Genomic DNA, 144,179 nt, shown 5'->3' with positions numbered 1-144,179 from the left:
AACTCAAAAATTTAAATCATGGAAGAATTATACTTGACTATCTTTTATGGGGAGATGAATTACTCTGAATGCTATTGGTTCATCGTTTTTACACACTGCAGTCAGCAAATTGTGCCAGATCGCTATGACAAGTTTAGGCTTGGTTCAATTCCATAAAAGGTCACTAGGTGGTGACAAGAATGACATCTAACCTTAGATTGCTCTCTGCAATTGGGCATGTCTCCAATCATGGAGGCTATCTTGTCACTGGACTCAAATGTCCAGCCAAAACCACAGAGCCGTTGTTTGTACAACAATGCTCTTGAAAAACATACACAGCCTCTGCTTGCAGTAACCAAACCAGACACGATGTGCGATCTTTGAGTGATTGTTTATGCACAGACCACTCAAAATATTCAATAAACTACCAGACAACTAAGGCTTCATGATTTCTAAAATACCCAAACAGTTCAGTATTGCAAATGGATATTATTATGTAAAAAGACTTGCAAACTTTTGATAATTATTTTAGTAAATTTCAACTTTAAAAGAAACTGTTTTATGTTCACGATAATTAGAAATGGAATGAGCTCATTATAAGACCAGAAGGCCCATATATTTTAGTTCCAGTATCGCTCACTTTGAAAAAATTGTCAGGTGTGAGATAAATTGGCATTACATGATTATATCGTTTGTACGATAGGCGCTATCCCTTTTAATGTTGACGATTTTCAAATCTTCTTCCAAACAATTACTCTCTGCAGACAACAAGAGATGTACCTGAGCCTCAATCTATGACATGCTAGCGTTTGGGGAAATGCGGGGACACATGAACTGACCAGTGATATTATAGTCTCCCGTAACAAAAGGCAACAGAGCTTGCCTCTTTTGTACTACATTTAGTCTATTGTGTGGGGCTCTGTTGACAACTAGTATACACTGGCTATCTCTTTCCTTCTCAGGTTTCTCTCTTTCATATACACTACACTCTCCACCCTAAACATTTTTGTAACTGATCCAACCTCCTATATAGCAGTTTCCTATTGCCAGTAGCCAGAGTCATAAGCAATCGTCAGCATGGGGAAAGTGATAGAGCAACCTCAATATTTATATAACCTTAGTTTTTGTAGCTTAGAGTAAAGATATGGCAGGCTTGCTAAAGTATGCTGGTTTACCTGCTGGTTTGTTAGGCGGTCGTTTCATTGCTAATGTGTTCTTTATATTGTTTGACTTAGTTTGGTGTTATTGACCTTTTGAACCATGACCGTTCTTGTTGCTGGTGTCAGTAACCCTGGGCAATTTGTCCAACGATCCGTAGTTTTTAAACTTTTATGAAATATATATAAATGTGCTCATAATACAATGATATTTGAATAAACACTAGCAAAATAGTTGGGCAACCCACAGCAAATGTCATCAAACAGAAAAAAATAGTATTTCATCATTATTCGGGCTAGAACTATAAAAGTTCGTTCGATTTTAAAAACTCGTAAAAACATTTACAGTATTATATTTTCATCATCATTTCATGACTCAAATATCCTGGAAAGTTATAATTACTATCATAAAATGCTTCATTTGCATCACAATTTTTTACGACCTACCAACAAACGAGTCATATAGATTTTTTTTGCAATATCGTACTAATAAAATTTGTTATTATAACGAAGGAATTGGATAAAGATATTTGAAAACTGTTACAAATGGAAGTGAGATTGCTGGTCTAACATCTTGTGCAAGAATTAATCTGATTGCTTTAAGCTGTTACTTAGAAACAGCTTTTGCAAACAGAGGGCCGTCAGGATTCAAAAGGTTAAATACTACGTTAACTTATTACTAGCTACTGCAATATATTTCACATTTCATCTGATAAATTATGTATATTATTTGTATAATTATCTATATAGTATATTATACATGCCTTTTATATACATGTATGAATATACTAGTTGAATGCCTGCGTTGTACGGATAATAAAAAAGCTTTTGCATAGAAAATTTATTTTTAATTGGCTAAGTTTCTGAACCCAATGAATTTGAGTAACTTAAGCTAGTAACTTAAGCTAGTCTTAATTTTTACTATAATAAGAGCCGTTATTATAGCTTAAGCCAGCCTTAGGAAAAAAGCACATGCAGCCAATTACCCACAAATATATTGTACTGATTTTCTCTGCAACCAAATTATAGTTTCCCAGTATCTTGTAATATTATTGTTTGTTGAAGATGCTATATGGCATTTGTGTTGTCTTGTTTTAAGTGATATATTTTATCTATATCCACAACAGAACTGTTCCCAGCATATGACAGATTTCCATGTATTTAGAGTGATGAAAGTATTAACATTTGTCCATCTCCTCACTCAGCCCTAGTAGCAGCCTTCACCCTTTATATAGTCCGAGACACATAACGCCGCACGCAAGAAAAATACTAACGCAGCTCGCCAAAGTAAATACAATGCAACTGAAACATTTGCTGCTAAAAAAATTGTTAAATTTTTAAAAAAGAAATGATTCGTAGCCATGGTATCTGAACGATAAACAACCAACAATAGTGCAATCTAGGCAGTTGCATCGTATCTACTATGTTGAATTGCACTGGTACTTTTATTGTGTGTCATAATACATGTCTTGAACTATAACAATTGCTAAAATCGCGCTCGCTAATAACTTTGTTTAGCGAATTACAAGCGTTTTGTCAACAATTTCGGTGTGCATGCACAGCTCAGACAATTTTGTGAGTTTCGGCCGAATAACTCTGTGTTTTTCGTTCATTTCGTGATTTCGGTCGAAACTAATGAAAAAATCGGCACATGTGGCTGTACCTTTGTGCTGTTCTTCAAAGCCTTAAAACTCCATTTGCCCTAATTATTTGGTCAACTATTATCTTAAGTCCTGCTAACATTACAAACAATGGGCTTAGTGTACTCGTCCCTCTACTTGCATCCATTCTTTAGTGTTCTAAGGCTACCCGTTAGTTTATGTTAAATGTTATAATTAGATGCATAGCGCCAGCCATTATTATCACACTGCTCAACCGCCAGATGATATACGAAACCACAGAGTGATCTCCAAATGAATGAATCACTCATAAATATTTGTTACATGTCCATCGGTCTTCGCGACCACAACTACAAGCTAAAAGTATTATGTGACACCTAGTAAAAAGTTTAGCCTCCAAGAGCATTTCTGGTTTCCATGGGAAACTTGCAAGCTTCTCGTTATTCACAAGATAGAAACACCCGGAATCTTCAAGTTAAGTGAGTTTTGTTACTTGAAAATTTCTGCTGAATGTTTTATGTTTGTAAACAATGGAAACGGCACTTGCGAATGATGCGCAAGCTGATCCGTTGTGAATATTTTTCATACTTGAGTCACTTTTATTTCGATTTGAGCGGTTCTGAATGCGCTGCGATTAGCTCAGGAGTAGAGATTCTTATCATTTTTAACAGAGCGTGTTAATTGGCATCATACACTGTTTATTAAAACACTTAGCACACGGTAACTCAACATGTGCACAACTCCAAGTCTGCATCATTTGATGTGGATACATAATGATTGTGTATGCTAGAGGGATGTGCATGACAAAATGATAGAAACATATGTCAAGCAGAAATGGGTGATTGATAAACATTTGTTTAGTTCTAAGCATATCCATTAAATTAGAGTTATCTTCTTTAAGGTGGTAAAGACGAACACAGTAGTAACTCTATCCAAGATACATCAACTGATATAAGGCAGTATGTATCTTGGCTATTGTAGCTTACAAATATTTAACATTCATGAAGTTCTCAGGCTATAGCTTTTGCTGATGCATCTCTATGCATGTACTTATACTCTGTCAGCAAAGCTTACCTGATTCAGTTATCATGTACCAATGCATTTCCCAAACAAGACAAAAACTACCTCAGTGCTTTTAAAACTGAGGGGTATGATATAGAAATCGAAATGTTCAATCGAGGACACCCATAGAGGTAACGAGGACAGGCATAGAGTGCTCAAATGAAAGCGCGCTAAATTTATTACAGTGGAGAAAATCTGTCTAACCCAATACATCTTTAACAAAAAGCGTAACATGAACCACCAAAGATAAGTCTCAACAAATTGACGGTATGTGGTTTTTAGCAATTATATTTTTTTAAATGTTAGTTTGACCACTTAATGACTCCCTTTACGCATATTTTCGTTTGCAAACTGTCATTTTCTGAAGGAGAAGATTCTGCAAAGCGTTTTGGTTGTGTTTGTTATACACCCTGGCTACTTTGCTGTACAGCTTTCATGGCTTCAGTGCTTTGACAGTAAAATAAATTAATTAAAAATTAAAAATTGAAGGGAAGGTTGGTGCTGGACCAGATTAACTGTCGAAAAATAAGGGTTACTGTATAATGAGTTTTATTGGCCTCTGCCGAAGTAAGGCTAAATTCGGACTTGACGACTTGGCTCCTCGGTGTTAAATTGTATTTATATTACAGTGTGTTAGTGTGTACAGGTATACCCTAATCAATATGAACACAGAAGTCTGTGGTCAGTTCATCCATAGAACAATGTCAAATATAAACATAGATAGCAGAATATTAATTAACCAAACACGGTGAATAATGATTAAATATATGCACATATAAAATAGATCTAGGAGAATACCTTCTAGAGCAATCTAGAAGGTTCTTATCGTTAACATTCTTCTAAAACCTAGAAGAATCTAGAAGGTTCTAGAAGGTATGTTAGGTCTCTGTTAAGACCTAATATACCTTCTTTAGCAATCTAGAAGGTTTTAGAAGAATGAGGATATTCTTATGCTAGAATACATACAGACCGAAGGTCTGTGTTCTATACAGACTAGGGACTCTCTCATTCCTTCCTATCACTAGTCTCTCTACTAACTCACCACACTATACATTGTATACCAGAACATCAAAAGAGACATTGATGAGACAAAACTATCCTCACATTATTACCCTTGTCTCTTCACTCAAACTTTCTTTGCTCATCCTGCCTTGATAAGGTAAATACTTCCTCAATATCGATTGATTGATTTTCACTAACATTAATAGCTAGCGTGAGTAAATCGGCTAATAGTGTGATTGCATTCACAAGGCCAGACTGTCAACATAAATGTTGCACGCGGCTTGACATATTTACCCAATTATTAGCTATAATTTTTAAAGACATGAAATTACACCATATGCAAACCTAATCAACCATAACACACTGGCAATTGCTCAAGCCACTGCTAGAGCCTTTCGGTATAGCTATTTAATTGTGTAATGGTGATTTATCTCACACCTAACAATTTTCAGAGTGAGCGATACTGGAACTAAAACAGCATTGGCCTTCTAGTCTTATATTAAGCTCATTCCATGACCTTCCACGTACACGGGCATCTATGAAATATTTCTAGTTATCATAAACACAAAACAGTTTCTTTTTAAGTCAAAATATACAAATAAACATTAACAAAAATTCACAAGTCCTTTTAAATTTAATATTAACAATAATAATATCGTGATAGTGATATATTGCAATTGGCAGTATCCAATCGTCTGGTGATTTTTGGAAATCCTGAAGCTTTGGCTACTACTGCCATATGACATGGCGTACTGATCAGTTATTTAGCATTCAGGAGTTCCTTGGTTAAAAACCTTGGGGAAGCATTGTTTTTTTCTCTATATCTGAAGAGCCATTGGGCGTCTCGCTAGGAAAAAGGTTCTGTCATTATCTGGCTCTGAAACACCTGACCTATTTCTAAGGAAGTTTGAATAAGGAGAAGTTAGTGATAAGGAAGTTTGCTGATGGACTATTATAGTAACATAAATTACTTTTAATGACCTTGACCTTGTAATGAAACTTGTACTCATCACTCCGAGTATGTAGTACTCTCATACTCTGCTATGCTTTATGCTTCAGTGGGAAACACTTTACTATTTAAAAAAAATTGTAGTCAAACAAATCTCGGGGTAGAAAGTCCAGAATTTTTTTTAGTAGCAAAAAACATGCTACACTGCGTTTCTCAGAAACTTAAGCTGTGTGGGTGCAGTGTGAGGTGCAACAAACCCATTGACATGCTTATCAAAAGCCAAACATTTAGGCTTTTAAAGGTGAACGCACACTATTGAACTGACGCAAATGAAAATGATATCAATATAAAGCTAAGACGTCGAACTTCAATTTGATGTAATTTTTGTCGTGTTAGACCTACTCAATCCAGAGATATAATAGTTTGAATGAGATCCTTTCTTGCAACGCTCAGATTTAAGTGAAAATGCTTATTATGACATCTATAGTTGGACTTCGTCACAGAGACTGACCGAATAGAGACACGTAAAGGCGTGGTCACACGAGCACCGAACCGACGTAGGACCGGTTCGCTTCAGAGGCTGATTCGGTTCGTGGCACATGTCACACGGCATCCGAAGTCACTTCGCTTCCTAGATACCATAGGTATAGAGACAGGACACGGTTTCCTTGGTAGTTGTTATGTATTTGAGTTAAATATTTTTATTGTAAACAAAAAACTTTGAGGAACAATTATAAATTATAATTACGCAGCAAATTTATTAGAAGATCATTCAGCTGCTCAAAATAAATCACTCGATACAAAGATTTTGCCAACCCCTTCCATCAACATAATTATATTTTTTTTATTAACATATTAATGTTTTTCTATGCTGAGTACGTAACAAACAAAAACAGTCTTTATCATAGTACTGTGGTTTTACATAAATAAATCAGTCAACGATACTTCATCAGGATGAATATGACACACTACTTATATTCTACACAAAAGAAAATCACAACCATTCTCTTACATTTATGCAAAACTTAAGTGCAGCATCTTACATTTATGCAACACAATCACAAGTCCGGGTGAACCTTGTCGTAAATTGCTTCATGTTGTTTATTTAACGAAATAAAAGTATCGTCCCATTTCTTTTTTAACTTTACTCACACGCACGTAAGGAGAAATCTGACGCGTGCTCGCTAGAATTCTAGAATTTTGGCCAGCCAATAAGAGCAAGGGTTCGGCTACGAAATTTCGAGCAGTACCGAAATGGTTTGGCCGAACTTTTTACAGCTGAGAGCGACGTCATTTTGCGTCATTTAGTTTGGTTCGGAGCTCGTGTGACCACGCCTTAACACTGGGCTTGAACGCAGCATAACTTGAGACGGCAGCCGCGCGACTAATGACATCATTTTGGCATGTATATCTCAATTGCTATCAAATTGTGTCAAACACCCTTAGCTTTCCATTGATGTACATATTGCCATCATTCATGTAATAAAAACCTAACAATTTATGAATTAATAACATATAATGTGTTTGTTTTAAGTGGTTCCATAATTACGAATACCACTGTAGTATACATTTACATAACTTAGCGTTTTATTAATCACAGTTAACCCAACAATGCACTTTCATAACATTCTTTGATACAGAAAATTGCTCTAAATACAGTTGAATCTCTACATATGAATTTAATGGACTCTGAGATTTGCTTTGTATGTTAAAATTGTCCAAAACTGGTTCACAGCATTGGACGATTAAAGGCAAAATACACCACAATTTTTTTAATTTATTAAAAACACAAATAGCTACAATAGCTCAATCATATATATTGCAGATGATTACACACGGTGTTACTGCAAGCTCGCTGTAGAAAGCTGTGTAGGAAACTGAATTTAAAAAAATATATATATTTTACAGAAAAAGATAACTCGACAAAGTAACAATTAACCCTTTGGCTGGAGAAACGACAAAAATGTCTTTTATCGGTTGCGTGGGAAAACGACTTTTATGTCGCTTTCGGTAGACGTTTATAAAGCTGTCGCCTAGTAACGTTAAACAAAGGATGTGAACGCTAGCAAAATTTAAAATTCATCAACAAGATATTAGTTGATGAATTACAATATGAAACAATTATCTGAGAGGCGTTGTCTTGTGCTAAAAGCTAAAGAAATCGCGCCTCCTTGAAAAAAAGTAAAAGGTGGAAAAACCAGTCAACATCGGCTCGACGTTCAAAACGATGAAATAAAGATTTATTTGATCCTGCGATCGTTAGTGATATTTTGTCTGGTCAGTATAAAAATAACGGCTACACTTTGCGTTGGACTCTACCGAAAGGAATGCTTGCAAGCATTTCATACAGGGACAACTATACGTAGTTGTAGTTTTTTTGTAGTACTAGATATGTAAATGAATGTTTATGTACAAAATATGTTTTTAATAGAAGTAAATTTCAGTTTGAGCTATGCATGTTTATAGAATACTGATTTTATTGAATTTTCAAAAATACATTACACTAGTTTCGAGTGTTTTTGCGGGGCTTTAACCCACCCACAGGGTTTAGAAATAAATATTTTATTTTTAATTTTAAATTACATACATCAAATGTAGGTTTTGCAATGCATAGGTTCAGACGCAGAAATAAAGGGAGAGGTATTCACAATAACTTTCTCTAACATAGGCTAGTAAAGTTTTTTTCTATTTCTGCATTGCCAATAATTTTACATCAAACAAAAATATTTTTCAAATAATGTCATACAAGAATCATAGAAAAGGGAAAATCAAATCAATGGTTTGGCATTTAAAAGAAGTTTACGGTTTAATGTTTCAAGTTGAGATTAAGTAAGCTTGTAATTTCGGATATCCTTATATTTTTCATATTTGGCTTTAATTTTTACCAGTTTCATCACCTTTTCTTTCTAAGGTATAGAGTCAAATATTTACACCACTTTGAGTATTGAAAAACTCAAATGTTCAGCTAATTGTACCTCGACGTTTAACTGCTTTTAAAAGAGGCATTTTAAGCCTTTTTTAAAAACCTTTTTATGATAGATCTTTAAATGCTTGGCACTGTTAATATTCAAATGAACCAGTTGTAGCCAGATCTACATGTATCTAGTACTATCCGGTATTATCCAGTTTGCAAATGATATTAATTTAATTCCAAATCTTGCCAACTCATCATCACTGAATTGTAACCATTATAAATTTATAACTATTTTTTCAATAATTACTTTACTGGTAAGCTCAATACGTCTTCGATACAGTAATTATTTTGGCAGAAGACATATTGGTCATGGGTTATTTATTTAACTACATGGCAAGGCGCCTGCAAGTACTTCCAAGGAATTACAGCTTCTGAAGAAAGCATGATTGAAAGTACATTTATTGGAAGCATATGCTAAGGTCATAAATATGCTTGCTTTTTATGTCAAAGTAACAAGGCCCAAGTCTTCGTACAGCCAGCTTTCATTTTTCACAGAAAAGTTTGTCTTTTGGGTCGTAGGTATTGTTAGCTCCTCATCGCTCATCTCGCAGAAATCTTTCTAAAGTTTTTGCAATATCTATAAGTAAAATGTTTGTCTAGTAACACTCTCAGCAGCCGATCTTATGACTACAAGTACATGCTCTCAAGAAAATTAGTAAATTGGTTTAATGCAATTGTTTGGCTCAACGAGCATCACTCTTTTCCTTTTAACACTAGAGCGATTGATGAGGTTTTTGCATAGTGTGCAATTGGAGATGAGTTCGAATTAAAATTATAATTGTGGTCCTCAGTTTATAATTAAAGGCTGATGAAGCAATCCTCCATATTCACTGAAATCATTGAACATGTTAAAATTGTCTCAATCGGGCAAACATTTACTCCGCATCTTATCTTTGTAAAGAACTTGGTCATGGGACAGTTTGCTCAACAGCCTTGGGTGATGAGAGCTTCCTTGTAGTTAAAAATGTTAACTTAAAGACAAGTGCACGTATAAGGAATGCTCTTCCAGGTGTCCCTCACTGGAGGTCGAACTTTGTGCCTTAGTTGTTCATACGCTGCTTCTTCCTGATAGCTTCTTTTTTCAGCTTCTTGATAGCTTATTCCCGGTGAATGTTTTTTTAATAGCTTTTGCAAATTTTATTAAAACATACATTCTAGTAACGCTTTGCAAGAAAACATCTTTTCTAACATGTCATGTATCGGTGATTTGCCACGGTCTGGCTTGACCACGAGCAAACTTTGTAACTATGACAATTATAAATGAAAAAAGGATCTACACCATTTAACCATTATAATACTGATTGGCTGCTTAAGGTTATTGTTGCTTCAATCATCGAGTGTTGCCTGTGCTGCTTGGTTGCCTATGAACAGGGATATGCGTATACATAAAATGGGCGTAGGTAGGTACTCACCACGTCTGAAGGTAAAATACAGTATTTTTTACTTTGATGTATGCTGGCACATGCCAATGAGCTATTCCCTGATGATCTAGCAAAGATGATTAATATTTATAAGTCACAATAACTGGCCGCTTGCAGTATACCTGATGTGTTTGAAAAACATGAAAAGGTTGTTAATGGAAGTGTCTGCCGTTCTTTTTTAAAAATCGCTATATTTATTACCGTATTCATCTCTCATTGTTGAATGTCCCATATTCAGTCAGTACTCATGAACCAAATTTTATCGATTTCTCAAATTGTTTTTGATACTAGTGAAGTTAGGATATTTGTCATGACGACAAGATTGACTTGCTACACTGTTTCTCATTCTGTGCGTTGATGAGTGCAAATGTATAGTAGGCATGTAGGAGTCCTGCCAAGGTGGTGACAGTCATACCTCGACATTCGCGCTTAATACATCCTAGGTTTTATGCATCTCGATTTTCTCATATGTTGGGGCACTCGTATGTCGAGGTATTATGGTTCCATGAATTAATTATTTACTGGAAAGTTTATACGATTCTATTTCACCCTCTTATTTCTTTAGTTTCTTTGTTTATAGAAACGAGTTTTATTGCTAAAAATCTTCAAATTTTCCACAAATTGCTTTCAGTATTTATTTTTAGTTTTATTGTAATATTTTATTTAAAAATATCTCTTTGCATCTAGACAAATTGTCTGTAGTATTTTTTGCCTAATCGGGTTGATCTGGAGTTGAGAATCTTCCATGAGCAGTATTTTCTCGACAGAACCGGTCTTTCAACCCGTATCCCAACATCTGTACCAATCCAACATCTGTACCAACCCAACATCTGTACCAACCCAACATCTGTACCAACCCAACATCTGTACCAACCCAACATCTGTACCAACCCAACATCTGTACCAACCCAACATCTGTACCAACCCAACATCTGTACCAACCCAACATCTGTACCAACCCAACATCTGTACCAACCCAACATCTGTACCAACCCAACATCTGTACCAACCCAACATCTGTACCAACCCAACATCTGTACCAACCCAACATCTGTACCAACCCAACATCTGTACCAACCCAACATCTGTACCAACCCAACATCTGTACCAACCCAACATCTGTACCAACCCAACATCTGTACCAACCCAACATCTGTACCAACCCAACATCTGTACCAACCCAACATCTGTACCAACCCAACATCTGTACCAACCCAACATCTGTACCAACCTAATTTTTATCAATTTTTTATGTTGCCCTGCTGGTCCATGGCTATATTTTTATCAATCTTTTATTGGGCTGATTTTCATCACTCTACTTTTGCTATGAGCACTAGCTCATAGAATACAGCATTAAATTGGTAGGGGTGTTATGTCGATAAAAATGCAAAAGGATCTTTTGCTATGTGTGTGGCTTCTCTGATGCTTGACTCATGCCCTTCAGCATTTTAGCCAGAAGACTTATTTCCAAAGGAATATAATTCTTGCAGAGTAAAAATTTTGTGACATCAACATATTACATCCACCATCGTATGTTTTAGTTTATGAACTTTCTGTTACTACAACCTACAATTCACTATCCCAACTCCTCCGCAATACTACTAGATTACCAACTTTAAAAACATGTTTGTTCAACTCACTCAATAATTCCTGATTTCTGCCTTTTCATTTTTTTTTGGTATTTAATGAAAAATATCATTCTGTTGATGATTACCATTATCACTGAAAAGTTATGCATAGATATGCTGGTTTTTTGTTTGTTCATCTGCTTACTCATTCATTTCTTCGACTGTTTACTTGCCCATCATATCGCCTTTGGTTGTATTCACCTAGCAAATAGAAAACAATAATTCTCGAGTCATGCTGGCATGGTTCAGTTTGCCATACATGAGGTTTTCAAGCACTTGATCAAAAATTTGAGTTTTACTTTGGTCATTTGTTTTATAAAAAAGGTACTTAGATGAAATTTAAATTTTAACCCCTCTAAAGAGTTTACGCATCACGGCATCCTCATGCTTTCTCTATCAGCTTAGACCATATCTTAATCATCTATGTATCTGTCTCTTCACTTGACCTTCACTTAAAAGTAACTACTGACCTGATTTCTTACTTCCTTTATTTTGAGTCAAAAAAAATTTTGTTTTCAAATTTGGCTGTTTTGAAGTGACTACTGGTATTTCTACCCGACCAAAATTGTGTAAGTCATTACTGCTAACTAAGCTCTCCACTTGAAGAAATGGAAACACTTCGCAACTGTTGTACCTGGCATGATTTAATCCTTTGACCAGGTATAAGCCCCCAAAAACAACCGAAAGTCGTGTAATTTATTTTCGAAAATTCAATAAAATCGATATTTTATGAACATGCGTAGCTCAAATCTTAAATTTATTTCTATGAACAAAAATTGTTATACCTAAACATTCATTCACATATCCACTACTACAAAATACAACCATGTGCAATTGTCCCTGTATGAAATGCTTGGAAGCATTTTTTGTCGGTAGAGTCAAACGCTATAACGTAGTCGTGCGAGCCACCATAACGATCACTTTCTCTGAATATTCCAAGTATAATAAAAGTCCAAAAACTTTATATCACTTCTATCATTTGAATTATTTTTATTCTGATCAGACAAAAATCAGTAACGATCGCAGGATCAAATAATCTTTTATTTTACCGTTTTGAAAGTCGAGCCGATGTTGACTGGTTTATCCAACTTTTATTATTTTCCAAGGAGGCGCGATTTGTTTAGCTTTTAGCACAAAGCAACGCCTCTCAGATAATCGTTTCATGTTGTAAATCATCGACTGATATCTTGTTGATGATACTTAAAACTTACTTGTGTTCATATCCTTTGTTTAACGTTGCTAGGCGGTAGCTTTATAAACGTCTACCGAAAGTGACATAAATGTCGTTTCCCCATGCAATCGGTAAACGACATTTTGGTCATTTCCCCAGCCAAAGGATTAACACAGAGCAAAAGCATGAGCCGATTAAAAAGACATCAGCCTTTGATTGAGTTTCATAGAATAAGCGGCTATAACAATGCAAAAAAGTTTTGGCAATGCAAATAAGACTGAAAATAAAGAGCAATGACCTTCCAAAAACAAAAAGACAAGAATTCAAAAAGAGCTAGAGTGATGTAAACCAACGCCAAAAGAGAACAAACTAAAAACACTGCAATGATCCAACTGGAGACAACACAGTGGGAAAAACCAGTACTACATAGATCCAAAATGACCAAAAAGAATGTAGTGTAATTATAATTTGGTGTAGGCCTAACTATAAGTCAATTGGCTAGAAAACTATAAAAGCGAGAAATTAATATCAATCTTTTTAGATTTGCTTAAAAAACAACGATTTTTCAGTCCATGAGTCAACTTAAAAGTTTTTAGAATGTTAGCATTGTTTCCTATAGTAATTACATCTTTAGAGCAAATAGACAAATGTAATTATTCTATTATTTTCTTCTACATGTCTTATTTACTGTAATTCATTAATTCTTTTAAATTTTATAACCTTTAACCTTTGACACAAGCCTCAGTTTTTCAAATAAATGTTTTTTCTTGAGAGCAATATTCTCATAGCAAGAGCATGTAATTCTCAAGGCTGCGCTGAGCTACCAGAAAATAGATTTTTCAGATGCATTGCTTGCCTCCGTGGTCAGCCAACTCTCGGTTAAATGTCAGACTTTGTACAGAAACTAGAATCTTCAGTCATACTAATGAAATCTATGTTAATTTCAAGGTTATTGCAATGTTTATAGCTGTAAGCCTGCTGATGAAATCATGCGATCGGCTATATATAACGAGTTTCTAGAAATATGATGAAAGATTTGAGTAATTTAGTTTTGCACTTGTTTACGATGTTTACGAAAAAGATAATCGAGTAGCTTTTAGGTCACTGTAACAGATGTGTTGCTGTTAAAAAGGTGACGCGCTCGATTTATATGACATCAATCTAAAGTGAACTTTGAATGACTGGTTTGTCAGGAATTGAATTTTTAATGATTGTCATAATAATGCCAAAGCGTTTTAATAATGAACATTTTAAAAGTTGAGACAACGATTCAGAGGGCGACCAAAAAACAACTCGGTCAAAATTTACAATCTGACAAATGTTGGTATTTTAGCTTAATAAATACCTTGTGTACTTACCTTGCGCTTTCAAAGCATTTACTAACCATTGCAGTGCATCTTTGTGGAAAGTACAGAATTACGGCCAGACATACACTGGTGGCTGTAATTATAAAACCACTTAGTAATTTTCATATCCTTTTTCATTTATGACATAAACTCAATTTCTTTTATCATCACAGGCTATACATTGTATACATATTTGAGAAGCAGGTTTTGTAGACTCTCTCTGTCATCAAAATTATTCTCAAGAAATATAATTTATTTACTGGGCACCCATTTTATACTATTCTGTGATTGAAAATTGACCAGCTAATTATTAAACTAAATATTAATATTATTATATTACTCTGGAGGCCACTAATCTACTTTCACATGTATACGCATTTTCAAAACAATGTCAAATTGGACAATTTTGTCGGCATATATATATACTTAGAATTGATAGATTTTTTTTATATAATAAGCAAATACCACAATGATACAACAGGATAAACTGACATATCAGTTAATATTTAATAATATTCATGTGTAGAACATCCTTAGCTTTCTATTGATGTTCATATTGTCATAATTCATATAATAAATACCTCACAAACCATGAATTAATAACAAATAACATGTTTATTTTAAATGGCAAAATAATTACTATCACGACTATAAGGTGCTTCTAGACTTGTTACTCATACCCTAGAGAGAGCAGTGTGACAATATATCAAATAAATATCTATTGTGAAATAGAGTACGCTATGCATATCCATAATCTTGAAGCCCTCCTCTATATGCCTGTTGCAAGGATATGTGACAGACATGGTGATTACTCTATTGATGACCCATAAACAAATCTAATAAAAGATTTTTAGCACATGCCAGACGCATTCAATTTAAAGCAACCATTTCATTATCATAGGAGAAAAATGTTGAAATATTTTAAATGCGTTGATACGTATTCCCTTATTGACTGTCAGTAAACCCTCTACAATTCAGTACCCTCAATCCCTGGCATTGAGGGCTTGTACCCTCAAGAGTACAAGATTGTACCCTTGTTTACCTCAATCAAGGCAAAAACTATCATTATTCTAGTAAGACTATGAGGGTTATGAGACAAAACTCTGAATAACATACCCTATGCGTAGGGAATCTGAAAACACCCAAAATGCAAAAGCTTATTGGCAGGAGTTATGTCCTGTTGATACCGTACATCTAACAAGTTAGTTTATGATTAGATAACCATAAAAGTACCATACAATTATGCTTCGGCATAAACAGATTTTGAAAAAGTCTATCATTCTCGCCGTTCTTCGACTTGCCTTGGCTGATTCATAAACCAAAAATCTGTTTGAATTCATAAGTAGTTTCTGCTCGAATCCTCTGGTCCCGTATCAAGTTGTTCCAGTAAGGAATCCAGGCAGTGAGGCTCCACGATACTTTTAAACTAGAAACTATCACTACTGGTCTAAGATTTGGGGTGCTATCTGATATGGTGCTCAGATTTCAAACTTCTATCCATGGCAATTGTAGAAGAGTTACAGTAGGTGATTTTATGGTTGAGTTACATAATGGAGAGTGGAAACCGAATTCAAAGAGTTAACATTGAGCACGCGCTCAAGAGATCGACTGATATTGAAAATAATTGATACTTCTTTGAGATTGAACAATCATCTTTACATTGGAATGCTCTGTTTAGTAACATGCCATTGCGACTTTAACAGCATAGAGTAACACCTGTAATGATGGAGTAACTTGTACTTGTAACTTTTAGAGTAATGATTGATCCTTTGTTGATGCCAACCAAACAAACTGCAGTTTCTTTCTTGAGAAAAAAACATTTTTTACAATTTTTTTGAGAGCGACTTTTATGAAAGATCCTTCCATGGTTAAAAATGGGAATTTGCCAGATTTTTGCTATAGTTAGCGATACCTGTTTAGTATTCAGGACCAAGCACTGTAGTTCCTGCTGTGGATGACTACGTAATTTAGTGTTATAGAATTGTCTTAATTTCTGTATTTCTCATTGATATATTGAGAAAATGTTTTAATGAATTTTTTTAATTCCATTAAATATGAATAAAAAGGAGATCAAGTAAAATGCTGCCGATAGTAACTGAGAAAGCTTGACAATCTGGTAAAAGGAAATCAAAAGCTAATCAACTGTTAGCCTGTAAACCTATGTTAGTTTCAGTACCATTACTAGCTAAAGTTTATCAAAGTTGGTTATACCTTGAAAACCCGTCTGTTGCATCTTTGGAAAAATACCAATTTGTTTTATGGATGGATTTGAAGAATAGAAACTTTGCTTAGCAGTTGTTTTTAAATTGAATAAGCAAAGTCTAAAGATAAATACATTAATCTTTGACAAACAATGTCTGGCTGAGCTGCACAGATGAAAGGAATGCCTTCGTGGAATGCACATGCCTACCTGATACAAACACTAGTTACTGGCAGGTCATTCATAATAATATCATTAGCATGATATTATTATGCATGTAGCTCGGCTTCATTTGCAATTATGATCTTTAGTTGTTTATTGCTAGTGCCAACTAACTTGACAACGGCTCCTGTTAGCCCCTATGAGCTTGGTCAGATGTCTACCACTGGGAGCAAAAAACATTTTATCTCTAGGAATCATCAGGATTTTAACATTTGAAGCCTGAGTGTTGGGGAATTTTTTTCCACTTAATCCTGCGCCCAAGTAAATTCAGCCGCGTAATTTCGCTTTGTTTGTTTCTTGCGCTTCTGGTTTATGTAGGATTAGCGGAATGTCTGGCATTGCCCGAGTTATAAAACTCGGCTTATAAACAGTGACAGGTAATGTACATGTAGTTGCCTGCCACTTGTCATTAGCCTGGCACATTGTCAATGGCTAATTTGAGTAAGCTAGTTGTCTGGCGCTTACTAATAAGAGCAAGTAAGAGCAAGCATAAAATGATGTTGCGTCATAACGGAGAGGGGTGGTGTATTTGCACCCACATAGCACATATAGCCTATCGCCCAATGCATTTATCAATCTAGCTTAGTTTAATTGGGAAGGGATTTGTCTGGAGAACAGGAGGTTTCGAGATCAAGTCCAGCATGAAACAGATATTTTATTCCTAAATATTAATAGCTATAGCCGGACAAACCGAAACACATATACACAAACTTTGAGATTTATATATATATAGATTGCAAAATTGTGGTCCTTTTGTGCACAATACTCTTTCGGTATAATTACTAGATTTCAAATACTGTAGATTAGACAATTGGTTCTTGAGATGTTGGAGGAATACAGAGGGAACTTCTAAGTGACTGAGAAATTAAAAATGGCTGCTGACAAAACAATGGTTTCTAATAACTCATTGATTGAAATTTTTACTAATGAAGGATCAAAAATAGACATATAAAGCTTCTTTTCCTCAGCAACAAATAGTTTTATGCTAAAACTATTTGTTGTTCTATTCATAAAAAATATACACTCTCTATCAGACTCGGTGTACATCAACCATTGTTTTTTTAGTTTCCTCTAAAATATCCCTTCTTTGAAGAAGTAAGAAAAAAACTATTTACTCTATTTGATTTCTGGTTTTTATCGTATTCTATAAGATTTAAAATGAACTTGGACAAAATCATTTGCAATTTTTGTTGAGGTCTGAGATAATCTGGACTGCCAGGATGTTTCAAGAATAAAATCGACAAAACTTGATCACGGTTGAAACACTTGGAAGAAAAAAATGTGCAAAATGAAGTCACTAGTTGCTATTATTGTTATAGTTGACATCATTTGTTGCTTTCAAGTTACAGCATTACGCTATTTTATTCTGTTGGTCCCTTTGCAACTACATATGTCATAACCGCATTAATTATAATTAATGATTAGTCATAATTATAGACGTCATAATCGCATTTTCGCTTAAACTGAGTGTTTTAGTTTTGTTTGCTTTTGATCGACAAGTTTTGTCAATGTTAATCTTTAAATATCCTGGCAGTCAGATCACCTCAAACATCAAAAATGATCACAAATGATAGTAAAACACCGATACTTTCTAGCCAATATTTTGTGCAAGTTTATATTCACAGCTTCAATACGATGTTCAGTTCAAAATAATTGAAAAATAATCGACTATTTTAATCACTTTCACAGTTGATAGAATGTTGTTGCTACTGTCTAGGATCAAGGACCTGCTTGCCTATATATATATGTATATATATTTATTTTATTTATTTATTTATTATATATAAATCTCAAGGTTTGTTTTTTTGTTGATCATCTCTGTGTCCAGTTGAAGCAGTTAAAATCTAGCAATGACAATTCCGTTTCACAGAGGATTTGATCTCGGTACCTTCAGGTCTGAAGACCAGCGATCTAAACCACTACACTATGATCATTCAACTGAGCATAGCGCTGAATGGTTGTGACTACATTAATTACTTTGGTTAAAACTCACACTTGAAGCTCTTAGGGTTATTAACTAGCACAGTTGATCGTAACGCGTAACGTAACGATGTTTAGTGAACGTAACATCATTGCAAGTTAGTGAACATAAGGATCTTCGCGAAAGCTTAACGTGTTTTAGTGATGATGTAGACTGTTTTTGAGTCGGCTAGCTTACAAGATAAGTTACACAAATTCATTGAGTAGTTATTTTATTACCCGTGCAATGCCGGGCATTCACTAGTATATGTACAAGCTGAGGCTTCCAAATGTTAAATCGCTTTACTGGATGCTATTTTTTCAGTACTCCGGCTGTCAGTCTGGTACTGTCTGTCAGCTGCCAGCTGTTCTTTTGTCTCGGCTGTCAGTCAAGAGAATAGTACTAAATATGTTGCCTATATAGTGACCCACTAATTGTTTTTCACTTCCTTTTCGGTTTACCCTGTTATTTATTATTAGCGTCTCAAGTTGAATATAAGGCGAGGCCTCCTATTTATAAATATATTCATTATGCTATTGCTCATTTCATATTCAAAACAGTTTTCCAACAACAGAAAAAGCCAATAACTCATTTAAACAAATTAGTCTCAGCACAAGAAAGCTAATAGTGCGCCTGCAAATGGAGCAGGTGGCTAACCAATGCCCTGTACTCGAGGTATCAAAATGCAGAACCACAGGCTATCTAAAGTCTGTGGTTCTAGGGGATGCATTTTGACAAAACTACTAGAATTCTTCCTGTCTCTGACCTATATTCCTATCATACCTGTATGCTTGCTCACAACCTGTACTATATCGGCTGTTCTCCCGTAAAACCACCCGCACTTACTCTACTCGTAAATTCCCTATCCGTGTACCACTTCAGCATCTACTTCAGTATATCATCAGCCATCATACCAAACCTCAGAAGCATAGACTCAGCTGCCTGTTGACATCCAGGAATCAGAAACACTAATCTATTTAGAACAGTTTTGAAGCGGTCCTTGCTGTCGAGGCTGGAGTAACCAGCGACATGCTACTTACATAGATATTGTAACCAGCAATGCGAGAGTTGCTGGTTGTAACCAGCAATGCAACATAGAAACCAACATCGGTTGTCGCCGGCTTTCGTGACTCAATATCGGCACAGCACGATATTTATAAATTTATACACGAGTATCGCCCTTGCATTTCTGTTTTTTTGAGTGAAACGTACAATAATCTATATCGAGAGAGCATAACTCCAAAGTTGGGCTGTCTTTTTTCTGAGCCTCCCAGCTAGGCTCTGCACCTCAATAATTAGAAGCTATTGAGTGCATGGAGCTTTCATCAATCATTTTTAATGATGTATTTTTGTCTCACTCGAAGAGAATATTGAATTGAGTTTGAACAAGATTCAGTTCAAAAGTCTAATGGTATTTTCAGCTTCTCTGAGCGTAGGACTTTGCTATTGGGATAAAAATGAAGCAGTTGATCTCTAATCGCGTACCCTTTACAATTTAGGAAAATTATGGTAGTTTTTACCTTGATTGGGTACATGACAGTGTGCAATAGCCAGATATCTTAAGACTTGTTGACAGTGGTAACGCATCATGAAAAGCAGTAGCCCGAGATCTATACAAATTTTTTAATGTTGCTAGACTACAGACAATAGAATGTTTGTTTTATATTAAACACATGCTTTCTATGCTAGCAATGAGTTATTAGATTTGGTTGCAGACTATCAATAGAGTAAATAATGTACTGGCCATATATTGCTGAAAAGAGCAAGTAGAGTATAACTCCAAATTGATGTATGCGCATGGGATTGAACTAATGAACACCACATACTTTAATCCATGATAGATTTTCTTTTCATGTGTGTCCTCCAGAATACGTGTAGGAAATCTGAAATCATACTACTATTTTGCTGTTTATGTGCATTTTATGAATCATCATTGACAGAAAAAAAATTTCAGATAAAAATAAGATTTATTTTACTCTTGGAGCCGCAGACCAAAAAAACCAAACATGGGGAATAAAAAATCATGAAAAATCTAATTTTTTTGTCTTTCCCATGAGTTTGAATTTGAGCTAACAATTGCCTTAATATATATGTATTTTGGACATCTGAGTAAAATTGAAGCAAACATCTGACACCACAAGTATTTTCATTCATCATGATGGTTTTTTGGAAAGTCGGCCATTTTTATCTTCATCCAGCAGATAGAGCACACACAGTATTAATTTATTAAACATTCCAGATAAACTACTACCACTACTACGAATACCTTTACTAGCAACTTTGCCAATAATTCGTTTAAATAGCCAAATACGAAATAACCTAACTAAAAGTTTAAAACTGCCAGCAAATAAATCTAATCCTTTTTTTGTAGGTGGAGCTCTGGCAAACAGTCTTGCAGTGGCGACTGACGCCGCACACATGCTCACAGATTTCGCAAGCTTTATGATTAGTCTGCTGGCAATTTACTTGGCTTCGAGGCGTCCGACGACCACCCTCAGCTTTGGATGGCATCGAGCTGGTAAGAACGCATCCTAGTAACAAGTTAGCTATATGTTGACTCAATATGGTGATTGATATGGAGTTATCTTTAGGCAATGCCTCTTGAACTTCCTGTGTTGATGTTACTGCAGTTTTCTGCACGCGGTACATGGTAAACTAAGAGATAGGAATTTGGATAGTACTTTAATCCATTGGAAAATTAAAAAAACTGAATTAAGAAACTAGTAATCGATAAAAAATGATGGTTTATTGTTTACTTACCTTTGAGACATGTGAACAGAATTGTAGAATTGGCAATGCGTGATTTCGTAGATGACAGCGGTAACAGAGATATGTGGCATAACTTACCGTAAAACCTTTATTTGAACGCTACCTTTATTTGAACGTCACTTCAAATAGAACACTACTATAATAGGAGAAGAGTTGAAAAATACAGCGCCATGGTGTGCAAATACAGGTTTTATGGTACTCTAATTTGAATTGTAGAAGTTTAAACTAACATAGTCTATAAATTTTTAGCATTTTTCCTGTTGCGATTTTTCCTCCACACGCTGTTTTTATGGAGAAAACTCAGCATATTTTGATCAGGGCAGTTTATGTCACCTAATTGTAAATATAATTTCTGCCAGTAAAGTGCTACATCAGTTTTCAAACATACATGTAATTTGTTCCAGATTTTTATTTTTAGCTGTTCAACTTCCAAATACATATATGAATTCTGAGAGAAAATATTCTAAAATTTCTCATCCGTGTTCTGAATTGTTTGAATGCAGCATCGTTTGAGTACCTGAAGATTTGAGCATTTGAGTTTGAGGCTCCATTGTTCGCAGTAGAAGTAAGCGATTTTACCAAAGTGTTTATTTACTGACAGAGTCTCCTTAGCTTGCCTTTTGCTGACTTGCCATGTTACTGTCTGTAATCAGTTCGAATTATGTAATTCAAGATAACTCTGAAGCTATATGTGGTCAAATGAGCTCGCTGTTGATTTGAAGCTAGCTTGCTGGAGTTTCACCAAGTAGCTAGAGTGCTTACTGTATTATAGAAAAAGGTGTAGCTTGTACGCCCGCAAATACCAACAACATGATTTCTGTTCGGCTTTGTCTAAATAAGTTTGCTGAAAACCCTAATATATTACCTTTCACTTCAGAACGTCTCTTTGAATTTTCTACAAATCATAAACATTGTTATGATTCATCAGTCACCATTAAAAAATAAATATGATATTTATTCTAGCTATAATACTTTGCAGACATATTTTTGATATTTGTAATGGGTGCACTTCCTAGTGATCTTATATCTAGCACTAGATACAGACTCTACTTTTTAACGCATTCTGAGTATCAATAGAGGTATCCTCTGACTCATCTAATCTCAGTTTTCAGAGAGGTGTCCTCTAACACATCTACAGTTTCAGTTTTAATAGAGTTATCCTCCAACACATCTAGTCTCAGTTTTAGTAGTTTTTCTCAAACACATCTTCGGCCTCAGTTTTAATAGATGTACCCTCTAACACACTTACAGTCTCAGTTTTATTAGTTATCTTTCCACTCATTTCCAGTATTAACATTAATAGAGGTATTTCTTAACATATCTAGAGCCTTATTATTAATGGAAGTATTTTCTAATAAACTTACATCTATGTCTATGATCTATTATGATAGTTATTAGAAGTTGTGTATTGAACCCTGATTGATGAACTGGCAGAAATCACAAATGCTGTGGTAGTATGCTGCGAGTACGTAAGAAACCATATGTATACGTAAACTATATGTATACGTATATAACTAACAATAAATAAAAACATATAAACTTCCTTGTCATATGATGATAAATAAGATAATACTGATATACGTGATTCACAGCATTGCTAAACACAGAATATATCTTTTCATAAAAGCCTGCGGGTGTCATCTTGTATGTAAATGAGAGCTGATGATTCTTCCAATAGATCATTCGTTGATTTTTTTGGAAATCCTTCATCAGTGTTCTTCAGCAACAGAACTGTAGTGAATATTTTTTATCACTATCTGCTCAACACTTTCTTAAATTCTAAAAAATGATTCCTCAAGCTTTCCTAGCTTTTGCAAGATCAGATCATATTTGGTGATTCAATTTGGGAGTTCTAGCAAAGATAATTTACTTGCATTCACTAGACATGAGAGAAACAATTTGCTGACTCTCTATTGGCTCATATGGCCATTAGACCAATTCAACCGCTAACTGCTGATCACATGTGAAAAAAAATGTGGTGTGCCTATACTCTTTAGCTTAGGAGGCAGTTTTGCTTATGTCCATTTACCATTAAGCATGATAGAACGGGTAGAATTTTATCTTTAGAACGAAATTGCAAGACAGGGAATGTTTCTCAACTCAAGCTAAAATGTGTCAACCTGTAACACTATACTATAAAAATAGCTCTGTCATTTCTGTGGCTCATTTAAATATCGTAGTGGTTAGCTCTATGTACAGGCTTTCGCAGATCTACTAGTTGGCATGCTCTAGAAAGTTCCATGTAACAACATAAATAGATGCATAATTTCTACGAAAACAATTGCATTTTTGCATCAATTCTGTTGGAGAGTTGTAAAAGCTATTAGTAATGTGTTGAAATCAGTAACCTGTGATTGATTATGACAGGCCAGTTGTCAGATTTTAGATTCATTGAAACATTTGACGTATTACAGGTGCGTATGTCACCCTCAAACAGATATGCATATAATTAAGTCACTAGGAAGTAAGGCTTTGTCTCCCTGCATCCACCGTGTTCCCAAATGATGCGCATTAGGGGCTGTGCGCAAGTTGAGTTACTTTGCAATTGAGCGTTTCAATGAACGCCGCACTTGACCCCATAGGTCAAGTATTAACCTAGTTAATGACTCTATAAATAGCTACACAGCCTTGTCACGCTAAGCTTAGCAGCAATCGTTCGGCCATTGAGACTGTTGAAATCGAAATAAAAACGATTGAAGCGTGAAAATGTTTATAGACGAAATAGCCTGCTTGATATTTTAATGTGCATGATTCGCAAGTGCTGTTTCCATTGCCTTATTGCTGCTTTTGCTGTTTCCATTGCTGTTATTCCTAAGCATTATGGATTCGATAAAGAGTTGCGAATCGCAAAACTTGTTTAGCTTGTGGATTTATGCCGTTTCCATGATGTGGTCAAGTTGCTATTGGCTCAAATTTGCAAATCATGTGTGTCATGGAAACATAGTGTCAAGTGTATTATCAAGTGTCTAGCTAGAGAGTTGCATAAGAGATGGAATGCATCACAATGGCATTAGGGTTGTGACCATTACGAAAAAATCATAACTTCACATTGATAAGTGTTTACATTTGCCCAGACGTAAAATGCATTACAATTGCAGTAAATGCATAATGCATTGTTATAATGCAGTAAAGTTTTGCTTGGATATCTCTGTAGTTGCATCAGCAGTGCAATAACAGTAGGAAGCATTTCACAGCCATGTGGTATAATTGCATTGTGTACTTTTGCTACTGCGCAGTGCGCAATACACATGCTGTACAACTACTTTCTAATGGGCAGTAAGCACTATTAATGCAGTGGTAATATTACCTTGCTGGATGCAGTGAGAGTGTTGCTAGTGTGCATTTTACAGTACTAAATGTATTAGGAACTTTTGCATTACACTCTACATACATGCAAACTCATCACAGATTCAAGTATTGTGTTGACTTGGTTGCCACCACAACACGTTGACCACACGTGAGTGATCAGATTGGTTGACAGACTGGAGACAATCAAAGCTGAAGCTGTTTACGCTGAGGCTGGTTTCATTTCCAACTTTCAAACACCAACGATTGTGTGCGATGTGTACTAACAGTGACAATGCTGAACAGACACATGGAAATCCAGCAGTGTCAGGTTATCCACAGTATCAACTTCATACTAATGCATAGTTGCAGTATGTATGCAGTTTAAAGTTTTGAAGAATACATATTCACAGTATGCATGAAATGCTGGGTTTCAGGTAATACATCATGGAAATAAATGTGCAGTAGACCGTAGTGGGCAATTGCCAGTTGGAGTACAGTTGCAGTAAATGTCTACTGTGCATTAGAGAGATGTAATGCACTAAAATGTACTGCAATGACTCAGTGCAGTTCTAATGCATCACAACCATAGTTTGTAGACATGAAAATGATTTTGCTCCATTATTATCTACTGCCATGATTATTATTCAATGATATATTATTGTATATGTAATGTATCGATTATTTCATCAATATTTTTCACAGCTGTGGATAAAATAAAGAAAATTCTAATGGATTATTAGCATACAGAGTTTCCTTTCTGCTTCCCACCTTACCTTCCACATCTTCAGCACATTATAGATTTTTAATATCCTCGTTTCAGTCGTCTGTAAAAAAGGAGGAGAGATCAATGTAAATTTGACAACAGTTAGATTAAATGAAAACGGCCAGTTATTAGCATTCTAGTCTCTTAGTTTAAAAACTAGGTTCGCGAAATGAACAATACTGGACTAGGTCGTTTTTCAATGTCTACTGAGTGAAGACCATGCATTAGAGTTTCATATGCAAAGTTAAATATTTTCTCGAATCTCGCACCACATATTGACAAATTTAAATGCTGAGGGGAGTGTATATCAATGTGTGACTGTATATCAAGGTGTGACTGTATTCATTGACTTATTATTTAAATTTGCTAAGCAGGCATTTGGTAAACTTCCTCGTTTCATGGTTATGTAGGTTTAACCAAAGAGGGAGAAACCAAAGTATTTTTCCGGAAACTGTCATTATAGTATACGGTATTATCTTGTATCATACTGTAATATAAAATATTATAATGTGTTATATGTATTTATTATAATATATTATATTAATATATATTATAGTATTTTTTTTGGCATTATTATCATCAACTAATGTTATTATTCTTACCGATACCCTCAGAGTTATTTTGAGGCGTAATAACTTATATTCTTTATAGTTATAATTACCATTGTTTTAAGTTCTGATGGTTTTTTTTATTTTATTGGCTTTTTAAAAACTTTTATAATAATTTTTGCAATAGTTTTGATAACAGTCATGTAGCTGAAACTGCTTGAGCAATCCTAAAACTGAATGTCTGCCGAAATAATATTTTCCGGTCATTTGGTAGTTTTTGAAAAATTAATTTGTTTTTGATTAGAAGGCTTAGGTTGCTGTGTGTTAACACTTGGTACTAATAACTTTTTAAAGAATAACAAAGAATACTTTGAACTGTGACCAGAGCAGCTGAAACTCTGAAAGCCGTATCATTGTTCAACATATGACATTTGACTATATTTGCAATATAGTCACTCGTCACTCGTCACTTATTTGTAAGTGGTTACCGCGGTTGTCCAAACATGGACCTAATACGTTTTATGTAAACTTGTTATCGCATGTCAGTGTTATCTGTGTACATGTAACATTTATACATGTAATATGTGCACATGTAATATGTTGTACATAACATGTTGCATATAAACATATTATATTTTCAACGTGTCATCTGTTACATATAGACATTTAATATGTACATAATACATGTAAATGTCTCATATGTTTCATATGCAACATGTGGAAAATGTTAAATATGTTGTCATGTACATGTTCTTCTCTTTTCTAGAAATAATAGGAGCCCTCGTATCCGTGTTGATGATTTGGATAGTAACAGGAATTCTTGTCTACATGGCAGTCCTGAGAGTGATTGATGACAACTATGAGCTCGATGCTGTCCCTATGATGATCACTGCTGGAATTGCTGTCGCTGTCAATATTTTGTATGTTCTCAGGGCTATATTGAGAAGGTTCAGGGTGTTGTTTGCACTTAGGTTTTTTGGGAATTGTATACATATTGAAAAATTTACGAAACAAAAATCTTACGATTTTGTAGATAGACTAAATTCCTTAATTTTGGTAGTAAATAGTGAAATCTTACATTTTAGTGGTGAATAGACTGAAACCTTACATTTTGGTAGGGGATAGACTAAAATCTTACAATTTACATTTTATTAGGGAACCAAATAAAATCTTGCTCTACGTAGTGAAAAAATAAAACTATTTCCTTATCTAAAAATGCAAAAGCTAGCAGTATATTGATCTGTCCAATAGGTTGTACATTAACCCTTCTTTGTGTGATCTCTTAGTCTACTACTATTAATGTTTGTCACAGAAATTGTTTGAGAAATAACTAATTGACAGTGATAAGTTTTTAGCCAATCATAATTCTCTATTTAGTTTAACCCAATGTTAAGCAGTATCAGATAACTCCTATAATAGTTTTAATATTGCAACTTTCAACTCCCAATTATGACTTTTACATTATTTTGTTGAAGTTTTTGTAAGAATTTTCTTTAAAAAAATCAAAAATTGTTTTAAGTAATTTTTTAACCTTTTATTTTGTTTTGCGACCAGATATTAACACTGGGCATATATTGAACATGTATTACTGCAGTATAATATGTAGATACATTCCAGTTAGAACTTTGTTTATGTGTTACAATGTCATTTCATTATTGTTGACTAACCTTTAGCTTGAAGGCATTTTGAGGGTCGCCATACAGATGCTAAAAACCATGCAGAAAAATCTCATCCATTTTTTTATATCTGCAGCAAACCAGTCACCATATGAAGTTAATCCTTTTGAAAATTTTCTCCATATATATTAACTGTAGCAAGTATTATAATCAGTACATGTTGTATTTTGTTTAATCTGTTTTGGAGCTCTAATATAAAAGAGATATATCTGTCGCGATCACAGAAACCATGGTTAAGTCGCAAATTACAAAGTTGAGTTATACGACTTTGAAGTTGCACCAGCTGAATTTATAATATTGGTAACGATTTTTGTAACATGTGCATTTGGACCAATCAAAGAGTGATCTTTCTGAATCTGAAGTCAGTTTAGCCAATAGAAGTCTTTAATCCTCGGGAAAAAACCCCTTAAAACAGTTGCTATGCGAAACAGGAAGTGCTGAACAATGGTGTCCGATCAATATAACCGTTTCTTTTTTGCCGATTTTAAAGATAACTCCGGCATTTTGGACACTTACAATGAGTACTTTGGTATTCCAACTGATGTCAAAAGCAGTGAAAGTAAATGAAATGATGATGATATTTTTCTAGCAATTATTAAGATTATTACAATATTAAATTGTAAGAATAATTATTCGATTTTATAAGATTTAGCTATAAGAATAATCATTTGAGTTTACAAGATCGAAGTATATAGTGACCGATGGTGTGCAATATGTTAAAATCTAAATACCAGCTAAAATCTGTTTAGATTTTTAAATTCAGCATAATTTTTTAGATATAAATACAGAAATCTAGGTAAATATCACAACTTCTTGATATTGGTTGCTATGACCAATGATATACAGCCCCCCAGCCTGTGTATATCACACAGCAGCTTGCCATTTTACTTCTAATATTGCATTTCTCCTATTGCAGGAGAGAGATATAAACATATAATCTTTTCCTTTCATTATTGCTGTTTGTTGTACATAATAACACCCAGTACATTACAGCTATCATTACAGCTACCATTGCAGTTCTCCTATTGCACTGCAGTGCCATTTGACTGCTAATATTGAATTTCTCAACCGGCAGTACCCTTTCTTATTTCATTATCACTTTGGTCGTGGGCTGTATGACAGGGGAATTTCTAGTTTATTTTATGTTTTATTTTCCATTTTACCAAGCTTTACAGAAAAGTGAAGTTTTGAGAAATTTCAAGCCATATGTTGGAAGTCACTAGGTGCACTGAGACGAATATTGTGCTACATATATGTGCTCAAATTTTACATTTTACGCATGTCGAAAATTTTGTATATGGAAGTGATCGTCAATTGAGGTTTGACTGTACAAATATTCTTCAAGCAAACATTTCACAATGAGGGTCAAGACCTGTTCGCTCATTTTTTTACTGACATCAAGTATTGGCGTGATGGTAAACGATAAATGATATTCAGGGTGATAACGTTTGCTTGTAAACTAAAAAATAACAAAACGTCCCACCTTTTTATATGAGACAAACGACACAAGATTAGGTTCACATATTCTGCTAGGAGCCAGGTGGCTGACTTGTTAGAAGCAAAAAAACAAATTTTTTTCTCTCATGACAATCTAGGACATACTCACTTAGGTAAAAACTGAATAAAACTAATAATAATAATATTAATAATAATTAGTAATTAATTTTAGTGAAATTAAATTAATTTTAATTAATTAAAATCTAGGCAACATGTAATTATAACAAAATATAATTACTGTAAATATTGCTTGTAAAAGTTGACAGACGAAAATTTTCTGAAAAGTTAAGCACTTTCCTTGGAAAATTGTTGTAGAGTTGCACGTGATTCAGTGAAAGTTATCCACACGTGAACTTCAGTGAATCGGACATGCTGCCTAAGTATTTAAATATACAGATGTCATATTTATATGTTACTAAGGCTAAAATGACTTCATAAAGAATGTATTCTCTATTGACAGTCTGGGTTTGACATTACACGGTGTGGGATCCCATGGGCACTCACACGGAGGAGGAGGTCACTCGCATGGCCCTGCCCAATACAACAGTGAGACAACCTCAATTACGATGTTGTCCAGTGCAGAACAAGGGTCAGGAACACATTACGGAGCTACAGATGATGGGAGTAAGTTTATTTTATTAGCCAATGCTAGATTTAAGGCATACTAGCCCTATACTCATGTACATACATAGTTACTTGTATGTACATGGGTATGATCCAAGTCTACAGATGATATTTTGATGCGCTGTGTTATTGCAACTGTTTCTCTCACCTTGTATGGATTTACGCGCGCTCGATTGTTTTTATGTGTGCGGTTAATTAATCTTTGGGCTAAATTCCTTATTGGCTGAAAACAGATATATGTATGCTTTATGAAGGTTGATGACTTTTATGAAGTTTTCGATAGGAAGTAATACCTTAAGATAAAAGCCTAATGCGTTCCATAGACCGAGCTCATACGGTGATTCACTCATATCTCAAATCATATTATCTTATATAAAATAACTAAATACTACTTAATCCGTTCTCACTCTCTGACAAAAACACCTAAAGCAGGAGTTTATAATAGAAAAACGAGTTTTAATTCTTCCAATTCACTGCTTACAAAGTAACGAATAATTATTTAACGTATTCTTATTTTTACTTCTCTTTACTATCGTAATCGTATCGTACTATCGATCTGCAGTGAAGAGATATATTCTATACAGTATTGTATGGAGATCTTACCTTTGAGACAGACAGTAGTTGACTAATAACGGTGAGATATACTTGACAGTAACAACCTTTGGTACACTAAACTTTTGTGACACTACGCAACATAACATAAACTTTGAATATTACTTAAATAAACTGAGCACACTTAAAATCAAGTTGAAATCTTACATTCTACTAAGTTTTATTTTAATTACTTGCTTTCATCCTCCTTTTTAGCCTTTTTAAACTTTTTTAATTGATTCACTGAGAAAAACTGTGCAAGCGGCCTCTCAAATACTCGACCACCTGGCGGCCGCATCGAGATCCGTTTTGTATTCTACATGTAGTATCTCAAATCTCAAGGCTAAAATTTGCTCGGCATTTTCCTTGTATCTCAAATTTCTTGTATCTCAAAGGTATGACTGCATAGCCAAGCTGAATGTGACCAGACTGGTAATGCGTATAGTGTAGACAGTAGACGCTCCTACAACATAAATAATTTGTTCCAGGAACGTTTACATTATAAGGAATTTACGTTATAAACATTAGAATACTTGTAAATTGTCTAATCCATTTAAAGACCTTTCCAAACTCACCCCTCTGGCCATATATAAAGGAAAAACTAGTCTCAAGTTTTTTATTTGTTGGCTGTACCGTAGTGTAACTACAGTATTATTGGTTTGCATCTACAACTTTTCTTTTTTCTGATCAGCTTCAATGGTTTGATAGACCATGACTGCAGGAATTTTACAATGTTGATGGGGACCGCACATCTTTGACGTTCCTTTACAACAAATTGCCTATTTTTTTAAACAGCAAAGTCTATTCTGCAAAGTGAAACTAATAACAAATATTTTAAAGTTACAGTAAAGCAAAACAAAAAATATTTTTTACTATAATAAGAGCAGTACTACCTATTCGTTGTCCATTTGTATCCGGGGGTCAAGGTTTGGATAAAAGATAACTTTTGACGATTCTCAACTTAATGACAATCAGATTGGTAGACCGAGGCTGTAATACCTGCACCGATTGAGTATTCATGAACAATTGCGCAGCTACCTACATGTATTATCTGTTTTGTCGACACATCTGACAATCTTTCATGACAAACTAGAATGTCACATAAGTTGTCTAGCGATATAGGTTACTATTCAAATCAAATTTGAAAACTCACCAGACTTGAGACTTAACGTTATCTGGAATTTTTTTACGTATTATGAAGCAAAAACTTTGCATAAACTTTTTACGTTATTTGGAATTTATGTTATCAGGAATTTATGTTATAGGAGCTTCTACTGTACTGTAGAACAGTGATAGATAAAACAGGGTGGAAATTGAACTGCATATATAGGTCAAGCATTGCCAAAGTTAATTTACACAGAAGTTGTTTCATGGTCTAACCATCGCCAAGCCTCCATTATATGATATGTGTTATAAAGTCATGCTTGGACATGCCAAGTTAATCCATGCTGATATTTGCTTCGTATATTAAAGCCATTGTATGTTGAAGCACATATTCTTATAAGAGTCCATTGCATATCATTTTATTTGTTCCAAAGCAAAAGAGACTACAATAGATACTTCAAGCAATTATGTGTAGCTTTATATAAAACTATGAAAAACTAAGCTGAAAATTTCAATTATGTAAAAATTAAATGTAAGTTAATTTATGTAAATTAATGTAACAAAATTATGTAAATTTAAATTTCATGTAAAAACTAAAGTAATTCATTAAAAATAGAACTTGTTACTTTAGAGACGCGTAAATGGAAGTTTACGCTTAAGAATGTGTCTGTGTGATCATAGAGTGATGTAAGTATATGGAGTAACTTACTCTAACTTACACCAGCTATAGCTTCATTTACTTTAGGTTTTTATTGTTTTTGCAGTTTAGTGGTGATTGATACCAGCCTCTTTACTTTTACTTACAGAATTATAATATTTGAAGAAATTTCGAATGTTGTATCTTGGAAATTACTTTGTATGTTAAGGCAAATATTCGTAACTGCAATTTTGACTGTATTGATGTGGTGAATATTTGATTGATTATGTGTCAATCTATGCAACAAATTAAAAAAAGCAGAAAAACAATGAACAAAAAAAACATGTTTAATCTAATAGCCCGAGTGCTAAGGATGAATTATAGAACTTAGACTATTCCATAAAACAAATCAATATTAACAATGTAGGCTGTTCAATATTCTTCTATGTGGGATCATACTTGTATCAGGGATGGTGTGATAAAAACAGCAGCATTGTTGCACTGACTAACCTTTCAAGCATCTCAACTGAAGAACCTGTAGTGTGTTGACCAACATTTCCTTGACACGCATTTGTAGGTAGCATATAACATACTGTAAAACATCTCAGGGGCTTTGGTATGAACTGAGATTACAAAATATATATTTCGATGTATTTTTCATTATTTCAGATTCATTTTTTGAAAGCTGTGGTAAGGATTTTGCCACTTATATTGTGTCTTGCTTGCTTTGTCATTACTATTGGTTGCTATTCCTTTTCTCTATGTATTTCGTTTATGTAAAACTTATAAAATAGGAGAAGGCATGTTCCAAATATAATTGTTGTCTTCTCTGTAATCATGAATTTTCATCTCTGAATTACAAGTAAGTAGTTATATTCATATTTTAGTTAAAAAAACTTTTGCTAAACTATCCTATCTTTTAGCTAAAGTTCTGAAAATATTTGAAATAAAGTTAAAAAAAGTTTTAGGAAGTAGCAACTTTTAGTCAAGGATTTGTTCTAATATTAAAGCTTTAGTTTTTCTAACGCATTTAGAATTAAACCTTTTAATGTAAATCTTTTTAAACAGAAAGCAAACTCTTGAACTCTCCGTTGGTTGACAAGAAAGAGAACATAAACGTAAGGGCAGCTATGATTCATGTGATTGGAGACTTCATTCAGAGTATCGGAGTGCTGACTGCTGCCATCATTATATACTTCAAGGTGAGCATCTCAACTCGTGCCTATATATTGCTGATATGTAGATTACTGATAATCATTGAGCTCTCAAGCTAGAGGTTGAAAGTTCAAACCCCCGTTACTCCCTCCAAAAAGAAAGTGTTTATTTTTTTTCCAACAGCAGTTAGCTATATATATTTATGTTGGAATGCAGAGATGCCTGAATAAGCTATCATTATTAGAACATACTATAGAACATGCATTATATTTTACTTTTACTTTCAAGTATAAAGGAGAACTCAAACTGAAAAATCCAAAGGATTGAAAGACCGATAAAATCATCACTTTTTCAGACCAAATGTTATTTTTGCTCAATTATTGTGGACTAGATGAACGCCCGGCATCGCACGGGTAATGAATTGATTACCTAATGAATTTGAGTAACTTACCTAGAAAATTAGATCTTTATTAAAATCTTTACTAAAACATTACCCATGTTTTGGGCCAGCTTAACAACCGTTACAAGTAATGGTCAACAGTGATAGTTATAAACCCAAAGCAAGCAGTTCAAGCATGAGTATCTTAACCAATGTAATGACTATTTGTCTAATGAATCCATCGTATTCCGCGTAACTTAATGATTTAGTTGGCTGCCTCTAGATCTGGATGTCTAGAGATCAAACTCAGTGCCATACGGACTTCTCATTGCTAGATTTAAATTGTTATAATGTAACACAGCGTTTAACAAAAAAGACAAACATTGAGATTTATATATATAGAAGACTAAGAATTATTGTAGATAATTATTGATTATTGTAGATTACCATGGATTATTGTAGATAATCGTGGATTATTGTAGACTACCATGGATTATTGTAGATAATTGTGGATTATTGTAGATAACCATGGATTATTGTAGATAACCGTGGATTATTGTAGATAACCATGGATTATTATAGATAACTGTGGATTATTGTAGATAATCGCAGATTATAGTAGATAATTGTGGATTATTGTAGATAACCGTGGATTATTGTAGATAATCGTGGATTATTGTTATGGTCTTTCTTCCTTCCAATAGTTTTTTCTTTTCTCTTTCCATCTTCTTTTCCTATCTTCTTTTTTCTCTACCAGCTCTTCTAAATTTTTCTCATTGTATATTTTTTATCGCGATCTCTCTCTCACTCTATTTCTTATCTTTGCTTCTATTTAACCCATTCTCTAACCATTCCTTTTGTTTCTTCACGTTCTTCTCTTACTCTTCCTTCATCTTTCTCGATCCAAACTTACTCTTCCCTCTATACTGAATATTTATGCTTGTAAATGCGGAAGGTCTCCTACTCATGGCTTTCTAAGCAGATTTCACAGAATGCATTTACGATAGACGGTATAGCATAAAATGGAGGATATTGAATATTTTACCATTAACTCTCACATTTAAATTATTATATTTATATTATAGCCAGAGTGGAAGTTGGCGGATCCTATTTGTACATTTCTCTTTTCCGTACTCGTTCTGTTTTCTACAATCAACATATTAAAGGAGGCTGTCAGAGTCCTCATGCAAGGTAAGCTCGTGTTCAACTTTCTGATTGCCGAGTATTTCTATACATTGTACGACCTTGAACGGTTGTACTTCTGCATTTCCATAAACCTTTTGAATAAAAATAAAGTTGAAAGGAAAACCAAATTTTTTGTGGTTTGAGTCTGGAATGGATTACTCGCTACACCTGTCAGGGGTTCTTTTAAAAAGCATAAACAAACTATTCTAAAATTCTTTGTAGAGCATCACAGTGACCAAAATTGGTATTGACCAATCACAAACTCGGCTTCTGAATTTTGAGTATCCTTAATTTACCACTACAGGTTATTTGTGGTTATAAAAAAAGCCAACTTTTGAATTCAAAAGAATTAAATTTCCACTTAAGATAATATCTTTAGTAGAATATTATGTTAGATGTGAGTTTAAAAAAGATTTCATCAGAAACTAAAACATAGACACACTTTGCGATAGTGATGCTGTGATCAACCAATCAAGTAAAAGTGTCGCAGAAATATTGCATTTTAGCCATGACAATGTGAGAACTTTTCACAAATCTTGTTCTTTTATCATAGTAATGTCGTAACGTAAAATTTTGTTGGTTCGTTTAAATAATATTCATTGGGAAGTTATAGTACATTATAATGAAATTGTACCATGCCAAGACAACTCCAAAATAATTTTGGATGAACTTTAATATTCTATAAATACAGACTTATTTTTATTATTTAGAACGCTAAATCTATGGTAACGCTAAGTCTATGACAATTCTAATTCTATGACAATGCTAAGTCTATGATAACGCAAAGTCTATGATAACGCAAAGTCTATGATAGCGCAAAGTCTATGATAGCGCAAAGTATATGATAACGCTAAGTCTAGGATAACGCTAAGTCTAGGATAACGCTAAGTCTAGGATAACGCTAAGTCTAGGATAACGCTAAGTCTAGGATAACGCTAAGTCTAGGATAACACTCTGTTCTTGATAGACTTAGTGTCAACTTCTTAGAGATTGACTTGAATAAGTTGTAGCTATTGCTTCTCCTTGTAGCCACACCTCATCATATAGAGTTTGCGTCAGTCAAAGAAACTCTTCTTGGCATCGAAAATGTACAAAACGTGCATAACCTGAGAATCTGGTCTCTTACGAATAGCAAGTTCACAGCTTCAGTACATATTGCTATACGTGAGTATATACTCAACTTCCTGTCAAGGCTACATGTGAGACCATATTGTTGTATGTGAATAAATATAGCTATACATGAGTACATATTGCTATACATGAGTACATATTGCTGTAAGTGAGTACTTATCGCTATACGAACAGTACACTAAACTTTCTGTCAATACTATGAATGACAAGTGGGGGTATTTTACTAGTCTTAGGGTAGTAGTGTCTTACCTAGTTGTGGTACAGAGCTATGTTTGTAACATAACAGAAGAGTTCAGGTCTGGCTGCACACACCGATGAAATACATCACCGGCGTGTAGTGTAGATACTTGCTGTGGGGACACACAGCGACTCCACACGCTACTAAAAATGCGGGGAGTTGAAGAATAGATTGGCCAATGAGAGTTGAGCGCACTTGTGTGAAGGCCATGGCATCCTTGCTGCTTTTTAAAACCGTTATTGAGATAATGTGAGAATTTTTGTACTAAAAGCTGTGATAATATTTCTACAGTTATTCATACAAACATTCGAACAAATAGCTATTTGTACAAACATTTGTACAAATAGCTATTTGTACAAACTTTTTTTTGAGTACAGTATTTTTGTATTGCTATATAACTTTACTCAAATAAAAGGTTTGTACAAACAGCTTGTACAAATGCTAAATGGTAACGATAAACAAGAACAAGTACAAAAATACTTGAGATTCTTGGCATAAATTAAACTATAAAAAAAAAAGATTTTAATTTATTTTATTACAAAAAAAACATCAGAAATTTTTTATAAACTATTCCACTTTATACTAGTGACTTGTGCATAAATGTTGTAAGTGAGAAAATCTTTACCAATATATGAGTAGCTGTTGTCAGAGTCGATCAGAAGCCAGTCAGAAACCAGTTAGGAATAATTCATACTGAATCTATGTTGTAATATTTAACCTATTTCATCCATCACATTTGTATTAGGTCTATTTCTATCGAAATAAACCAGCGTGTTTATTTTGGAATGATGCATTGACAATGTGTCACTAGAGCTTCACGATATGACGATTTAGTTGTTTGGTGGCGATTTTTAAAATAGACGACTTGAAAATCGGCGACATTTAAAGAGATATCGCCATATGCATAAACGACATAATGGTGTAAAGGTAGTTTATCTCACATCTGACGATTTGAGCGATTGCATGTGGAGCTAAAATACGCGAGCTTTCTAGGCTGTTTGTAAACTCATTCCATGACCTCATTACATGTTTCTAATTATCACAAACACAAAACAGTTCCTTTTCAATTTGAAACATACAAAAAAGTTTGAAATACACAAAAAAATATTAACAAAGATTTACAAGTTTTTACATAATACTGATAAGAACAATAATAATAATAATATTTCGACATATTGCAAATTGTCTATTTGCAATATCGAAGTCTAGTAACTTTTTGAAATTATGAAGCGCTATGTGTCGCCAGCGTGCTTGCAATGCAAAAGATGCATTTTGTTGGTGTGTAGCCAGGCCTTGACCCTATAGCTTATCAGCCATATAGGTAACTAAAGGTGTGGTGTCATTGCAGCTGTGGCCTAGTTGCCGGGAGTGCGTGACTATGGCACAGCTGGGTGAGGTTCAAACCCTGGCTCTGACAAGAAAGGCACCCTCCAAACCAGACATGTTGATTACTGTGGTGATACCTCAGTATCAGCAGGTTGCTCAGAACTAGGAGCCAACTGCTGCCTCTTAGTCTGAGTGGTATAACAATAGTTCACAAATCAGCCGAATGTATTAGAGCGATCCCTACTTCATGGGTCAGTTTTTACCGCTTCAGTTTTTCACATGGTAAAAATATTCATTAAAAGTAGCCATTAAAAAATAAATAAAAACGCTAAAGTACATAAAATATATAAATCTCTCTCAAACTTTGACCCAAATGATGTTTTTTTAATGCTTTTATTCAGTATAATTTAATGCACTGGTTCTACAGTAACCCTCACTGCTTTTGTGGCTTCAGTACTTAATCGGGTCAAAAAAATTATTAAAAAGAATTAAAAAGTATTTATAAAAATATTAAACAAATAAACAAAATACATAAATCTCTCACATACTCGGACTCAGTGAGCATCATTGTGGTAGGAGTCGTTGAGGTTCACTCACTGTTACTCTTTCTGAAGTGTAAACGTGCAAAGTGCTTGTGATTCTCTTCATCATGCCTCTTAAATGGCCTTGACCCTCTCAATTGTCTAATGAAACTCAAAAACAAGTAAAATGTTTACAATTAATAAAAAAGTCACTTTTATTAAATAGGAGTTTATTTATTTATTTTTCTTTATCATTTATTAATTATTCTTATTTATTTATTTTTATTCTGTTTATCATATTTCTATTTTACGGATTTTCACATTTTGTAGCAGTGCTTTTGTTGAACTTGTTAAAAATTTATTTAGCTAATGCAAAGATAATAGAGTTAGGGCTCCTATTTTTAGCTGCACTACAAATATGAAACCAGTGGAAAAAGCTTCAGCTGTAAGCCTATGCGAAGCATTGCATAGTCGTAATGCATAGTCACCAGCATTTTAAGAGCCCCTTGCAAACCGGGCAGACCAAGAGAAGCAAATCTATAATTTTTTTTTTTTAAATCCAAACATGAAAATATTGTCACCGTATACACTGTTACAACTTTAGTGTCACATCTCCTCATGAGCAACTCTGGTTATCGGTTGACCCAAAGGCCCAAAACTCTCGCTAAAGACTGGTTCACACAATATTGCCGTAATAGTGAATCAGCGAATCAGCCGTAATCACTGTAATCAGAGAATAGTCCGTGGTATAGCGTTATCATTATGCACCGTGGTCGCTGAAACGAAGGAATACTAGTCCCGCAGCAACATTCTGCAACAGCCAATCACGATCGTTGAAGTGGTGCACATTGCACAGGCTGTCGTGGATGCTCAGCAAACTATCGGGAAAGTTTGACAGCTGCAATCTTTCCCGACGTGTTCGTGCTGCCTTGGTGACGCCATTGATTACTATTTACATATTCGATGAATAATTGTCGAGAGGACAACCCCAACATACAATAATACAATGTGAACCAACCCGCTTTCTTGCCGCACTTGAGGAACAGCTATTACATGAAAGTAATGCGTTATATATCATACGATCATGTTACAACCACTCAGATGATATTACACACAAATGATATAAAGCTGCCATATACACCTTATACTCGAGTTGCATATCATATGATATCATACCATGAAATCATGGCTACACATACTGACGGAACAGATCGTACAAACATCCGCAATGGCTCTATACAGCAATGCCACTCTACAACACCTTGGGTTGATTAATGGATTGACTAATGAGTATTGGCCTTGATCGGGTGAAGGTCGTGACCTCTGTCCGCTGAATATTTTATTATTGTTATTGTAGCATTGTCAGAGTAGTAATTATCTATTATATATTGTTAGCACTTTGTGATAGCAGCAGTGGTTTGCGCTGGGAGTTGATGACAACAATTGATTAAACACAAAAAGAGGAACTTGAATTGATGAATTAAAATAAAATATACAAAAAAACTTTGGTTTTGATCAATTTAATCAGCTAAATACGTACCCTGAAATGTTTATAAACAGCTTCCATTGATGACCTTAACATATCTGTTATTTGTAGGAATACCTTTGTCTATATATATCTCAGTGTTTGTCGTCCGGATGTCCAGTTATAGCGATAAAGTTTTAGGAAGAAAAAAAATTCGTTTGGCATTGGATTTGTACTCAAAACCACCAGTTTCCAGACAGGCATACTACCCACTACACTATGCATCCAATTGGCAGTACTAATTAATAGTTGTGTACATACTTATAATACTAGCAAAACTGACAAGTAAAGTCTGATGTCAAGCTAGCTTCACGGTTCTTATTATAGTAAAGGTTTAGACTAACTTATGTTACTAGCTTAAGTTACTCAAAATCATTAGGCAATTATTTTATTAGCCATGTAGCGTCGGTCCTATTAAATAATATATAAATTTGAGGTTTGTTCGTGTAAAGCCCTCATACTGCCTTCCATAAGTGATTCGCAAATCAAAGTAACGTGCAATATAAATAGAATGGAATCAGAATTCTGTCGATGTAGAAATTAATTCCTTTAGCTAGTCACAGGCACGACGGAGTCTAATGCGGTGATAAAGACCAACGCTCTGGTTCATACACACTTGTGTGATACATGTATACACACATCACCTTTTATAATAGGGTGGTTGCTGAAAGCTCTTTGATTTTAAAATTTAACTTGGTGCAAGCCATTATTCCTATCAAATATATGAAGTACTACTTGAAAATTGCCACACCACTTATACTAATACTTAGACATATGCATGTATATATGAGGAGTATTTGTCTGCTCTTGTTCAAGCTTTCACATTTATCCTTGAGCTTTATTAAATTTACTAAATGACCAGACAATAACCGTTTGAGATTTTGGCTAAGTCACGCAATTCTGAGATAAAGAATGATAAAGTCTACTTAGCGCAGAGAGAAAAATAGTTCAGGAGACTGTATTAAATTTTTCCTATAATAAAAGCTGCTTCTGTCTGTACGTTTGTCTGAAGCTGCGCTTAGAGGTTAAAAAAACATGCATCAGGTTCTTTAACTAAGCAGCCAGGCACACTAACAACTGCACCACTAGACCACCTTGCTGCGTCGTGGAATAATTGTGTACATACTTATTACACTGGTGACCTCTCACGGCGCATGGGACTGCCAACGTACTATTAAATTATAAAAGTAAAGACTGTTGGCCATAAAACTCTCCACAGACTCTGTCATCGACAGGAATCGGCACCAAACTTGTAAACTATAACTTGTGATATTGTAAAGTAAATTATCCTTTTTTAGTTCAAATGTCATACAAATACTTATAAAAATCTTCTGTTAGTTATTTCATTCGAAAATAAAAATGTTTTATCTATTCTCTAGAATGTCTTGAATTGCTTTGAGGTAATCCTCTTTTTACTTTTGTCATATCTTTAATTACGCTAAGACAGTTTGAATAAATGCAATTGCTGTATTTTTACCAAATACATACAAATGCTAAATCAAGCTTATAATCGAAAATATTAGTATAAACTTTACTGTTAGTTTTATTACTGCGAAGCGCAGTTTGCTTATTTTTATTACTGCGAATGCTTAGTTTTCACTAAGCATTTTATCTAATGAGTGTTACACACCTTTTGTGTAATATGAAACTTTTAGTAATTTTTATGCTTAGTCAAATTTTAATAAATTTCTTACCAAATTTATAGTAAGCTCTACTTTAGTATCGAGCACTTTATTCTGACTTTTAGCCTACACTTTAGTGAGAATTCAAATAAACTTCATGTTTGATTCCACAAATAAGCCTTAAGCGGAGAGCAACAAGTGGGCCTTCAGCTATAATGAAAAATACATCATAGCGCTTAGATTCTCCCATCTCAAAACTCTGTGCACACTTGACCAATGACTGTATCTTATAGATACACGTATTATATTATTATACTCTTATCCTGAGATATTATATTCTGTTGTGTACAGTTGTCAATTCAAGTTTATTGCGGTTGTAATCATTATAAATTCCTGCATTTTTAAAGAAGTGATTTGTCAAAAAAGTGTTTTGTAGTTTCCTGCCACTCAGTGATTTGCACAATAAATCCAGCTTGTTTTTCTAAAAGCCAAAATCGATCTATACGGCGCCAGCGAACATCTGTTGAGTGTAATTACACTACTAAAGAATTGACCTTCTCATCTTCATATAACAATAGGATCATAACAAGTATATCAGTAATATCCTGAAACACTAGCTTTAGCAAAATAGCAAGCTTTAGATATAATATATCTAACTATTCAACTAACTATTATTATACATAGTCTTTGACTACCAGATTGCCTTTTTAACGGTGTCCTTTTGTGTCATATGACTATGGCCTTCTGTGTAATATTATTACACAGAAGGCCATAGTCATATGACACAAAAGGCCACCGTTAAAAAGGCAATCTGGTAGTCAAAGACTATGTATAGTAATAGTTAGTTGAATGTCCGGTGTTGCGCGGGTAATAAAATAATTTACCTAATAAATTTGAGTAGCTTACCTGGAAAGCTAAATATTATTAAAATCTTAACTAAAATCTTTACTAAAATAATACTCTCGTTTTGGACCAGTTTAACAATCATTACGTGTAATGGTCAACAGTGCTAGTTATTAACCCCAAGTGAATGCTTTAAGCGGGAGTATCTTAACCAAGGTAAGGTCTATTTGCCCAATGCATCCATTATATGCTGTGTAGCTTGATAATTAAGTTTGCTACTTTTAGGTCTGGAGGTCACGAGATCAAATCTAGTGCCAAACATATTTTTCATTGCTAGACTTTAATCACTGTAACTGGACACAGGACAGGGTTTAACAAAAAGACTAACATTGAGATTTATATACATGTTATATAGGTAGATGGAATACTTTTTCTTTGTTGGTGAGGGTAGACAAATCCTCGAGTTATTTTTCTATGGCGGTGTGTAACTGTTACAGGCTCGCCCGGTTCATAGCTGTGCACCCTTAGAAGGAAATTACTTGAGATTGGAGATACCTCCTGATGGTTTAAAATAACAGCTGTCATACTTGTAAAATAATGTCTTTTCTGGCAAATTTATTTAGTAAAACCAAACAAAATTAGACATAATTCATATGCTAATGTCAATTTATCTCGAATATCATGGAAGCTAAAGTTTGGTTTTTTATAAAGCTTATATGTTTGGCCACCAGCCAAAACAAAAAAATACTTTTATTGCAGTAATTACTCTACATTCTACACATATGGAACAGTTGTTCCCACATAACGGCATTGCTACCAATTAAGATGAATAACACGCGACGTTGCTTGCAAGGCAATAGAGCGATCTTGGCTAATAGCTATAACTATAACGCTTAAAAAAGTGTTAGTCCATTATTGCTGGAAGATGTTGAGAAACCAAATGCCAATGATTTATTTGTTAAGATATGCAGTGCGCATCGCTAAAAACTTGCCTTAATTTGTGATAAGTAAATGCGGTGTTTTCAATTAATATAGACTATCAGTAAGCCTGGCTATGCCAAGGACTTCGCTCATTTTCAATTGAGTAGTCGTGTCTAGGACCTCTTTTATTATCAATCAGATAGTCAGCAGGTGGGTGTTTAAGGGGCTGGTTCTCAGGAACCAGATGGTGTTTTAAAACTAAATATTTGTAGTGACCCGACATGTATATAGATATTTTTAGGAGTTGTTTACTTCTGGTATTTACCCAAGCTTATCTTTATTGTTGCCAAGCAGTGTCAATAACTGCAATAAACATCTAAGATTGTATCTGACATAGTACACACATAATTATCGTTACAAAAATAATTGTTAAAAATGTTTAGGAGTTGTCTACTTCTGGTATTTATTCTCAGAATTAAGCTTAATTGTTGTTTCAGTGTTAATAACCAGATAGCCTGTAGGTAGATGTTTAAGAAGCTGGTTCTCAGGAACCAGATGGAGTTTTAAAACCAAATATTTTTAGCGAGCTTGCGGAAAGTATGAAGCATATTGCGGGTGAAAATAAGATAAAATTGTCTAAAAATGTGGAAACGCATTGAATTTACACAGACTAACAGACAGACAATAACAAAGTAGGATTTAATAATATTTTTAATAAGAATAGTTTTTGGTAGTTAAAGCATTCGTTATAGTAGCACCCATTTTTATCATGTATTTTTCAAGTGCTGTTGATACAAAGCCATTTCTGTTCTTTTGCACATGAGGTAGAAATGTTTCTCACAAGTTTTGCTTTTTTTGTAAAACCTTGAAAAAAGGCTGTACTCTAACACCGTATGAAGACAACCTGCTCAGGTACAATGAAGTCTCCTATACTTGCAGATGTTTGTTGAAGACTGATAGTTTAGAGGAAATACTAGTTGGAGATTAACTTGCACAAAATTTCAGTATATTTGATCAGAAAGTACTGGTATTTTTTATCATGTGTGATCTTTTTGGTGTTTGAGGTGATCTGACTGCAAGATGTTTCAAGATTAAAATTGACAAAACTTGATCGCGGCCAAAACAATCAGATCAAGCGAAAGTGTGATTATGACGTCTATGGTTACAAAGAGACTAGAATAGAGACGCGCAACGCTGCAATTTGAACGCAACAGCCGATATCAATTCTAGAAATGATAGCAACTATTGATATCATTTCACAGATATTTGCTTCTGAGCCTTTTTATTGCGATCTAGCTTTGTCGATTTTAATCTTGAAACATCCTGGTACTCAGATCACCTCAAAAATAAAAAACAATTGCAAAAGATAGAAAAATACCATTATGTTCTAATCTACTAAAATTTGTGTGGTTAACTTTATCTTGGCACTAATCGAGCATTTTATACTTCCATCAACTGAAATAGCTGAATCAAACCCATAAGTTCATAGGCCTAACGACTTGAAAAAATTATTAATTTGGTGTCATGACAAACGAAGTTGATTACACAGGTCAATGCATCACACTAATGTGTTTGATACAGAGTTATCTTGCTATCCGGTCTCAGCTTGTTTGGTGTCAGCTTGGAGCTTTATTGTATCTCTCGAGTCTCATTGGTTGATTCTGTTAGAGATGATAAAGAGTTTTGTGCGTTTTTAAAGACTTACTCTTCATGTAGGTATGTCCTGACTAATAAAAATTAAGTAGGATTTGGACCCTCAAAAATACAGCCCATGCTACAGCAAAACTAGCAATTTAATCAATTAAAAGATAACTTGTCCATGTATTTTAAAGATTTTGTTACATCACTTATTATAAATTGTGATACAACAGAAACCTCTTGTGGCTAATGTTACTGTTGTAATAGTTGGTAGGCCAGCCAAATTCAATGGCTGTATAACAGACGATTTTTCAAGGTCATACTGGAAAAAATAATAATTTTGACTATAGAATCATCAAGAAAAATACATGCTTGGCCTGTAGCCAGAAAAGGATGTCCTGAATGCCCTTTCTAAATAAAAAATTTGATATTTGTCTCGCGAAGAGCTGAGCCTGTGTTCTTCAGTAATGATAAATACTGGTCAAGGATACAGAATGTAATTATTACTTATTGATTACTAGTATTCTGGCAGCCCACTCTGCTATGGGAGATTGTCAGGTGTGTCTATACAGCACAGAGAATGAGTGTTTGCACAAATATTCGGAATGCAGGGAGGTAGTTGAGTGGTGTAGATTGGCTGGTAAACTGAATATCTGGGTTCGAATCCTATCTGGTGCAATCCTTTTTAACATCCTACCAAAGCTATGGACAAACACGGCTCTTATTATAGTAAGAGTTGTATTACTATTTTAATATTAAGTTCTCTAGTAGTGTAATTACACTCAACAGATGTCCACTGGGGCCAGATAGATCAATTTCGGCTTTTAGAAAAACAAAGCTGATTTTTTTGTGCAATTCACTGAGTAGCAGTAAATTACAAAACACTTCTTGACAAATCAGTTCTTGAGCATTGCAAAATATGATGAGTGGCTATGATTGTGATATATTGGAAATAAAAACTGTACATAACAGAATATAATACTTCAGGATATGAATACAGTAACATAGTATGTCTAATATGAATCTTATAGTGATAATTTTTTAATTTTGTTGCTATGAAGGAGCTTAGCTGAGTGATAAGTTTGGTTGTTGTTTGCAGAAGATGTCAACTTGTCGCAGGGAATAGTCCAAGAAGCAACGAAGGTATTCAGTAAGGAATACGATGTGCAGGACTGTACGATTCAGATAGAGATCTATTCACCAGAGATGCAAGACTGTGATCACTGTCAGGACCCTGATAAGGCCTGATAAACTCGCCTGTTTTGAGAATCTTGGCTATCTTTGGGCTATCTTTGAAAACATGCATTGAGCATCATTCACATGAAAAAAGAACGCATTACTTTACCGATATTTCTTCGTGCATAAATTTAAAAGGGCCAGTCTCAAATTCTGGAGACTTGCTCACATATTGTAGTGATTACTTTAATATTTCCTTGCTCTGATTTTTATAACAATATTATTTTCTCTTGCTGGACAATTTTAACCCTCTTTTAAAGTTATACATATGGCATCTACTTATGTTCATGTGGCAGCTAAAAACGCAATTTAGTAACACTGGTAAACTTTAGATCACTGTATTTGTATATACTGTTTGACACTTGCAACTCTTGTCATTTCTACTTGACCACAACCGTGACACGTTTTGACACAAGTCTGAATTAGCAAGTATTTCATGTTCATTGAGCAAATGGGGATTTTCTTCAAATGCTGTTTCTTAAAACAAGGTATAGACAATGAATACACTTGCTGTCTACTTGCAACTTCAAATTCTCAAGCAAACCAATTTTGAAGATGTTAAAGACACGCAGAGCATTGATTTAGTATGGCAACATCACTACCACCAAGAGACCGTGGCAGTTGAGTAATGACTTTGGAGGTTGTCATGACAACTGAACAGCTTGAAAAAACTATCGATTGGTTAGTTAATCATTGTCATGTCATCACAAAATTGTGTTAAAAAGCTTTTAAATTGTGCTAGCAAGTCGGGCCTCGTTGTAACTGTGTCTATAGCAAATAATTTTGAATGAAAAATTTCCTATATGCAATTTACCAATTGTTGTTGAAGTACAGTATTTGCCTCTATAATATAACCCACTTTTGCGTAAATTCCACGTAATGTAAATAGTTTACGGAAAGTTTTTACATTCTATATAACATAAAGCTAGAAGTCAGGGAAAGTTCTCAAACTCAGTTTGAATAATGGGAGTCCCATAGTTCGCCTTGAAAATATTGTTTTCGGTCTTGCTACATTTGGGAGAGAAAATGACCTAGAAATGATTTATTATCTGACATATAAATGACCTATAGGTCATTTATATGTCTATATATTAGAAATGTTCTATTTTGTTTTACAAATGTACTATATTCTCTTTTTGCGGCAGAATTTGCTGTGGAAAAAAAGCAGAAAGAAAAACAGATTTGAATAGACATTGAGTGTGTGCGCTTTCCTTAACTCATTGTAAAATTAACGTAAACAAAATCAAGACCCTAAACCAAGTAAAAAGAATAATAAATAAGGGGGGAAAGTTGTCAATACAAACCAATAATACTACAGTTACTGTACAGTAATTAAATTTAGAAATTAAGTTTAATTTTATTATTTTCAAATGGTAAATGGGTGAGTTTAGAAAGATCTAGAAACAGAATAGGCAATTTACATGTATTTTATAATTTAAATACCGTAAAATCCCTATAATGTAAATGTTTCGGGAATGGAATGGATCTTTCATGGAGTGGGTAATTCACAAATGTGGAGTTATCCTCTACGTGTCATTTTCAGCAATATTCAACAGGCCCAGCAAAGGCCCAGCAATTACTTTATCGTAGGCATACAAACAAATCTATTAAAAGACACCATATTGATAAATTTTATTGTTAATTTACAAAAGTAAAAGTTCCGCAACACTACCATATTCACTGTATTTTTCATGCTTCGATTAGGTTCGGAGTTGCCCGGTGTTGATAAATTTTCAGACTAGTTTCATCGATTCTGAGTTACACTGTTTAGATCTTTCCAAGGTTCGTGAAGCCTTAAAACAAAACTCGTTAAAGTAAACTCACTTTCAGATCTTGGTCTTTTTTCAATTCATGTTGAATCAACTAGTTGTACTAGAAAACAAATTATTTTTGTCATCCTTGCACTAATAACCTATCTTTAGTATGTAAATGTTAATGTAAGTGCCAAAAGTCGAGTAGTAGCAGTAGAACGTTGTTAATAGCAGAGATTCACATGGTTTTGTGTTGAAGTGTTTTTACTCCACTGGTGGGAGCTTAGTCGAGTATTGTCGATGTGAAATCATCAGCAGTGAGGATTTCTATGATGCCGAAGAATTTTGACCGCGAATGCCTTCGCACAAATTTAGTGAAGCAAAATGGAATCGAATGCGCTCATATTTCACCTTTTCTATTATTTGGAGTGAAAGCGACTTTGAGCCTATTTGAAGCATGGAAACGGACTGATTCACATTCGATATGTCCAACTATTATGTAGAATGCTTTATCAAAGCTTAGAGAGTAGACAACTTACACCGCTGCTCTGTCAATAAATTTAATATTTAATCAAGCATCAAATAATAATATTAATAATTTTCATAAAAGCAAAAACTAATAATAATATTAATTCTTTTTATAAAAGCAAAAAACTTGTCAAACAACTGTAACTTTCAAACTTAACTAACCAGTGTTTTAACTGCAATAAAGTTTTGTGAATTTTAATCTTGAAACATCCTGGTAGTCCAGCCACCTCAAACATCAAAAACAATCGCAAATGGTAGAAAAATTAACAATAGTAATAACAATAGTAATAAAACAACTTTATAAATGCATAAAAAGCACCACGTCGACAACAATTTTGCTTTTGTCAAAGAGTTAGCAGGTACAAGTAACCTTGTATCGTTAGGTCAAATCATGTATAGCAGACACCCGTGAGAAGATAACTCTAAACATTGCATGTGTGTCATTCTAGAACAAAAACTGCATGTAGCTATGATGACTAAATTTCAAAGCTTACAAAAATTTATGTTGTGACTTATATTGAATATTTCAATAGTCGATTTGTACCAAATTTAACTGAAACTTGGAAAAGTTTTATTGTGCTTATAAAATAATATTTTTAACAAAAAATGTTATAATTTCCTGAGAAAAACTGTGTCGGCCAATCAATAACATAAATTGTTCAACTTGGGTTAACAAAAATAATTTTTACTGATTTGAGAAAAAGCTTATTTTTATTATTAACAAATTGAAAGATAAATAATTAAATAATGATTTTGAAAATGATTAAATAAATAAAATAAATTATCAAATAAAGCAGAAAATATTTACGTTGTGTTTAGCTTTTGTTCTTCACAAAAATGGCCAAGCTTGCATGCACTGCTCCCTTTAAGCATGGTTTGTGAGCAAATGCCCACTGCCCCCTGCGTGTCTGCACACAAAATATCTGAGCTGTGCATAAAGTAAAAACTCATCCAGTATGACAAAAAAATGCATAGTTAATTTGGTATTATACAACATGTGATTAGCTGTCCCAGGTTGTTATTTGATGCGATTCGCTCATGCATTCACATCACAACGTTGTTTACTGGCCTCTGCGCTTGTGTGTTTCTGACCACCTGGTACTGCAAGCAGAAAGGCATGTTCGATGTGGAGGCTGTGCGACCTTAGGCAAGGTATTATTTACTCATCATAATAATGACAAAACTAACAGGCACATCCGGTCACCAAGTAACGAAAAAATGTGGTTCGTTTAAGATAGAATGGTTGGAGTGCAAGCGGAAGACAAACCAGTGAAACCTAATAAACTTTTTTCTTTTTCGAGTGAGAAAGGTCTACTCTGTAAAACGTGTTGCGAATTTAAAGTAGAAAGCGAGTTTTTGGAGGGCAAGGTGTGGAGCAAAGATGGGACCATCAACCTCGGCAAAGATTACAACCACTGGAGAGGAGAAAAAGACAGATGGAGAAAACAGGGTAAAATTCAAGTTCTCAACCAGTTTCAAGCGCAATTTTAATTTGTTAAAAATAATAATTAATAAACATAATTTGTGTAGATGCTAATAAAACAGTTTAGTTCAAAATTTTGCATTGCAGATATAGTTCATTAATGTTTTATTAATTACAACACACATCATTGTGCAACATGTTAATGTTTTAACTTTTTTCTAAAATATTTACAGGTTTAAATCGTTCCAGAGCAAGAGCTACTTAAAATAAGGGCCCTTACACTGTGGAAGAAGCAAACAGATTCTATTTGAAGAACGAAGAATAAGGTGAAATTTCAGTACTCAGTCACATCTGTGATTATCATGTGTTGTTTACCAAGACATTTGTGTGTATTGATCAGTAACTTCTGTAATATCAGTTAATGTAATAGAACAAATAATAATTTAAATTGTGTATGTATTTCTTCTACAGGCAACATCAGTTGACTTCTAGACTAGTCAGTCCACCGAACCCAGTGAACAGCAGCACTCTCTCCAAGATCACAGCAGGACTTTGTCACATTGCAGTTCATGCTTTGCCATAATTTATGCAAACTATTGTTAAAACAGCTGTTAATATGCTACACTTTTAGTTACATGGCTTTTGAGTTTTTCACTGAAAGTGGACAAACACACTGAATAAAGAAATAATTTGATAGAAATTATGGTTGTAATGTTATTTTTTGTTTAAAACATGCAACTTAATGTATATGATGAATATGATACTGCGTGACCACAATTTGCATGGCGCATGTTGCTCACAGTTGTCTATGGAACCACTCGGGGTGTTTGTGTATTTGCTCAAACACAAAAAATTCAAGAGAACATTGCTTGCATGATCAACTTCTTTGCCTGGAAACTTAAATAAACAAAGGTATTCATCTGGCATCTTTTGTTTAAACAAAAAGGTTAGGCAAGAAATTCTTAAATATTCACAGCATTTGATGAGGTCACATCATGAAAGTTCCAACAGCACTTTAAACTGAATATGACTAAAAAACAGCAAATATGGGTGAGCACAGCAAGGCAGTAGACGTAACAAACACTGTCAACCTCAGCTGGTCTGAAGTAAATTAACTCGACAATGGCAGAGCTCGTGCCAGTCAGTGAGACTGACTCCGGCAGCGATTTTAGTGACCAAACGTCGGATAACGGTACTGTCAGTTTGTACCTAAAATCCGGCAGTGCCCAGTCACTAAATGAGGAAGCTATTGTTGAAATTCTCGATTCAGCAACGATTGTAAAAAACATGAGAAAGACTTTATCAGACGTTGCGGACATTGTAGGGGAAGACTTGACAGTAACTCGTCTGCTGCTCTCGCATTTTCACTGGGATACCCAGTCGCTACTAGAAAGGTAGGTTTCAACAGCAACATGCTTAAGCACTAGCTTGCTGCCGTTTGATGAAAGTAAATTGGGTAAAAACCACATAGCAAACAGACAGCAAACTTGGATTTAACAAAAAGAAAATAATTTTAACTATTTTGGCTATAATTTATAATAATGAGTATAAATATTTTATGTTGTAAGCATTTGAATTTTAGGTTGTAACCTTATGTACGGCATACCGGTGCTAAAACTGAAGAAATGACATTCTTAGTATCTACTTATGCATTTAAAAATACTTTTAGCATTTTTTATTTTTGTTTTCAAGCCAAAAACTAAAAACTATTTTGGTTAGATGTACCTATAATTATTCTGCATTGAAATTCATTCAGCAAGTATATTGTCAAATGTAAAAAGAATTTGGTCATTTTTGGTAAATTAACATACATGTATATGAACTTTATTAGGTTAAATTATTAGGAACTTCATTAGGATAAGTTATAAGGATACATTATTAAAAGCATTATTAGGATAAATTGTTAGAATACATTATTACGAACTTGATCGGAATCTATTTTAGAATAAATTATTACAAGCTTTATTGGGATAAATTATAAGGATACATTATCAGAAGTTCTATTACGAAAAATTACTAAGTTAATTGTATTTAATAATACTGTTTTACATATATGAGCTCAAGAAAACATTTAACAACGATAAAATTATCCCAGTTCTGAACAGTATCGAGTTAAAAATAACTATACATATTTTGAACTCTATATTGTTCAAAAATGGAGTTCAAAGTATGTTTCAACTATGTTTCAAATATGTGTTTTGACTACATATTATAATAGTTGAAATACATATTTTGTTCAAATATTTTTTGTTCGAACATTTTTGAACAAAATATGTATTTCAGCGCCTTTTTCTATTAATTTAGATCTAAATTTTGAACATATTAGTAAGGATTACTTTTATTGCGCCCTGTTTCCTTTGCCATTGATTACTATTCCTTTTCTTTTTGCGATTTATTTATGTAAAACTCATTAAATACAGTTGGGTATGTTATAAAGATATTCTCTCTTTTTGTAACTACTGGTTTTTTCTCTTTTGATCTAGTGTTCATGTATATGCATTTACCACAATACAAGTTAGTCCAACATACAAGCACTGCGATTAAGCAGAGACATATGACATGAATACATCAGATCAGATAGGTTAGCCAGCGCCCGGCAGGGGTAGGGAACATATAGCTCTCGAGCTATGGCGCCTTACAGTGCCTCGCGTTGCGCGTTCACAACTCGAGTTGAACAACTCGAGTTGCCGCGTTGTCCAACTCGAGTTGCCGAATTGTACAACTCGGCCTGGGTTTATGATTAATTCGAGTTGTGTTATACGCAAAACTAACACGGGTTTGTAAAAAAAGCAAAGTGAGTAATTGGAGTGTCTCATTTACAGAAATTTAACACCAATAAATTAAATATATATACACATTTAAATTATATATATATATATATTGGCGATATTTGCGCATATTTATTTCTATAAATATAATGAGACAAAAACAATTGTAGAATGTAAAAGCAAACTAAAAAAAATCTATGTGGGAGGTAGGCCACTTCTTTTTCAAATGAAAAAGAGTTATCTCTCTAAAACCCGACAAGAAACTGAATGAACACCGAAAATGAACATAGAAATTATTTCAACGGCATTTAATGATGCACCAAAATAAATTCCATAATTACAGAGGCACTGTAAGGTGAAAAGATAATTAATATTATCCGCCTTACAGAGGCACTGTAAGGCGCCATACTCGAGCCATATGTGGCTCTTCTGATGATTGTGTTTGGCTCTTTGATAGATTAGTGGAAATCTATAATTTTGCTGTCAATTTAATTAAAATAATAATACAAATAATGCTGAAATTACAATAACAATAAACAAAATAAAAAACAACGTTCATTTGATAAAAACATTTTTTAATTTGCAACTTTTTGATGTGACGCACGCAAAAAAGAGTTTTTACTGCTTTCTGTGCTCCAATCTGCGCAAGTCGCACAGAGTCCACATGAGTGATTTTTAGATAAAAAAATGAACTCTTCAAACAAAAAATGGCTAAAAGAAAAAAAGACGACGAGTGTCGGACATTTCAGTGAGAATGGACAGAAGTATTTGCCTTTGTGGAGAGAGCGGGTTTTGCAGTGTGTCCAATATGCAATGATAGAATTGTGTCGACGAAACAGTCAAATATAAAACGACACTTCGACTCCTGCCATTCCACATTTGCAGCGAATTATTCGATGGGAGACGGTAAAATAGGGCCTGCCAAAAACTTCTGTCTAGATTAAAAGCTAGCCAGCAGCATCTTTGTGCCGGCAGCATCTTTGTGCCGGCAGCATCTTTGAGCCCGATGAGGTGACTCTAATTCTGCTAGCTTTGCTGGTTACAAACATTCTAAATTTGTTAGACTTCTTCATTTCATGTTTTGGAGATTCAAAATATACATAGGGCTCTCCTAGAATTAAATTTTGAGACGTGGGTTTTTTGACTCTCAGTCAAAAAGGTTTCTAACCCCCTCGGTTAGTGAATGGACACAAAAAGGGAACAAGACGGAAAGAGAATAATTTAAAGGCAAAACTTGCCTAACTAGCCAATATACATATAAATCTCAGTGTCTGTCTGTGATTCAGTATGTCCAGCTATAGCTATTAAAATCTTGGAATGAAGAATCTATATTGCATAAGATTTGATCTCAGAACCTCCCATTTTCCAAACGACTAGCTAACCAATTGAGCTACGCGAGATGCATGCGCTTACTGAGCGATATATGTTGCTATCTAGGTTAAAGTACGCATAGTGACTGCATTACAACGCAATGTAGCTAAAGCTTACTCTTACGGCTCTTATTAGTAAGTTTAGCAATACTAACTTCTTAAAATTAGCCATTGGCAATGTGCCAGGCTAATAGCGAGTGGCAGGCAACTACACTACCTGCCACTGTTTATAAGCTGTTTTGAATACCCATACAACGCCGAGCATTCCGCTAGTACTTTTTAAAAATAAAATAAGCTTTAATACTTTGAAGCCTGGGCCAGAAATAGTTCAGGACCTCTTTCCACCTGATCCTATACTCGAGTTCATTTATCTGGGTAGTCTCACTTTGTGTTTCTGCATTTCTGGTTTATGTAGGACTACTAAATTTTGGTTACTTTGTGCGTAACACGTTTTCAGTATAATTCAGAGATTTCAAATTGGTTGACCTATTGGATTTTGAGATATCGCCAATATACCAAAGGCACTTACAACCGACCAAGACATAAAATATGGCTGCTAACCAAACATTCGTTTCTAATGACACGGTGATGAAATTCTTCATGCTGAAGAATCAAAAATTGAAAAAGCTAGAAAGCTTCTCTTCAGCAACAAGAACTTTACAATAAAACTACTTGCTTTTCTATTAATAACAAATATACAAACTCTATCAGACTCAGTGTACTGCAATCATTATGTGTCTTCAGTTACCTCTTGAACATCACTTCTTTGAAGGAGTCGAAAAAACTGTACTCTATATTAAATTTTGAATTTTTTCTTTCAATTTTCCAAGTTATTATATCGATATTCACTATAAAAGGAATTGTGCTCTCCTAAATGATACTCAGTTTGAGAGGAGCTGTGCTCTCTTTAATGATAGGTATAAAAGGAGTTGTGCTATTCTAAGTGCTTTCACAGTTTGTTGAAAGTTGTTAACTGTTAACTGTTGTTAACTAGTTTATGGAAAGTTGTTAATACTGTTTATGGTCAGGGAACCTGCTTGAATATACATGACTAGGCTGCGAACTGTTAAAAGGGAGCAATATTTATTATCATGGTTTTCGTAGATTTGCTTTTCATTTAGTGAAAAACAGCAGTGTCAGCGTTAATCTATTTCAAGACGACATCTATGCTTTTGCCTGAAAACTTGATGTATTCTTTTCTTGGCACTGTATACACACGCTTTTACATCTAACAAAGAGATACATGTAAAGCTTGAGTGGTTTTGTATAGCTTAAAAACTTTACTAAAATGCTTTTTATCATTGCTACTAAGTTTTTTATTTGCGCTGTTAATTCAAACTATCCAATGTTCATACATATTGCTGATGATGTTGGAGCAGGTTATTGTTTTGTATTATGTTTACATCTAATTTAATTTTAGGCTATAAATATTTCATTCATGTAATTCTGCATGAGCATGAGCTGCAATACATTGCATTTCAACCTCAAAAAATAACAACACTTTCCAAAACAGAATTTTGGTCAACTGTTCAGCTAAGAACTCTAATGAGAACAATTTAGTTTATTATCATTACTATTATTGTTATTATTATTGTTTTAGGTTCTATGACAGGGACAAAAAAGAGCTTTTTGCAGAAGCCAGCATCCATTATTTACATAAGCAAGAGTCAGAAGAAAAATTAGAAAATGTCTATGGTGATGCCTCACAAGAAATCTTAAGCGATAAAGAATTGACAAAGCCCGATAGCAAGTCTGGAGATGAGATGGATTGCGGAATTTGCCTTACACCGATATCAACGGAATCCTTTCAACTTCCGTGCCAGCACAAATTTTGTAGCGAATGCTGGATGTCTTATTTACGACATATCATCATGAGTGAAGGTAAGTTTTATATCATATGTGGCATGTGTCGGCAAACTGAGATAGAATGGAAAAGAAGCTCGTTACATTAAATATGGCAGCAGACAGCAGGTGGTTTGAAGAGTTCAGTTATTATGTACTTTGTTTTATGATTTACTGTTACATTACTTGACTCCTGCAAGTTCTCACATACCTTGTCGATCGCCACTTTTCATAACTAACTACTATGAATGTCATAATTTTGGAGGAAAATATTTTATGAAAAATAAATGAGTGACAGTAACAGCAATATAATAATGCTGTTCTGCTAAAATTATGAAGCTTCACATTTTAAAATATTGACCAAATTTTTTACTTAGTTATTGTTGTGAGATTTTTATTATCTTTAATTGAGAAAAAATTAATTTAATGGAAGGAACTTGATGATTTCCTTCAAAACTGTTGATCAACCTTGTCTGAAGCCGACAGCATGAACTGAAAATGCTGCCACCAGCTCCTGCCTCTGATAAAACTATATATTGTGTCTATTTTATACTTTAAACATTAAAGTAGATAAACCATTTCATGGACAGGTGTATCACAGAATATAAACTGTCCGGCTTATGACTGCAATACACTAATTGGTGATGAGAAGGTTATGGAACTGGTCCAAGATTTGGATGTCAAAGTCAAATACCAGCAAGCTATCTCTAGAAGTTATGTCAACTGTAACAAGAGCCTACGATGGTGCCCTGGACCAGGGTGCGACAGAGCAATCAGGGTGGGCAATCACAGAATGGGAGCTTTTAGTATGAGTTCCAATTAATAGCTATTATTTAAAACACATGCAGTGGAACAGCTCATTTCATATTAGAAAATATAGTTTTTAGCCAAGGTTTCAACTTGAAAAGTTATAAAATTTTTATACACTAGCATAGCTACAAGAAACATTGTTTTTTTTACAAAAGAATCGAGCTTAAAATTTTTGTATTAAAGTTTAACATAGATTTTAAAATTTCTGGCCTTTCCTATTAGCAGGTCAACACTAAAAACAATCTACCTTTTTCTATGTGATTTACTGTGGCCATTTGCTTATGCGACTTGGAATTGGAGTGATTGTGGTTGGATGTTTTTCCTATTACTTTCACAATCACATGCTTTGCAATGACCTACACAGTGTAATGATATGCTGTTCTGCTGCAGGCAGAGAAAGGGACCAAGCAAGTGGCTTGCGCGTGTGGAGAAAGATTCTGCTTTCAATGCGGTGAAAAGTGGCACAGCCCAATAGAATGCTCATGGGTTCGACATTGGGATATCAAATGTTCTACTGACAGCTCCACCACTTCTTGGTTGGCATCTAACACAAAGGTGAAGGACATGGCATAGAAACAACTGAAACAATTATCTCTTTCAACAATAAATATAGACATGTTCTTTAGTCGAGAGGGCGGGCTCATCAAATCGATATGATTCTAATCGGGGAGCTTATGGAAGCTCGTCAAGTTATTAGGAAAAAAACTTGAGTCTTCTAAAAACTTCTTATGATTAGTATTCATAACACAATTTTATGAGCTTCCTTAAAACCAAGCAGATGCATGTATGCCCATTAATTGCAAAAAAATCATTCGCAGTCTTTGAGCATCAAGGATTTGCTAATCGTGCAGTGAGTAACTTCAATATTTTGATTATGCAGACGTTCTTCAAAGTAATTCTATTAGCCTGCTTTACTTTGAAAATTGTGTTATCATAGAGTTTTGTTAAGAATCCTATGATCACCTGCTGTCATCTGTCATCTGTCCTACAGCATGCGATACAAATGCGCAAAATGGTGGAGCTAAACTGCAGTAGACCGATCTAACATTATTATGGTTTAGGTTTACTTGTCTATTATATGTCTTTGAATTTGTTTGTTTAAAAAATAAATAGATGTATTAAACAAGTATAGCACTTTTTTAGACATTGTTTTTAAAATAAATAAAAAAATTATTTATTTAAAACCAGTATAAGGAGGGAACAACTTCTAACTACCTTGAGCTAGCCGCCCTTGACGTACAGGCTAGTTTTTTTTACACATTATTTTTAAAATCAAGCGATGGAAGAAAGTCTATTTCATAACTTTCAAAGTTATTATTTTAACTCGGCCTATCTAAGAAGCTATGTGCAACATAAGGCATTGGTAGTATAATGCTATCATTGACCTTTAAATAGCCTTGAACTTATTGACAGGAGTGTCCAAAGTGCGCGGCTACAATAGAAAAAGATGGTGGCTGTAACCACATGACATGCCGCACAGAAAGCTGTCGATATGAGTTTTGCTGGGTGTGTATGGGCTCCTGGCAGGACCATGGCCAAAATGCATGGTACAGATGTAACAGGTTCAATGAGAAAGCCTCCAAGGATGCCAGAACAGCCATGGATAAATCTAGAGCAAACATGCTAAGGTACGTCAAACAGCTTCGGCAATTTTTTGCTGGATGGCTAAATATGTTGACTCAGTAGCTGATTTGACTCTGTAGATGCCAGCTAACTTTACCATATGGTTCCCTTCCTACCTCTGATCCAGGGTATGGAGACTGTTTTATTTAATATATAGGTTTGTGCAAGTGTACAGTTGAATAGAAGAAGTCAAACAGTTCTGTTTTCAATATGGATATGAACAAGTGCCAGTGCCTTTTCTCTATAAAATGCTAACCTAAATCTAGAATATATTTTCCAAAAGTTTGTTGCTAACACCTTGCTCAGGCCATACCTTTGCTCACTAGTCTCTATTCCCACGTAAATTGACCTAAATAATAATAATTGACCTAATAAAAATAAGAGCCTCCTATCAATTACTAGTAGCCTTGCCAATCTCCGTGAGAGATCGTTGTGAGTAACCAGTATGTACATAATTATTCCATGATGTGGTAAGGCTGCCAAGTAGTGTAGAGATGAGCGCGCCGGTCTGTAAAGCGGAGGGTCTATGTTCAATTCCTGTGAGTGGTAACTTTTTCGCTAATGCTGTTACCGTGGCTTTAGACTGACAGGCAGATAGACAAACACAGCTCTTATTATAGTAAAGATCAGTTTATTTAGTTTCTCGCATATTATTTTCTATTTAATTTTAGGTGTGCTGTACTATTAATTAACAAAATACGTATTAAAATTTTGAGCTGTGAAAGAAATTAAACCAAATGTGTATTCTTATAAAAAACATTTGTTTCAACATACAACAGTTACAACAAAGCAAAGCAAAACTCAGAACTAATTAACTTGCTATGTTGAGGTTTAACTGTAGCTCATTTTTAGATAGATGTACTTGTTACGTTAACTCTGATTAATTTTTGGAATCATGAGTGATAAATCCTAAAAAATGACATGTTTCTGTTACGTCACATTTGATGTTGTTTCTCTGTTTATCCTTTCTACTTACATATCTGTAAATACACACGTAATGAAGTGGCCTTTGAATTGAAGAAACGAAGTCTAAATGACAGGGTGTCATTGTTATGCCATATTGAATGTTATCACTCTTAGATCCTGCCTTGCCTTACTGAGTTTGTAACTCCCAGGAAAGGTTAACATAATCTATACAAATATTTCTCAAAGTTGGTCATCTGTTTTGTCTAGCTATAGCTATTAATTAACACCTTGGAATAAAGAACCCCTATCGCAAAAAATTTGATCACGAACCCTCAGGTTCGCTAGTCTGACACCTTACCAATTCAGCCACACGAGCTTGATGTATTCATTAAGCAATATATGTCGCTATATCAGAGCAAATACGCTACTGCTCTCCGTCATGACATAAGGTGATAGCATAACATCTTGAGAAGTGGAAGCTCTTATTAGCAAGCTTACTCAAATTATCTATTAGCAATATGCCAAGCTACAAGCAAGTGGCAGGCAATTCTCATTACATCTCATTGTTTATAAGCTGATTTTTGATACCCGGGCAATGCCGGGTAGCACAGCTAGTTAACATTATAAAAATAAGTTGCCCAAATATTTATTATACTAACAATTACTTAATAACTAGCAGAGTTGAATAAAATAAAAGTAGTTTAAATGTTTTATATAAATATTTTTAAATATTTTTGAAAACAAGAAAAATCTTTTCATTATATCATATCTCAAACATATTGCATAATGATTTCCATCGAATATGAAATTGTATTGCCTTCACCACACATACTCAAATAGATTAAAAGTAAACGGACGGCATTTAAAGATAATATTAATCTATAAACATGTTATTTCATTTTTAGTTATTAATTTTGATGTTAGCAGAACAAAAAGCCAGTTTTGCAGACAAAGACACTGACGAGGCAAAATCCAAGCTGTGCCATAAAGAGGGCAACTCCAAGTTTCTATTGTTTCAGCAAAAGAAAAACATTGATTATCAGTGTAAATGCTGTGACTCAGCCAATGTGTAATCATGAGATCATTTAGTTTATGTTGACCGTTACTGTTACTTATAATGTATCACAACAGGCCTTTTAATAACTTATAAATAAATACATGTAGTTTATTTTTAAGTTGTAAAAATTTATTAACAAAATAAATTTTAAAAATTTACACTAAGAGTTAGATTTTCACTGGTAATAAATACTTAACAGGTTATAAGCTGTCTACAGTAAAAAATCTGTGATTGATTAATTTACACCAATATTTAAATTGATATAGTTGTGATTTCTACCAAATGAAAATGCTTCATGTTTTATTCTTGTTGATAAAGATGAACTTACACAATATATGAGTAGATTTTATCAGAAAGTATCAATATTTTTCCATCATTTGCGATTGTTTTTGATGTTTGAGTTGATTTGGCTGCCAGAATGTTTCAAAATCAGCAAAATTTGGTCACAGTTAAAATGCTCCAATTTAAGCAAAAGTTCAATTATGACGTTTATAGTTGTACTTCAAAAAAGGGATCGACAAAATAGAGATGCCTAGCGCTGAAACTTCAATGCAATAGCTGATATCTATAACAAGAGAGATAGGCAGCCGCACAACTAGTGATGTCGTTTCGGCATGTATTTTTTGCTGAGCATTTTAAATGCAATCAAGTTTTGTCAAATATAATTTTGAAATATCCTAACAATCAGATCACCTCAAAAATAAAAAAACAATCGCAAATGATAAAAAATACCAAAACTTTCTGATAAAACCTACTAAAATTTAGCGTAAGTTAATTTTTAATAGGAATGTATAATAATGTTGCAGTTGTCTCCACCTATATTTTTTAACTTTTAGGTTTTTGCACTACTACTCACGATTTTCAAATCATGAGCAAAGCATGAAGCTGGAATCAGATCTTTACAACAAGGTAAATGGTAAGATAGCCGAACTGCGCTACAGTCAAGGTCAAGTGTGGAATGAAGTCAAATATTTGAAGGCTGCAGTAGACGTACTGTGCAGGGCGAGACAAATCCTAATGAACACTTATATATTTGCCTATTTTGTGGTGCAAAACAATCAGTCAATGATGTTTGAAGACAACCAGAGAGATTTGGAACTTTCAACAGAGCAATTGTCAGAGTACTTGGAAAGAGAAATATTTAAGGATGGTTGGTACAAAATACTCTGCATACATGGCAGCTGCTGCCAATATGATGTGATTGCTTCATTTTTACTCTGGATGCTTTTTACTTCAGTATTTCATTCATTGATTAACTTAAGTGCAACGGTGTCTGACTTGTGAGCAAGTTAAATTTTAGTAGGAATTTCATGAGCAGAATTTGATTCAGGAAATCATTACAGTTCACTCCTTAAAACAAATGCAATTGAGAACCCATTAAATGGTGTGTACTGCATCTAAGTATCATTAAAAACAACAAAACGATTTATAAAAACGTGTTGAATTGAATGGGAAAAAAAGGCAGGTAAAACATCAAAGAAAAATATATATTATCAGTATTTCGAACAAGCCCTTTTTTTCATCGCCAAGTCCACTACGACTGACGAGGGCAATCTTGCACCTTTTTGTTTTGAATAAAACCAAACAGGCTCAAAACATAATAAAAAAAGACTTTCAAAATATATGCAAACAACATGTTATTGAAAAGTTATTCAGAGAAGAGTCTGACATTTTCATACAGCAGCAACATAAAGAAGGTTCGCTGATAGGTTGTGACTAGTTGTAGAAAACCCATAACTCAGACTTTTTTGCGATTGAAAATACACTTTTTTTGTCTCCACTATTTATTCTTGCACCCTTCTTGTAAGGAGTGCTTGTGTTTGTTCGCAGAATGCAGAAATCAACAGTGAAGATAAAGAAAGTTTATTTGTAGTTGCAAGAAAATCTGAGGTACAATTTTTTTCTACTAGTCGCAATCTATCACCCCTTAGAGGTGTGAGAACCCCTAATCAGGAACTCCTGCCCTGAAGCTATCAACCATTTTTCGACTGCTTCAAGTCCAAAATCAATTTTCCTACGCTGTTAAGCAGTTCCATAAATCATATTATGTTGGGATTAAAGCTATGAAGGTGGATAAAGTTGGAATAAAAAGTTGCCTTTCACTTAACTGGCCAAATGTGTATGGAAGATTATGCAATGGTCATTAGATATTCGTTGCAATTAATGCCATTAACCAAAGTTTATAAATGTTTCGCAATTATTGTATGGTTCTTCTGAATTATATATCCAAAAAATTATATCCAAGAGATTAAAAATTTAATACATAAAATAATTCTCCTTTTTAATAATACTGCCTCTGATGAGGCTGCATCATTTGTCGTTTTCTTAAAATGGCCAAATCTCCTAAAGGGACCAACATTACGTGAATGCTTGGCACTTGATCATATCGTCTGAAATAGACCTCAGCAGTGAAACCACAGGCAATGCAAATTAGGGGTTGAATGCCAAATCTCAATTACAGCAGATTGGCGGAAAGATTTTTTACCTGTGGGCAACCCTGTTTGTATTTTTGAACATTTGTGAATACAATTTGCACAAGTAGGCGGGCATCTGTACTAGAAAGAAGCTAATCTAAAATCATCGAATACTTTGTCATTTTTGGGCAAACTTGTTCGTTATTGATAACATTGATTATGAGTTAACCAATATACACTTTTATAGGAGTAGAAGGTCTAAAACAGAAGGTCAATGACAAGGCGAGCTATTGTGGTAAGCGATGCGCCGTCCTAGTCTCTCACATCCAAGAAGGCTATGAGAATGGATGGTGGGTTTTATCCACAGACCGGTGCAGAGGACCTTCGTTGTCATAATAAATCAAGCCATGGCTTAACACTGCTGGAATACGTTCTTTTGATAAAATATATCGGGCTTTAAAAACTTACCACTAACTTTATTGCTTTATAACTTGAGATAGCTTTATAGCATGAGATAGCTTTATAACATGAGATAGCTTTTAACATTAGATAGCTTTATAATATGATATAGCTTTATAACATGAGATAGCTTTATAACGTGAGATAGCTTTATAACATGATATAGCTTTTAACATCAGATAGCTTTATAATATGATATAGCTTTATAACATGAGATAGCTTTATAACATGAGATAGCTTTATAACATGATATAGCTTTATAACATGAGATAGCTTTATAACATGAGATAGCTTTATAACATGATATAGCTTTTAACATCAGATAGCTTTATAATATGATATAGCTTTATAACATGAGATAACTTTATAACATGAGATAGCTTTATAACATGATATAGTTTTATAACGTGAGATAGCTTTATGACATGAGATAGCTTTATAACATGATAAAGCTTTATAACACGAACTATATTTATAACATGAGATAGCTTTATAACATGAGATAGCTTTATAACATGATATAGCTTTATAACATGAGATAGCTTTATAACATGAGATAGCTTTATAACATGATATAGCTTTTAACATCAGATAGCTTTATAATATGATATAGCTTTATAACATGAGATAACTTTATAACATGAGATAGCTTTATAACATGATATAGCTTTATAATGTGAGATAGCTTTATGACATGAGATAGCTTTATAACATGATAAAGCTTTATAACACGAACTATATTTATAACATGAGATAGCTTTATAACATGAGATAGCTTTATACCATGAGATAGCTTTATAACATGATATAGCTTTATAATATGATATAGTTTTATATCATGATATAGCTTTATAATATGATTAGCTGCATTACCTGTCTACAGGAGCAGATTCACGGGCAGCATAAGGTTTATTGAGAGTTGTCTTTCATACGGTAAAACAACTCCAAATATGCAGTCTACTGAAATTGTTGCCCTGAATATGCATACACATATTACGATGTCAATAATGATTGGGGAAAACAATAAAAATCTACAATGTGTTTTACAGCTAGATGCGTGTAAAATCTAGTAAATATTCTAGATTCATGTGTCTAGATTCATGCATCCATTCATACCGGTCTATGGCCTGGCCCGTCATACCCGTCCATGGCCCGCCTACCCGCCTTGGCTGACCAGTCTATACCCGCCTCGCAGTTGACTATCGCGCTTTTGCATTCGCCTCGCCATCAATCGCCTCGCAATCATCCGGCCCGCATCCGCCTCGCAATCAATAGCCTCGCACTCAATCGCTTTGCAGTCAATCGCTTCACAATTAATCGCCTCGCACTCGCAACCAATCGCCTCGCAATAATTGCCTCGCACTCGCAATCAATCACCTCACACTCGCAATCAATTGCCTCGCACTCGCAATCAATCACTTCGCAATCAATCACCTCGCAATCAATCGCCTAGCACTCAATCGCTTCGCAATCAATCGCCTCGCACTCGCCAATTCATCCGGAAAGCCGCGCCTGGATACACTCGCTGCACTCGGGGCGAAAAGGTCTTCCGCGCATCCCCAAGTGACGCCACGGCCCTAAACCGCTAGCTGCATAACCCGTCCACAGGAACAGATTCATGTACAGCAAGAGGTTTATTGAGAGTTGTCTTTTATACTGCAAAACAACTCCAAATATGCAGTTTACTGAATTTTTTTGCCCTGATCACACTACGCATACACATATGCAGTCATATAGGTCAATAATGTAGGGGAGAACAATGTAAATCTGCCATACGTTTTACAGCTAGTCTACAATGCATCAGTCTCAAACCACTCAATTCGGAGTTGCCCTATTTGTGTACAGAGAACTGATAATGAAATTGACATTGCTAGGCAAACTGAAGTTCTTCAAACTGGCAGTATTGAAAAGTCTTGCATCTTTTAAAAAATTATACAAAATATTTTGCTATCGCCAGCATTTATTGAATGGAGACTTCTACATTCTTAAAACACTAATCATAGCTCACCAGTTTTTCGTCTATAGCCTGTGTTTTGACATGGTATATACAAACAGTAATGAGGTTGTGTCAATAAAATTTATAAGTATAACAGCACAGACAGTATGATGTCAAGGCAGATACAGCATTAGCACTTTACAATAGTAGAACAAAGCGCCGACATGATAGCCTTTGTATGAGATACAATAAGGAAAAGAAATGCATGAAAAGATATATATACTGAAAAATATGTTAGAAAATGCTGCATGTGGTATAGCAGAACATGAAGGACATAAAACAATAACGCAATGTTAGTTCAACGCAACACTTGCGGATAGGCAACATTTTTGGTTTTTCTGTCGGGCGTATGAAGAAACAGTTTTCGGCGTGTGCCTACTTTTGAGCAGGCGACGTATAGCTGGTCATGGCTGATGCAGGGTGACAGTAAGTCGATAGCAGCTGCTCTCTTTCTTTTCACAATAGCGTATCGCAACCCTCGGAGTACTCGTGAAAGTTCTGTAATAGTAAGTTACAGTAGGCCTACTCGTAGCTGGAAAAAAATTAGTAACTCGGCTGCTGAAGGAAATGAACATGACCCACTATCACGAACAGCGGCAAATCCAACGTTATTAAGTAGTGGAGATGTGGCAATTCATAGACAATACAACATTGTATAAGAAACACTTACCTTTTTGATGTGGAAAGTAGGTGAGAAATGCGTTTTTCCAGTGGCTCCAAGAAACAAACGTTTACGTGACCTTCTCGGTACACGTTGGCAGTAAATATTAATTGCATGTAAATAACTACTCGTTAATTTATTTTATTTAATGAATAGTACATTTGTATAGCTGTATAGACACCTTTGTATAGGCCGCAGAACTCAGGAAGGTGCTTTTTAACACGGCAGAAAATTTGCCGTTTAAAAAGCGTGCTAACCGGGATTTCGGTTAATGCGCCCGAGCGGTGAGAGAAAAACAACAGAATCGCCACACCTTTATATAAGCCGCTTGGCTCAAATCGTCAGAGAAAAGTAGCGGCTAATAGTCCATATTACAATATTTAGTATTCATATTAGTTCGGTTGGCTTCGTTCGACCGAATGGAAAAAGAAAGACCGCTCTATAATTTATTTACCGTTACTACACATATTAATTCAGTTTGCTTTGTACGACTGAAATTCGTACGGCGATAAAAGAAAAGACCGCTCTATAAGGCGGACAATCAATCAATCACACAGACAACGATTGCTGTTTATATAGTAGATATAGTTTTATAACATGATATAGCTTTATAATATGAAATAGCTTTGAAACTGAACTGTGAATTTCTTCCACATGTTATTGTTTGTTATGTTAGTAAACATTTTGGCGTTTTATTTTTTTAACAAAGGGTTGGACACAACGATTTTACTGTAGCAACAACTTCTAATTTATAGAAGTATGACACGCGCTAAATACCCATAATCGATGTGGCCTGCAACCGGTGCATCTGGTTAGTTTGACTGCAATCCATAATTTAGAATTTGTCATTTAGAAATAAAATTTGATATCAGTGTATTGCAAACAATTATTAGGGTGCCTTCCGATAACATATTGCAAATGTACATATCGTAGAATGGGGTATGCGATATGCATTTGTTTAGCCCTATGCGCATCAATAAACTTGTAGTTGTCTTCTCCATGCTGCTTTTGATCATAAGTGACCGACATCGTAATTACTCTATCGATTGCCCGCGAATATTAATATTAAGCATTTATAGCATAAGCCAAAGGTGTTGGTTATAAGGCAAATATGCTATTTATAAAGATCGAAGTTATTGCATACACTTGTGTACCTAATCAAGGCAGAATCTATCATAATTTTCATAGCATTGTGAGGAGAACAATATTGAAATCTGAACAACACATGTACACGATAATGTACTAATTTGAAAGCTGCCTTTAGACAAGGTATGCATATATTAATAACTTCTGCGTAATAACTCATAATTCATCTCATCAATTATTAGTCAGCCATTCCTGCCTTTCTCTATTCTTTTTTGCTTCCGACAGCATCCAGTTCAAATGTTCAGCATTGAATTTAGGTTTTTGTGACATGATATTTTTGTATTTGATGATGCACACACAACACAAACATAATATATATATATATATATATGTATATATATATATAAGAGTCAATGCTGTGGCGGAGATACCGTACAACCTCTATTTGGATGCCATGGCGCTCTATTTTTTAACCCTTCCGCTATAGTGGCGTTTTATTAGAAGTGACATTCAAATAGAGGGGGGTGCTGTGTTTTCTGACGAAGATTTTGGGAAGATTAACTTGAGTATTTTACGAGCGAAGAAATGCTAACGTGGCCTATATTTAGCACTCTTCTTCAGCCGGAGCCACATCAATGGCAGCATTTTTGCTAAACCATTTTTCGCATCAGTCGAAATATCAGACGAGTTAACCAAAGAGCCACTTTGAGTGAAAAGTATTAGCCAGATACAGTTATTAATTCAATTGTGTTGCTTTTAAAATTTTGAAGAAAAAACTGTAAAGCTTTAGCATTAGAAAACAGATTTTGGTGCGAAAAAGCAATGGCTGCTTTGGTGTTCCTAAAGAGTTGTCTCATCGTTCATCAACACACTTTGAAGTCTTCAGGTAAGATTGTAGACCACATGGATAAAGCTGAAAACAGCAGAAGACCTTAGTGACTTCGAATCTGAGTGTAGTTCTGATAATTGTGAACACCAATCTTCTCAGGTACACAGTCACTAAAACCATCGCAACCTAAACAACAAAAAAATAATTGATTGTTCTGATGTAACCGAGTCATTATTAGTACCATTTTGTGGACATATTTCTACTGATCACTTTTTATTATGGGTTTGTGAAGATCAAAGAGTCAAAGTGGCGGTCAAATAGAGATGGCATTCAATTAAAGGGTGGCGCTGTATTTTTCAACCCTTCTCCGATAGTGGCATTCTATTAGAGTGGCCTTCTATTAGAGGTGGCGTTTAACTAGAGGTGGCATTCAAACAGAGGTTTTACGGTAACTATGTTTACCACCTATATATTATTTTGATACATCTATAACATTTACACTGGTAAACAGTTCCATAAATGATTTTATGTTGGGATTAAAGCCATGAAGGTGGATAAAGTTGGAATAAAAAGTTGTCTTTCACTTGCCAAATGTGGATGGAAGATTATGCAATGGTCATTAGAAACTTGTTGAAAGTGTCAAAAAAGAAATTTCGTGAATATAATAATTATTTTTTGATTTATGAATAGATAATAATAGTTATAGTATTAAATAATATATATAAATACTTTTTTGTTAAAATAGTGATGAATAAATGTACTGTCTTTTTCTTTCTTTTGAGTGAAGAAAAAATTCTAAATGGTTCTATGAGTAATGGTTATACTCTGAACCTTGAGTTCAATTTCTCCCGAGACAAATTTTGACCGTAGACAAAGTGGCTCTTCTGCCCCACAAAAATTAGACTGTTGCCATAAAGCAAAATCGAACCAACAAATCAATCAATGTAGATGGCACTACTATAATTTTTCTTGAAATTGTGTTTGGACAGTGTCCCATTGTGGCCAATAATGAGCCTAAGTATCAATGTTCACAAATAGTGTTAGGATTACAAAGCCTTATCTGTCTGTAGGTAATTTTCTTTCAGTCAACAATAATACGCCATTGGTTTGTTTCCAAGTGTCTGTGAACTCTATTTTTTCAAAAGGTCAAAATAACAATTATGCTGTCAATACTTGCTAGCCCCAGCAAAAATAACAATATGCTTGTATACTTAGCCCTATTTGTTATGGCCTTGATGAGTGCACTTCTACTAGGCCATTACTGATAGTTCTTTTTATTGGCAGGAGAGCTGAATAAACTCTCTTCTCTTAGGGCTTTATGACTTTCTGGCTTGCCACCTCTTTGGGTGAATTGTGTTCGCTGCATATTTCCTTCCAGATGAGTCAATCCTCTTCAAGCCGTTTGTTGCCAGCTCCTTGGCTATCTTGGGCTTCTATTAGTCTTCCCCTGTCTTGGCTTCACTCTCCCTGCACCTCCCTTCTGTGCTTGCCTCGCTGCACCTTCCTCGCTGACCCGCTTTCTGGTTTACTGCCTTTTCGCTGATTTTGGCCTTCTTTTATACTTGGTCTTTGAGTCATTGCCAAATGCCATTGGCTGGTTGTGTTTTACCTGCGGTATCATTTTTTGTGTGATATCTATTTTAGGAACACTGCAGTGAGCTAACATTCTTCGCTGATGTTGGGATCCCAAAACGATACAAAAAATATTTTAAATCCGATTACAAATTATACAAAACTGGCCATAACTCAAAAACTATTAGTCGTAACATTGTGAAATTGATTTTGCAGTAATCCTTATCCTAAGACTCTACCAATTAGCTAACTTACGGAAACAAGAAAACTATTTTCATTCTATGTCATTATTTTTATAGCCATTTCATTCATCTTTTTCCGTAAAGTTCAATATCGAGTTGATGAATAACTATGCCACAGTTTTGGCTGATATACACCACAACATTGTCTATAATGATACGATTTTTTAAGCTATGTCTGATATATACTATACAAAGTGTTGTAAATATTTGTCTCACTGATGACTGGTTGCTGATCTGGTGTATGCCAACTGCTACAATGCTTCAACAAGTCGTAAATCTGGCTGGCTCCTGTAATATTGGTGATATACCTCTACTTGTGCCTGACACTTTGTAGAGTTGTTTGCTTTGCTGAATATACATTGGTAATTGCTGTAGGAAAATATTATCTTTCATATGAAGTGGTGATGATCAATTAATCATGATTTACTTTAAATTTTATGCAGTTTTTCATTCACAAGTTCTTTATTATAATGGCCAGACAACTCCTAATTTTAATGATGTCCCTTATAGTAATTAGATTTCAGTCTTAAATTCGTTAGAGCAGAAAACCACTTTCCTGAACTGCCACCAGTATCGGGTCCGGCGAATGTTTGCGACTTGGGCCATGTAATCTTATGGACTATTAACAAATAACTGTAAGCGATGACCTGATTGGGGAAGCCTCAAAGCGCTTTCTTATTAACTAAAGTTTTAATCATTAAATTTCAAGTTTTTAACTTTCACGAGGTGAAAAAGTGGGTATTCCACATTCAACCAGAAGTGCCAATGGCTCTGACCTGAGTTTATGATTATGAAAGTTTAGACAATGATGTCATAGTTAGCTGTGGAAATGCCATGCCTCCAATTGATGACGTATTACTGAGACACTAACTTTCGCTTTCCAAAAACCCATTTTAAAAAGTAGTTAGGGTTACTTAACCACAACAATTCTACCTCTCCATTTTTTACTTTATTGGTGACTTTCATATATTGGGAGTTTTCCTTTCCTAGATGTTTAAGACGATAGCTCCAAAATTATATTGAATATTATTGATAGGTAAAATTCGTTTTTTGAATAATAATAAATATTTTAATTATTATTAGAATTTAAACATCTTTGGTAGTTAAGACTGATATAAAAGTCCTCAAGTCAATATTTTTAGCACTGGTTCTAAGCTTCAAAAAGTGTAAAAAGAAATTCAGCTCAACGCAAGTGTATGTAAATTTTCTGAACGCACGCTGCCACCAGAAGAGAAGCCTTATATAAAACGATGCTTACACGATTGTCTAAACTTTTCTATTATCTACTCAGGCGCTAACAACAGGCTTCCATTGCTACACGGTGAACTGAAGCCCAATGGTGAACACGGTGAACAATAGCCCAACAGTGAAATGCTGAGAGATCGAGAGATTTCACATCACCCCGATAATTATGGATACTCAGAATTATTACTGCACATGAAGCAAACAACACCTTACTTAGTGTATAATAGACTGTATGCAGTTGACATTGACCACAAAAGCTCGTAATTACTATAAAGACGAGTTATTATGTTATTAAATACTACTTTCTTAATGAAAAAACTGGTCAGCCAAAACCAAATTTACTGCTCTTGTAAAATTAGTATATTTTCTCAAAATTGATGTACATGTAATTAGCAACCGAATTTGTTACGGCGCGTAATTCGCGCGATATCAATTCGCTTTATCACACCGCACAAACGGAAACCGCACTGTAAATAATGTATGACTCGCTTCTTTTACCTAAGTTTTAACGTCCGTCGTATAAAACGTTGTGCTTACAAGGACGACCAAACAGTTTTCTACACCTTTAGGCATGAAACAAAGTTCTAATGTTCTTTCTTTTACCTGGAAAATGGAGTAACACCGCGAAATTGGAAATGAAAATGATGGTGTGCAAGTAAAATAGCGAGCGAGTCTTGTCGGTGCTGTCTGTATTGTTTTTTCCGTGTCTCAGTTGAAATGCAAGCAAAGCGAGTTTTATTTCGGTAGTGTTTTGGCGTAATAAAAACTAAAAACAATCATAAAATGGTCTCGAGGCAAGCCTCTGGCCAGTACACCTACTGATCCTGACGGTTTTGTGAAATAAGCTGTTAAAAGTGATGAAGTTTTTGAACCAAGAGTATGACTGCAAATCTAAATGGGAGCTGAGATTCTATTGCGCATATGTAACCGGGTCATAATGCTGTAGTAAATTCTACTCGACAAGGATAGACAACTCCCAACTCAAGAGCGAGTTCACACAACTTGATGAGTCAATAAACAGACTTGTGGGTGAGCCGATAAACAGACTCGAGAGTGAGCCGATAAGCAGACTCGAGAGTGAGTCGATAAACAGACTCGAGAGTGAGCCGATAAACAGACTCGATGGTGAGCCGATAAACAGACTCGATGGTGAGCCGATAAACAGACTCGAAGGTGAGCCGATAAACAGACTCGATGGTGAGCCGATAAACAGACTCGATGGTGAGCCGATAAACAGACTCGAGGATGAGCCGATAAACAGACTCGATGGTGAGCCGATAAACAGACTCGATGGTGAGCCGATAAACAGACTCGATGGTGAGCCGATAAACAGACTCGAAGGTGAGCCGATAAACAGACTCGATGGTGAGCCGATAAACAGACTCGATGGTGAGCCGATAAACAGACTCAATGGTGAGCCGATAAACAGACTCGATGGTGAGCCGATAAACAGACTCGATGGTGAGCCGATAAACAGACTCGATGGTGAGCCGATAAACAGACTCGATGGTGAGCCGATAAACAGACTCGAAGGTGACTTCTCTCAATTGTTACACCCTAGCAAGCCAAGCGCAATAATTCTTGATGTTCGGTCAATAGCATTTATAGTGAAGGCAGCTATGATACGCTGGCTAATATCACAATGCTAAAGGCAGAAACAGTGACAAGAATTTTATACCCTATTTGCTTTTGAAAATCAAACAGAGCTTATTATAAAGAACGCAGTATCTTTATTGGTGTTATATCTCTCAGTACCAAGCAGTAACACAACAACAATGATCAAACTGGCAGGTTATATAGCAATCCCAAGAAAAATCCACAAATTGATTGGCTGCACAGTAATCAGGTCAACCAATTCCACAATAACATATTTCGAATACAAAAACGATAACATTTGTCACTAACTAATCACGCAATACGAGTATTAATAATTTTTTTTGTGTCTGTATAGTAACATGCAAATCTTAGAACAATATGGTAATAAATGGTTAACATAAAAAAAATTGCTAGTATCACACATACATACACTCTACATTGAACAAGTGTTAAGCGTGCGCCTTATAAATGACTATTCAAATTTGTCTGAATTGCGATGAACGTAATATAGATCCGTTGAGTTAGCAATTTGAAGCTGCCGGATTATAGGCTTAGAAAAGACGTCATCAACTCTTGCGCATGCTGACGTCTACAATTACGGGTACACACTGATTGACAGCTCATTCGCTTTTACAAGCATGAAGTCGGGTCTAAGACCATTCGCCCATCGGTAGATCCTATCGGGGACGACAGTGACCCTCTCGGGCTACCAGTCAAAATCGATTTTTGAGTGCCAGTAGTCTCACCAACCACCTCAGCCCTTTTTAGGCTATCATTTCCGTTTTAAGGGTTTTGTTCTGCGACGACAATGGTGGAAACTCGGTGTCGTACTTATCCTCCATTTCTTTTATTACACTGCTAACTAGTAACTAGATAACTGTTGTATATTTTACTCTGACAAAATATGACGATTCACGAGAATAAACAGTTATCAATAACACAGAACTGACATTTATATCTGTTCATTGAGTATTTATTTCTATTTTGGTCTATTTTTCATTTGACATGTAGGTCCACGGAAAAAGGCTACATAACGAACAATCATCAATTGAGCACATTGTTTTAGGAATCATGCTAACCACACTTGTCACATGATATTGTCTAGTAATAACATGTGGTTGTTGATGTAGCCATGAATCAATGGTAGGTCACTGACTGGCAGCAGAGTGTGGAATTGCTGGTGAATGACTAATATTTTCTATTTGGAAAGAGCCCACCTGATAAATTCGTCATGGTTTTTGACTTTATTTTGAGAACATAAAATGTGAAATGGAATATATGAATACACAAGATCGTTGTAAGATACTATAAGAGAAAAGATAATTGACCAATCAGATCATAACATGAAATAAACAATTAGTCGATTAGTATTCACTGAACACTAATGCATAATGCATTAGCGCTCAGTGCATAATGCATTGTTTCTCAACAGTGCTGACTCATTAGACTTATAAATGACTTTGAACTATTTGGATAAATACTTGAATAAATAGGATTAGCCATGTCCTTAATTTATCCCACAGAGTGTTTACGAAACTAGTTTGATTGCACTTTTTACAAGATGATAATGTTAATTGTGTATTTTAATAGATTACATTGCACTTTTTTAACCGCAACCATTTATGCTTTCCCGCAATCCTAAAAATTGTAGTAAACATCTGTAAACTAGAGTCATTACAATAGCATAGGAATACATTTATATAACATGGTTTGACTTGTTATGATCGCCTAGCTATCCAACATCTCTTTTTCAAGCTCTCAGACTCTCCGTCTGCCTTGTAGTATCTAGAAAAGCTGGTGACATGTAATGCTGGGGAAACTCATAAAACCCTCTCGAATTGAACAGAGGCTGACTATCTGAAAAGATAACTTTTAGTAGTACCCCATGTGTAAAAAATACAGTCTTCAGTTTGTCTATGGTTGTGATGTTTTCATGAGTCCAGCTATCTAGTCTCCATGTACTAGTTATAATAGTCAAAAACTAGAAGATAGTGATACTTTTTGAATTCAAAGATGTTTGCACCCAGCCTCAGCCAAGCTTTTTCGTGATGTATTGAAGGGCAGAGAGGCTCGACAGATGTCGACCAGTTTATTTTGTGTTAATGATAGTTCTGCATACATCTTTGATCTGGGTAGATAGACCTTGCCACTAGACAGACCTCTGCCTCTAACCTGGTACTTGGTGATTCTTTTGTGAGCTGGGTAGCTCTCCTCTAGTACCATGAGTTGCATTCATGTGGAAACATCAATCCATTTGTCATAGAATACATGACCATCTACTTCTGTCAGGTCTCTTTTTATCCCAGTTTAAGGCAGACATAAGGAAGACTTCTCATCTGATAAATGATTTTGTTCAGACCAGTCGGGTACACACTTCAGAACTTTTCCAGGTTTTAACACTGGAACCATGCTGCATCTCTTCAAGTTAGTTCTTTGCCTTCATCCGCAGAGGTAGTGTAATCTTCTTAGATGTGAATATTCATGCTGGTTTACGTGCAGATTTGAGTGAGATTTTGTAGAAGTAGTCTGAGATTTTGTAGAGGTAGTCTTTGAGCAAGCCCAGTTCTCTGAGCAGGTTTGAAAGGTCCAAATTTTCTTAGTCGCTTCAAGATGGTTTTTTACATAGCAGGTGACCAATGTAAGATTTTTACACACATTCCCACTCAAGAGTGACATTGGTTGGTCCTTGATGACCTTTGTTATCTCTTTCAATGATTTTTTATTGTCGGCCACCTCAGCTTTCAATGTTTCTAAATCTACTAACCTGCTTTGTTCAAGGCCTGACAGTGCGACGTCTGCTTTCTCCAACTACTGGTAGTGTAGTCCCGACCAGTCATGATTGTTGATTATAAAGCCATTTTTCCCAACATCCACATTTATGTCATTGTATTTCCATTTACCATTACTTAAGCATTCTAAGTGTCACTAGTAATTTGACCAATACAGAACTCCCTGGTCAACAATAGGTCTTCTTCAGATTTTACTGAGGTTTTCTGTATGGACTTGCACTTTACTAGGCCTGCCAGTGGCCAATCTTGCGACAACTTGCATTTTGATTCCCTTGTTTTGCAATCTCTTGGTGCACATAAATAGTTTCTCAGCCTGAATACACTTAAAAGTATTCTTGGAAATGTGGGTTCAATGCTGAGCCATTACAAACCTTCGTTTAAAAAGCTGGCCAGATTTTTGTCGTCATCTAAAAAGGATTAGATAGCATTTATTGCTCCAGAACTTGCGCCCCATTGTTTCCAACTGCATAACAGCGGAGCTAACCTCATAGATTCTGCAAATCCTTTCGACTATGGCTAGGTATAAATCAGTGTTCTGAAAATCAACTTCTTAACAGTGTAATCGATGGTGACTGTGTCACATCTCACCTGGAAGGGCTACTCAATCATCAGTGACTGTCTTGAACTTGAAGGTACACTAAGTGGAAAGTGAGCGTAGCTCATGAAAAGCTTTAAATGGCTCAATGGGTAGCTGATTGCTGATTCTTGAACATCATTAGTGTCTCTTATACGATATTGTTCCAACATGCTCAATAAAGACTTAAAAGCGATTGATCAATCCTATGCTTCTCACTCGAGCCAACAACTCTAACAACTGTAGATAGAAGCGATGCTCGTGAGTAATCCACTCCATCAGTTAGTCTAGACAGGATATCATAGGACTTAAATCCACTCTTAAATCCTACTCATAATCATACTCCTACCGCTCTTAAATCATACTTAAATCAAACTCCTTTTCACAATCGAGATCTAATTCACCTGTGGACTTTATCCTACAAGCATTGCATTGGATCAAGACAGCCTGATGTTGCTGGTATTCTCTTCCGTTTCTCTGGGCTACTCATTTCTTTGATTAACTGCTATCACCGTGTGCAATAATAGAGTTATATGCTAATGCTGATGGATACACTACACTTAGCTCAAATGCATCCATTTATAAGAGTTTAAACCAAGAGTTTAAACCTCTGCTCCACTGCTGGCTGCTACCTGGGACTGAACTTTTGGCGGCCTTAGCCTTCATTTAACTCGAAGTCTGACTGCTGCACACATGAGAGTAACATAAAATTTGTTTCTCTGCAGGTCGTGATATGAAAAGACAACTCCTTACAGATGCCCATGCTTTAGTGGCAGCTTGTTAATCTGAAGCACTGCACGCTACTCTTGAAACTTTCTTACCTCACTTCAGTCAGGCTGTCATGCAGACACAGTATAACTACCTGTTCTAACTGCTTCAGTCCCCTAGCAGACAGAAAAGTATTCCATAAACCAGACTGTATTTAGCATGCAGAATTCTAGAATCAGCGTATATAGAAACAAGACTTATTATAATACACAAAAAGGGTCACTATTAAAAGACTATCTGCCATTGACTTTCTCCCATATATGTTAGTAAGCATTTTAACCAAACACACTACCTGTTTGTGCTCATTTGGTTCTTTACAAAGCAACTAGAACTAGACGTATTTGGTAGAATATATGAAATTTTGTATGATTAAACTCCCAGGCTGGTAGTGTGTTTAACCCCTTGAACCCTGGCTGTCTTCGTCAATGTGTGTCAGTATCCCTGGGTAATTTACCAAAAAGTAGGACATTTTGAGACTTTCATTAAATATATTTCAATCTGCTCATAATTCGATGATATTTGGGGAGACAATGGAAAACAAGTTCAACAACACCGCAACGGTCATCAAATAAAAATAAATTTTCACTGTTCTTCTGTTTGCTGTTAATTCTGAAAATATTTGCAGTATCATCATATCCATCGATCACACATTCTTTATTGCTTTCTGACCCAAAATCATCAGCAAAAGTATTGTTAGCATCACATAATTTTTTATCTGCATCACTATCGTCTAGCGCGTACCAACAAATGAATTTTATTAAATTCTTTTCATGGTTTTATCTCACAAAAGTTGTTGTAATAACGAAATAAGTTGGTAGAGATATTTAAAAATGGTGAAAAATGTAAGTAAAATTTTCAGTATAATGCTTTGTGTAAGAATTGATTTGACTGGTTTGCGCTGTTACTTGGAAATAACATTTGTAAACAGCGCCATGCAAATTCTTAGGGTTTCCAGTACATGCTATGCAACCCCGGAATGCTAGCCATCAAGATTCAAAGAGTTAAAGATTAATAATGTGCTTAAGATAAAAAAGAAAACTTGATGCACAATGTAAAAGTTGTAATATTTTTTTCGAGGTGGGAGACAAAATAATCTTCAGTTGTCAAGGGAATTTTTATTCTAGTTTGTAAAATCATATTAAAACAGGTTGAACTTAAAATTTAATTTGAGTTTAACTTGAATTTAAGGACAGGGAAATAGACCATCTATATATATAAATCTCAAAGTTCGTTGCTCAGTGTGTTCAGCTATAGCTATTAAAATTTAGAAAAGAAATATTCGTTTCCTGAATGGGTTTGATCTCAATTTCACCAAATGCAATGAGTTCATTAGGTGCTATGAGTCACTTTGTCGGTTAAAATACGCATAGCATTCTGCGTTACGCAATGTCACTAAAGCTTGTTCTCACAGCTCTTATTAATAAGTTTAGCAATACCGATAGTAGCTTACTCAAATTAGCAAATGGCAACTACATTACTGCCACTGTTTATCAGCTGTTTTTAATACTCGTGCAATGCCATGCAGTCAGCTAGTCATAATTATGTCTGTAACTACATTAAGTCCTTGCTAATACCCTACCGTCAGGTTTACTTTTTCAAGGTCATCAACATGAGCGAAGAAAAAGCTCAAAATGGATCAGGTGACCGGATTAGTGCGGAGACTACAACTGAAAAGGCTGGTGTAGAAACTACACCCGAGAAGTCTAAAATAAAGGTATTACTTGGCTATTGATATGAGGAGTTGTCTTTTCTAATCCCTTATTAAATCAATAGTGTTCACAGCTTCTAGGTACATGTAGGTTGGTGGCAGAATTGTTGAATGTTGTTGTCTTTTAGCGTAATCTATCTTTCCATGGATATATTTAAGCTATAGAAATTGTTTTGTTATTTTATTTTTTTCAACTACAGTTTTCAATTTCATTTTCAACTTGAATCGAATAAGTATTAAATAAATGAAATACTTAATACAGTCTCTTTGAGACCTTGTTTAAATGTCATTTGGATGATTAATAAATTTTCGCCAACTTCTTATAACAGCTATCCCATTTCGTCACTGTGTTGGTAGCTCTAACATAGCTGCATATTATAATAGGTTACTTTCTATGCTCTGGTTTCAGGAGATGAGTCATTAGTGTTGCAATTCTCACTTTGTAACTGCTACCAGATTGTTTAGCTTTCCTAAAAAAGTTGAGAAAATTATCAATATTCGCACACGGAAATTAAATCGTTGATTTAATTTAAGAAATTATAAAGTCTTGCGATGCTTGCTATTCTGGAACTTGAATTTTAGTAACATTTTTTTTGGTGGTCTGAATACTTAATGTAATCACTATTGGTAAACAAAGAGCTCATAACTTCTACTTTTGTTCAAAGTTACTATTACACTTTGAACAAAAAAAAATTTTTTTACATTTGTTATTTAAGAGGGCGACATTTTTACTGAGTAGCAGTTGTCTAAGAACTAAAGCATGTAATGCACTAATACTGAAAAGTTGGTTCGCTAGCATTCTGATGTGCGATGCAATTCGAAGACAATTTACATCAGCAGAAATAAGCAAAACATCCAATTCAGCGAAAAAATCATGCAAATCGAAAAAAGTTGAGTGGAATAAAATCTGATTTTTTCAAGAAAAATCATGACTTTTTTCAAACCTTGGAAACTATATTCAGTTCTTGGACCCAAAGAAATGCCAAGGTGAAAATATTTTGGATAGCATTTCTTGGCTCCAATGCTCTCACTTTGTAGCATTTTAAGCCTTTGTAAGCATTTTCATGTGATAAGATCTTTGTAAGTCTATCACTAAGGAGTAATCTTCTCTTGTGCTTTTGTGCATATGTTTGCTGTAGAGTTGAGAAAAAGTGAATCCTAACAATTGAAATTCGTTACAGGTGACATCTGCTAATGACTGGGAACACGCAGAACTAGGAGACGAGGCCAGGAAGGAGAAATTCCTAAAGCTCATGGGTGCAGCCAAGGTTGGCAGAAGTATTTTATGTCGCACCAGGTCTAGAGTCACTTTGTTCCTATGCGTTCAGTTGTCTCAAAGCTCTGAAGACTTTATTTAATGGTGCCTTGTTATCGTTGGTGCTGATTTTCATACATCTAAGGCATCAGATATAAGTTAGGATAATGAACACTATTCTAAGCAGAGCTCAGGCTGTGTTTGAAGTTCAATTAATTTCAAATTTTTAATTTTCTCTGTGTGGCCATTGAGATTTTGGAAATTGAGTGCGCATAAATTAGCTCTCAAAGCAATCCTTTTAACTTTGTCATTAAAATGTTACACATTTTATTCCGGGTTGTTTTCTAAAACCATCATTGGAGCAGCATGAAGTGCAAATTATCCAATAAGTGGAATCAGCATGATTGCTAGGTTTATCTCCCCTTAGAATGCATTTAGGCAGGCGATTAATGTGAATAAGGGTTTAGATTTAGTATTCCCCCATCCTTGTTGACTACTTGTTTTTCTACTCAGTCTAGTTAGAAACATACCATGATGCAATGACAGTTGTTATACACTCTGTATAACAACACTGAGGCAAAAACCACTCATTGATGTAAATTTCATGTTTAGTCATTCCCCAACAGTAGGCATAACCAACTTGTTCTAACTCACAAACTAATCGTATCCGTTTTAAGAAGTTGTCTACTCACGTATCGATATATTAGTATATAAGTAGATAACCTTTTAGTTATAATTTTAACCATTGTTATGAAGATGTATTCATAATGGCTAAAGGCTGGCACACACTATATCGCCATATCTCGGTGTTGATTCCACAATCCTTCGGTGATCATCGATAATAACAATGTTCAGACTATCACAAACCCATCAGCGTTTGTATTAAGAAATACTCCGTGACGTAATGTTCTCATTTTTCTTTTTAAATTTTCGCGAAGAAACCTCTTTTTTTCGAGTGCTTGAATCAAATACTAGTCCTGCAGCAACTATTATAAACGGAAATAAATAAATCACGCTATCCACAACCGCGAATTACTATCGCCGAAATGGTTCACATTAAAAAAGTAGTCGTCGATGCTCGGCGAAATATTGGGAAAGTTTGACTGCTGCAAACTTTCCTGACGTGTCCACGTTGTTTCATCGATGCCATCGGTTCGCGGTTCACATAATCAACGATGAACGCCGAAAGGAAAACCCCCTCAGACGGCGATATAGTGTGAACCAGAGGACTGATTAGTTACATTCTTTAAAGTTACAAACAGAATTAATCCACTTGTTGGCCACCTGTTTATTTGAGACATCTTGCAGGATTATCGGTAGTCGTGTACTCTTGCTATAATCATTTTATGTGATAATGAGCTGATATTGCTGTTTTGCAGGAAGACCACAAAGGGAAGATAGTCATAGGAGAGCATGCATCCAAACACAAAGGAGGTGAGTTGAGGAGGTTGTGGGAGACGACTGGGGATAGTTTAAATCTTCAGTAAACTAACAGGTTTGAAAAAAGGTCGTCATAAAAAAGCCTTAGTAAACTAAAGGAGTTACCTGTGATGGGTGTGGCCAATGATGACTGTGGCCAATGATGACTGTGGCCAATGATGGCTGTGGCCAATGATGGGTGCAGCCAATTGCTCATATGATGAGATGGTTACTGGGCAAGAATTTTAGAGCAGAAAGGTTAGAATAATGAACATACAACTTTACAGTTGTTGAAATTTTTTTAGAGCATTACTGAAGCTGCAGTTTACACCTGTAAGAGTAATTTTTTGCTGCATTTTAAGTTCCCATCTTTTAGGGCAAAGAATTTTAAAAGTAATTATATCCTCTAAAATTATAAATTATGATTTTTGTCTTGGAAAGTTTTAAAAACTTCATAGTTTTTCAACAGGTTTCTAGTTGAGTTTTTCTCCAAGGTTTTTCTATAATATTAAATCTCAAGGCTTTTACAGATCAGAACTACCCTTTTACCATAAAGTAATAGTGCAAATGGGAGAATTTCTATTGTATTCCAGTATGCAATATGTTTGAGGAGGTGAAATGCAGTACAATATATATTATGGTCACGTTACTCTTATATTTTAGTCTGCAGTAACTACTAACATGAAGTTCGCAATTTAAAATATAAAATTACTATACTGTTTATATAAATATAAACTACTATGCTGTTTTCTTGATTACAGTCCAATCTTGACATGAAGTTAATGTTAGCTAATATTTGCTTCGTTTATCGAAACCCTCATATGTTGAAGGAAATATTCGTATGTTGAAGCAAACCCTCATATGTTGAAGCAAATATTCGTATGTTGAAGCAAACCCTCGTATGTTGAAGCAAATATTCGTATAAAAATACGTTGTACTTTGTTTAGTTTGTTATGAAACCTGCAGAACAATGATGGATTCCTCAAGTAATTACATATACCATTAAAGCTAATGCATTATATAAAACTAATTAAAAACTAAAGATATGAACTTCAATTTTGTGAAAAACTAAAATAATAAAGTAACACTCTATAAAAAGAGTGTATTGTTATTTTAAAAATTTGTGAGAGGAAGTGTTGGCTCAGCAAAAAGTAGGTTCAGTGATAAAAGCACCGGCATAGCTGGAATTAAGTGGAATTTAAATCAACTTATTTCACATGTTTTTTTCATTATTTGCTGCATAATTTTAATTTTCACTTTCTTTATTTCTACGTTTATTTTACTTACAAAACTGAAATGTTTTAAAAACTTTCAGACGTCATATGTTGGAAATTAATTTGTATATCAGGACAAATATTAGCTCAAATTTTATCATGTAGATAAGTTTGTATGCAGAAGTTAAAACCTGTCTGGATTTATGGAGGTTTTAGTTAGATGTTATCACTAATATATGTTAATTGGCAAACGGTGAAAAATTAGTTGAAAGTGAATAGCAAATTATAATTAATTTTTTACTTGAGTAAAAGTATGCCAAAATCATTATTTTAATGATGTATTTTGTGATACGGAATACTGTATATCATTAAAATAATGATTTTGGCATACTTTTACTCAAGTAAAAAATTAAGTAGAAATTTGCTATTCACTTTTAATTAATTTTTATTGTTTTTAGATTTTAAATACAAGAGTAAACCTCTGCAAAACTTTAGCAACTCATCAGTTGTCAATGTGCACTTTTCTGCCCAATATGGCAGTGCATCAGGAAGACCTCGAATCTAGGCATTATGTAATACGCTCAGCTTTGAGGTAATTGCTTAGCGATTTGAAATCCATAGGTTTTTACCGCAATCTTTTAACAGTCACACTCAAATTGTAATGAGATTTTTAGTCATCACGCAAATACACAAACCCCAAACCCCATTTGAGGTAATTGCTAAGTATATATGCTAAATATGTAAATGTAAATTATGCTAATTAGCATACTTTTTATAAGGGAGAAAAATTCATCACCAAATTTTTCTCACTTACAAAAAATTAACAAAAATGACTTACAAAATTAGGCTAACAACGTCTAGATCAGGCTTAACAAAACACCGCAAATCTAGACAAAGACTTTTTTATGCTTAGGTCCGACGGTTCTTGAAAAAATACAGTAAATATTGCCCTTTATTTTCATTTTCTTCTAATGTAGAAGTTGCCTCCTCTCTGTGCAAACAAATGCTGATGAAAGCATAACTCCTGTAAGTTTCATGTATTGCGTAATCACAGTGATGTCATATATTGTACTAGTAGCATAGGGTTTATGAGAATGTTCAACATTCTAGGTCATTCTTTAAAGTTCGTGTATCTGGATGGTTACGAGCTCTCCGCGAAGTTAAGAATGCATGAGTTGTGCGTGTAAGATGATTTTAGTATTACTTATTGATCTGAGTTGTTTCTACTTGTCTTCAACAAGGCAGCACAATGTGAAGTAGTGGAGAAGACTGAATGGTAATCTCCTTTCCTTTGTTTCATATTGAGAAAAAAAGAAGCTTATATGGTTACTGAAAATATGTGTTGAAATTATGTCATATCTTGTGAGCACGTTAAGGAAAGCATTAAAAGCAGGCATTTATTTATGATGCTGCCAGTTTGTAGTCACCTGAAACGAAACAATTTTATCAGTTTAATTTAACATGCAATATCAAACTATGATACTGTTTAGTCCATTCATATAATTTGATATATTATTTTGCAAGGATGCAGTTAAAGCATTATGAAGCTATCTCTGAAGCTATCTATGAAGCTATTATGAAGCATTCTGTCTGCTCTGCAGAATGTTTAAAAGTAGGCTTTATGGTTAAAAGTCAATATAGCTGCCATAAATAATGCTGCTTGTTTGCTACCCTCTTGCTCCTTATGCAGACGATCCTGATCAACTAAATAAAAGCCTTGAGGAACAGTTTCAGCATGGCCTTGATCGCAAGTTGACCTCAGGCTATAAGAGTCATAAAGGTCTCGGATTCAGTCAGGTCAGCAAATAAATGCCATATCTCCTTCCTTTTATCACTATCATAAATGAGTTTTGTTGAAGACATTGATAATCTGGTTGTACATGTTAGGTTTGAGGGTGTTTTTTATCAAAATAACATTATTTTTATTTACTTATTTTTTACTACTTCGTTCGGTTACCAGAGTTTCAGCCTTTTTCTTACGACTAAAAGCAAATGTGGAATGCTATCATCGACCACAGTACTTTATAAATTGATCGGCAGAGGCATGTACCCCTTTTCTTTTCTCGCATTACATGACCCACTAGCGGTAAACCTGCTCCAAACCTATTGAGAAAGTTTACATCTTGCATGGCACACACCACATTCCGTTAAAGAGTGAATGATTTATTATTAGTAAAATATGTTTCCATTTGACTGGGAGTAGTGAGAGATTGAGTGTTTGCATTCCCATGTTTAGCTCTCTCGCACGCTGTTTTCTTGATCGCTCTATTGTAAAGCTTAATAAAATTACGATTAAGTTTGTATCTTACGCCGCTCCCTGAGGTCTTTTGTGTTGAAGCTGTATAGGAACATTACGTCTGGTTGTTGGAATCTGTTATTATCCCATTGAATATACAGTAGCTCTCGATTTGTATACCCACCTGGTTATGCTAGTCTTATTCTTTTATTTATAAAAAAAACTATGGGCGCTACACTACACTCACAACCAGTTGGCACCGAGTTGTATATTTTTTGTTCTATATTTAAGCTCTGTGATCATGTGAAATAGATTACTTTGAGTTACAAGTGCAGATATTGACTGCTTGGAAAAACTGGCAATATTTCTTTGCAAGTGTAACAAATTATGTAGAAACAAAAAAAGACATACAGAACATGAGCTTTTGTTAGTGTAATGAAACACTGACACAGATTGTCATCTGTGTAATTACAATAGACACCTGTTTATCTTGAAGTTTCAAGCATTACTCCATGTTATGAGTTGCAATTGTATGACTTGAGTCACAAGGTAAATTTAAGAGAGAGGTAAGTGCTGTTTCAAAACTGATTTCTCCTTTTATTTAGGGGAGACAAGTCCTGTGGATCTTTTTTGCATAAATCGTATCACAGCATTAGTACACATTTTTTACTAAATAATTATTCTACTAGCTTGTATGCACCTCGCAGTGTATTTATGCTAGTAAAGGATATCCGCTGTGGCATAAACACCCTCTATAGAATATATCATGCTATAATTGCATTGTAACCAAACAACGGTAATGGTAGTTGGATACCTTACATAGCGATGATGGCATCATTAACTGATATGCTCAGTTTTTCAATGGTTTTTCCGTCGTCTCGTATACATACTTCTGTGAAACCGATGTCAACCTCTTATGGCATTACTTACCAATCCAAATAGGAAAAACTGATATCCTTGCAACTATTGACAACCATCCTAACATTCAAGGGTTTGCTGCAAGGTCGGACACCATCTTCAACAAGCAGAGTTTCGTTTCCACATAGAAATGCTTATCTTCTATAACACTTTCCATTGAATACAATTAGTATGACTTAGTTCTTGTCAATATGGTATCCAAATAACATATACACAATAGGAAGAAGATGCCCCCGTGAAAGAAACCCCCGAGATTGGTGCCACCCCAGATTCAGATGTTGTGGAAGAACGACGAAGAGTGACAGATGATACATCAGCCAACGAGAATGAAGATAAGGCGGCTGGGGAGAAGCGCTCAGCTGGTAACAAAGACAATGAAGCGGTTGCTCCTAAACGTAAGCCAATGATGATGTTTGTGAAGGCCTCAGATGATAGTTGACAACCAGACAGACTAGATGTGTATATCATGCTGTTGTGTATCTATAGCCATGTTATTATAGCCATTTGGACTTTCTAGTATATATAATTGCGACAGGTTTGGTTTTTCTCATCTCCACTTTTGGCATTTTAAGTGTACATATGACATATGTTGTATTATCTAATAATAGCAAATCTAAAATTCATATATAATAACTTCTACAGAATATACGTATAGATGTACATAAATTGCATGCAGTCTGTTCATACTGCTGTTACTTCCAGAGCAGTGTGTGCAAATAAAGCAAACATTCAAAATAAACAGCGTGTAAAATAAAGACATCAAATTAATTCTAGTGCATCTTGGTCAGTCAGGAGTGAACCTACACTATAGTAAAGGAGCCTATTATAGACATGCATAAAACTTAAGTCTTCACAACAAAGATCTGTCTGAAGATGCAACGGCGCAATCCACGAAAATCTACAGCTCTACCCCATGGAATGTACACAGCTTTTTACTGCACAACAAAATAAGTTATGTGAACCATAATGATACAGCTGCTATCAGCTAGTGCGTGAGAAGACAACTTAGGAATGTGAATGGAGAAGCTGCCAGTGATCATTAATAATGTACAATCACAGTTTGATGGCAGAGGTGTAGTTGAAAATATAGCAGAGCACCAAAAAGGCAGCAAGTGCTGCTCAGTGCTTGCTATATAGGAAGAATTATTGGGAGTTGTCATTCACCACTTATCTTCTGCCAATCTTCTTATTCTTGCCAGCTCTATGGTGCTCTGTGTATTCATTTTCTTCCCTTCGTCAATCTAAACCAGAAATGAACTTCCATGAATATATCATCATATACAGAGAAAATAACAACCAAGTCAATGAAAAAGCGTGATAAATAAAGTGATGGACGAGTGTGGATGGGAGGGGGGGGGGGGGGTAGTCAAGCATTATAGAAGAGAATATAGGAAAAGACAGAAGACAACGAGATAAAAATGGAAACAAAGAAAAGATATGAGAAAACAGAACGAAAGTTTTTTGAGCGTGGGGCCATCAAACAAAGCAAGGGACAAGAAAAGAGCTCAATGCAAAAAATGAAACGGAGTAATAGATTGGGAGGAAGCGAGGAAATTGCAAGATGTCCGCTGAGGCTATCCAACTACCGAGATACATTCTCTGAACCCACCTCCTTCATCAGGTCTAGCATTTTCTTGGTGCTCTCCTTTTTATAGTTCTCCAGGGCCATCTTACACGTCCTCAGCTCCTGCTGCAGCTGCTCATGCGAATCTCTAGTCACCATATTTATCTTCATCCTTTCAATTTCTTCCCTGAGCTGAGCGATTGCCTTATCATCACCTCCATTCACCATGGCTACCTGGGGAAGGGTTGTCGCGTGAGGTTTCGCTGTCGAAATAAACAGAACACTCAGAAGCTATAAGTAAACAAATGTGTGGATAGTAGAAAATACATAAAATAAAAGATAAATTTTCCACATTTAAAAATTATGTTTTCATAAACCACATATCGTCAAACTTTTGCATGCCATGATAATTCATTCCAAAATTTACTTTTTTTCTTTAAACTGCCAAATTTTTGAGCAAATTGTAATTTACTTAATCCATTCCCTAGCCCAAAATGCCCAATGACAAACGCTTAATTACCTCTAGAGTTAAAACAATTACATTATAAGAGAATATGAGAAAAGGAAGTAAAACTTCAATTATATGTAAAAATTCTAAATTAATAAAGCGACAATCAGTTGTTAGTTTACCTCGAGTAACGGGTATGTAAGTGTAGACTCAACGATGCATGGGTTTGACGGTAGAGCGATAGTAATATGCAGAGTAACTTATCCTAGAATAGTTAAAAAAACTTATGTTACATAATCTTTTAGTACTTTTATTCAGGTCTGTATTCCCTGGTTGCAAGTTGGAGCGGCTAAGCAAGTTGGGGCGGCTTATGTTAGGCGACGAGTTATGAGCATCTGGGAGTTTGGAGGGGCCGTGTCAGCCCTCCTCAACAGTTTCTTTTATGTAGGGCCTCAACCGAGCATCTCATGTAAAGTTTTAAAAAATTTTATCGGAAAGTATAAACATTTTTTCTATTATTTGAGATTTGTTTGTTTTAGGTGATGTGACTGCCAGGACGTTTTCAGATTAAAATAGGCTAAACTTGACCGCAGTTGAGACGTTAAAAAAAATACATTTTTTTTTAGTGTTTCAACAAAGATCAATTTTGCCGATTTTATTTTAAGTTCATCCTAAAGTTTCTACGCTTTCGTGGGGCTATTGCCAAGTGGATGTTTGTTAAAACTTGACCTTTTGCAATCCTTTATAAAAGTCGTTAACAAGAATATTTTGCCGATGATAATAATGACGCCCAATAACTATTAAAAGTTGACATTTATCTATATGGCTTGGAATAAAGTGATACTCTACAGCTATAAAAACGGTTCCCGTAGCCGTTGGGCAAATAACTGTTCGAGTTAATGCTGTTGAGGTCGAGTTAGTCAAATCCGTTCGAGTTAACCAAGTGTTTGTGATAAAATTTTACATTTTATCCGAGGGCGAGTTATCCTAGTTTGACTGTACTTAGCCGCCAAAAATTATTAAAAAGTTGGGGTGGCTGAGCCGGCCAGCCGCTCCAGGGAATACGGGCCTGCTTTTATTGTTTATTTTTAATTTCTAAATTTCTATCAAATTTTGCTTAAATAACTGTATCAGTTGTGGCGTCATATATTGGAAATTACGTCACATGTCGAGACAAAAATTTGCTTAAATTTTTTGTCCTACATCGAAAAATTTGTATGTGGAGGCGATTGTAAGTAGAGGTCTTACTCTACAAGTTGGACACATTTAATTAAAGAACCATGCTTACCCACAAAGACTCACGAGCATAAAACACAAGCTATATATGAACAAAGTTGAAGCAGAGACAAAAAACCATGCAGTTATGCTGCCAACTGGCTGCAGAAATGCTGCCAACTGGCTGCAAGAAAGAAGTGCGGTTATGGACCTGGTGGGCTACTTAAAATTATGCAGCTTTAGCAATAATCTCCGAGTATGTGATATAATAATATATAATACTAGAACAGAAGTAGCGCAAAATTATTCTAAAGGCATGTTGAAGCAAAGCAGATGCAAGGTACTTGCAGTTCATTAGCATTGTAAAAAGATTATCTTTGTAATTATCTCCCCTACCCCAGGTACTGAATGCTGAGCGAATGTGCTTAAAGCAACCTCACAGTTAACCTCCAATCAACCTCAGTTAATATTTCTCCCCGTGATTGTAATCTATATCTTCCTAGCATTCTTTAGCTCGACTGCGAATTTTGACAAAAGAAAACAGCAATATATCCACCGCTAAGACTATTTTTCTGGGAGAACCGATTGCAACTGGCGGCAGTTGCCACATGTACTTTCACCACTGAACTTTTAAAAGTACCGCACGTTTAAAAGTAGATAGAAAGTAGAAATAGATAAAAGTAGTCAAACACAATAAAAAGTGGTAGCGAAATTGTTTAGTTAACTGGTAGCAGTTAATGGCAAATTAGCGACTTCTAGTATTTTAATAAAATAAGTAATATCAATCAATAAAATTCATGAGTTTTTAATAGAATGATGACTTCAGAGCACTAAAAGGAGACCACATATCACGATGAATATTATGGTGTCTTCGAGTTATTAAATAAGTCTTATGCGAGCATGAAATAACAACTTTTTTATGATTCCTTGAATAATGAAATAATGAAGTGTCCTTAAATATGGACACATTTCGGACTGCCTTCGACACCTAGACTTACGCAGTTCAGGCTCTGGCTTGACTTTGGGCGATGGCATGCCAGGCCCTCTGCTCACATCTGCAACCATTCACACTATCAGGGCCCATGACACAAAGCCCGTATCTAACCAACAAGCTTTTGTAAAAAGATATTTTGTGCATTTCTAACCATAGAACAGCACAAAATTATCATGTAGTAAACTTTGATCTGCTAAGTGAAACTGGAAACAGACCAAGTCACTTTCTGAAACATATTAAAACCACGAGCTAATCACAAACTATGCCTTTGTACCTGAGGCCACACTTGGAAGTTTCAAATTGATGATATTCAGCAAAAGGCTGCAGAAGGTAATATTGTAGGATCGTGAGAATACTTGAACAAGATAATTAATTGAACTGACAGAAACTTTGGATATGCATTGAAAACAACAAAAAACATAGAGGTATCAAAAGCATAGAGATATCAAAAGCATAGAGATATCAAGAGCATAGAGATATCAAGAGCATAGAGATATCAAGAGCATAGAGATATCAAGATCATAGAGGCATCAAGAGCATAGAGATATCAAAAGCATAGAGATATCAAAAGCATAGAGGTATCAAGAGAATAGAGATATAAAGAACACAGAGGTATCAAGAGCATAGAGATCAAAAGCATGGAGGTATCAAGAGTATAGAGAATAGAGATATAAAGAACACAGAGGTATCAAGAGCATAGAGATATCAAAAGCATAGAGGTATCAAGAGCATAGAGTTATTAAGAGCATAGAGATATCAAGGGCATAGAGGTATCAAGGGCAAAGAAGTATCAAGAGTGGCCCAACAATCTAAGCAAACAAGATTTTCTCCTTTTAAAATTTCCAGCTAAATGAAAAAAATTCACTTGCCTCACCTTTTTAAGATGCCTAGCTAAATTTATTAGCAATTTTAGCACTTGTCGGACCATCCAATTAGAAGTGATTATTAGATTAGCGACATTATTCAAAGAAAAAAATTGACGCTGCGCAATCATCACAAAAACAAAAAAAATTTCCAGACAAAAGAAATAAATAACCTATGGGATTCACTTGCACTAATAACAATGATAAAAGAATTAAGTTGCAGTAAAACACTTCAGTTGACTCCTTTCTGAGAATGATAGCCATCTCATGAGTGATACCGTAATCCAACATTTAAACTAATTGCAAAATTAAGACTTAAACAAATAAGCAAAGTTTAATAAACTCAATTCAAAATTTAATTACTATATTAATACAGAAATCTTTGCAGTTGATTAGATACGGGTTCGAGACCAGGACAAAGCAATCTTTTATTATAACCTCTAACCCTGGCTTTATATAGATGGACCGACAGGGAGTTCTCTTATTACAGTAAATCTTATTCCACAACTTGTGTAAGGGAAACGATTACCACAGTTAGTAGAATGGCGGTTTGTTGAACGGAAGGCCATGATACCGTGTCCCTGAAAATCGTTTCCCTTGCCTTCTTTTATAACACCAGTTAATTTAATTACCGCTTATTTTATCTCTTTAGTACAACGGTTTCAAGCGAGATTACAAGATAAGTTTTAAAAGTAGATAGAAAGTAGTAGATAAAAGTAAATAAAACATAAAACAAAAGTGGTAGCGAGATTGTTTAGTTAACTGGTAGCAGTTGATAGCATATTAGAGACTTCTAATATTTTAATAAAATAAGTAATATCAATCAATAAAATTCATGAGTTTTTAATAGAATGATGACTTCAGGGCACTAAAAGGAGACCACATATCACGATGAATATTATGGTGTCTTCAAGTTGTAAAATAAGTCTTATGTGAGCATGAAATAACAACTTTTTTATGATTCCTTGAATAATGAAATAATGAAGTGTCCTTAAATATGGACACATTTCGGAGTGCCTTCGACAGCTAGACTTACGCAGTTCAGGCTCTGGCTTGACTTTGGGCGATGGCATGCCAGGCCCTCTGCTCACATCTGCAACCATTCACACTATGAGGGCCCATGACACAAAGCCCGTATCCAACCAACATGCTTTTGTCAAAAGATATTTAGGGCCCATGATACAAAGCTCGTATCCAACCAACATGCTTTTGTAAAAAGATATTTTGTGCATTTCTAACCATAGAACAGCACAAAATTATCATGTAGTAAACTTTGATCTGCTAAGTGAAACTGGAAACAGACCAAGTCACTTTCTGAAACATATTAAAACCACGAGCTAATCACAAACTAGGCCTTTGTACCTGAGGCCACACTTGGAAGTTTCAAATTGATGATATTCAGCAAAAGGCTGCAGAAGGTAATATTGTAGGACCGTGACAATACTTGAACAAAATAATTAATTGAACTGACAGAAACTTTGGATATGCATAGAAAACAACAAAAAACATAGAGATATCAAGAGCATAGAGATATCAAGAGCATAGAGGTATCAAGAGCATAGAGATATCAAGAGCATAGAGGTATCAAGAGAATAGAGATATAAAGAACACAGAGGTATCAAGAGCATAGAGATACCAAAAGCATAGAGGTATCAAGAGCATAGAGTTATTAAGAGCATAGATATATCAATGGCATAGAGGGATCAAGGGCAAAGAAGTATTAAGAGTGGCCCAAAAATCTAAGCAAACGAGATTTTCTCCTTTTAAAATTTCCAGCTAAATGAAAAAAATTCACTTGCCTCACCTTTTTAAGATGCCTAGCTAAATTTATTAGCAATTTTAGCACTTGTCAGACCATCCAATTAGAAGTGATTATTAGATTAGCGACATTATTTAAAGAAAATGATTGACGCTGCGCAATCATCACAAAAACAAAAAAATTTCCAGCCAAAAGAAATAAATAACCTATGGGATTCACTTGCACTAATAACAATGATAAAAGAATTAAGTTGCAGTAAAACACTTCAGGTGACTCCTTTCTGAGAATGATAGCCATCTCATGAGTGATACCGTAATCCAACATTTAAACTAATTGCAAAATTAAGACTTAAACAAATAAGCAAAGTTTAATAAACTCAATTCAAAATTTAATTACTATATTAATACAGAAATCTTTGCAGTTGATTAAATACGGGTTCGAGACCAGGACAAAGCAATCTTTTATTATAACCTCTAACCCTGGCTTTATATAGATGGACCGACAGGGAGTTCTCTTATTACAGTAAATCTTATTCCACAACTTGTGTAAGGGAAACGATTACCACAGTTAGTAGAATGGCGGTTTATTGAACGGAAGGCCATGATACCATGTCCCTGAAAATCGTTTCCCTTGCCTTCTTTTATAACACCAGTTAATTTAATTACCGCTTATTTTATCTCTTTAGTACAACGGTTTCAAGCGAGATTACAAGATAAGTTTTAAAAGTAGATAGAAAGTAGTAGATAAAAGTAAATAAAACATAAAACAAAAGTGGTAGCGAGATTGTTTAGTTAACTGGTAGCAGTTGATAGCATATTAGCGACTTCTAATATTTTAATAAAATAAGTAATATCAATCAATAAAATTCATGAGTTTTCAATAGAATGATGACTTCAGAGCACTAAAAGGAGACCACATATCACGATGAATATTATGGTGTCTTCGAGTTATTAAATAAGTCTTATGTGAGCATGAAATAACAACTTTTTTATGATTCCTTGAATAATGAAATAATGAAGTGTCCTTAAATATGGACACATTTCGGAGTGCCTTCGACAGCTAGACTTACGCAGTTCAGGCTCTGGCTTGACTTTGGGCGATGGCATGCCAGGCCCTCTGCTCACATCTGCAACCATTCACACTATCAGGGCCCATGACACAAAGCCCGTATCCAACCAACAAGCTTTTGTCAAAAGATATTTTGTGCATTTCTAACCATAGAACAGCACAAAATTATCATGTAGTAAACTTTGATCTGCTAAGTGAAACTGGAAACAGACCAAGTCACTTTGGAAAATTCATTAAAATCGCTAGCTAATCACAAACTATGTCTTTTTGCCTGAGGCCACACTTGGAAGTTTCAAGTTGATGATATTCACCAAAAGGTTACGGAAGGTAATATTGTAGGACCGTGAGAATACTTGAACAAGATAATCAATTAAACTGGCAGAAACTTTGGTTATGCATAGAAGACAACATAAAGCATAGATGTATCGATGGCATAGAGGTATCAAGAGCATAGAGATATAAAACATAGAGGTATCAAGAGCAGAGGTGTCAGGAGCATAGAGGTATCAATAGCATAGAGGTAGCAAGGGCATAGAGGTATCAAGAGCATAGAGGTATCAAGAGCATAGAGATATCAAGGCTATAGAGGTATCAATAGTGACTCAAAAATCTAGGCAAACAAGAATTTCTCCTTTTTAAATTTCCAGCCTAATGAAATAATTCACTTGCCTCACAGTTAGTTCTTTAACTGAAAGAACAGACGGAGAGTTCTTATCGACCAATGTGACAATCCTACATTTTAGTACAGCACTTTTTATTAAAATACCGACAAATTTCCTGTTGTTTACATCTATTTTACACAAACTACAGAGATAGTTCCTTGAGCCAACAATAATAACCATACCAACGTTAATAAAACATCAGCATGCTGTGAGGAAACTATGATTGAGGACCGGGTGATGTGGACTAGAGGAACGCTACTGTTGGCTAGATATTGGACAGAGCTTGAATTCATTTACAATGGTGATCATAAGCTTGGGACCACTATAATAAACACGTTATTTGTTATCAATTCATTGTTTGTTAAATATTCATTGGATAAATTATGGAAAGCCAAAGATGTTTTACACATGAATGTTATTAAATATCAACTGATATTTGTCTGGTTAGTCTGGTTTTGGTGTAACAGCGGTATCTGGGTTTATCACGGAGTTTATATTCATTAACAAAATTGCTCAAATTCAAAATGCTTTTTGAACATAGGCATACATGTAACTATATTGAGTGAATAAGTGGTCTTTGGAGTCTTAGTAGCATCTTAATATTTGGTTAGTCAGCCCTTGCAATCAATCACAGGATAAAATGGTTACCCAGTAAATAGGTTATATTTCTTGATAATGCTTTTGATGATAGACAGAAGCTCTACAAAACTTGCTTCTCTAATGTGTATAGTATGTATGGTATGAGATAATAAAGAAAATGAGTTTATGTCATAAATGACAAAAAAACATGAAAATTACTAAGTGGTCCCTAACAATGATCACCGCTGTAGCTGTAGGCTCAAAGCCTGTGTGAGCTATCACGGAAACAAGTAAGACGAAAAGGGTTAAAGGTTGACTTGCAACAAAATTCACATTACAGTTATTTGATATCAAAAAATTCACCATGTCTTACTCTGCTGTGTTGTAGGTGCAAAATATGTGGAAATGTGACTACAAATTCTTAAACGCTCAAAAACGAACAGTTCATCGCAGCCATCACAAGAATGCTGTTGCAAAAAAAATGTTGCAAGGGATTCCAACCTACGGCGTTTTCGTGATGGTTGCGATCAACTGTTCGTTTTTAGCTTTTAAGAGCTTGTAGTCACATTTCCACATATTTGGTACCTACAACACAACAGAGTAAGACATGGTGAATCTTTTCATATCAAATAACTGTAATGTGAATTGTGTTGCAAGTTAACCTTTAAGTTTTATGGTTGTAAGAAAAGCCATTAACAAGGAAGGGAGGCTAGCAGAGAGCTGAAGGAGCAGCAGCTAAGAATTGTACTACAGTAGAAAAGCTTGTTAAATAGCATACCCTCATTCTTTGGCAGCATTGCTGGCCCTGGCCGTGGCTAAAAGAAACAATAGAGAGCGTAAGACCTGCAGGAGAAAGACAAATCCACAAAACAAAGATCGAATGCATGCTTACAATAAACCAAGCAATCACCATGCAAGTAACCATGTAGTTAATCAGATGATTGTCAGAAAATGGTATAAAATTATTTGTAGCAGTTAACGCGCAATCATAAGCCTGGTTTTCAAACATTTCTTAAGCCGCGGTGTGCGGGGCGTCATACCAGCATGCCATACCACAGGGGAAATGCACGAACAACGAACACGAGCAGTAGAATAAAGCTACGCTGGCTTGAGCTTATTTGTGTGACAACCAATAAAGAACTCTTCAACTAATAATACAATTTAACTAAGTTATATGTTATATAACTTGTATACACCATTGTTACCACATGTTATACACCTAACTTAAAACTAATAGAACCTACCTCTAATTAGACCTACAAGGTCAATTAGAGCCCGCTGTCCTTGGCAAGACTCATGACTCGCGCCGAAAACTGCCTCGCATAACGCAAAAAATAGTTAAATTTGTTGTCCGTTGATCATTCAATGCTAAAAGTACAAACAGTGCCAATAGCTGCGTATTAGTAATACACTAGTGATAAGCCAGCCATCGCTATGGATTTCTTTCAGTTTCGATCAGATAGCCAGTATATTTTCAAAACAAGTTGCTGAACTGTTGTGATTACTGTTGTGACAGTAATCCGTGAAGACGTTCATTGAGTTTCTTAGAACTCATAAAAAAATTCATAGAACTCTGGAGTTTCTAATCAAATGGGTGTTAAAAAGGCTGGTTTTCAGGTAACAGATGGAGTTGGAACTAAAATATTTTTGGCAAATTGGCAGAAGGCACGGAGCATGTGTGTGAAGTTTAGATGAAATTGGGTCAATAAGAGTGGAAATATAGCGCTTACACAGACCGGCGGACGCAGACAAAGTTGGGTTTAATAATACATACAGCGTCACGATGCGTATGTCGAATTAGAGAAGGCTGAAGAAATACCCTAGGACACTTATATTTCGCTAGTATTTAGTTTCGTGAGTAGCAGAGTAAAATTTCGCTGCAACTTAATTTCGCTGTTACTTAATTTCGCAGCTCTGATGAGTGCAAAAATATAGTGATGTGAAAATAAATGCAGTGGAACAAACATAATTAGATTCCTCAGGTTCAGTTCACCGATAAAAAAAATTTCAATTTGGTACTAGTTTGTGATTGTGAACCGCAGGTAGAACGGTGTGGCTGAGATCGATAATGCAATTTGATCGCTTGCTGCCATTTGTTTCTTGGACTATCAATGAACTAAGCTATTCAATTTCGCGTTTTCGCTCCTTCGTTATGATAGTTTAGTTTCGCACTTGAAACTTTCGCGAGAGGATGACTCCGTGAAAACGCGAAAGTTAGATGAGGCGAATACATAAGTGTCCTAGGGTATGTAAAAACCAGGCTACATAATTGATCGTATCCCTTTACTAAACATTCCTTTGTTTTTGTTGAGAATGAAACTAATGCTGCCAGTTTGCAGCTGACTTTACAAATCTAGTGATGCCGACTCAAAGATCATTGAAGAGGAAGGATTCTTTATAACTTACTGGTAACCTGTCTGGCCGCTCAGCCTCTTGAGGCGGTTGTGCGGGTGGTTTGTTCACTCTCTACAAATGCGAGTAACGATTTTTGGAGTCGTTTTACCTTGGAGTCAGCTTATCAAGTAACAGATAAAGAGAATCACATGATTTAAAAATGATATATAAAGATTACATTTCACCAAGAACTGTGCAAAGTGATGAGATGAGACAAAAACGGCATAGCACGAAAAATAGCCATGAATAAACTTCATTTCAGCCTCAGCTGAACAGAAATGGGACCATGAGGTATAAATTTTATGCAAAAAATCTATGTAAATAAAATACAGGGAATCCTCGCTTAATGACAACTCAGAGTTATGACATATTAAAAATTGTCAGAAACATGCTTGAAGAATATTAATAAAAATAAAACGGAACTATAATTATTAAAACCATTAAAGTAACCATGAATGTATATACACACACACTAGCCATGAATGTATATACACACACACTAGCCATGAATGTATATACACACACACTAGCCATGAATGTATATACACACACACTAGCCATGAATGTATACACACACACACTAGCCATGAATGTATATACACACACACTAGCCATGAATGTATATACACACACACTAGCCATGCAGTCGTTTTTATGCACATACGGTTCTGGGTGTTAAGCTAATATCTGCGTAGCTATGTAAGATCTGTGATTTATATGAGTTGAATACGCTGTCACAAACTGTGATGACCCTATCACCTCCTAGGATTTCGTTTCTTAATAGCAAAATAAAAAATATAATACATTTACAGTTTGCAAAATATTCAAAAGGTTAGTCTAAATATGGCAGTTTGCATACATGAACTTAAGGTTTGATATATCAGGTGGTAAAGGGTAGAATAGAACCGAGTGCTAACTAATGGAATCTTCGTGACAGAGAGCTAGCTATAACAAATGCCATTTCTAATGTTGACAAGTCACTCACCCCTGGGGGTAATTGTGTTGGCCCTTCTTCGGGAATCACTTCTACGAAATTATCAGGAAAAACTCCTGATTTTCCCTGCAGCTCTCCCTTCCACCAGCCAGGATCCTCTAGATTCTGGTCTGTAACTGTGATTACTTGCCCTTCCTGTAGATTAAGTTCATCCTCATTCTGCGCGTGGTACGAGAAGATTACCCTGGCCTTCACGCCTAAACACACAGCAATAAGGACGTGCACTTTCAATAAGACTGGTATGTGCCCCTAATTATTAGTACATAGAACATAGATGACCAATATAACTTGCTAACCACGAGAAGAGAATGCCATAATGTATCAGAACGCCACATCTACTAGGTGATAGCTTATAATTATGCTATCAACAAAATTTTGCTAGTGTTATGACATGCTGTCAATGTTTTGATCGAAATCTACAAAGTCTCTTTTGGTTATAATATAACATCAAACTACATGTGTTTATCCAAATGAGAAACATATTTGGGCCATTTCTTTATGTTTTTGTGTTTACATGCTGTGGTCTACTCACGGGTCATGACTATGTCACGACTTACAGATGATATCAGCAGGACATCAACTCCAAGAGCTCATAGTTCATTTAACGAAGGAAAATAAGTTTTAATTAATTGTGCTATATTTTTCCTGTTAGTTACTGTGGTGATAATGTAAGCTTCAGGGTTATGTACTCACAGATAACCAAAGTTATAATAAATGTTTGAAGTATGAACAATGGCAGCAAGCCTGTTAAGAGACATTGGAGCAGAAAAGATCACTGTACTATAATTGAACCTAAAGACTTTTATGTTGAAAAAAATAATAAAATTTTGTTGAAGCTTTTTATTGAAGTAATTTCAATAATTATACGTTACCTGTAGACAACGGATAAGATAAGCAACCATATTTGTGTTGAGTGAAGGAACCAAGGTTCAAATCAGCTTTCGATAATTCATTAATTTATTTGCTGTCAATTTAAGTAACAATAAAAATATGCTTGCATGACTACAGATGGTTGATCTGGCTAATCGGCTTGCAAGGAGTCCCGTCTCAGAATTCCATCGTCGCATAGCATCGGAAGAGATATTGGGTTTGGATCAACATTTGTGAAGTCAGTGCCATCGTATGCTTTTTTGATGAGAGGACGCACATCTACCGGTATCATAGCACAAGCGCCACTACAATGACCTTCACCGGACTGTGGAACAATGTAAGTTTGTTGTGGTTGCCCTCTGTGTGTGGTCATTTTGCTTACAAAGTCGTCTGCCGACAGCGATTTCTTATGGGGTATAGCATTTTTGTTCAGACTTTCCAGTGGCTGAACAACCGGCAGGCTCTCATGAACTGGTGGAGATATGCTATTTGTAATTGAACTGTCTTGAGGTTCATTTAAAATGATTGGTGAATCAACTTCATAACGCTTGACATGTTTGGATGATTTCGATTGAGTAGAACAGTGAGATGGTGGATTGTCATCCAAAGAGCTGAAAGGCTGAGATCGCTGTAAACGCCTTGGCAATAATCCTGTGCTGATATGACGTGCACTGGTTATCTGTACCTTATCACGACTGTTTATGTCATCCATGGTATTTGAAGCAATATGTAGATTTGAGTGTACAACAATCCTACAAGGAATGCAAAAAATTCCCACCCGATAAGTTGAAGTGAGCACAGTGCAATCATTTTTATAATTCAGTTTGAGAATATTAAAAATTATTTCAGATTTTTTTGGTAATTGGTCATGTATTTAGCAGGTAATGGTGGCGGTGGATGTTGAGGTACACTGTTAATGCTACCATAGCTTTCCTCTCCAGATACAGCACTACGGGTTTTGTTTCGCCGGTAATTACTACTAGGAGGAGGCAACGTGTTAAATAACTCATCTATATCAAGACTAGAGTTGTGGCTTTGTTGTTTTTTTGGCATCTTTTCTTTGCTACTGCCCTTTTTGCCAAGTCCAAATGCTTTCGCAAGTTTTGATTTAAGTGACTTCTTTTTTGGTTTCGGCACCGGTAAATGAACATCTTGACTAGTGCCAAGGCTAATATCATCAGTTAATGTCTCTTTACTGCTATATGCCGGTATCTCTTCTGTCTGACCAGTTTGAGTAGGTTGAAGTAGAGGTAACCTTACTTGATTAGTAGTTCTGCTATCCCATTCCTCTCCTGATTCAATTTTGTCTAGCAGAGGCTGAGCCGAAATGAAGCGAACAGTTTGTTCCGTAATTGAGGCAGGAGTGGAACCAACTGAAGTGGCTGAACCATGAATGCTTCTTTGGCTACTACCTGAGCTGCACTGGCTACAGTTACTACGTGAGCATGCATCAAATGCATTGGTTTCTTTTTCGTGCCCCGTTAATGGCTCTAATGTTTCAGCAGTGAAAGAAATCGGCGTGGTGACAATTTCTTTTATACTTGTGAACTTTTCATTTAGATCTGTAGAGGGAGCCCTAACTAGATGAGTCAATGTTGGATCATCTTTTAATGGCAAATCACATTGTGTTCTTGTAATCAAACCGTTTTTCGATGGAGCAGAATCTAAAATGTCAGCACCTGGTCGAAAAACTAAAGCACTTTTTTCAGTCTGAGGTGCTGAGGTTTCCAACATATCTGCTTCTAAATCCGAAAGTTCTTCAATTTTTAGGTAATTATCTTCAATACCATTGATAAAATTATCATTGATGACGAACCAGTTAGGTGTGCCAATTTCCATTTCAATTAGGGTGCTGCTAGGATACATCATCATTGAAGGAGGAGAGAAAGGCAGGGCTTCATATAATGAAATTGAGGACTTTTCAGGGAGGTTAGGTGGAATGTGCATCTCATTCAAAAGATGCTTCGACGCATTGATACCTTTTTCTTCTAGTGTATCATTTTTGGCAGATTTTATTGATTTAATCTCTTCAACGATGTCTGCATGCTGTACAAACAAATGATCTATTGCTTCGCTCAAGTTGTTGTTGTATTTCCACAGAATTGTCATTTCCAATTTCGTCATTCCCAGCAGATTTACCTAATTGAACACTAGGTGACTCCGGTAAACTTCCTAAACTTATTTGAGAGGTAACTTTTAGTGTCTCTACCATTGATGTCAAACTGGACATGTTAGATTGAATATTGGCTACTACTTGTTCAATTGTATTCAGCTTGGTTTTCATCAAGTTGGTTTCGTCTCTAAGCTCAACATCACATTGTATTCCTATATCATTATGTGAAAGATGTAAGTTGCTTGAACACAGTTCTACTACTTCACCCAATTCAGCAGTTTGCGTTCCATCATCACTAGGTGTAATAAGTTTATGAGAAGCAGTAGGTGTTGACCAATGAACTTTGTCAGGTATGTTTCTTTTTTGTGTTTCATACATACTTTTAAGCTCAATAACATTTGAAGACTGCGTCTCCATATCAACAAAGGCGGGATTGGTGTGTACAATTAAATCTTCAGGCAAAGATGGGATGTTATCAAGGGTCCTGTCTTGAGATTTCTTTTTAGAGCTTTTGCGTTTCAATGTGGGATGTTTCTCTTTAGAAGATTTTGTTTCGGCCGTGTGCTTGTTTGATTTTTTGGGATGCGTCTTTTGCTCCTTGCCGACTTTTTCTCTATGCTCTTTTGGCTTGCTACTAGATGAACGTTTCCGTGTATGAGTTTTGGTAGCAACTGTTTTATCGGTTGTTTTTACATCTTTATTGGAAGAAGATTTGCCCGAATTCTTGGACTTTGACGATTTAACTAATGGACTTTCTACAGTATTGAAAGATCCTCTGCCAGCTAAGTAGGCAGGTGAAGATTCTTTATTTTTTACTGATGTTACTGAATGCAAATCTCTTTCTCCTCCCAAGGATTTAGTTTTAATGATTGATGAATGCGTGGACTTCTTTTTTGGCATTGGCTGACCCCAAAACCATAAACTATCAAGCGATGGTTCTGGAGGCACTTCGGGGCTTTTTGATTTTTTAGAAGATTTGGTTTTATGAGCCTCTTGTTTAAGTTTATCAACGGCAAGAGGTTTTTTCTGAGGAATTAAAACATGGGTGTTATCTGATGAGCTCATATCATCTACTTGGGTTTTTAATAATTTATCTCTCTCAGATCGAGTTTTCAACTTTTTCCTGACTTGTTCGTTTGGTTTATAGTCCATAGCAGAATTGTTAGGGTAAAGCATTGACTCTGGAACATAAGTGACGACAAGGTCAAAAGTTGGCTAAATTCTATCTAAATGAAACAAAGGTGCAACCCTAATCATAAACAATAAAAAACTAGTATAAAACTTCATAGAATATGCTAAATGAGATTGTTATGAATGTTTAAGGTAATCGACATATCCAAATGTGAAAAATATTGCCAAGGCACTCTATACAAATAACCCAGCTGAACTACACCATAACCCAAATTAACCCAAATGAAGCAGAGGGGAATGCCTCAAATGCATATATATACTAGATGAATGCTGAGCGTTGCACAGGTAATAAAAACAGCTTATAAACAGTTGCAAGTAATGTAGTTACTAATGACTAAGTGTTACAATGTCTTCTCAAATTATCAAATTGGCTAATGTCAGCAAATTAAGTTAGTATATTGCTACAATTCCTATAATGACAGTCGTGAATGCTCTGGTGACATGCATATTTTAACCAATGTAATGAGTATGAGCACTGTTAATCCATTGAATCGTAAGTAGCCAGTGTGGCTTGTTGGGTTAGATCGCCCGCAACCAGAACTTGAAGTGCCAAGTTCAAATCCAGTGCGAAGCACATTTGTCATTGCTAAAACTTCATCACTATCACTGAACACATGACAGCAAAACACTGGGATATGAGATCTAGAAATGCAACTAGCCACTGAACCGTTATGACAGCTTTGTCATAATGATATGTATTCTGATTTACAAACTATCGTTATGCATATGGTGAGCGCCGATCGTGAAAAACCGTTGTAGCTGCCAAGAGCAATTTTGGCCATAAAAACCGTCTAGTTTCAGTATACTTAATTCATAGAGTTTTTTTAAATTACTTGGAAACGGCATTTAAATTACCTATATATTTACACATATATTTACTATAATATAAAGAGTACCTAGCTGTTATTCAATCTCTACAAGCTTGTTTTAAACCGATATAGATCGGCTCTCATCAGGTGAAACGGCTTTTACTATTATAAATATTTACATATAAATAATGAATATTATTGTATGTAAATAGAAGCCGAGCTACAATGTGTTTCTGTTTTGTGGAAACTTTGAGACACAATGAGGTATAACAAGAGATTTTTACTTGATAACAAAAACATTAATTTCGATAATGTCAAGCTTGACTAAAATGAAGCATAATAAATGTGAGCGACTCACCACGGTTTCTTTTTGGTAGCTGTGGAGGAGGAGCTGCTGATTCGGTGGGAGGTGGAACCATTTTTGGTTTCTATAAAGACAAACAAAGCAAATATAGACAGTAATCAATCTCCAGTTGAAAACTAACCAATCAGAAAATCATAAGTTTTGTAGCAAATCTTCAGGATCGCCTTGGTTATTAACATTCATGCCATTTTAGGGATACAGTTCCTCTACTACTCCTATATCAAATGACACAAGATTTTGTACAAATACATAACAATGTCCTACTGTACAGTCATTAATAAAATATATCATCATCTTTGTAAACAGTAAACAAATAATAGCCCCTTTTGTGAACCAATATAATATATTATATTATATATAATATATAATATAATGATAGATCAAAATTGAACCAATTTATTTGCATAACTTCAAGTTTATTTTCTATATCATAAGGACTGTTAGAAAGTCTAGCTTTCAAGCAAATTTTTTTACTTATGATATGAACAATCTGGGGTAAAAATGTATTTCCAGACAGCTTAATGAAAGAAAACTAAATAATGACACGCATCGCAATGAGATAATTTGTAAATTTCAATTATAAAGCATTGTAAATAGAATAGTTGGAAGTGTTCGTAGACGGAACTAAAAAAGTAAAGAGCGAACGCTTTTAAAGAACAGAGAATAACTATCTACCCAATGATTGTAAAACACCAAAAGATGGTGGATTGGTGCGAGTGTTGGTCTATCAAACTGAATGTTGCGAGTTCAAATCCTATCGAAAACAATTTTTTAAGTCAGCTGTGGCTTGAAATAGATGTATAGAAGGACAGACAGACACGGCTCTTATTATAGTAAAGATTGTACATTGTCTTTAATTATAAACCCATAACAACAACTCTGTAAAGTTCAACTATGTATATTACTAGGCTAACCAATCAAGCAAGAAGTTCCACCAACTTTCTGAAGCATTTGACTTCAAGAAAATTGAGCTCTTGCCTGTTACATATACAGATGAAGACTAAATCAACGGTTCTCCAAGTCTATACATAAACAAACGTGACTCTGGCAAGCAATTTCATGAAGAATTTTGGATTGGTGAATCGCCAATGACCTTTGCACTGCAGCTCATATTCTATTTCGTCATGAGACCTGCCTGTGACTTATTAAACGCTAGTAAACAAAAATGTCACAATTTATGGATGCTCTCTAACCACTTCTTACTTGAATGTAGAATTACATAGAAACACGCCTCAACGAAATCTCTCCAAATACTGACACCGATTTGATTTTTAGTGAAAATATTACAATCTGCGAAACGGGGGCCTCTGTTGCTAAAACGAGGCAATCTAGACGGCTCCAAGACAAAGAGGGATGGAGCTTACCTCAGCGGGTGGCCTGCCACCAAGAGCTCTGTGGCCTATATCATTAGCATTATGGGCTGCGGCTGCTACAAATAAAAACCATACACTATGATAGTTGGCATGGCATTTTGATGACCTTGCATAGTCAGCATTATTTGCACATTCTTCAAATAAATTTAAAAGTTAATTAAGCTAATAAATAAATAAAATTCTTCAAATAAATTGAAAATTTTCTGTTGGCAGTTGAAATAGAAAAACTGCAAGTTTTGGTAATCATGGGAGATAATTTCAGTCACGATTCATATTCTAAATGCCCTTTTATGGGACTATATAGCAACAAATTCAAAAACTAACATTTATTGTCTGCTCGCAATAATATCAATTGATAAAAATCTTTTGTGGTGATGAAGCTAAAAATATAACTATCCAAGAGAGAGTACTCAGCTGAGGTCTATATCTGATTAATTTAAAAAATTGCGCGTAAATTTGAGCACACGCCCAAGTAGATGAATTGCGAGTTGCCTGCCCATGTGAGAAAGCAAAGGGTATAAAATTAAATTTTCAACTTTGGCCTGACACATATTGCTCATGCCCACAAGTGAAAGACTAGTTTATTAGCCACCAAAAGTAATAGTAAAAAGAACAATACCACTCCATTGCAACAGAAAATCAACAAAGGCATGTCAGCCTGCAATGTCAAACCTTTACAAGAACGAGTTTAATTTTTCAAATTAGGTTGGGTCTAGTGTAGCCCTTTCCTGAAAATTCTGCTCGCCTGAGTTCGTCAGTGATGCAGCTATGCCTGTGGTTAGTAGATCTCTTTTTCAAACAAATAACACCATCTTTGCTGACACACAGATGACCTTTGCTGACACACAGATAACCTTTGTTGACATGCAGAGAACTTTAGCTGACATGAAATAAAGGCACGATTGTTCAGTGGCCTTAGTTGACTCTCCTCACCAGATATAATCCCCACATTTCGTGATGATCGTATTCAGAGAAATGAATTTATCAAAATATACCTCAACTCCTTCATTACTGAAATGGCTATTCTGACCAAATCAATCCAGGCGGATTTTCAGAAAATCGATATACCGCTAGTATTTATGCAATATCTCGAGAATCAATGCAGATATTGTGCTACAGTGAATTGCATCTTATTCAGAACCAAATTCTCTACAAGAACAAAATCCTTAGTGAATCCCAGTGTTGCAAAACTTCTGACGCTTTCTTTGCATTGAGTAAATTTCTTATTGCCATGACGATAGCAATCTGGTTTTCCTGTTTTGAAAAATAAGTAGAAAGGGAATTGCTTAGCAAAAAGATTTTCGACAGGTTGCACGTGATTGGCAATAAGGTTGTTTTGTTGGACACCAAATTTGATTGGTGTAGCTACTGCGTAGGCTTCGTAATGGAAAGAGAAGTGAAAGCATCAGCTTACGGTCTGTACTTTTATTACCGCGAAAGCCGACACATCGGCTCACGGCAGCGAAAGAGTTGAGTTGTGCAGACCAAACAGATCAAAAGTCCCCAAACCGATCAAAAGTCCCCAAATAGAACTTGACAAATACCGTCTAATAATAACAGATTTCTAATCAAAATTGAAACAACAAACTATTTGTGTGAACCCAAAAGACTGATCAAACGGAAGGTCTCTTTTAGATGTTACGTAGGCAAAGAATGAATAGTGAAGAAGTGGCCTTGAGACTTACGCTGTGCCGTGTAAGAGCCGGGTGTTGGACCTGCGGGACCAGATGGAGCCGATGATGGTTCCAATATCTTGACAAAATTGCTAGGAAACATGCCAGTCTTGCCTCGTAAAGTTCCTTCCCACCAGCCCTCTTCTGGCTGCAGAATACACGCGACTAGTGAACAATGCAACTGTGTATATCATTTTTCTTTTGTATTTTTTAATTACCGTTGTCGCGTTCTCCATTTGATCATAGTATTCCTGGTGTACATGTGTATATCACATGAGCAATATCTATCGAGATCAGAGCTACCAATAGAATATCATAATTAAGGGAGACAACTCTACATATGAACAATATGAAAATACGTGAAAAGGAAGACAAGAGGAAACAACTCACCATTCTAACAACTTCCACCTCTTCATCTTCTTTTAGTTCGAGTTCATCAGGTTGCTCTGGCTTGTAGTCAAATAGAACCACGGCCATCCGCTTAGGTTTTCCGCCACCTGCATACGTAACAACAGCGAACAATGTGTGACAACTCCAGCAAAACAATAGCCTATATCATAACTGCAACGAATAAACCCTCCTTGTAAAGAAAGTAAAACAGGGTGCAAAGCGAAAGCAAATTATTACCATAACCAGATATCTTCCTGTAAAACATAATGCATGTCATTGATGACTCACAAAATTATGTAACACTTATCTACGGGAGTTTTATATACTTGGCCTCAACTTAGTCAATCAAGTGAATTATTCAGAACACAGCAGGTGTTCTTGCATGACTTCTTTATATATACTACCTCAAAATTTTTCACAATAATAAAATAATGTAACAAGAGAGCCCAACTCCGATGTTTTCACAAGATCTTTCGAAAGCTAGTTGACTCTATAGAGTTGATGATCAACTCTATTGGTAGTATTACCTGATTATTTTTATTTTGAATTCAATAAATTTTGAAAAAAGTTTTTTAAAATCATGTTTTAAACCTTTTTTGAAAGTATAGAAAACATAAACAAAGAAGTTTCAGATGCATTGAAACATATTTCTGCTTGAAAAATGCTAAGATATTGGGGTGTAGCCAGCTTATAATATTCCCAGATGAGCATGAGGCCTGGGTTCAACTCCCGAAGAGTGCTATTCCTTTATCCACAGAAACATGACAACGAACCCTACTTGTGACCACAATGTAGAAAAATGCACCAGACACTCCTTTTCCACTTTTCCTTAAACCTAAAGATCTGGCAAGGAAACTTACAGGTGTTTACAATTTATGTGACAAAAAGCTATAAGCAAAACCTATTACAAGCATTCCACTTTCTAGAAATTCCAATCATATTTAAGATTACATCAATGACCGACAAATAACAAGAATGTAAACAACTAAACATTTCATCTCGGTAAAAAATATTTTGTCCATAACTAAGATCATGCTCGTAAAAAATTCTTTTGGTAAATTAATGGTTTCAATTTGCTGATTACCTCAGTTTACAAACAGGCAATACTACTATGCGATCAACTTTATAAAAGAAGTTAACTGAGTGGCAATCCATAGAGGCAATCCATAGAGGCAATCCATAGAGGCAATCCATAGAGGCAATCCATAGAGGCAACGCTCTCTAATAAATTTTTTTTTAACTAATCGAATGAGTGTTTGTTGTCATGATTAACCGAGAATAAATAAAATAAGTTAAATTTGCCTTGCATGCTTAATAATTGTAAAACTATAACTCCAACATAAGGTCATGTAACGTAATATTGGAGTCACATGCACAACCTGGTTTATCACAAAAGTGATGCATCTTGGCATGATTGAGGAATGAATGCTTTACTTACCTTTAGACGCAGGAGGGGCCATTTTAATTTGCGCTCCAATTCTATTCTGTAGGTCTGACACTTTTCCTCCTGTCTTGGGAGCCTTAGGTTCGATGTAGTCCTGTATAGTTATATCAGACAGTGATTGGGTGCCATTTACAGTAGATGACCAAATCAAATACAGTCAAACCTGTTCCGAGATCAGCTTTATATGTTAGAACAAGTATTCTTATATGAATACATTGCATTTGGTTTAATTCATTTCAGAGCCCACAAAATGAAGATAAATATTACAGATGCTCGCATACAGTATCATAGTAAATGCATTATAAATACATAACTATATAAAAAATTGAATATAAAAGCCTAAATTATAAGAAAATAAATTGGGTAAGTAACGGTCAATAGAAATACGGTTTTATAGTCACTTTAACTCTCAGAAACACAAGAACAGAAGTGTAAGCTTGTCAATGATCAAGTTCAGTTGTTGCTATATTACTATAGCTTGTTGTAATAATACAGTCAAACCTTGGCATACAACAGTTGAACCTTGACATACAAAATTAGTCTGTTTTGCCAATTGATTCGTATACCGAAACCATCAAATGTCAAAGCAATTATTCATGGACGAACACGATGATTTATTGGATTAATACTAGAGCCAAAAGTCAACAATTAATAATTTTTCAGCAATTACATACATTGATAATATATAATATCAAAACATGTAAACATGTAAAAAGCTAATATATATGAAAAGCAAAACTTGATAGCGTAACCATTAGTAAAAAGGTTTCATTGTGCATGTACTTTAATTTAGAGACTTAAATTTTAATTAATTTAATTAATGTAAAAGTTAAGTTGTTCAAGATTAACCGATAACAGTACGTTTTTATTGCTTGTTTATCTTATGGATCAGCCAAGGTCATCTGCGTGTCAGCAAAGGTCATCTGTGGGTCAGTAAAGATGTAGCGTTTGTAAACACTGACAGAGTTTGTAGCCGATCAGTTTTATTTTGTTTTCTAAATAATGTTCAAATAGAATGTTAATAAAGCAGATTTACTTCAAGATTATTGGCTAATTTAGAGAGATACGGAAACTAAAAATTCGAATTTTTGGTGTTCTTCATATTATCAGCAGTAATAAAAATGTGTAGACAACCTTCAATGCCAACGAGGAAGTACAGTGTTAGAGACAGGGTTGGCATTTTTCCCGGGAAAACTGTTTTTCCCAGGGCAGCGGGGAAAAACTGGTGAAAACCGGGAACAGCTGAGAAATATTGTAACTCCAGAATTTTTTATCTAAATATTTTGCTAAACAATAAAATTTAATAAAAATGGAAAATTGGACTAAACAATTAGTTGTGTGACTTCATATTTATATCAATCACTAGCAATGGAAATAAAATACTGTTTAAAAGTGGGAAAAATTAGAAAAAATTCACACCCAAGATACGGGCCAACGTTAAATAACGATGAGCCTTTTACAGTCCGACAATAGAACTGTTTTGACGTGTATTGTTGAGCACTTTTTCCTTAGTTCAGACCAAGCTGTGCAACAGGCTTGGAGTGTCCAAACTAGTAGCTTGATACCAAATCCTAAAACAATTTCTTTAGGGTATGATTCGGCTGAATAAGAGGATTAACTTTTCTTTGACAATCAATTCTCAATACTCTAATCCATTTGTTCAGTTCACCGGTCTCGACTACTTGGCATTATCTTCATGTGTTTTTGTTTTTCAATTATTTTCTAATTGTTATATTGTGCTTAGTGTCATGTTTCACGCGTATCAATTTTGCTTTTTATTTAATATTAATATTTAATATACATGTATGTAAATAAACGAACATTATCTTGTGACCTAGCCTTTTCCTTCAATATTTAGTAAATAAACCAATTATAAAGGATATGCACTTTCTTAGCCTATGTACTGTAAAAAGGTCATAAAGAAGCTCTATGACAGCTAATGGTATAAGTGTATTGTTATTCTTTGCCTTAGTATTAGTCAACTTGTCAAAAAAGAGATTTTTTAGTTTTACCCACTTTTTCCCACTTTTGGACAATAATGAGTTTTTCCCGGGGCGGTAAAAACTGGTATAAACCGGCGGTAATAACCGCCATGGGAAATACTACGCCAACCCTGCCGTAGAGTGAGTGATAGGAACATCCTAGTAACTTATCCCTACTTACACTATATATAGTAAAAACTAACTTAGCTTACACATTTTCACTTTATATTTTTAATTTCAACAAAAGTTTATAATTTTTTTTATAGATCAGCCATGTTTCAAGAAACTTTAGACATCATATGCTAAAGATCTATGGCAAGACATGTTGTATGTCAAGATTTGACTGTACTAAAGTCGGAAGGATTCATCTCCAACATCTGAACTTATGGAGTATCATAGCGAACAGACGCCGTATGATTGGATAATGAGGTCTGAATTTTACAATGAAGTGCTCAAAACTTGATCAAGTCTCTGAACCTAATAACCGCTAAGCCATGATGACCAGCAAGAGAACAAAGACAGAGAATTGTCCAATACTGTAGTTTGGAGACAGAGAAGTTAAAATCATCAGTCTCCGACGGAAAAGCTAAACACTTCATCTAACACTGTAAAGCCTGGTTCTCATATCGATTGCGATACTCCGGCGGTAACTTGCGCAGCAAAACGCTTGCGACGCTAGGCTCGGCAGAATATGTTCACATATAAGCTGCATCGCTAAACATAATCGCGGAATCAAATAAAATGTTCGCTTGCTATGCCGTTTCTATAATAGTGACCTTCACCTGTACAGTGCATTACAGGAAGGTTTTGCCTACGGCCTTTTGCGAAATTTGAACAGCACAAAACTAGTGCGATGTCGCCGGCAACTACCTGCGGTACCCGGTGCGCAGGTTCCCATTTCACCGCTAATAGCATGCGGTGCTGTCGCCGGTGCTTTGCGACGTATATGGGAACCAGGCTTATGAGACACAAGTAGCTGTCTCATACCGTGTCGAACGAAGGCAGCCATCGCTCTCTGAGGATTGCTGTCAAATAGTGTCGAGATATTGGGCAAGCGTTATTACCATTGTCCTGTACGCTATGTATTATCTTAGAGATATATATTTGATAAAACATGCATGTAGATAACCTTGAATCTGCGTGTTTGAATCTGGTGTACGTTTGATGAAGATGATGTCTTAGGACCGATTTGTACACAAAATCATATAAATTCTGAGAGCATATTCATGACAAAAGAACCCAGTGGTAATGGTCAATCAAGGAAGTTGTGTTGTAACCATATAATCATATAATCCATACACACTGGCAAGTTTAAAACGTGATTGACAATGACAAATGAATGCCCGTGGGCGTGGAAAGCCATCAAATGAGCTTATTATAAGACTAGAAGGGCAGTGCATTTTAGTTCCAATATCGCTCACTCTATCCTGTCTTGACAAGCTGTTGTTTTTGCGTAGTTGTCCTGCGCAGTTTACTGCAGAGAGGGGTCACCAGTTAAACGTTCTTATCTTAATTTTCCTTCATAAATTTTTGCGTGAAATCCGTTATGATTACCAATGGAGCGACCGGAATAACATCGCAGCCGAGCCGCGTAGACGGAAGAGAACAACTCCTTATAAGTGCAGCTAATGCATCAGGTGCAGTACGTCTTGTGACAAGCTGTTGTTGCTCGCCGCTCGACGGGGGGACAACTACGCAAAAACAACAGCTTGTCAAGACAGGCTATGCTCACCCTAAAAGCCATCAGGTGTGAGATAACATGTCATTACATGGTTATATATTGTTTATACGATTGGCGAGGTCTCTAAAAATGGTAGCGATTTTTAAATCGTCTACCTTAAAAATCGCCATGCTACCAAATGATCAAATCGCCAAGCTCTAGGTTTTATAAGGTATAAGATTTTATAAGATTTGCTATTGATATTGCTAATTGCTATTTAAACAAAGAAACAGGAACACGAAGACTGCAGTCATTCGCCTCTAGTGTTACCATTTACTAAACGCTTGTGAAGCACGCATTCATCAATTACTACTAAAATTGCGCTACTGACAACAATCTGAGGAATGTGGGGCACGCGCATCGTTTACGCTTACGAGGTGATTAATGGAGGAATGATCGATCCTTCACTCAACTAGTAGGCCTAGATCGTAAGAAAGCTCATGCATACTAATATAGGGAAGGATGGTTGAAAACAAGATAAGTGAATTACACACTAACAGCACCGTATTTAACAAACAAAATTCTATTTCCTATAGGCTGAGCTGGGTCTATGATATAATGAAAAATGCTGAGCTGAGGAAGAGAGCAAGCATCGGATCGCCTTCATGCATTGTGGAAGAGATTTTAGCGAATAGTAAACTGACATAATCAGCACAACGACTGCTAAAGTCGAATTTCAAAAGAAATTTTGTTAAAATCGTATGACAAAAAAGGTCGTAAAGACAAGGGCGAAAAAACATCGTGAGGCCAAAAAACTGTCTAACAGGATAATCATAACCCGAGGGCGCACCGTACAGTTATACCATACACGATAACCATTTGTTTAGGACGATGTGTATAGATATACATATAACTTTCAATGATGTGCGACCAACATTTAATTTATGGATTATCGCCTTGAATGAATCTATTAATTCCATTGAATGAAAATTTTAGCAGTAGAAAATCTGACAGCAACCTATGAGAGAACATTAAATCAGCAACTATGTACAGTATATAATTGTTGCCTATCAATGAATGCAAATGCTAACGGCACGTTTAAAATAATGAAGAATTGACAGTCAACTTCAACGGTCTATAGTAACAAAGAGTCAGTTCTTTTGGCTGTATATCTATAAAACTTATTTATCAAATAAAATTTATATTAATAAGGTTACTGCATATTTATACATTTATATAAAATATTTATATAAATAATAAATATATATAAATGTTTATAACTAAAAAGAGTGTGGGAATAGGTTAACGCAAGTCAACCTTTTAACGCAAGTCACCTGACGAGTGCAGAAGCACGAAACAGACCTGTCGTGACCCCAGAGGAAAACACCAATCTGGAAGAAAGATGAGCAACATTAACCTATTCCAACACTCTAGTTAGTTATAACACTCCACACTTTTTAGAGCGTAGAGTGCTGTTAGCAGTAGTCCTGACCACTTATCTATTATAAATATTGATATATTAATAATACATATTTATATATGGGCCAACAGTGAGTTGCAGAGGAGCGCTCTATTGTGAATGGCTAAGACTTTGAGGCGGGTGCTGAAACTCCCAGGCCTCTGGTAGGTGACTCGCGCTTGATTACAAATAACTACCCACGGGTAAACAGGGATGAGAATAGAAATATATATATATACACACACATGTATATATACATACACATACATAGCCAGTTAAGTTACTACAAATCTGTTTTGTACACCCGCGCTCTTCAGGTAGTATGTGGCCACTTTGTCAGCGAAGAGCGTGGATGTGAGTTCTAAACAGATTTGGAGTGACTTTTCGCAAAGTATCTTCTCCTTTTTACCTATGATGAAGGGAACTATTTGCTCAAATATGGGTAAAAGGTCATGCGCGTTTGTATATATAGATATATGTAACATATACAGTATACATACAATATATATATTATACATAATACATACATAATATATATACATAATATATACATATATTTTTCAAAGTATGTCGTCTGTCTGCATTCCGGCTATAACTATTTACAAGCTACAAGCTTTATCGCCCGGCTATAGCTATTAAAATCTTGGAAAAAAGAATTCGCACTGAAGAAGAGTTGATCTCGGACCTTCCCACTCGCAAGTTCAGCACCGTACCAATTAAGCCACAGAGATCGATTTCAAAGCTAACTGATATATGTCCCTATATGGGAGCAAATACCCAAAGGCTTTGCAGGGTCAAAGCAAAACGTCGCGAGAAGCTGGTAGCTCTCATTATTAGCTACTCAAACTTTCCATGGGCAATGTGCTAGGCTAATAGCAAGTGGCAGGCAACTCTCATTACTTCTCATTGTTTATAAGCTGATTTTTAATACCCGGACAACGCCGGAAGCACAGATAGTATACATATATAATAACGCGGCATCAGAAAAGCACTCGCTGCAATAAATATTCCACTTAGACTTGTTTAATAAACTTTTTAATTAATTTAAAATGTCAGACCCTGATGAGTCAAACTCGATATCCAAAAAAAAACAAGATTAACCGACATGTTGTTCAAAACAAATACACAACCACCTGAAAATTCAATTAGCAAATCTTTCCGATTTCCTAAACAGCTCGACAACTCACAACCACGCACCGCCAACTAGCGATGGTGTCACCAATTCCAGTTCAACCTACCTCAACAAAGTTGTCGGGGAAGACTCCCTTCTTTCCATTGAGTGAACCTTCCCACCATCCACCAGGCTGCTTGATAACATCATGTATAATTTCTCCTACTGTTATGGTTAGCTCGTCAGGTTGTGTGGCATCGTAATCAAATATGACCTTCACCTTCGCTGAGGAAGCATTAGCAAAAACACTATTTTATACATTACTATCGCAAGCCTAAATCACACACTAGCATGTTCACCAGCTACATCTAGTGTCAGCCACAGAACTTGAAGTTTGATGAAGATGTACTAAAACAACTTGTTTCCTGTTTAAAAGTTTTCTCACGTTGTAAAAAATTAACTTGCATAAGATTTTGGTAGATTTTATCAGAATGTATCAGTATTTTTCTATCATTTGCAATTGCTTTTGATGTTTGAGGTGATCTAACTGCCAGGATGTTACAAGTTTAAAATCTATAAAACTTGATCGTGGTTAAAGCGCTTAGATCAAGTGAAAGTGCAATTATGACGTCTATGATTAAAGATGGGTAACGCTGTAACTTGAGCGCAATAGTTGATATCAACTAAAGCAATGACAGCGACTAGTGATATCATTTTCCACATATTTTTCTTCTGAGAAGCTTAATCAGGATAAAGTATTTCAGTGCTGGCATCCTGGACTATCAGATCACCTCAAACATCAAAATGATAGAATCATACCGACACTTTATGATAAAATCTACTAACATTTTATGCAAGTTGGTCTTTAACACCAAAAAGCAAGCTCTTTACTACACTGAAGTCTTCTACTTACTAGAGATCATTTATTACAAATGACTAAAACAGGAAATGAAATTCCACACATCCTAGCAATTACCTCAATCGTAAGCCTGAGTGAGTTTTAGTATGAGTGCTACTCATAAAGCTTAACTACCCAAGTAACTTGGTGCTACACATAGTGTTAAACAGAGTTTCATCGATAAGAGTGTACTTAGAGAAATAAGTTTTCAAGTTCATGGAAGGCTAATACAATGCATCACTACTGAAACCCAGGGTTCAACTAGTGCTTCAGGATTTCCAAAATCCCCAGACAATTCAATACTGCAAATTGCAAAACATCACGATATTATTATTGTTATTAGTATTATGTAAAAAACATGTAAATTTTTGTAAATGTTTTTTTGTATATTTTGACTTGAAAAGAAACTGCTTTGTGTCGGTGATATTTAGAAACAATTATTTCATGAATTTCCATGTGGGTGAAAGGCCATGGAACGAGCGTATTATAAGACTAGAAGGCCCGTATATTTTAGTTCCAGTATCGCCCACTCTGAAAATCATCACGTGTGAGATAAATCATCGTTTTGTGATGACATCATCTATACGATTGGCGGCATCGCTTTAAATCCTGGTGATTTTCAAATAGTTTACCTTAAAAATCACCACCAACCAATTGAATCGCCATTTTCGTGAAGCTCTAGGTTGAACTCGTACAGAATCCTAAGAAGGTCTAAAGCCGTACAACTATACCCGACTCTAGTAATCATATCCCGCTGTAGCTTTCCGGCAATAAACTATGAGCGGCTGAAGAGTGTAAACACCCGATGATAGAGTCAGCAAAGTTTCTTAGCATCGGAGATTACTAGACTTGGCTAAGGATATTGACTCTGCGCTATTGATCACCGATAATTAGTAATTGATGACATACGCAATGCGGGGTGAGCCTAGGCGCATGGGCGCATGAACTCCGTATAATAACCACCCAGGCTTAAATGTCGCTCCAGTGTAATAATCGCTCCCGTGTGATAATAGCAAGGAACTTTACTAGACGGAAGTAAAGCCAATGTGTTTACAAAAGCCTCAACATTAACACTAGCATTAATCCATCAAATACTTAGATGCGGTGGTACTTTGTTGTGAATGGCAGTGAAGACTGAGGCTATAATAAGATAACAAGCTGGATATAACTTGATAACTTGGGCTATTTATAGTTTCTGCAAATTCGGAGCGACATACCAGTGACACGCAAAGACCTTCAATGAGTCATACCAGGAAAAGGACATCAATGCTGGAGCTCAACCATAGCAATTTATGGTGTAATAACTAAGCTCAAATTAGATACACACGGGTTAAACTAAAATTTATAAAATGTGTGTCACAAATTATTTCATGCCTGTGGCTGACACTCTAAAGCGAGTAACTACCTACAGATAGATATGTGATACCCCAGCACTTAATGATATAGGCGTCTAGAGTATTCAGTTGAGTACATACTGTACCCTACTGAAGGGTCCTGATCTACGGTTTACACCCAGGTGCCATAGAGTTATAGGGTTTGCACCCTGGTGCTATAGAGCTATAAGGTTTACACTCTGGTGCCATAGAGCTATAGGGTTTACACCCTGGTGCCATAGAGTTATAGGGTTTACACCCTGGTGCCATAGAGCTATGCGTTAACACAAATTTGATCAACAAATGTTTGATACCTAAAATTAAAAGGTCACTAAAGGTCACTCGCTACATGGTGAGATTGGTAAAAATATAGCCATAAACTGGCCTCACACCAAAAAACATATACAAAAATGAGATCAATGACCTGTAGCGCTATAATTGGAAAGAGCGACCCTGTCGAAAAAATGCCCTTGACAAAAAATGACCTTTGATATGACAACCTGATTGTGTCAAAATGTTGCCATGGTGACACAAAGCAACAATTATGGCAGAAAATATGCCGACACGCAAGATACTTCCAGTAGCAAATATTTCATTAAATAATAAAACAAAGTATAAATTAGTAAATTATTCAGGCTTTCAACCTTGACCTAGCTCTGGCATGGCAGCTACAGTCATTACGTTGAGGTTCATTAATACAGAATGGGATGTTATGGATTGGATTAAAAAATGTCGACCTTACCAAGGGTCAGGGACCAGTTGACAAATATCACAATTTCACACGCAAACAAGATCAATTTTTTAAAGAAATCTAGCGATCTCTGCTCTTGGACAGTGATTGATTATTCGCTTTTCATTTAATATTGTCTTCAAGTTTAAACATGGCGGGGGGGGGGGGGGGGAAATGTAATAGATACATGATGACAGCATTTAGTAGCCATACAGATAACTAGAACTTCTGCCAACGAAACCCCACTAGACCTAGTAGAGCTGAAAGAACGATTTCACTTCATGACGCAAAACGTATCACGTGCAGAAAATGCATCATTAAATTCTACAAACCACGTAAATATCCCTAGTGGTTTGCCTTTGTACTTACCCATAGCGATGTCCTGTATACACACCGAGTTATCCAAATCACTGTGAAGAGCTTGTTAAACCGTTTCTTGTAACAGAAATATCTGTTTTTGTCTAAAAGACAGGACTGAATGTGACAATCTAAGTGACAAATCAAGCCGGGTACAACACGAAAGAAGTGATAAATGAGTGAGCAGTGAAAGATGTTTGGCTGCTAGTAGAGTTGCCGTTAGTAACCAGGTGGTCCTTAGAATGCTTATCATGAGCTGACGACCACAAGATATAGCAAGGCTGTATCTAGCCTCGCTACATTGTATACAGCCATTTAACAAGAAATTTCTCTACTAACACCTTCTAAAAATACTAACACTAAGAACAGCTGTGCAGCTAAAATCACAGACTTTGGAGTAGCCGAACTGAATGAGTATTACCATCATATAATAGTACTATCCTTCATTTTTCCGTGATGTCATCTCGTGAGTACAGGACTGTGAATTATCGTGGTCTGCCATCTTTGTAGACAACTTTTACCGTTGAAAACACGAAGCTTCTGCTATTAATTTTGCGAACCGCGCTGTTGTTCGCAATTTTGTTCAGTGAGACTGAATACTTTTTTCCAGAGAATCCCGATATAAACTCGAAATAACACCAAAAATACCAATTCAATAACGCAAATGATGCTTGTTAGTCTACAAATATGGCGGTTTTTCCACGAACGAGCGCATATGCAGATGAATTGATGATATAAAAAGACTAACAAATAAAATGTAGTTATAAAAAACTTTTGTAAATGAACAGTACACAAAAAATCTCAAAACATTACTAAGATGGAACCAAAAACATCCATCATCTAATTGAAATCTTTGTATCTGAACGTGACAGCGATTGTTGTTGACATAAGCCAAACCAAAAGAACACTTTCTCGAAAGTCCAAATGGTAAAGAAGGTACACAAAAGGGACACCCTAGTAATGGAGATGACTAATAACATAAGATGTCCTGCTGTTGTCTGTATATACTACAGCAGGACATCTTATATTATTAACCTAAGATCTTTAATTCAATTTAGGATTTAATTGACACGTGAAGAGACCGTCAATTGAACAACCGTATGCTTCAGAGTAAATATGTATAGAAAATGCCCAGTGACTAGCAGGGTGTCAACAACACATATTTTTAGTTGATGCTAACATCAAACCAGTACGAAAACTCCAATGTCTATTGTATACCCGATTGGAGAGCCAGCTAACCTATAATGCATAACATGTGCCCAATGGGCAAATTTCATTGCGTAAATAGCGGACTACATCAATGTTCAAACAAATCTTTGCTAAAATAATATGGCTTACATGTTATAGTATAATCTAATATAATTTGATATAATTATATTATTTATTATATATAATATTATTTTGTATTATAATATATTTATTTATTATATTTATTTAGTACATAATATAATTATTTAGTATTATAAATATTATTTAGCATATATAATATAATAGTATAGTTTAATTGTCATATGCTATAAGTTAACATTTTTACATTTTCAACAATCCAAAAAGAGTCTGTTCTGAATAACATAATTTTGTGCCTACCAATATGTAAGGGACTGGGTTTAACAAAATCCTACTTGGTATTAAAGATTTGCGAGAAAATGACTTTATAATGCCGATAGATGCAGGTCTATAAAAATTTAATTTTAAACAAAAAATATACATCGTAATAAAACTTTTGAAAAAAGTCCTGCTGGAAGCATATTTGAAATGAAAAAGTAACATTTATAATCAGAAACAATTTCAACTACAGGCCAGACTTGACAACATCAATATTAGCAAATTGCAACTCTGGTAGGTATCCATGATAAGCATTCATCCTAACTACATAAATATTTCACCTCATGTATTCTACCAGAAACAACATCTTACAATTATCCAACTTTCATAAAGTACCGCCTACTAAATAGGAAAGTTTATGGTGCGTTACAATTTGTATCTTGTTTAAAAATTCCCTTAATTAAATTACCACATAAAAGAAACATTTGATAACAATCGCTTAGCGTTGTCAACCCTAGAATTAAAAATAGCATGCATATTTTCTATTATAACCATCAATCTCCTCAAAGTCGTGAATTTCCCCTGCTAGGTCTGTAATTCTTGGAATGCAGACTTTCTTCTAGATAGTGTTACAATTGCTGTTGACCTTAACTGACATTTATGACAACGCCCAGGCTGTTGGAGGATTTTCAGTAACCATGCTAAGAAAATAGCTCTCAGCGACTGTTTGATACTTCAAATAAAAAGATCTTACATTTGAATCCTTAAATGCAAATGTTTTCGTAATGCATATTCTGGCATTCAAATGAAAACAGAAACACCAAATATAGTAGAGTTTTATTTTTTAAACTAAAAAACTGGCTTAAATCACAAACTATTTTGCAAGCACCTACCTACCACCTAACCCATCTTCAACCTTTCTCTACTCATTGATGTGCAAAGCTGTGCAATAAACTAAGGGCAAATCTCAGGAGCATCCAGTGTCTTTCAAAACTGCTTCTTTCAGACTGTTACCACACAAAAATGGTAACAGAGACGCAACCAAAATATGCACAAGTTGTAGTATGAACCAATGGACTGTCAAATGAACGTAAGTCAACACATAGACCATCAGCATCATTGTTGCTCAATTACGAGTGTAAAGCATAAAAATGGTTACAGCCCAAACGCCCTACTACTAAGCTGACCATTTCATGATAGCGAATGAAAAATTGTCATTCCTACTCATGATATAATAGATACTAATGGACATGTCTATTTTGAATGTCATCTCCTTAATGTCATCTATAAGTTTCGATTTATGTTTTTGCACTTACATGGAAGCTTTTGAAAACTATAGCCATTTTCAGAACACGCATTTTTTCAAAACGGGTTCTCTAGATTCAAATAAAAAATACCAAAGCTATTTATTTAACATTGAAGTTTACCTGATTGTACGCGTATGATTCGATGTCGGTTTTGCCCGGAAAAAGGTTTGTCAGCTTTGACTGACCCATATACACTTTTTCTCTTTCGCAGTTATGACATCAAACTTCAATCGGTGTCGCTTTAAACGTCCTGCGCAAATTTCTACGTCAAGGGGAACCCAAAACTAGATTTAAACCTATCAAATCCATAGAGCTATTTTGATATTTTATAATTAGATTCAACTATTTGAGTATGGTAAGTTATTCGCTGGAATACAAATGAAGCGACAACGTATTAGGTTCAAGGTCAGCACCTTTGGAATCCATGCTTCTTACGCGTTCATCTTGCGCGTTCTGCAATTGCAGAAGTAACGCGCTTATAACCTGCAGCTTAGAAGTTGCGTCTGTCAGATTTTGCCGTGAAAATTTTCTGAATGAAATACATTAATTTACAAAGCATTTTAGAAGCATGAATTACTAACGCAAATTAAACTTAATTGTGTTTTTATCTCACCTGGCTATAATGCTCGAAGGTTTCGTACAAGATGTGCACGCATGTACTCTAAGTCTTATGAACTGTAAGCTTCTGAAGATTTTGTATTTATTTTTTATTTCAATTGGAGAAGTATTTGTGAATTTATTTATCATTCAAGCTGCAGTCGTAAGCTATTGCAGTATTGCAAAATATTGTAAAGACAGGGCTGATGTTCTACAATGCCAAAGCAAAATGAACAACACAGTACATCTTTACCACAATGAAGATTGTTCATATATATACATTCAAACTTGGTTTGATATTTGATCTAACGAAGATACAATTATGTTATATATAACATATATTTAACATACATACCCTATATATACGTATACATGTATATACGTGTGAATATATACTTACAGGATGATCTATTACGCCTGTGGGCATTACATGAATATTTACTGAAATAAAAATGAATAAATCAAGTATAAAAATTAGTTGTTCTTTTCCATTTTTGGTTTCCCTTTTACTCACTAAAATGAAACAATGATTCGCAATTTACTAGGATGACGCTTGCACCAGTCCATCTAATAAAACTCTAGTACTATTATAAAATGAGAACTTGAATTGGTCCAAGCGAAAATGAGGAGCGACAGTACCTTGTTGGATAGAATATGATTTATTAAAAGAGATATAATCATTTATGTCAATTTCATAGGCTATTTCAATAATTTTTTTCCAACTCCTGTTGACAAGTTTCAAGTGTATCTATAACATGCTCTTTCATACAGCTAGTGACACTTTGTGTTTGCCTTAGTCTAAAAGTCCATCTAGCATATCTGTAAGGACTTATATGGCGACCACACCTAACAGGCGTATTCAAAAATTGTCCTCACAATTATTTTAAAAGCGATCAGTGTGGTCTGGCAGGAAGTGTTAAAAAGACTTCTTATTGAGCCCAGGGTTTTGTTACCTTGGTAACTTTGGATATGTGTTCATGCCAATTGAAATTATTTTCTGGTAAAACGCCGAAGTGTCTTACACTGTTGGCTTGTGGGATAGGAGTGCTATTTAGCTTTAAAGTACAACTAGAAACATCCTTTCCAACTTTCGTATGAATACAATACATCTACACTAATTGTAGATTTTTGGTGTTAAAAAGAGTGTGAATCTCTAAAAACTTTTACGCAGGGATGATGCAAATACCTTCTAGCATAGCCTTACACAAGTGGGAATTTATGACCCAGCTGACTTATCTTCGGAAGTTTTGCCGTGCAACATTGTTTAATAGAATATAAATATTTGATAGAAACAAACTGGTTGTTTAGCAATTGCATCTTATTATGACTGTAATAATTTTTGATGGATGATGCAGATATGATTGTTCTAAGAATGATGCAAAACAGCTAGTTTGCAAAGATTTAAGTTATATCATGAAGGTCTGTTTTTGCTCACAATGGAAAGAAAATTAAGTATGTTTTGTGACTTCTTCAGCAGTCAATAACGGCATTCTATTTATTCGCTCAGTGACCCTGCTGTGATTCTACTATCTTTCATGTTTTCAGTCAATTATAAGTTATGCATTATATCATCACAAATATCTAGAGTAATTTCTTTATAGCTTGATCTCCCAAAAATGTCTGGTCTTCCAATTATGTGTTTTTACTGGAAATAGACTGAAGAGAGCAAAGCATTCAACTTTTTAAAATAATGTTTTGTTTGTAAGCAGGTACAGGTTTTTTTAGTTGATACAATTGAACTTGTTTCGCATACAAAATATATGAGGTTTATTTAGAATATCAAGCATGGTTATGTTGTTGTTCATGCTAAACTGACTGTATGAACAAGAGCGATGTACCTGCGAGATAGCTTAGAATTACAGTTTGATTTTATAATGTGGAAATTTAATATTTAAATACAGCTGAATTTAATTTATCTTTAGTTTTATAAATACGCTTGGAAAGAACTTGTGCATCTATTTGGCTGGGACTTGCTTAGTTTTAACTTCATGAAAATGTTAGCCATTACAACTTTTATGGTTAACTCTAATGCATGATACCAAAAGCACAATTCTACACGAATCTAACCTGGCTAAAATTATAGCCACAGAGTTCTAACAGAGAACACCCACAAAATATTTATGTTGAATTTAATCACAAACATAAAAGTATATAAAAGCTTTGATATAAATCAATTTTATACACAATTTTATATAAAAAAATTTTTATGGATGTGCAAACCTTGACCTAAATCAAAAGAAATTATTTTTTTATCAATTTCTGTAATTTTACAGCTTTTTATATTTTTCTACATGTTATTTTATTGTTTTAGTTGCTTGTAAAATACCTTAATATCAATAACCATGTGCTTCTCTACAACAAGCATCAGTGTACTAATACTGTGGACCCTCGCCATAAAATTTTAATTCGTTCCAGCCTTGGCATCGTTAAGTGAAAATGTCATATAGAGGGGATGGAAACCCATAGCAATTAACTAATGCAAACTTTCCTAGTAAAAATCCTCAAAATTTTATATACGTACTGTGCATGTTAAAAATTATTAATGAAATAGTATGTTAACCTTAGCAACTATAGTTACCTGCAGTAACTTCAATGTATTTAGTGTTTATGATCTGCCATAAAATATGATAGTAGGCTATATCATGTGCAGTATGTACCGTAGGGAGTTCTTAACTTCAAGACGTGAACACAAATGTTGAATTTAATTTAAATGAATTTTGACTATGAATAAATAAATGAATAAACTAAACTCATACTCAAAGCTACATTTTAGTGTGTATTTTACTATCCAACAACTTTGTCATCGTAGAAGATTTTATCACCTATCTATTTCCGATTTCATTTTCACTATAATTTGCTGAACTAGTTGAATGCCCGGGTAGTAAAAAGCTCTTTGGACTTGAAAATTATTTTTATTCAACGTATGCAACATTTACCATTCTAACTTTTAAACTTCATACCATGAAAAAGTGTTTTTTGTGCAGTTCAATTGAATTAAAATACAAAATTAAACAACCTTAAAGGTTTTCAAACTTTCAAACAACTGTAACTCTCAAATTTCATATAATGAAATGAGTGTTTTGTTAAAGTAATTTAGGATGAAAAATAAAACTGTAAAGCTGTTAGAATGTAAAATCATAAGCAAGTAATGGCTAAATATGCTCTGTTTTCTACGATTACAATGAAAAATTGTTTGGTATACAGTTATATGATTTTCAAGTTGATTCAGTATTGGCATCATAGGGCAAAATATTGTATAAAATGATATTGAAACCCATAGTAATTATCTATTGCAAACACCTTCTCGTAACAATCATCAAATCCTCATCATTAAAAACTAGTAACCAAACAATATGGTAACCTCAGTAACTATAGTGACCTACAATAACTTTAGGGTATTTAGGCGTTATGATCTGCAAAAAATTGTAACATTACAATGTACTCTGTGCAGTACGTACCATTGGGAGCTCTTACCTTCGAGACAGACGTGTAACATAAACGATAAATCTAACTTGGATTAATTTAGCTTACTAAACAAATACCTGCAAGAAGTTCTAGTATGTGTTTTACAGAACATCAAACTTTCAATTAAAGTTTTATCACTTATCTGTTTATCTCTTTCCAGTGTTGTCGGAGGTATTTTGCAGATTAGCATACCAACATTTTTCTTATGTCATCGTAATCGTCAAATTGTAATTTCGAGAGAAACTCTGGTTGATATTGCTTAGCAGAAAAAGATTCGTTCTAGTATGGTGAGGACAATAAAGCATCACGTTTCATAGAATTAGGCGAAAAATATTTTATAACGGGGCGTTGAAACTCGTGGGCCTCATAAACCTAATCGTATCAATTCCAATAATATGTCATTAAAGTGCATTCAGAAAAATGGTTTACATTATATAGTAAAAACGGCGGAAATGTAAAAACTGCGGAATTGTAAAAACTGCGTTGCCGTGTGGTTAGATGTGCATTTAGACACTTGCAGTTGCAATCTTTGTGAGTTCAAACCCAGCACGAAGCGAACTTTTCATTCTAAGATTTTAATAGCTATATCTAGACTTACAGGTAATGACAAATAGCAAACTTTGAAATTTATATATACATATAGATAACGCTGAACTGAGAGAAAGAGTGAGCGGCGTATCTTTTTCAGGTGTTGTGAGAGGGATTTTGGCGAATAGTATATTGGCTTCTTTGTTATTTCGACGTATTCAGTACACCGGCTGCCAAATTTTATTTTTGAGAGAAATTTTGTTGATATCGTATGACCAAAAATGTCATATGGTGCAGACGAAAAATCGCCGTGTTCCACCATGTTCTAAAAAAATCATATTACGGACATTCTAAACCGGGACGCACTGTACAGTAGATAGATATGTTAGAACCATCATACACACCTCATGTCTATAAAGTAACTTAGAACCTTATTAACAGTTTTCAAACAAGTACATTTATGTATAGCCGAGTCTAGCTGTATCAAACACTAATTAGCTAGCCAACTAATGTTATAATAATAGTTTACTGCACCCAAATATATTATGTGTAAACTTTGTGTTGTTCGAAATGTTCAAAACATCCATTTGCTTAACCTCTTGAAGTACAGCCGATTCAACTTTATTAAAAATTGGAGTGTTCCTTTGCTGCTCTTCGATTTTCTTCGCAAGTCAACCACTTGTTGACAGTAGATTTTGAATTCTTTATTTATTTACATATCTCAAATTACTTTGATTTGTTGTATAATATCAGTGATTTAAAGGACGTTTGTATAGAGCTTGAACATGCCCCAGTTACATTTATTGTTTAACTAGCTGTGCTACCAGGCGTTACCCGGGTAATAAAAAAGTCTGAACAGAAAATTGATTTGTATTTAACATATAACAACATTTACCATTCTATCTTTCAAACTACATATCATGAGAGAAGTGTTTTGTGTAGTTGAAATAAATTAGGAGAAAAATGAAAACAACTGAAAAGGTTTTAAAACTTCGTCAAACAACTGTAACTTTCAAGCTATTAGCCTGGCAGATTGCCAATGGAAAATTGCAGTAAGCTGCTAAGCTTCTAATGACTGTATTCCATGACATTGTGTCAGCATTGTTGTCCAGCTGCAGTTATTCTAATAATAGCTATAGCTGGAATGCAGACAGACATACGGACATACTTTTAGAAATATATATATATAGATAACCCTATCATTCTTCCCAGTAAAAACTATTCTATTAGGAAGAATGATTGGCTTATTAATCAATACATTTTTCATTACAGATGCTGCTCAGATCAACTTTGAATAAAGGTGCAAAATTAAAAAGTAAGTTGAACTCATAATTACTGAAGTTTTATTAATGTATTCTAAAAGAAAGTGCAATCCCTCATCTAAGATTCCAAAATTGGTTTTGTCGCAAGTTACCTTTGTATTATTTTCTAAAGATTCCTGGTTTTTGTCTCATATCATGCTTGAGTTACTCAAAATGGTTGCTTCACTATACACCCAAGACCTGCTATAATACAGTGGTATGTAATGCAGGACCAGACGTAATGTGGTCAGAAAAAATTGAGGTTAAAAAAGTAAAAACATGGCCACCGAAAGAAAGGTTAGAGGCTCCTAAGGTGTTACAAACTTGGAAAACGCAGTTAAAGTGTCTAGAGAATTAAGAATCAATGAATCTATGCTTTGTGGGTGGATAAAAGGCGAAGAAAAAATATGGCAGGCAGCAGCTCAGTTTGATGAAAATGGAGGTTTAAAAACAGAACAATTAAAGCAAGTAGGAAGTACATTACTTGGTAAAGCCATGATATCATAGTTTACACAGATGCGGGCAAACAAAGCTCGTATATCACAAAAGATAATGCAAGTACATTCACAAAAGATTAAACAACAGTTTTATGAACAGCAAGGTGTCGGCAAAAAAGATCTATCAAACGTACTAGTTATAATGTGGTCATACCTATAATCCATTCAACTTTTATGGACCTTGTCATCCCACTTTCACCAGGTCTAGAGTTTACTGGTATTTGCATGAGGCAAACACTATGATTTGTGGATTATTATCATTATGATATATACTATTATTTGTCATGGTAATATCTTTCTATTTCTCCAACCTTGTTTTTATAGCGCACCATCTATAGGTTTATGAGAACTTTTCATTTAGTGCAATTCCTTTTGACTGAAGACACTAGTGGTTCCATCTGCACCTGATTGCTGTCACCTCTTTTCTTTGTGACAGGATCTATATTCAAGCCTCTTCAGGCATGTTATCTTAGTGAGTCATCTGCAGACACTGGAGAAGCTCGTCAACAGCTCTATCCGGGACATATCCAAACATCTTCCTTCCAGAAACTGCTGCTCACTAGTCTGTCGTCGGTTATTGCTATAACTGATCCAACTCGAGATGGTATCGTGCATCCTCTTTTCATTCTATCTTACTAAGCATTCATTGCCAACAACGTTTTGTATTATAGATCTATTAGAAATAGATCTTAAATTTTGTAGCCAATAAAAATATAATCTTTACACTCCTCAGTGGGTTTGCTATTAAGTTTAGCATTTATGGGACATTTATACTTAAGTTTTTCAACCTCGCGTGGTGCAGTACCTGCACCTTACTTGCATTACATAAATTTATTTAAAAAGAGATATATTCGCATTCTCTCTTGGTGACCCAAACGTTTGATCTGTTGTTGCAGCTCATATCAAAATGATAAATAGAACTAGTGCATGCTATAGAGTCTTGTCTAAGCTTAATTAATACTACTACATTGGACATATTCATTAAAAGCAATTACGCTGTGCATTAAATAGACTTATGAACTCAGGCAAAGAATATAGGCCCATATAAACATGGTTGAACATTTACTACGGTGGTGGAAGCCAACCGGCCATGCGTCTGTGCTGACTCTTGGGTCAGCACAGACGCAGGCTGGACTTTCGAGGTGATGACCGAATGGCTTGGAAGAGGGCAGAGCTTTTGCATAAGGAGACCCACCATAGAGAGGAGAGCAAAGCACCTTTGCGCTTTGTTATATATGTGTGACTGCTATATATCATTAAATGCAAATACATATACAGTCAAACATAGATAACTCGCCCTCGGATAGCTCGAACACATGGTTAACTTGAACGGTTTCTTCGGTCCGTTCCCACGTAATGATAAATTGCTTTAGATAACTCGACCTCAACTCTGTTAACTCGAACAGTTTTTTGCCCAACACCTACCGAGACGGTTGTTATCGCTTTAAAAAATCACTTTATCCCAACCCATAGAGGTAAACCTCAACATTTCGTAATTCATAGGCGTCGTTATTACTACCATCGGCAAAATATTTTTGTCAACGACTATTCTAAAGGTTTGGTGAAATTTGATTTGACCAAACATCCGCTTAGCGATGGCCCTTCAGAAGCAAGGAAAAGTGAGGTAACTTTCGCATAAACTTCAAGAAAAATCGGCAAAATTGATCTTGGTTAAAACGCTCAAAAGAAAAGGATGTATTTTCTTCTGAGCATTTCAACAACGATCGAGTTTTGCCAATTTTAATATAAAAGCGTCCTGGCAATAACATCACCTCAAACAACAAATTAATCTCAAGTGATAGAAAAGTCTCTATACTTTTTGATAAAAAAAGTTTTAAACTTTACATTAAAAGCAATTAATCTGAAACAAGCCATTTATGCTTTTGAATTATATTATAGTTTTTATATGTACATGTATCTACTAATAAATAAATAAATACATGGATTTGTGACAGTGCTCTGATAACTTGAACGCTATGATAACTCGAACACTTTCGCTCGGTCCCGTGAAGTTCGAGTTATCCATGTTTGACTGTATATCTATTTTAAACAAAAGCTTGTTTGTAGTGCATCGTAAAGGATCTTTCCAGCTTCTTTTATGCTATAATTAATTTATCTGTCTTCTGTTTCCAAAATATCAAGTAAAGTATTTTTCATGTACATGCAGGCCTTAAGATTAGTTTTTTTCTGTTAAATTGACCTCTAGCACCTTGGTGCCTCTCTAAACCGTTTGATATAGGAGTTGCCAACTATAATTGTATGTCATGCATAATAACTGAGACATGCTATCTATTTTCTTCACTTGTGATGCTTCTGACTTTTTCAGATATGATATGTGCCATGGGAGAGGCTTCTGGCTCTTTTGCTCTTTCCAGGATTAGACAACGGATGTTGAGAGACAGTGAAGGAAGACAAATCCTACTGTAAGAATTATTCTTTACTATAATAAGAGCCATGTCTGTCTGTTCAAAGCGACATTAAAAGCGTTAGGAAAAAGGGTTGTACAGCACGGGAATAAAACCCAGTATAATCGGCTTCCAACCCAATCACGCTACCATCTGCGTTGTTTCACCACCTTCCTCTGAGATTAATTGTGCAGATAGTAATTACACTTGGCAATAATTCATGGTGTGATCGACTGTTTGGATACTAGTCTATACATATATTTCTCAAAGTTGGTCTATTAGGAACAACAGCTATAGCAATTTTTATATCTTAGAATAAAGAATCCATAAAGCAGAAGATTTGATCTCGGAATATCCCGTTCACCAGGCTGACCGCCTTACTAACTAAGCCACACAAGCTTGACAGATTATCTAGGCGATATATGTCGCAAGCAAATCTACTACGCTTTTAGTCACCACGCAAAGTCATGGCATAGCGTCATGAGGTAGCTCTTGATAGTAAGCTTACTCAAACTATCCATTGGCAATGTACTAGGCTAATAGCAAGTGGCAGGCAACTTTCATTACCTCACATTGTTTATAAGCTGGTTTTTAATACCCAGGCAACGCTGGATAGCACAGCTAGTTTATATATGTAAATTTGTCTGTCACTTGTTTGTCCAGTTATAGCGATATAGCCTAAAACTTATAAGTATTAGGCGAAAAAACCACTTCACACTTGAATTGAACTCTAAAACTCCGGTTCTGCAGACAAGCGTGCTATCCATTACGTTGCGTGTCCTATTTTCCATACTACGAAAATAATTGTGCCCATACTTATTGCGCCTGCCAATCTTGAATGGCAGTTGATTAATATACGTGCCCTCGCTTCAGCTAGCACTCTTGAACTAGTGTACTAAGAGAAAAGTTTTACTAGAAAAAATTCGTGCCCCGACTTCCCCAAAATGCTATAAATATATGTATGTATAGTATAAACTCAATTAAACTTATTGCACACAGGAATAAACAAACACAATCATTTAAAATTGGAAGGATGAATGATGTACCTATACGTTGATTAAAAATAAATTTTTTGTGCAAAAACATTTTCATTACCCATGCAACGCCGGACATTCAACTAGTAGTAATATAAAACTGGATATTTTTATGTGGAGTCTCATTTGATAGGTTGGAGGTTCTAGATGTGATTGTCGCTGATATGTTATAGTAGTTTGGTTGTCTTTGTATTAGTAGGGTTTAGCTGTCCATCTTGGTCAATTGCGACAAGCTTAGTCTCTGTATCCATGGTCAGCAAACATTTCTTTAATGGGATAGACTCTGCCAGGTTCCAAGGGATTTGTCATGGCTTCAGTAGCCATACGTGTATCTTTGAAAGAAACGAGTCTCGAGTCAGTTCATAGTCTAGGGTTAAGAGCATTCCTTTAAAACATCTGACTGCCCTTTGATAAACCTTGTGTGTTCAACAAGTTGCCTTTCATGTATTTTTTATCCATCAGTTTGTCTACAGTAAGCCGATGTGTATGAAATATACAGTAATAAGGTTTTTCTATAGTGGTTTTGGTTAAAAAGGTAGCCTGTGTGTCAGTTGCATCTTCTATCTTTTCTTTTATATATATTTCTCAAAGTTGTGTGTGTCTGTGTACATGTATGTCTAGCTATAGCTATTAAAATGAAGAATCTGCATCGCAGAAGATTTGATTTCTGACATACCCTTTCGCCAGTCTAATCCCTGACCAATTAAGCTACAAGGAGCTTGATGTGTTCATTAGGAGATATGTGTCGTTATACCGCTCTCTGTTACGATGCAACGTCATGGAGAGCTGTAGCGTAATTTCATGCATGCTCAATCGTGAGAGCAAGTAGTTAGCTCTTATTAGTAAGCTTACTAAAATTAGCCATTGGCAGTGTGCCAGGCTGATTGCAAGTGGCAGGTAAAGGCCGGTTCACATTATCTCACTGTTTGTTAGCGTTTCCCTTTCGGCGTTCATCTTCGATTATGTGAACCATGAATTGATGGCATCGGCGAAGTATCGCGGACACGTCTGGAAAGTTTGCAGCTGTCAAACTTTCCTGATACATCACCGAGCATCGACGACCGCCTTTCAAATGTGAACCATTTTGGCGATGGTAATTCGCAGTCGCTGTTCGAGTGATTTATTCATATCCGTTTATGATAGTCGCTGCGAGACTAGTTTTTTTATTCTAGCACGCAAAAACAAAGAGGTTTCTTCGCTAGTTAAAGTTAAAAAGATAAATGAAAACACAACGTCACGGAGTATTTCCTGATGCAAACAGATGGGTATGTGATAGTGTGAACATGGTTATCATCGACGATCACCAAAGTATTGTGGCATCAACACCGAAATACGGCAGATATAGTGTAAACCGGTCTTAACTACATTACCTCTCATTGTTTATAAGCTTACTTTTAATACCCGTGCAACACCAGAAATTCCGCTAGTTTGTTAATAAATAATGCAATCAATTTGAGCATGACTGAAGAGGGTCGACTGCAAGCTTCAGTAGATTTTACCAGCCAACATTGGATGCTTTGCTTTGCAGTCATCACACTCAAATTATCCATCAATTATCTTGTTCAAACTGCTCTCAATGCATCAGGAATGAAACCATTCAAGTGAGTGCATGACATGCGCACGACTTCATGCTCTTTCTCTCTCTAGCAGTCGGTCGTTTCCACAATGACTGTCTTCTGGTTTAGGCTTTATCATTGACTTTCGTGCAGCTCGGTTTTCCTCTTTGTTTTGTCATCCGTTTGTGTCTAATTCTCTTAACTACATGTTACGCATAACTACATTTATGTATCTCAGTCTGGGTTTGCCAGGATTTTTTTATTTCTTTGAAAAGTTTTGGTAGACTATATATTTGAGTGAGTGTTAGCTATTGCTCTAGTAGAGACCAAATAATCATGAGTTTTTTCTCCTTGTCTTCTTAAATCTAACTACGTTAAAATTATAGTTTCATTTTTTAAAGTTTACTTGCAACAAAATTCACATTAAAATTATTTGGTATCAAAAAGTTCCTCATGTCTTACTCTGCTGTGTTGTAAGTGGCAAATATGTGGAAATGTGATTACAAGCTCTTAAAAGCTAAAAAACGAACAGTTAATCGCAGCCATCACAAAAACGCCGTAGTTTGGAATCTCTTTATTTCGATGACATACTCGAACATTGTGGTTATTGTTTTGACACATGATGTTATCACATGAAATTCAAGGCCAATAAAAGGCTTAATAGAACACATCTCGTAGCACTAGTTTATGACAAAACACTTCGGGTTTTACCGAAAAGCCCGTATCAAATATAGATGCTCGCTACTTCTCAGTATCCCATATGACCCATACATCCTGCCAAATGGCGCGAACAATTTCTGCAGCATTTTCCGACTCGCACAGGTGACCAACAGGCTCCTCATGTTTATCAGAGGATGATATGCACTCCTTTGAGCTAAAGTTAAAAAATTAAACAAATTTTTACGGTAGGTTTTCATATATCAGTGCTAAAAGTGACAGCATTACAGTGACGATAAAACAGACGTGTAAGGACAATAGACATGGTTTTATTGAATGCGCGAAGTATATTTGTGAAAATATTTTGGCGAATGGGGTTGCATGAAAGTGTAAACAGAAGCCATTGTGTTCAACTACGTCCCATTTGAGCCGTTTTGGAAAGAAATTCCAATCTACGGCGTTTTCGTGATGGCTACGATTAACTGTTCATTTTTGAGCTTTTAAGAGCTTGTAATCAAATTTACACATATTTTGCACCTACCACACTGGAGAGTAAAACATGGTGAATCTTTTGATACCAAATAACTGTGATGTGAATTTCGTTGCAAGTCAACCTTTAATGGAAACAATGTTGTTAAAGGTTTTCGATTGTATAATTGTTGTCCAGTTGATATTCTTACTCCAGTATTTTAGCTTTATAGCCCTAAAAAGGTTTTCAGTTTGGAGGATGTTTAGATCATTTTTATATCTTTTAAATTTATATCCAATTCATTTGGAAAGATCCGAATGCCTCTTAGCTCTGGCCATGATGTGCATCTGCCTTCGCAGTAGCATTATGATCATTTAGTCAGCTTGACTGAGGCACGAGCGCACCGACTCATTAGCATATATGTGAAAAGCCTTTTGCATTGAGACAACCGACTTGAGACAACCGTCTTATCGTAAAATCTCTTATGCAAATCATAATTTCGTATATGAACGCTTATCAACTCAAAATGTAAATTCAGGTGCGTAAGCCACTCACATTCCTTAGATAAAGAATATTCTTGCATCATGCATTAAAGGAAAGTAAATAGACTCGTTATTATGTAGCACTTAATGGTTGTTAGAAGTGAAGCTGTATCTCCAGTGCTATGTCCTTGACAGCGATATCCTAGCATTTTATCATGTATGCTAGATGATCGTTGCAACGTTTTAGAAGTTGCCTTTCCTCTTCGACAAATTCTTGTTTAAGGCAACAACAATGAAGTATGGCTAATTCTCGCAAAACTTTGCTTTTTGTAGTTAGTGTGGGTAATTTCATTTTTTCAGTGACAAGCCAGTTATCAGTAAAGAAACTGTTGATCTGGACTACCTATCAAAACTTCATGAGACGAGTTTAGGAAAGGCTTACTGGAATTTTCTGCAGATTAATGTAAGACTTGTTATATCTCGAATGTTTGTTAATCTGACTGCAATACAAACGCAGAGCCATTTTTCATTTTTTATGTGACCATTACATGTTTTCAAATCTTTTCGATTTGCGTGATATGAGTAAATTGCATACAGCCGTTATCAATTATTTTAAAAATATGTCGTTGCTAGCTGCTTTAACCATCTTTCACCTAATACGGTATATCCTTTCTTAGCAGAGAAAAGTATTATAAACGCTTTTTTAAAAATACTTTTAAAAAAGTATTTTAAAAAAGGTATTTTAAAGTGAAAAGTATTTTAATTTTAGAATACTTTTAAATTCTAAAAGTATTTCTAAGTATTTTTACATTTTAAATATATATATCAGTCCATTTATTTAATTTCAGTCACTGTTGTCTTTGTTTTGTTATTCTTGTATGACATAATTTGGAAAAAAATTTTGTTCGAAATAAAATTATTGCTTACAAAGTACTATAAATATGCTTATTAATAATATATATCTGCTGATAACAATATAACTGAACTCATCGGGAATAAGGTTTTTATTGTGTTACTACTTGTCACAGGAGTGTCTTCTAAAGAGAGCAATGTACAAATGCGAGTTATTTGGTGTGCGTGCTTTCAGGGCTTTGACCCTGATGCTCGACGACCTGTGAACTTTGTGGACGATGTGGAGTTGGCTTATGTTATGTTGAGGTACAGGCAGCTCCATGATCTGACCCACACGATACTCGGTTTGTTTTACCTTTTCTGATTTATCTGTAAGCCACACACATTATTTGTAGGTTAGCTCAGTTTTAACAGCTTTCTGAAAAATTCTACTCTTATTTCAATACTCGATATTATTCTCTGTGAAACTGTTGCTTCTATAGTTTTTTGTTCATAAATTAAAAAGAAAACAAACTTTTTTGATTATTTTTAATTTATAATCAAAATATTTATTTTTTGCATGAAATGAAAAACATTGGTCAATTGAATATTACAAAATAGTTATTTTACAATATTTATTTTGTAACAAATTACAGGTTATGATAAAAACAAAATTAGCTATAAATCTGTTTGTTTTTCATCTGTCGTCTCTGTGTCCAATTACAGTGATTTAAATATAGCAATGAAAAATCTGCATATCAATGGAATTGAACTTACGGTGATTGAAACCACAAGTTTGCAAACACGTACACCAAACCACAAGGCTAAGCCATTTTTATCATTCTTAGCTTTTTATCTATGGTATCTTTATCACTAAATGGTGATGCACTTTTTATTATTAATTAACATTACCTTTTGCGTTTGTTTTTTTTCAAGCCATTTCAAAATTCATTACTTGTTTTATTTGTAAATGTGACGGTTCAATTTCAAATGTCCTATTATCAGCTCCAATTTTCGGGTTTTCCTCGCAGTGAGCGCTAAGAACTATTAAATTTAAAACTTTCACACCTGGACTGTTGTTTAATCTCGAGTAGGAATTTCTTCTCCATTCTTTCCGACAAAGCATCCGACAAAAACAGTCCGATTTTTCTTTCTCTTCATTTTTCTGTACTAGTATTGAGAGTTACCAGTATCATAGTATTCAAAGTTTTTTCATGGATAGCTTCTGTTACAACAGCAACTTTTTTTACACACACACTTCTGTGTACTCATTGCTATTACTAATTCGACATATTCATGATTTTTATTTTGTTTTCTCAGTTCATAATAATTTTATCAGGGTCAGATCATTTTTTATTATAATCCTTATAGCAAAACCGACTATCTAGCCATTACTTGCTAAAAGTTGGAATGATAAATGTCGTATATGTTAGAAAAAAAAAATTCTGTTCAAAGACTTTTTTATTAGAAGGGCAATGTTGGACATTCACCTAGTCTGTTCAGATTACGATCCTGAATTGAAAAATCTGCATTACAGATAATTTGACCTCGGAAACTCCCGGTCAGCAGGCCAATGATCTAATCCACTTCACACTACAATAGCCAAGCTGACAATAATTGTTATCACATTCATTATATCGGTTAAATTAATCACACTTAAAGCCCTTGGGTTCATTAACTAGCACGATTGACAGTTACACGTAACGATTATTAAGCCAATCCGTCTGCAAGACGCTAATTGTATTAGTAAAGGTAAGCTAACTCTTTCTGGCTTACCAGGAAAGTTACTCAAATTCATTGGGTAATTGTTTACCCATGCAACTCCGGACATATGGCTAGTGTATTACTATGTACATATGTAAAAAACAAGGATATTAATACCAAAAGCAAATCAAACCAAATTTTTTAATCTATCAGCATGTTCTAAAAGAATTGAACAGTTTAGAATTATAAATGCTTCGTTATTGGTGCATCAAATATTCAAGATAGGACTTCCTTGTATCATCATATTTTCAATATATCCATCTTTTTTTTTGACGTCATCACCCTGTTTGCACATGCGCTCGTCCACGAAAAAGCCGCCATCTTTGTAGAAAATGATCGTCATTCTCTTGATTAATAGTATTTTTTGGTGTTGTTTTGATACTAAAATAAAAAATTTGCAAACAAAAGCATTGTTTGTAATAATTAATTGCAGAAGCTTCTGGTTTTTAACGATAAAAGCTGTCCATAAAGATGGCAGACAACGATAGAATGACGTCACGAAAAAACGAAGGTTTCTATTACAAAATCGTATATCGTGTCATTTTCATTTATAAGAATGCCTTTTTCAGTCGTTAGGACTTGTTGTTGGGACTTCAACGTCTTTTGAACCCCAAGCCTACGTGAGCACTGAACAACATCACATGCAAATGTTCAGACAGATAGTTTAGTTAGAAGTTAGTTTCTATAGAGGAAGTACCCACGCACAATATTAGTTTAATTGTTGTAGTTTTTCTTGCTACACATCAAACAATATGAATACAATTTTAAGTTCATGAGACCTTAGTTTACAGAACACAGATAATTGGTGTCAGTGCCATAATTGGTATGATAGGGCAAGTCTGGGTTGGGTTTTTAATATTTATTTGCCTCAGTAGCGTTTGAATGATAAATTCCACTAACTATTTTGGCTGCAGGTATGAAACCAAACATGCTCGGAGAGGTGGCTGTCAAATGGTTTGAAGCAATACAGACGGGACTCCCCATGTGTGTTAGTGCTGCTATTGCTGGTCCAATCCGATTGGGACCCAAGTGAGTAACAGCTGTAACAGAGTTTGCTTAGCTGTTGGTCGCTCTTTGTCTGCTAATCTTTACTATAATAAGAGCCGTGCCTGTCCTTCTGTCTGCCCAAGGCCACTCTAAGAGCGTTAGGAAAAAAGATTGCACTGCATGGGATTCGAACCCCGATATTTGAATGTCGTAAATTCTGGCATCCAAATCAAAAATTTGACATTAATTTTCAAGCTTGAAAATCCATCCTTGACTTGATTTATCCATCTAGTGACGTTTTTCATTACTTCAATTCTAGAAAAGTTCAAATTTAAAAAACCACTGCAAATCAAAATTATATATGCTATGACATGTATTTATTTATAAAATATTAAAATACTAGTAATCCTACTCAACATAGTAAGATGGATCAAACACCAAGTCTCATTCTTCACCGTTCGCTCTTCGTAAAGATTATCTTCTTGAATAAAGTGTTGTTTTTTCGAATTTAATGCCTTTTTTGTAGTATCTGCCGACAAGCCCACAATTTGGTGATCTGTTTGACACATCCCCTATCATCCATCCATCCTTTTTCTTGTACATGAATCACGATTTCTGACAGAAATCTGTCTCGCGGTATTGCTTTTCTGCTAAACACGTATTATCAGAGGTTGCAGTTTCATTCTATTGGCGTGATTGGTCACTGCGATGGTAAATTACCAATGGCACCAAAAACCATGTGTGCCGGAATAGAATTTTGTGGGTTTGTCAACAGTTACTTCCGAGGTTCTTTGATTGTGTACATTTATTACTGATCGGAAGAAGTTTGTGACCTAAACAGTAAATGAACTTATGAGAAACGTGAGACATAAAACAATGTAAACATGTAAAACAATGAACAACGATAAATTAAACTACATATAAAACAAAAGACATGAGCTAAATACATGATAGTTAAGAGAACATAAAATCTTACAAATAGTGAGGGAAGCGGAATCTTTCCGGCATAAAAGTATTAATATAGATATAAATTCGGCTTCTGGCGTGTGTGATAAAATCTGACAGTGATGCTTTAACGGTCGTCACTGTCAGCCAAAGCAGTTGAAAATGTTGCTGTTATAATCTCATGATGTTATAAAACTGATTGTTGCACACAGCCAGATAAAAACTTGGTCAGCCGACACCTTGGTTAAAACTAACTTGGGTGTTGTACAAGATACACGAAAGCCTCAGCTTTATCTCTAATTTTATGACATAGTTTAAAGGCTACAGATAGCTATATTTGTGCGCATATAATTAATAGATTTAAATATCTCCTTCGCATTAATACATGTCGCTATAAAATTGGACAATAGACAAGACAAAATTAAAAAGTATGACACATTCTAATACACCATGGACATATGGACATTTTTGCTATTGGCAATTTTAAATGCCCATTTCCTCAGCTACGCATCGCCCACCTCTGATGCCGATAAACTATTTGGATCGAGTGAATTGAGGGAAGGGGCCAACTTACACGCCAGGTATATGTCAAAACCAGGACTTTTAAACCAAAGTGTAGACTTCAACTCTTATGCCATGTCGACATGTGCACTGGAATTTACAGTACACGGATTCAAAGTCAAGTGCCCTACCACTGTACGACGCAACCTTGCAGTCTCCCAGCCTGTGAGACTGCAAGTGCGCTAGTTTTTTATATTTTACAGTCAATTTTTTCCTGATTTATTTTCTGACACTCCTCCAGTGGTATTTTGGAGCCTTTTATAGAGTTTTTTACGAGGTATTTTATTTTGTTATAGTTTTTCAAGGGTCATCTTGCATGCAACATTCATTTATGAGCGAGTGTATATGATAATCACCTTCATTTCTAGTTCACTTTGCTCTCCATGTCATCTGCTCTAACTCTTTAAACTTGACACGAAGCTTGGTTCCAATTACTGTCAGCACATTCTATATCCAAAACTACAAACTGATGTCTTGCTTAAATGAGTTTTAGCAAAAGCTGCTAATTGCGTTGTCATCATTGTAGTGTAACTATACAGGTATCTAATTTCGCCGGAGTTATTTCATATAAAGACAGAAAGACTCTGTTATAAGACTGTTTAAAATTATAACCACACTGCAGATTATGAGCTGGTCATGTTTTGATCACTAAAACAATATAATTTAGACCTAAAAGCTTATTAATTTTGACCTAAAATTGACTTATTTATCAACAACTTGTTAATTTTGACTGAAAAAAAACTCAATACAGGTAGATATTCAAGAATACCCATCAAAATTCACAACATAAATGCAATATATTTTATTCACATGTTTATCAACATTCTGATCTGAGAAATTATGTTTTCCCACGACCACACGAGCGGAGCGGAAGTGTGGGAGTTTTATGATAAATGCATGTGCACACAACTTACGAAAATTATTCATCAACAATGAGACGAACCCTCGTCAAGAAATTTCGTCAAAAAATTTAAGCATCGGAATTTAAAGTCGTTAAAGTATAAAAACGATACAAAACACATTTAAACCTATTTAAATATGTTACCAAGTCTTTGTAAACCTACGATAATATCTTAAAACTTACCCATCTGATCGGATTATACACAAATAGACAGATTAATTTGAACGAAAATTGCCACAAAAAGCTTGAAAAGCTCGGTTTAATAAAAGTTAAGACCGAAAATTGAAACGCCAATAGAGCCGTGCGACCGATTGTAGAACTATTTAGCAGTGCGCATTTCACGAGAAAACCGTGCTCATTTCATCAGTCTATGGCATTTTTAACTTGTAATCGAATTTATTCGAAGGTTTCTGTAATAAACGTAGACCGTTTGAGGCGTAGACCGATTTACAGGTACGAAATTGTGGTACACAGTTTATCAGCCTGTGTTTTTTGTCCAATCACCGAAGGTTTCATTATTTGAAACGTTAGCCGAAATTCTTTACAGCTTATGTACAAGCTAGGGCCGAACTACAACGCCCCTTCATGACGAGAACATTTTTTATTTTGCTACAGTTTTATACGCGTGAATATTCTTACTCGCTTTCTGTTAAAGATCGCTTATCAAAACCATTCTATATTCAACGCAACCAACTTTCAAACTGTGTATAGTACACAGTAGCTTGCCATTTTACTTCTAATTTTGCATTTCAGAGTTATAATAAACATATTTCTTTATTGTTGTTGAATTACATACATTACAGTAAATTAGGCCTACAGCTTTATAACACTTTTATAACAGCTTTTATTTTGCTGCAGTTTGCAGAAATCTTCGAGACGCGTGAACGCTCATAGGTTTTCTGTTATTGCTGTATTACTATATTAACAATATTGGTTATTTTAATAATATCAGTGCATTTTACTTATAATATTGGCCAACATTGCATTTCTCCTATTGCAAGGGAGAGATATAAACGTGTAATATTTTCCTTTCATTGTTATTGTCATGACCAAACACTTTTTAAATAAATTTTCTAAAAACCTATATAAATACCACAACTTCTCGATATTGCTACCTATGACGTTTTGAAATGTAAATAAAATTGTGTATTGGTTTTCTATTATTACTATATTAATAAAATTGATTATTCTAAGAATATCAGTGCATTTTACTTCTAATATTGGCCACTATTGCATTTCTCCTATTGCAGGGGGAAAATATAAACATCTTTTCCATTCATTATTGCTTATTGTTGTATATAATAACACCCACACCCAGTACATTACAGCTACCATTGCAGTTATCCTATTGCACTGCAGAGCCATTTGATTGCTAATATTGCATTTCTCAACCATCAGTACCCTTTATTTTTTGCCAATATCTCTGGCCATCTCTTTGGTCGTGGGCTGTATGACAGTGGAATTTCTAGTTTTTAGTGATAATTATAGAATTGGTGAAAAAGATGAACAATCAAACTAAAAGTAAAACAACAAATGAGCCGAATAATTGGAAATCACTTTTCAATAAACTGAGGATAAAAAATATAACTTAATTTTTGTAATTTAGATGTTTAAAAAAAACACTTGACTCTTTCCTAAAAACCTTTGACTAAGAATAAGAAAGGAAACCTATTGACGGCTTAAGTTTGTTTATTCTGAAAATTTAATGGTAAAAAACATAATTTTGATTTTTAACGTAAGTTTAATTTTGACTTTATTGACTTGAAAAAGTCATTTTCTGTTATGAAAATTTCATAGTAGTTATGAAAACTACTATAAAAGCTTTCAAACTTTCGAATGTGGGTTATCAGTAGTAGTAATTTATACCCAAAGAAATTTGACTTTATAGCGTTCGAAAACTATATAAACAACCCATTTGTAGTGCATAGAGAAAGGCTGTATCAGCCGAACACATTGGAGAATCCTAAACATCTTTATGCAAGCAAATCAATCACTAAAACTGTATGTTAACAGTGAAGTTTTTCTTCAACAAGTGTGCAACTTATGATAAATTATACTATTGCTGCACGCTAGGCATGGTCAGCTCTGGAGGAGACAACTTTGGAGTTGGTCAGTAAAGAATGGCTACAGTTGCAAGCCTCTAATGAATTTCTACGTTGAGAAGCATTGGGAGACACCCATTAGTGAACTTAGAGATCATTTAGGTCTCACAGCTCCTCCTTGTAACAACTTCATGTGAGTCTAGCGGGAGTGCGAAAACAGATAGGTCAAAGATGGATGAGTTGTGGCAAGTGATGTTCATAATCGCTGTTTCTCTATTTTCTCTTCTTCGGAAAGATGGCTGGTGTTAGAATTATGCTTATTTTTCTGGCTCTCTTGAACAATTGAAAAAGAACGCCAAAAGGGGTACTAGAGAAAAATGGCAGGACACCTACTAGAGGGAAATATTAGTATGGTCAGAGCTGGTAAACTCCTGCATAATTAGTGTAGAAAGATTTTGGCAAGTGGCAGATTGCTGAAGGCATATATTTAGTTGTCTCTTTGCTGTTATTCATATATTACATCTGAGCACCATGTTTGTGAATGGTTCATTTGCTTTTATTGATTCAGTAATTTTATTGACTAATTTTTTGCGTAATTTTGGTATATAGAATGATTTTTATGGTAAATTTGTATAATTTGCATGCATAGGTCACCCGCTCTTGAGCATGTTTGTAAAAATGATTGCAAGCAGTGTTATTCACGCTTTATATGTAAATGCTAGCAATAAACTATCTGGTTCTCATGCAACTACCTAAATGGTTACCAAACCGTCACAAAAGCCCACATGATTCTGTAGCAGGGCTTCTGGACATTAGTCTTGAGAAAGTTGTTAGTCGAATCATGAAAACTGGAAGTAATTGAATGATTGATTTTTCTCATCCAATTAGATGTATTCAAATAAAGCTTCTATATGCCGAAAAGACTCTCTCTAGCACTTGATGATTGCAAAGCAAGAGACAAGTAGTAGCAGAAATCAATTTCAGTAAAATTTGTTTTGCCTATTTTATAACCTGCTCTATCTATATACAGTAATACTTCAACTTACGAGTGCTCCAACTTACGAGAAACTTGAGATACGAGCCAGCTTTTAAGCAATTTTTAGCACTAACATACGAGCCATGTTCGAGATACGAGCACGTGAGTCAGTTGCCAAGTATGCCGGAGGTGTTTTATGAGAACAGCATCACTCTGTATTTTTCAACTGCTCAGGTTATACTTGTGTACCGTGTTTTTTTGTGCGCGATTTTCAGCGCAGATTTATGTGAATTAAAAGTACTGTGCGTAGACCGAAAATTTGCCAGTAAAATGAAAGATAATGTGAAGAAAAAGCAAATGATAACTATTGATACTAAAAGGAAAATTATTGAAAAATATGCGAAATGTGCATGCGTGATTGAGCTAGCTCAGCAATATGACAGAAATACATCCACAATTGTCAAACAGAAAGATTATATAGTTCGCAAAAGGACTAACCATAGTTTCTAAACGGCGCAGCGATCTTCACGACCGCTGATGGCATTGGATAAACAATTGGCCGGTTACAGCATAACTGGAATGATGCTATGTGAAAAGGCTGGCGCTATCTATCAAAACTATAAAAATAGACATTCGGACAAGTTGGCTAGTAGTCGTGAATTAACCCCTTTGTGACGACACCAGTGTTCGTCCTAATCGCAACATGTTGAAAGGGCGAAACAGGCAAACGTCCTTAGATAGGTTTATCTTAAAACGGCCGACTAGTCGTGAAAGCGAAACAAAGGAAAAATTAGCTAACCATCGAGAAACTTGAAACTATAAACGCCGAAGAAATTTCAATAACGTTAAGTTAAAAATAAAAGTTTGCTTCTAAGTTTGTCTTTTAAAACTTTGATAAAATCCAAATTTATCAAAGTCAACTGTTGTAATGAAGGTAAGTAGTAAGGTAATGTAGTACTCATGTCTCCCTCTCTGGCAAATGCTAGCGTTAGCCGCTATTGTATGTATTTAATTTTACATTTTAGTTAATCACATTTCCTTGCATCATTTTTTATCTGTTGCTTTTTGAAAGCATGTGGTAAGTTAGGACAATAACCAACATGTTCTTTCTGTTACAATATCTTGTTTTGAGTGATTAATTTTTTTTTCAGAGTATGGAAACCAATCAATATATATATTTAATTGTTCTATATATATAAATAAATTGCACCAACATGAGAGTAAATTGACATACGAGCTCAGTCTCGGAACGCATTAAGCTCGTAAGTCGAAGTATGACTATATATATTTCTCAAAGTATGCCTGTTTTCGATATGTCCAGATATAGCTATTATTAGAATAGCTGTAGCTGGACAACACTGACTCAACGTCATGGCGTACTGTCATTAGAAGCATAGCGCTTATTAGCAAGTGTACTGGAATTGTTTATTGGCAATGTGCCAGGCCATTTGGCAATGCCGTGCCACTTGCTGAACAGTTGCTTGCTAGCAAGTGGCCGGCAACTCTCACTACTTCTCATTGTTTATAAGTTGATTTTAATACCATTTTCCATTGGCAATGTGCCAGGCTAATAGCAAGTGGTAGGCAACTCTCATCACTTCTCATTGTTTATGAGCTCGTTTTTAATACCTGGGCAACGCCGAGAGGCTCATCTAGTCTATATATATATAAATTTCAGTGTCTGTCATTCGTATGTTCGATTATAGCGATGAAGTTTTAGGACCGAAAATGCCACCCCGCACCTGAATCTCACTTGGAAACCGCAGACACTGCAGACAGGCTGTAGTGCGATCCACTACACCACAAGGCCCACTTGTCATGCTATGGAATAATTGTGCACATACTTATTACACCTGCCAATCTTTAAGAGTGATTGGTTAAAATACACACGCTTCAGCTAACACGCTTGAACTAATTTACTGGAAAAAAAATATCAGCCCAGACTTCCCCACCATGCTAAAGCTATATGCATATACAGGCAAACATGGATAACTCGAACTTCACGGGGCTGAGCGAAAGTGTTCGA

General features: G+C 35.1%; 5 protein-coding genes across 10 annotated transcripts in view; 4 read left to right on the top strand and 1 right to left on the bottom strand.

Annotated features, from left to right (window-relative positions):
• The window catches only part of LOC137403710 (proton-coupled zinc antiporter SLC30A2-like), a 65,026-nt gene extending 18,595 nt beyond the window's left edge, over nucleotides 1–46,431 (top strand). The window contains exons 3-9 of the mRNA XM_068089723.1: nucleotides 21,062–21,208; nucleotides 26,825–26,978; nucleotides 29,692–29,855; nucleotides 33,256–33,389; nucleotides 34,807–34,912; nucleotides 35,936–36,070; nucleotides 45,771–46,431. Of these exons, the coding sequence (XP_067945824.1) occupies nucleotides 21,062–21,208; nucleotides 26,825–26,978; nucleotides 29,692–29,855; nucleotides 33,256–33,389; nucleotides 34,807–34,912; nucleotides 35,936–36,070; nucleotides 45,771–45,919 (989 nt within the window). The 3' untranslated portion in view covers nucleotides 45,920–46,431. The remainder of the gene's footprint in view (nucleotides 1–21,061; nucleotides 21,209–26,824; nucleotides 26,979–29,691; nucleotides 29,856–33,255; nucleotides 33,390–34,806; nucleotides 34,913–35,935; nucleotides 36,071–45,770) is intronic.
• A 4,300-nt stretch (nucleotides 46,432–50,731) lies between these two features.
• LOC137404786 (E3 ubiquitin-protein ligase ariadne-1-like) lies at nucleotides 50,732–62,795 on the top strand. The gene is made up of 6 exons (XM_068091017.1): nucleotides 50,732–51,003; nucleotides 55,348–55,628; nucleotides 56,180–56,367; nucleotides 57,813–58,027; nucleotides 60,822–61,135; nucleotides 62,647–62,795. Exons 1-6 carry the CDS (start codon nucleotides 50,732–50,734, stop codon nucleotides 62,793–62,795), a joined length of 1,419 nt encoding a protein of 472 aa, XP_067947118.1.
• An 8,212-nt stretch (nucleotides 62,796–71,007) lies between these two features.
• Nucleotides 71,008–85,416, top strand: LOC137405490 (small acidic protein-like). The gene is made up of 6 exons (XM_068091774.1): nucleotides 71,008–71,058; nucleotides 77,817–77,930; nucleotides 79,106–79,192; nucleotides 80,559–80,613; nucleotides 83,503–83,609; nucleotides 85,187–85,416. The coding sequence occupies exons 2-6, from the start codon at nucleotides 77,826–77,828 to the stop codon at nucleotides 85,403–85,405; spliced, it is 573 nt and encodes a 190-aa protein (XP_067947875.1). The 5' UTR covers nucleotides 71,008–71,058; nucleotides 77,817–77,825; the 3' UTR covers nucleotides 85,406–85,416.
• Nucleotides 85,417–86,067: 651 nt separating this feature from the next.
• Nucleotides 86,068–120,344, bottom strand: LOC137405488 (SH3 domain-containing kinase-binding protein 1-like). 6 transcript variants are annotated; one of them, XM_068091767.1, is made up of 16 exons: nucleotides 120,276–120,344; nucleotides 117,316–117,407; nucleotides 114,073–114,230; nucleotides 107,728–107,827; nucleotides 106,290–106,396; nucleotides 105,912–106,047; nucleotides 104,218–104,282; nucleotides 102,848–102,917; nucleotides 97,498–97,703; nucleotides 96,525–96,584; nucleotides 94,897–94,933; nucleotides 92,879–92,935; nucleotides 91,087–91,143; nucleotides 89,192–89,248; nucleotides 86,576–86,793; nucleotides 86,068–86,207 (listed from the first exon to the last, which is right to left on the bottom strand). In XM_068091767.1, exons 2-16 carry the CDS (start codon nucleotides 117,317–117,319, stop codon nucleotides 86,127–86,129), a joined length of 1,413 nt encoding a protein of 470 aa, XP_067947868.1. In that variant the 5' UTR covers nucleotides 117,320–117,407; nucleotides 120,276–120,344; the 3' UTR covers nucleotides 86,068–86,126. The 6 variants fall into 6 exon arrangements, with proteins under 6 accessions (XP_067947868.1, XP_067947869.1, XP_067947872.1 ...); XM_068091768.1 differs by having other exon boundaries at nucleotides 102,851–102,917; XM_068091771.1 differs by lacking the exon at nucleotides 89,192–89,248.
• Nucleotides 120,345–120,639: 295 nt separating this feature from the next.
• LOC137404120 (ubiquinone biosynthesis protein COQ4 homolog, mitochondrial-like) lies at nucleotides 120,640–142,046 on the top strand. The gene is made up of 8 exons (XM_068090274.1): nucleotides 120,640–120,832; nucleotides 126,018–126,060; nucleotides 126,980–127,147; nucleotides 128,870–128,966; nucleotides 133,507–133,609; nucleotides 134,234–134,342; nucleotides 136,656–136,770; nucleotides 141,209–142,046. Exons 2-8 carry the CDS (start codon nucleotides 126,018–126,020, stop codon nucleotides 141,372–141,374), a joined length of 801 nt encoding a protein of 266 aa, XP_067946375.1. The 5' UTR covers nucleotides 120,640–120,832; the 3' UTR covers nucleotides 141,375–142,046.
• Nucleotides 142,047–144,179: the final 2,133 nt, after the last annotated feature.

The sequence above is a fragment of the Watersipora subatra genome, chromosome 9 (genome assembly GCF_963576615.1).
Source record: "Watersipora subatra chromosome 9, tzWatSuba1.1, whole genome shotgun sequence".
Lineage (NCBI taxonomy): Eukaryota > Metazoa > Bryozoa > Gymnolaemata > Cheilostomatida > Watersiporidae > Watersipora > Watersipora subatra.
This window is presented reverse-complemented; position numbering and strand designations above follow the sequence as displayed.

What these genes read in the sequence shown, in the direction of transcription:
- LOC137404120 (XM_068090274.1), top strand. Translation starts at nt 126,018, where the DNA reads ATGCTGCTCAGATCAACTTTGAATAAAGGTGCAAAATTAAAAA. An exon ending in GAAGGAAGACAAATCCTACT is followed by an intron (nt 128,967 to 133,506) that starts GTAAGAATTATT and finishes TCATTTTTTCAG; the next exon opens with TGACAAGCCAGTTATCAGTA. An exon ending in CCAATCCGATTGGGACCCAA is followed by an intron (nt 136,771 to 141,208) that starts GTGAGTAACAGC and finishes GCTGCACGCTAG; the next exon opens with GCATGGTCAGCTCTGGAGGA.
- LOC137405490 (XM_068091774.1), top strand. Translation starts at nt 77,826, where the DNA reads ATGAGCGAAGAAAAAGCTCAAAATGGATCAGGTGACCGGATTAGTGCG. An exon ending in TGCATCCAAACACAAAGGAG is followed by an intron (nt 80,614 to 83,502) that starts GTGAGTTGAGGA and finishes CTCCTTATGCAG; the next exon opens with ACGATCCTGATCAACTAAAT. An exon ending in AAGGTCTCGGATTCAGTCAG is followed by an intron (nt 83,610 to 85,186) that starts GTCAGCAAATAA and finishes TATACACAATAG; the next exon opens with GAAGAAGATGCCCCCGTGAA.
- LOC137405488 (XM_068091767.1), bottom strand. An exon ending in CAAGCCAGAGCCTGAACTGC is followed by an intron (nt 91,144 to 92,878) that starts GTAAGTCTAGCT and finishes GAATGGTTGCAG; the next exon opens with ATGTGAGCAGAGGGCCTGGC. An exon ending in TGCTAGACCTGATGAAGGAG is followed by an intron (nt 86,208 to 86,575) that starts GTGGGTTCAGAG and finishes TTTCTGGTTTAG; the next exon opens with ATTGACGAAGGGAAGAAAAT.
- LOC137404786 (XM_068091017.1), top strand. Translation starts at nt 50,732, where the DNA reads ATGGCAGAGCTCGTGCCAGTCAGTGAGACTGACTCCGGCAGCGATTTT. An exon ending in ACATATCATCATGAGTGAAG is followed by an intron (nt 55,629 to 56,179) that starts GTAAGTTTTATA and finishes TTTCATGGACAG; the next exon opens with GTGTATCACAGAATATAAAC. An exon ending in AAGAGAAATATTTAAGGATG is followed by an intron (nt 61,136 to 62,646) that starts GTTGGTACAAAA and finishes ACACTTTTATAG; the next exon opens with GAGTAGAAGGTCTAAAACAG.